The sequence below is a fragment of the Poecile atricapillus genome, chromosome 9, assembly GCF_030490865.1.
Source record: "Poecile atricapillus isolate bPoeAtr1 chromosome 9, bPoeAtr1.hap1, whole genome shotgun sequence".
Lineage (NCBI taxonomy): Eukaryota > Metazoa > Chordata > Aves > Passeriformes > Paridae > Poecile > Poecile atricapillus.
The window spans coordinates 9,801,375-9,909,716 of record NC_081257.1 but is presented as its reverse complement, the minus strand read 5'-3'; the positions used below and the strand labels follow the sequence as shown (position 1 = coordinate 9,909,716).

Here is a 108,342-nt window from a genome sequence, read left to right as displayed (position 1 = left end):
ATAGCCCAGAAAACACATATCACACCAAAACTTGCTTTTACAGAGAACAGCCTTCCCTTAGTTATGGGAGGAAGAATAAAATAGCAAAAATCTCGACTTCTGTGGACCTTGGAGATGATGTGCTGGTTGTTTCGTTCCATCACTTGCACCTACCCCCTACCGTGGGTGGCAGGCCCCATCAGATTTAGCAGTGTTTCCATACCCACCCTACACACATTTTGCTGAAGGTGTAAATGATCCTTAAAGCACAAGGCCACTAGAGAATAAGGCCCTAGATTTCTGTCTCCACACCTACTTGTGTTCCCACACACAAGACACAGCATTAATCTAGAGTAAAACACCACATGTTGACAATGTTAAAGTACATTTGACAGAAAATACTGAGATCAAACCCCAAGACAAACTCCTGAGAAAGTCATAAAGCTGGGAGAGGTCTGGCTTCTTGTTGCCTCAGCGCTTCTCCTGAAGGGGCAGGTTGATTCTGGGGAGGTGATATCAAGCCAGATTCTCTTTATGTTCCTGCTGCTTTCAACAGCTCTCTCAACACAAGGTTGTTACCTTGAATTCAGTCAGGCTGGGACCAGTGAGCAGTTTGTAGCTGAAAGGTCTATACTTTCCAGCTAGTTTTTGCTTCAGAAAGTGAATGAGACTTTGATAGTGGCATTCTTGTTAGTTAACTTTATCCTTCATCTCCACCATTGTGCCACAGTGCATCATCTCCCCAGTGTGTGTTCTCTCACACTGGGGATCACACCATTAACCCAGCCAGAAGCCTTCCCCAGGGAATTTGCAGGCAGAGGTTACTGACTCAAGAAGGACGCACAAAAACTGTCCAGAAGGAGGAAGATGACCGTGAGGATTACCAGGGCCAAGCCTGAGCTGGCAGGGATGAAGAAGATAAAAATATAAAAAGCCTCAGTGATGAGATCTCAGCAGTGGTGGGCAGAGGATTGGCAGTAGCCAATTCCACACAATTGGTTCAGCTGATTTAGCCAGAATTGCCTCAAATGCAATGCTGTTGTTCTCCATGGGGCTGCTGACAGAAGGAGCTTGTCAGCCAGCAAGCTCCCAGTAAGTTGGGAGATTCTTCTGAGAAGAGCCCATATGTACTTTATAGGCACCTTGATTCCAGAGAGAGTTAGTGGCAGAGGTGCTCCCAAGTCCCCTGGAGCTAGACCCTTAAATGCCTCAGAAGTCCCAGGAGAACAATGGCCAGATTTCATGCAGATGACAGGTCATCTGCCAGAACATACACAGGAGGTTTAGAGCTCGATAGCTCCACAGCAAATATGGTGCAGCTACTTCCTCATTACTTGCCTCCTTTTAGAAAGGCTGGAAAAATTCCCTGAAGCTTCCAGAGGTACTTTAAGCTTTTCATGAGAGACAGAGGCATTTTGGCTCCCTACCACAAGAGAACTTGCTGGGGGCTGTAGAGAGTTCTGGTTCAAGTCTGTGGTCTGAACCAGACCCATCAGGCTCAATGTTAACTCTCCTCTCAGCAGGTAAATGTTGAAATGATCTGGCTTTGAGCAAAAATTCCAGCCTTTGCTAACAAACAGCAACAGACTCCTGTGAAAAGCCTTTCTTTCAACCAACTGGCATCTGATCAAGGAATCCCCAACCTGTTCAGATTGTTTCCACTGGAAAGCATGTGCCAAAAGCTGGAACAGATCATCGTGTGAACACCGCTGTTTCACATGCTGTACAGAACAGGGCCTGAGCCAGCAGGCTGAACAGAGCAGAAAAAACAATGCTGGTGTTTGCACCATGAGAGGACAACCCAACATTTTTTGATTTAAAATGGCTTCAAAACAGAGTTTCTTGAACTTGCTCATCAGCTGATTTATTGCACCAGGTGCCAGCCTGACTTCCTGCCATTATTGACACAGTGCTGTCAGTAGTTGGGCATTCATACCATTTGTCTGGCTGGTCCATCTACTCTTGAAGTACCTCTCACTTGGCAGGGAATATTCTCCATAAATAACTCTTTTAAATACAAGAAACTATTTAAAACTCTTGGTGGAAAGTGAACAAAAAAACCAGAAACAAACAAACCCCCCCAAAACCACAACAAAAACCCCAAGAGAGTCTTTTTTCTATTTTCCATCATATTTTTGCATTCAGCTGGTAATTGTAGCAATGTAAATATGAAGATAGATATGAAACCCGGAGGAGAAAGGGAGCAGAGTTTGGGCATGACCTTTTGTTGGCTCTCAGCCTGCCTGCCCCACACCCAGTGTAAATTATTGGTGTGTCCATCCTGCAGAGCAGGTGACATTTCTGGGGATCTCAGTGGGAAGGAGATTCCTGAAGCTAAAGGCTGAGCTTCTTCTGCCCAAAGAAATTGTCACCTGCTTAGTGAGTGCCAATCTTTTGCCTTGGTACAGGGAGCAGAGCTGAGAGAAGGTAAAATCTGAAGAAAGCTGTGGCTGTGGCATTGCTGGGAGGAACTGGGAAATCAAGTGAGAGGAGTTATAGCTTCCAAATGTGTACCGACATCCTGCTAATTCCCAGATCTCCCCCTACTCCCTCCTCTGCTGACGTTCCAGTCCCCACTTCAATACCTGCCAGGTCCTTTTAGAGAGCTGACATTTCCATTCCTGACATTTTCTGCAGCTCCATCTGGGAATTAATGTCCGGATATTAGCAGCGATGGGGCCGTTTATCATAATTAGTCTCATGAAGCTACTAAGCATCCAACTATTTTTCATCAGTGCCGAGGAAATAAACTGCAGAATCCAGTAGACGAGACGGACGATTTATTTATTGATTGATTTATTTTGGTCTGTCAGGATGCAGCTTTAAAGTTTGTCGAGATGAGCAATGCTCCTCAGAGGCAGTGATGACAGTAGGGCTGCCTCACCTTGGGTGTGCAAGTTGCAGAGAATAGGTCCCCAAACCCCCTGAGACAGTGAGGAGGCATTTTTTATCCCATTATTATCCTGTTATCCTAGGCTCTAGCCTCCTGCACTTATAAAATGACAAGTTGTGACAGATTGAACCTTGTCTGGACAAGCTCAGGAAGAGCCAGCTGCTAGCCCCATGATGGCATTATGACCAAAAGCCATCTCCAGGCATGGATTTTCTTCTCTGTCAGGAACAAAGCAAGGGTGCTGTGTACCCTACAGGAGGTGGCACAGGGGCCAGAAGCTCCAGGAATCTCATTTGGCTGTGTGTACATGGTTATGCTTGGACTTTAAGGCTAAGCAGAGGATGCTGCAGGCAGCACGTGTCTGTCACCTTCCAGAGGTGCCTGGGAGCAGATGAAGCCGTTTTCTCACTTGTCGTCCCAATTGGAGCAAGGCGAAGTACAAGCTTGTTGTTTTCCTTCCCCAAAGGACTGGGATTGAAGGGCAGGGAAGCAAAGTGCCACACACAGATCTCACGCTGTGTCCACTACAAGCAGGGGAAGGTTCTTTGGAAGGGTACTACGGGGTGGATCCTACCTCTGCCAGAGAAGGTGGCTAATGCTTGCTGTGCTCTCAATCTTAATTTTGGGGGGCCAGTGCAATAGATTGTCCATGTTTCTGTGAGTTTGGCTCCAGCTCCCTGCTCTCCAGGCATAGCTTGTGCCTGAGCTGTTGAAACCTAACAAGGGTTGTTATCTATCCTGATGGCTACTACTCAGGGCAAGGAGCCTGTATTGATTTCAGGAGCTCTTCTACCATTTTGCAAGCTTCAGTGACCTCCTTACATGTTCTGAGTGGGATGAGATGGGAGATCCCTGGCAGGGTCATCTGCCCTGCACCACACTGCTCCGTGTGGCTCATAGCCCATCTGCCTGAGAGTGAGGATTACAATGCTTTGTGGAGCTTCTGTCCAGAGTGAGGCATGAAGGGCTTCTGAATTCAGTGTTGCTCTTCTTTCTAACCCCATAAAACCCCACAAAGTCTTGCTACATCCCACACACCTCAGTGCTCACCTGCAGCAAGCCCACCTCCTCCCTGCAGGCTGATTATCAAGAGCTTTCCATCCTGAGGTTTGCTATGCAAACATCAAACATTTGTGTTTAAATATTACACTCTTCTGCTGATGTGAAGCTAGTAATTACAGCCAGATGGGACCTGGCTCACAGGCAGACACAGGGCCCACACGCTGCTCAGTGGTGCCTTTTTTTTTGCAAAACCATGTGGCCCACCACCAGCAGATATATCAAAAAAGCTGAATGCAATTAAAAACAATGGGGGAAAAAAAAAAAAAAGGCATTCTAAATATATCGTGCAATGTATTCCAGGTGAGCACTAAATGTTCTGGCTGCAGTGCCTGGCAGCCCTAGTACTATACATGGGACACGATCCAAGCCATCGTGCTCAAGCCATACATCCCTCTGGGCACAGCCTGGCGATGACATGCACTGATTTGGTGTCAGCACCTCCTGCAGCACCAGCAGAATCTGATCCTGCAAAGCCTCCCTCAGCTGAGGAAGAGCTCTTTTTGCACAAGGGCCTGATTCAGCCCACGCTCTAGTCCATCAAAATGGACCACGCTATAAGGGTGTCACAGTCCCAGGGCCACCCTGCTGCTGGCGTGAGCTTAAAGCTGCTGCTGCCTCCTCAGCTGCTTAGTGGAGGGATCACCTTCACTGCACAAGCCTGCACACATTTCTGCCTTGCACAAGCTACCCAGGGTAGGAAACACTTCATTTGCTATCACCTCCAGGATTTCAGATCTGCTTCTATTCAAGGCAAAACAAAAGCATTGCAGTGAGTGGTGGATTTTTTTTCCCCTGGATCATAGCCCACAGTCCATATTCACATTCCACATCTGATTGTGTTTTTAATAGATAATCCTCTCCCCATTGCCTTTCCCCTATACATCAACCAAAAGGTGAGCAGGAACATACCAGTCTAAGCAAAATGGCCCCACTGTTTGTCTTACCCACCACCTGTGTTGTATATACACACCACGAAGTGCCCAGGAAACAATTCCCTCCTTGCCCCTCACACCTGATTGAGTTCCAGCAGTAACAGTGATGCAGGTAACAGCCACCACTGTTGCCTGAAAGAAGGGCTAGAGTTAGCCCATCACACACAGTTTAAGTAGCCCCAGAAACCACTGCAGGTGATGCCATTACAAGCTATAAAGGCTACAGCCCTTCCTCTGCAAATCAATCCAGCTCTGTGGCTCACCCTCTTTTTCACTCTCAGGATGCTTCCAAGCCAAGCAGTGCAAAGCCAGAGCCCAATTTCTGTCCAGACAATCAGGGATGTTTAATTCCTCAGGACAGCTGCTAGGATATATCCTCCATGTTGTAATAGTCAGCATTACACATATAGCCATGGATGCTCACCCATCCATCTGCAAATGGTGTCCCACAGCCAGCCTGCCAGACAGGAGCCAGCAGCTCTGGTTGCAAGGAGAGGAAAGTAAAAGCAGCAAACAGAAAAAAAAAAAAAAAAAAAAAAAATCATTGCTTTGTGAGAAACCATAGAGCCATAGCAAACACGTGCTGTCATTTGAGACAAGGGCCAAGCCCTGATAGGTTTCCCTGTTGGGGAAATCAGGATCAGCCTTGGCGGGAGGCAGAGAGCCTTGATCTCACTTGTCTGCCATCTCTCTGGGGTCTGCTTCTCCCTCCTCTTTGCTCTACAGGTTTCTAAATCCCCAAGTCTTCCTCAAAGGACCATGAGTACAGCTTTTCAAGGAAGCTTGCTTCTGATGTCATATACCCCAGGAGAGTGTTATCTGCTGGGAAAGGAAGGGAAAGAACAGGAAAAGAAGGGAAAAGAAAGTAAAAGGAAGGACTCAATGTCTCTCTGCTTTCTACACCCAAGAAGCAGAGCTCTGGCATACCATTACCAACCCTTGTTTCTGCAGTAACCTTATCCAGCGCTGCATGGGTCTGTGCAAGCTCTGTTGTACTACTGTTGCCTTAATGAATAATGGATCCCCCTCCACCTACCCTCTCCTCTTCCCTGTTGGATCTCATTTCATGTTGTATGAAATGGTATGTTTGCTGCTTCCCTGGGGTTGATCTGAACATTCTGATTCCCAGCTCCTGTTCCCCCTCTTCCCAGGATGTGAGTGTAACCCAAGAGGGCCCTGACTGGTGAGGGCAGAGCCTGTACTGGGGTCACCTTTGGCCCCTGGCTTGCCTTCTGCTAGGAAACAGTTGATCCCTGATATTCCTAGAAACCTGTAAGTTCTCCTTCTCTTCTGGAATTTTCCATTTTAAAGACTAAAGTTCCAGGAAAAAGATTCTGATTCTAAGAAGTCTCTGTGCCTAAAAGAATTATATCTACAATTCTACACGAGCTTGGGCCACAGAACATTGGGGGTCACTTCTACAGTGCAGTCTGAAGAATTTAATTTCCTTTGTTCTTGGAAATACCCAGCTTTATTGAGCTTTATCTGGTAAAGTGCAGATAAATACGTTTTTATTCTCCTTCAGAAGCCACAGGCTCAGCAGTGAGGTAGCCCCAGTTTTGGCATGGAATATGCTGTGGCATTTAGCAGCATCATGGGTGGCTCTTGCCTTACGTCCTGCTGCAGTAGCACCATGATCCAAAGTGAGGATTGGTTAAATTCAGATAAATCTGTTTTGAGTGGTTCGTAGCATTTTTAGGTTTGTAGACATTAAGGTCTGTCAAAGTTGTGTTCTGATCCCAGTTTCCCAGTCTTTGTCCTTTAGTCTTATCACTCCAGATTACAGGAAGCACCAAGTTCACATGTCCTTCTCTGCAGCTGTACCTTACCACTGTGTCTTCTGCCACCCTCACAAGCCCAGTTTTTAATCTCTGCCACACTTACTTGGTGTTTCTGCCCCTGCAGATCCACTGACTTTGGGGGTTTCCATGAGCCTGTGCTTAAAAAAGAACTGTGAGGATCTGAAAATCAAAGGCAAGGATGTCAAAAAACCTGCAACCAAGAGAGTGGAGTGCAATATAGGTGAAAGGGAGGGGAGGGGAGGGGAGGGGAGGGGAGGGGAGGGGAGGGGAGGGGAGGGGAGGGGAGGGGAGGGGAGGGGAGGGGAGGGGAGGGGAGGGGAGGGGAGGGGAGGGGAGGGGAGGGGAGGGGAGGGGAGGGGAGGGGAGGGGAGGGGAGGGGAGGGGAGGGGAGGGGAGGGGAGGGGAGGGGAGGGGAGGGGAGGGGAGGGGAGGGGGTCCTCAGTGAGAAGCCCCACTGCCAGAGGCCTTTGGAAAGACACCAGTTCAGTTGCCTGGGAACTAAAGCTGCCCCTTGTTATTGACAGCAACAGGAAAAACCCACAAGTGTCGTAATTCAAGCCACCACTACTGTCTTTTCCTCTTGGCTGAATGGAAGAATCAAAGAGAAGAGGCTTTTCATGCTCTGTGGGTAGCAGGGTATCTCCTTGCCCTCAGCTCAAGAGGCTGCAGGCTCTGTGCTTTTGCATCTGGATGGTCAGTTCCCATGGCAAGCCTTGTGTCCTGAAATTTAGAAGCTAAATCATCCTTTTACTGCTTTTTAAAAATTAAAGAACAGTTGAAGTTGGCAGGAGCCTCTGGAGACCTCATCCGACCACCTGTCTCAAAGAAGAGCCAGCTCAAGCAGGTTAATTTGTACCACATCTCATCAGGTTTTGAGTATTCTCAAGGATGGAGACCCCCTCAGCCTCCCTGGGCAGACAGTTTCAGTGTTGGATTACCCTTCTGGTGAGGTTTTTTGTTTAAAGTTTAACTCAACAACTCTTTGACAAAAGGGACTGTAATAAGTGACTGTTATAAAACAAAACATGCATATACACATGAATTTGCCCAAAACAATCTGGTTGCAGCAAGTTTATTGTTAATTCCACAGCTGAGCCATTTTCCAGAGGACCCTCGTTCATCCCACGCACAGGACTGACTTTGCACTGTTAGCAAGAAGTCTCACAAGGCTTTTCCACAGTGTTGTTCAGTGCACGAAGCCCGAGGCAGGATTTACTGCACATTATTCAATTTCTGCTAGGGAGGTAGGATTATTAGTCTCCTAAAAAGCTTTTCAATTGAGTTCACTAAAACAGCTGAATGATTCAAAACTGGTAATGATTTTAGCTTTGCAAGTCCCCTGCCAGAGGATGGGTCTATGCTATGGATGTTTTACAGAGGACAAAGCTTGAGCCCAGAAGGGCTAAAGGGATTGGGGGACACATGGACACACCAACAATTAGGACATTACAGAGCACTTAAAGGTGTAGCAACTTCCCTTCAGGTCAAGAAGCTTTAATAAAGCTAGTGTCCCATGGCAGACCAAGCTGCTGCACAAGGAGCAGCTCAGTGCCTGGGTGGCAGTGGCATGGTCTGTGCTTGCCCTGTACCAAACATTGCTCTGCCTTAGTGTGCTCACCACACCAAGTCATTTCCTGCAGCCCATGGCCAAAGAGGAGCTGGGCTGTAGGAAAGAGGGAATCGGCCAATTCAAATTAAAAGAGGCTGAGATTGCCCAAACCTGGGTCTAGGCAAGTCTGGCTCATGCTAGCCTTAGCACTTTGCGTTTGAAGGGGGCAAGCTGAAAATAAAAAAGCACCTTGAGAGTCAAGCTCAGGCAGACAGGTAGCACAAAGCATCTGCCATGGGTCCTACTGGCCCCAGGACTGGAGACCTGTAGCCTTTGTCACACAGGTGGTGGCTAATCCTTCTCCCACAGCTGTTTCTATAATCCACGGTGGCGCTAACCCTCTTGTCTATAGTCCAAGGAACCTTTTGTCTTCAAACCAGAGACCACTGCAGAGACCCCTTTTCCTGATTGCCCCTAGGAGGGAGATTTGGCTTTTGTTTGAGTGAAGGCTTTCCTGGTTCAGCATGGGAGCGGAGAACAGGACACATGTTCCAGGAATTAAATCCACTGCAGGAACTGGAAAGATTCTAGTCCCCTAAAAGCTGATCCACAATGTAAAGCGGGAGGGGAAAAAGGAAGGAAGATGGACAAAAAAGACTTTGCAAGGAGCAGACCAAAGGCAAGTCGGAGTTTCACTGTCTATGGAGGAAAGCAGAGCCACCCCCCTACCTCCCTCCATTTCCCAGCCCTTCCCTCTTACAAGCTGCAAGTCCCTGGGAGGCCCCTAATCTGCTTTGCTGTACAAAAGACCCAGTCTACTGGCTTTCCTTTTCTTTTTGCCTATTTAGAGTTGAAGTGGGGATCAGTTTCCAGGCACGAAGGCGAGGAGGGGGAAGGAGCAGCATGCAAGGGGTCTCTCTGCAAAACAGATCCTGTGGAGGGCAAAAGCTCAGGTGGCTTGAAGTGGGCGGGGCACACAGGGACATGGGGTGTCAGGAGTTGTCAGGATGCTTGCTTTCTAGTTCCTGAGCTTTTCTGGTGTGCTTGGGTATCACAAGCAAACCAATGGAGAAGATAACTCCTGTGTTTTGTTTTACTTGTGAAACAGGATCTCCAGTCTCTTGATCATATTCAGAGAATTTTTCTGCACTGCTTCTGGCAACAATTCAGCCTACCTGTCCAGGACTCCTACCCAATGCTAGATGAGGTCTTGTCAGTACTTCGCAAATGCTATTAATAATTTCCTGCTTCTACTGGCAATATCCCAAACCCCTCGGGTCTCGTTTGCCTTTTTGTGCCTTTAGCTCATTGGTGGTTCATAATCACCCATGACTGCTACAACGAAGTTCACCTCCTCCTCAGTCATGTCCAACTGACACACTCCCTGTCTAGCACAAAAAACCCCAACCCTGTGATTAGTCTTGCATTTCGTGCTCTTGAATTTCAACTCATTCCTGCGTCTCCGTGCTCAAGGTTGTCTGCTGCTTTCTGTTTGATCTCCTGTCTCCTCTGCATTCACAATGCCTCCCCCTTCTGCGTCATCAGCTGGCTTAACCTAAGCGCTTCCACTTCTTATGACAACATCATTCATGGAGAGAATAAACAAGATCAATCCCAGGATCGATTCCAGAGAAACTCCAGTGGTGAACTCTGTCTAGCCTGCTACTGCCTCTGTCCAGAGGTACAGCTTCTGTGCCCGACTTCTATTTCTTCCCACTAATCCCATCATCTTCAGTTTAATTAGTAATTTCCCTGTCACTCCACTGAGCACAGCTTGGTGCATTTGTCTAGAAATTTGTCTAGATGAATTGAGATGAGCAGGCTGTCTCGGCCGAATGCTTTCCATGGCCTGCCGAGCTGGTTCTGCTCCAGCCGTTTAACCGAGCTGGCCTGCAAGTTTTGTTCCAGGTCTTTGCGTGCTACTGACCCATCCTACAAACTCCCCAAGTCCCACAGTAAAAACATCAAACAAACCAGGAATGGGTACTACATTTACAACATTCAGTGTGATTCTTCCTCTTCTGCAAGAGGCTCTGCCTCTGGAAACCTTGCCATCACACCTGCATTTTGGCATTTTGGTTTGTTTGGAAACCAAACAAACACCTGCTTGTCCTGGCTGTAACACATCAATGTGTCTGACTTTTGTATCTTAATTTGTTATATCATTCAGGCTTTGTACTGTCATTCTCCATCTTGCATGTTGACCCTACACCCAGCATCATCATCCTCTTCAGACTGACTGGGAGCCCCATCATGAACATCTTTGCTTCCCAACAGAGCCACTGTGCTGAGTGGATGCCTGACTGATATTTTCCCTAGTGTCATAACAGCCTTTGTTAAGATTTAGGTCAGTCAGTTTGCTATGTTGTCCATACTGCTTCCAGGTTTCTAGAGTATTCTGGATTTGTCACCAAAGCTGGTAGGGGAGGACATGAATCCAGTTGGAACTGAATTTCCCAGAGCTGAACTCATCCTTTTCAGGATGAAAACACATCCCAGATCCAGTTCTCATGGGCTTGGGGAGCTTTAAGGTTTTGCATTAGCTTTGCTAAATGCTGTGCTGGGGGACCTGGCAGTCCCTTCTGACCCTCAGGCACTGGGTTACAGATGTTCCCAGGCAATCCAGGCCTGTCAGAGGCAACTTTGATGCTCTCTGGGGGTGGACCAGATCCTCTCTAGTGCAGACAACACTAGGTCTAGAAATAAGGCATCTTTTCCGTGCCTTCATCTGAAAGGCAAATAACAAAGCCTGTTGAATTAAATTGTAAAAGCCTCTCTGTCAAGCTACTAAAAAACCAGTTTTCCCCAATTTAATCTAGCCTGCCAGAGTACTGGGATCCCCAAGCAGGGAGAAGTCCATCCTCAGTGAAGGGAGATGAATGGACTCTAAACAGAGGGATGAGCAGACTCCTTGTGATGTAGAGGAGGATGGGACAGATCCCACACCCTGTAAGGGGCAGATTGGACAGACCCCCTGGAGGGTCACGGCTCTGTGTTAACCTTTGCAGGAGATTCCCTGGGTGTCGCTTTGCTCCCGGTGCCTCCCGGGATGCTGCCGGCTGTCAGGGTACCCGGATTCCCCGGAGACCGCGCCGGCTGCTCCCGGCTCACCTGCCCTGCTGCGAGCACCAAAAGCGAAGCCAGAGCCTCACCATGCTGCCCTCTAAAGCCTCTGTCTTGCGGTGGAAATAAATTGCCTCAGATTCCCGTAACTCAGGCAGAAAACCCAGGCCCCTTGCTGATAAAACCAGGCAGCCTGGACAGCGTTGCCCTGGCAACCTGCACTTTCTTCCCCATCCTTTTGTTCGGCCTCGGACCCAGACTTTTGTACCCAGCCATAATGGGGCCAGACTCTTGGGATGTTTACGGGGTGAGGTGAGAGGAATTTCATTCAGCCGTGTCTTGCTTGGCCCGTCTCCTTCCGCAGGGTGAGGGAGGAATGTTATTGACCAAGGCCCCATGCAGCGACCGAGGCACTAAAGAAAGGCACTTTAGACTTTCCGACAAAGAAAAGAAATTCCCGCCCTCCCCCATGCAAACATACCCCCCTGCCCCAATTCGCCTTTTGTTTCCTTATTTCTCTTTTGGTAACTTCCCCGCTCACCCGCTCCTGCCCACAGCTGCTCTCACCAGGCACAAACAAAACCCTTCAGCGTGCCCCGTGCCCCGGGTGCCTGCCAGCTCCGAGTTGCAAGGCATTCAGTAATCCTCCTGGATCCCTATCCTCTGAGGCACCTTGACAGTAAAACAAAGCTGGATGTGTACTGAGTTTGCAGTAGCAGGAGTGCTGTGTGGCTGAGGCCAGGGCATGGAGCAGCCAAGCACAGCAGGGAGCTGGAGCAGGACCCCAGCCCACGCTGAGACCCTGCCATGCTCACTCCCTCGGCCTCTGGTTCGGGCTGGAAAGGGTTAAGCACATCAGGTCCAACTGCCTGCTGAGAAGACAAAAGTCTGCCTTGACATCCAATATTGAAGCTCCCAGGGACACCACTGAGGAATTCCCATTAGCTGGTGTTTGTGGAAAGCCTTATATCAAATGCCAAGGACAGCCAGTTTGCTTTCCTCGTGCCAGTGACTGGGAGAGCAGCAACACCTTCCTGGCACTGCATTTCAGGGAAGAAGCAATGCAGACAGAGACCAAGTGGTGCCCTTATGGAGGAAAGGCAAGCAAATCTTTCCCCTTGTCCCCCTGCACAGCTGGCAGCTCCAGCAGTGGCCAAACCACCCTGGAGAAACTCTAGCCTGACTTGACCAGACATGTGCCTGGGTTCAGGTAGCTCATTTCAGAGGAGGACCCAATAGCACCGCTCTCTTCCTGACCTTCAGACTTCACAGTGTCTTGGGAGAAGTCAAATAAATCCACAATTTGGGCAGAAGACTCTGAGGACCCGTTACTGGCAGTGCAGTTGTGTTTCCCACTCACCCTGCCCCACTCTGCTCTGGTTTCAGGGCACCTGTGCAAAGCCAAAGGCATGGGCAGAGATGGGACACTGGGAAGGATGGGCACTGGGTTTTGTCCAGTTCTGCTGGGGGCATAAATAGAAGATAAAACCCAAGTTGGTGTTGTTGGAGTGGATAAGGACCCCTTGAGAAGTGAGTGGCTCCTGCTATGGGAAGTGTTCCAGTGCTTGGCCATCCTGGGGGACTCTGCCCAGCAGAGAAAGAGCCTGAAACTTGTATCAGAGACAATGAGTGTCTTATGGATGGTGAGAGACACTGCCAGAAGCTTTTTTTTAATCCTGAATGGTTTGTTATGGTATTGCTCTCTCCCAGCTGGATTACCTGATTAAAAGTGAGCTCATGCATCATAGCCTTTCACTTCAGCTGGCACTGCAAGAAGATGTAGGAAAAAGCTCCAGACACCAGTTTACCTAACACTTGTCTTTGAGACCCTTACTCTTCCATCATGCCCACTTAAAATTCAAAAAAAATTGACAAATCAGTGAATAGATTTAAAAATTGATTAGTGAGCTGGACAGCAGAGCGGAGAGGCAACACAGACGATGGAGGACCAGAAGACACCTTCTCCTGGGACTGTCGCCAGCAAAAACTAAAGCCCAGGGTATGCCCAGTTGGCTCTTGACAAAGGACTGGCACCATTTCAGTGCTGCTTGCCTCAAAGGCATGAAAACCCAGTGAAAAACTAGGCTGGGAACCAAGAGGAAGCAAAATGCAGACCAGCCATGAATAATGGGGCAAATGTGTCAATGCTAACAGAAATACACAGCAGCCCTTCCTATTGTCCAGACTTGGCATGGTCTTTCCAAAAGCTGCTGCTGAAGTGAGCCTTCCTGGATCAAACAGAGTGTGCCTGCAGGCGTGATCCCCAAGCTGGGTTTGATTTACGTGTTTAGGGTTAGTGATTCAGCCACAATGAGGGATCACACACTGGAGACACTCTCCCGTTGCTCCTCCATCACCTGCACCTCCCCCACACCAGCCTACTGACCCCCTCATTTTTGGGCAGGTTGTCTCAGCATTGATTTTTCTTTTCAAAAGCACTTCAGCTTGAAGTGCTGAAAATGGCTCCTGAGCAACCCCGAGATGTGAAGCCAAACTGAAAAGGTCTCTTTTCTTGCATTTGCAGGAGTGTTAGCATTCATGTTTTTTTATGTTTCCGTGTCGTGGGACAGAGTAGAGGTCAGGGCAGGCAGGGGGAAGCAGGTTTACGTTCACTTACAAACAGATCTCTGTTAGGAGGTGCAGCAGGAGAAAGCTGCTTGTGGACCACAAGAAGGAATGAGGACTGCAGTTCTCACTGCTGAGGATAGAGGAACTTGGGCAACAAGAATATGCCTGAAGCAGCTGAACAGGGAGAAAATCTCTGGTTAGGTGTCTCTGCTCCCCCAGTCCGCCTTCATCACTAGCTGCATCAACACTGAGGATACCAGTTTTGTTCCTACGTAGTTCACAGCAATCTTCAGAGGGTTACAGGGTCCCTTTGGGGTCTCAGTGAGAAGATGTGGTGCAATGTCTTCAAATGGTGCCTTCAAGAGCAGCTAATCAGGGACATCGGAACTGTGGGAGTGGGAATTGTGTCAGGCTGGCACAGGAAAAGTTCTGCCACTAATGTCTCATCAAGCCAACGCGGGCTTAACCTGTCAGGCAAAACAAGAAGTGGTAGAGACAGAGTACCAGTTAATAGGCTTTAGGACATACAAAGCAGCAGGAAACCCATTTTTCTCCAACCACCCACATCCCATACGGATGTAGCTTTGAGAGTTTTTTTCGGCTTTGTGTTGGTGGAAACAAAAGCAAGTCCCTTCTGCAACCCATTTGAGCAAGAAAAATGAGATAGAGGCTCCTGGGGAGGCTTGTTTTATCAGAGATGCTGGTGCTGAGGGGGTAGTATAGAGACCGATGAAGTATGAATGGTGCACTAAATTTGGGGCTCTCAGGGATGTCTCAGACAGGACAGTGACAGCATTGCATTTCCTCCTGCCTTGATCCTGATGGGTTTGTCCTGTCATTGCCACAGACTGTTGACAAAAGGTTAGCTGTAATGCTGCCCCCCTCTTTTTAAAGGGCAAATCACTGCCAGTTTGTCACAGCAGTGAACTTTCTGCATCCAGCCTTGCCCAAAAGTTCCCAGAAGTACGAGACACTTCCTCTCCATGGGGCCTGCAGCAGATGTTCAAAGCAGCCAAAGCTAACTTGTTTGTAAATCTGATGAAGTCAAGTTGGGTTTTTCTCCTGTTTCAAATATTAGGTACTTTGATGTGCATAAAACACCTTGGATGATCTGTAAGTCAGAGACTTTTGCCTGGAAATACTTCCCTGGGATCACTTCTAGAAGAGAGAGAGAGAAGGGGAGGAAGAGAGAGAGATATTTTTTCTTAAGTTCCCTTTTAAAAAGCAATCCATAACTTCAATTTTCAGATCAATGTTAAAAAAAAAACAAACCAAAAAACCAAACAACAAAAAACCCTAACTAAAAAAATCTATCAAATTATTCTCTTCCTACATTCTTCTGACACTGCTTTTCTCAGCCCTCTCCTCCTCCCAGCCTGTTAGCTGTAGGAGCATTACAGGGTGCTCAAGGTGACAGGACATGATTTGATTACAGCAGCTGAGCTCTGAGTGCCATCAGTTCCTGCCTTAACCTGCTGTTTGGGGGGAGCACAGCAGCTGTGTTTGCCCTCCAAAGGTGGGGTTCTGTTGCATTGGTGGGTGATAGGAGATGAAGTTTGCTATGAAAGGCGAACTGTTGGTGTCATTTTTAATGAATTTGAGTTTTGTTAGCGAAGCAACAGAAAAAAAATGGCAACCAAAGAGAGAGCAGCTGAAGAAATTCCTAGATTTGCTTTTTCTGTCTGAAGAGCAGAGACAGAAATGTAAAGGGGATCCAAAAAATGGAAAACACATCAAGATGAAGCAGAAAGGGTGTCAGCTTTCCAGCAAATTACACACTCAGCGTTTAGAGACCACAATTCTGATTTCCAGTCCTCTGGGATATTCCAGCACATTGTCTTCAAGCTGGCTTCCTCATTCAGCTGCAGTTGGGTCTGATGGCTGGTGTGGGCTTCAAAATGGTGAGAGACTAGTATTAATAAAGGCAACAGCCCCCCCACCCCCTTGCTGTATTTTAGGAATGGCCTTTTGCTGGACATGGCACATTGTTTCCCCTCTACAACCATCCATCAAGGACAGTTCATCTCAGACTCTGGTAAATCCTATTATTTCAGCTGCACATTTCCACTGCCTCCAAATCAGCAGCTGATGATATGCAGAGTGTTGCAATAAATGTTTATGGCTCTGCTTCTCCTCAGCCTTTAATTTCAATGGTTTGATGTTGATCAGCCCCTTGAACAGCCGCTCGTTCCCATCATTACTGATGTGTGCAAACAGCCCGCGCCGGGGACCAGCGCCAGCTCCGCTGCCGCGCTGATCTTGGCTTGTTAGAGGTGTTTCCAGATATGATCTTATAACTCATGGAAACTAATGGTTTCCTCCAGCCCTGAGTTAGCATCCTCTGCTATAGCACAAGCATATGCTACAGGAGGTGTTTATGCATGGCTGAATGCCCTGGCTGTACACATGGCTGGGGATTTTATTAAAACCTATACCCACCTCGGTGTTTCTGGGCAAATTCACAGCCGAGGCACACTGTCAGTTTAGGAGCTACACACTGGCTGTGAAAGCTGGTAATGAAACATTCCCCCAAAACAGCGAGCGGCCGTTTCCCTGCCAGCCTCCTGCCTTTGCCCACGGAGCAGACAGATGCAGGGGAGGATGCTGCTGCTCTCCCCTGCCTGAAGCGTTGCAAAGGCCAGAGGATGCTGCCCTGGAGGTGAGGACCTGCTGGTGTGAGCTGCTGTGCAAACATCTAGTTTTTGCCCCATTTTGGGCTCGGCCAGTCCAGCTATGAACTCTTGGTGCAGATTTGGGGCAAACAGCCTGTGCAGTGAGTCCAAGGCAGAGCTGAACCTGCATCCCTCAGGTCCTTACCCAAGGTGAGCATCCTTGTACAGATGCCAGTGTGGACTGGGACCCCAGCACTGACCATGTCTTGTGCCCCACTGTGGACAAGGTCAGGTTTTCTCAGCCACACATCTTACCAAGACACACAAGTCAAAGTTCTAGGCCACCATGGTAGCCAAGTTGACAGCGTTTCATAGCTCCATGGAGACAACAGCTCCGAAGCCCAGAGCAACAGCAAAACCTGTGGGATCTGAATTGGAGGTGCTTCAAGGCTGCTCAGGACCAGGACTGTGCTTATGGGGAGGAGGAGACAAAAGCTACATCACCAAGTTTGCAGGATGTGTTTGGAGCGGGGGATGCTGCAGTTCCTAGCAGGGTGGCCCCTGTGTGACTGGGGGTTAGAGTTTATCGGAAGATGCTCCAATTCTGACACAACCAGGGGTGTCACTGTGCAGGTATCATGACTGAAGGTCTTGCTCAGAGATGGTGCAGGGGATGGACCTGTGCTCTGTAACAGGCTCAAGGCTGTGGCTGATGGACAAGGGACACAAGAAACGGTGGTTTCTCCACACTGTAGCGCTTTGCAGGTGTCCCTCCAGGAGAACACACAAGTCCACGAAGCTCAGTTGTGCTGGGATTTTATGGACATGAACCCACCAGACCTCAGTGCTTGTAGGGACACAGAGGTATCAGGTGACTGCAGCTGGGAACCACATATGTCCCACATCCCCACCAAGGGGGTCTGACTTGCACCTGCAGCTGTGGCGAAGCTGATGCTGGGAGGCTCAGACACGAGGATGCAAGGGAGGACCAGGAGCTGGGGATGGGTGACACCTGCAGATGTGATGGTGACTCCACCATGAGTCAGGAGTGATGCCCTTGAGGAGCAAGAGGAAGGTTCAGGACAGGTATACCTGCTGGCCCAAGCCTGGGGAAGAGGAGCAGGGAAGATGAGCTGGGGCTCTGCTTGCCAGAAAAAAATGAAGTTCACAGCTCACTTGTCAACACGGAGAAGGGAAGGGGGGGGCTTCCTGGGAGCGGGATGGAGCCCGGGAGCATGGGTCGTTAGCCTTCTGCTCACATCGGCAGGGGAAAGCAGTTTCATTTGCTGGCCTGATTGGACTGATGAGATTTCCATATTCTTCATTAAGGGGCTGCCAGCAAGCGCGGCTGGGCTGCCATTTCCCATTACTCACAGCCTATCCATTATGCAAAAGGCGAAAGGGAGAGGGATGAGCCCGTGAGCCCAGATAGCGGCTGTAATGATCCTGTCAGCCTCCCCAGCACCGCGGAGAGGGGAGCCCAGGGTGCTGCAGAGCCGCCTCGGAGCGCTGCCTGCCTGCTTCCCTGCCTCCTTCCCTGCTTCCCTGCCTCCTTCCCTGCCTGGGCCCGTGCTCTCTACGGCAGGTGCCAAGCTGGTGGCATCAGATGGTGGCTCCATGTCTTATCCTGCCCTCTCCATGCCCAACATCAGCTCTCCTGCCCTGCCCCACGCTCAGCATTGCAGCTGGGGACAAGGTGAGGCAAGTCCCACTGCAGCGAGGCCACTGCAGAGGGAAGGGAGGATGAATTACCAGCCCCAGGATGTGCCCATTGGCCTCCCAGCCATCCGAGGGGGCTGCAGGACCCCCTGACCTCCAGCCCCTTTCCCATGGCAGATGAAGTGGGGTTGCCTGGTGTTCCATGCATCCCTGGTGCATCAGGATGGGGTGGCAAGGAGCAGGGAGAGGAAGGTGAAAAAGCCTCCTTTGGTCATGGCAGGATAGAGGGCAAAGGCAGGTCCATCTGCACCCCATTGACCCCCAGGTGGGCACTGCTCCTGCCTGGGGGCTCTCATCACACCCCATGGGAGCTCCAAGCCTTCAGGCTTGGTACCCTCCTACTCCCTATCCCTCCCCAAGGATCACAGGCCACGTGTGGAGCTGTTTAATGGGGCTCTGTGTCCTTTGAAGGCAGGGATGATGGAAGGATCATCACCTGAACCTGGATCCACCCAGAGAGAGCCTGTGCTAGGGGAGATTGGGAAAATTACCCCTCAGCCCCAGTATTGAGCTGGGTTCCTGCAGGGAGGTCTCGGAGCCAGGAGCTCTTCCCAAGGTATCCGTCATGCCTGACCTCAGCTGTCACCAGCAGGCAATTATCTCAGTGCTGAGAGATCACGGTGGGGATGCAAGGACCCAGCTCTCTTCCTGCCTCCCCTTCAGCTCCCTTTTCCCCATCTCGCTTGCCACAGTGGTGCAGGCAGCAGGAACGTTCCATCGGACGGAGGCCGCAGGAAAGGCAGCCCCTCGGAATGCTGGCTCCATCCCGGGTTGTGGATGGAGCTCCCTGCCTTGCTCCTGCCTCCCTGGAGATTGATTCACGGCATGGGGAGAGGGATGGGGTGCCTGCACAGCCTCTCAATGCCTTTCAGCTGTATTTCACAGAATTGTTTACGAGTCTCGCCTCCCTGGAGGGAGTGTGGGTCAGCTCCAAGTGAGGCTGCTACCGGCAAGGCTGTGCTTGGAGGAGGATGCCAAATGCCCAGACGCTGGAAGGAACAGGAACACGTGTCAAGGGAGAGTTTCCATTTATTAGTGACAGTAACCTCAGCAAAAAATAGCCTGGTCTTTGTCACATCTTCATCCCTTCAGTGTCTCTGCGGGGCACAGGCAGAGTAGCTCTAATTGCTCCCAGGTGCGGGAAGCAGAGATCAGAGCCCAACATCTCTCTCCTCACCCTCTCAAGCTTCCTTCTTGCCTTTTTCTCTTCCTCTCCACCCTTTTCTCCACCATCCCTCTTTTATCTTTCAGCACCAATATGACCAGCATACGTGGCTGTCTTTACTGCTCCTTCCCTGCCTATCACCTTCACACACCTTCAGAGGTCTTGGTCTTGGTGCTAGGTCCCTGGGAGGCTGTCCCCTGACTTCCTGGCCACTTTTGGGGAATGACATGGCACAGGCTCTTGTCCATCCCCTGTGTGCAGGCAGGACGAGCACACCATGAGGGACAGGCAGGGGCAGCACCTGCTGCCCCACGGTCAGGCCCTGGCTTTGGGGTGGGAGAGCCACTTGAGGGGCACGGGGACAGAAGGGTTAACTGTCCCTGGTGCGGTGCCATCGCTGGGTGCCCATCAGCTGCCCCGTGTTGCACCAACAGCGGGCACTGAATCCCTTCCTTGTTGGCAGCACTCCAGCCTGGCGGAGGAAGCTGCTGAGAAAATGCAATTACAGCAAACAACAGCCACACGCGCAAGCGCTGCAATCCACACCTGGCACTAATTAACTTAATTAGCCCTTAATGAGCTACACTGGTCGGAAGGCCTATTTTTACTTAATTATCCCCTAATGTGCTTGGCAGAAAGTGGGGGCCCTGATGGATGGAGAGGTTTACCTGGCTTCCTCTACTCCAGCAGGATACTCCATCATCCTGGCATCCCTATCATGAGCTGAGCTGCCCCTGAGTGGAGTGGGGATGAGCCTGGCATGGCTGGCAGCCTGGCACACAGTGGCACCTGCCTGGCTGATGGCAGGGTTTGCCTACACTTAAAGAGGACCTTGTGTGGCTTGTCCCACTGTGTCCCACCTCCCCCAGGTCTGGGTGACATTTAGGAGAGCCTGTGCTGGTGCACTGCTTGAGTGAAGTCATGGTGCTGGTGCAAAAGGCTTTCCTGGGATGTGGTGGCCTGAAGCTGCCAGGCTGTGCCCGGCAGTTCCTGGGGGAATGGCTGGAGGAGAGGAGGTGGGCCAGGCCCAAAGCATGGAGGCTCCCCAGGGAGCATGACACACACACACATGTGAGAGGGGATAAGCCCATTGATCCCTGAGGAAAATGGGGCTGGGAACAGCCCAGTGCCACCAGAACAGCTCTCCTGCATCCTGCACTCTCCAGCTGCAAACTAGGTGAGAGGAGCTGGTCCCAGGTGCAGGGAAAATGCTGCGGTCCCTGGATCCGGCCCTGCTGTTTCCACAGCAACCAGCATCATCCAGCCCAGCCCTGGTAACTGCAGCATCTCTGGGGGCTCCCTAAGAAAGCCTGTCCCGCGCATCTGAGTTAAAGGTGCGGGAGTCAACGCTCCAAACTGTGTCCTGGGGAGGCTGCAAGCAGCGTGCAAGGGCCGGCTGTGGCAAGCCAAGCAGGCAGTGACAGGGTAGGGAGGGGATGGTGCCTGTCACTGGCCCTTACTCATACCATGCCTCAGTGTAAAGAATTTTTAAATTAAGAGAAGAGCAGGAGCCAGGAGGGCAGTGCTGCTCTCCCAGGCTTGTCAAGCCGCTTCCCAGATGGATATCCCTGTAAATTATAGATCGAATCTGCCATGCTTTCCAGCAGCAGTGGAGCACAGAGCTGATGACAGGCTTGAGAAGGAAGTGGCTGTCTCCCACAGCATGGCATGGCCGGGCACTGTGGGGTTGGTGCTCTTCTCTCACCTGCCCTGCAGTGACACCACCAACACCACACAGCCAAGCCTGGCCTTGCCAGCAAGTGGCACCAGGCTGTGCTGAGGCAGGCGGGCAGTCCTTCCTCCTTACCCCCTCCTCATCACCTCAGCACATTCAGTGAATGGTGCCATGTCCTGATACTCCCTTCGCTTGGGTTTGGTCCCTCTGCCTTCCTTTGTTCCCAATCCCTTTGGTGGGATGATTTCCTAAAGCTATTTTAGTGAAGTTTCTCTTTTGAATTCCTTCCTTGTTAAGTTTTGCAGCCCAAACCTCAGCAAAACACCGGCTTTCCCAGGGCAGGCTGTGGTGGAGAGACATGGTGGGTCCCATGGTCACTGTCCTTGCATGTCTCCCTCAAGACTCTCTGGGCTGATGGATCCTTTTGTCTCTGACTCCTTTGTTTAACAGTTTTGCAAACAATGAATTCGTCTTTATTGCCTTTCCTGGGTCTTAAAGACTTTGCTGGGTGCAGGAAAGGTGTGCAGGCTTTTAGGAGATTTCTTCTGTTCTGGAATTTGGTTGATTCACCCCACTTTTCCTGGTGACTCTAATCAGAAGTGTGAGACCCTTTATTCATACACTGAAGTGTGTTGAGTGTTTAAAGGAGGGTTTAGAAGCAGATGTTGGGGGGATCTGAGGGTCCTGACTGCTGCCCTGGCAGCAAAGGGCCTGGCCTCTAAGGGCATGCTGCCTGTCCTTAAGGCGATTTGTGTCCCAAAGGAACATCCTGCCCTGGATGGGACTCTTGTCCCAAAGAGGCATTCTTATCCTGGAACAGGGGATCCTGTTCCCAAGGGATGTCCTGTCATGGACAGGGGTGCTGTTCCCAAAGAACACCCTGTCCTAAATTGAGGTCCTGTGACTAAAGAACATCCTGTCCCCAAGGGTTTTCCTGACCTGGATACGTGTCCTCTCTCTAAAAGGGTTTCTGTTTCCATGGAATATCTCGTCTCCACGGGGTGCTCTTTCTCCAGGAGGTGTCCTGCCTATAGATGTCCTGTTTGAGGTGGAGCTCCTGGCTGCCCAGCCCAGCTCCACAGGATGTTTCCCACCCTGCTCACACCAGGGCACAGCTGGGTATCCATGAACACTCCTGGCAACTCAGCTTTCCATAGGGAACCACTGCTCACCCAGCCTTGCCCTCACTGCACCCCCTCCCCACGGGCAGGGCTCCGGGTGCAGCTCACAGCAGGATCACAGCAGCGCTTCCATGAAGTAAAAAGGGGTCTTGGGTCACTCAGGGGAGCCCTGCTGGGGGGACTGGCAGTCATTCCCAAAACTGGGGCTGTTAATTTGTTGTTGTGCAGAGAAAATAGGACACCGAAATGCGTTTGAAGGTGAGCTGATACAGATTTATTGGTGGCTGGGCCTCTTTGGGAGAGGCGTTTAAGTAGCACTAAGAGGATGCTGGGAGAGGGTTTCCAGCAGTGAGATCTCTCATTTGTCCCTGAAGGAGAGTGGGGGGCTCCAGCCATGCAGCCCACCTGGAAAGCACCTGCCACTGCATCAGCATGGCTGTTTTAACCACAGCCTGAAGCCCCCAGCCACGTCCCCATCCCCTCCCACTCACAGCTGGGTCCAGCATCCCTGCCTTTGCCGCCTGTCTACACCACCAAGCAGCATTTTAGCATCCAAATTCAACAGGAAGAAGCTTTTTTTCCAAAGGCACCTTGCTCCTGGCGACCCAGGGGTGCTCCCTGGGGACAGCATCCACCTCACCTGCCTGCCTCCCTGGAGGGGGAAAACCCCATGGCAGGGCTCAGGCATCGCCCTAGCTCGGGCTTTATGTTTGTCATTATATTAATCTCTCATTTGAAATGGATACAAGGAGGAGGGGGGAGATAAATTAGTCCCATTCTTCTGGGAAGAATGAAGTGACCCTGCGAGGCGAGGGACGACCGTGCCAGCCCCACCGGCCCAGGCAGAAATGCTAATTTCTCCTTTCCTCCACCAAAGCCGGAGTAAAAAATGCTAATGGGGCTGACGGCGGGCTGCAGATAAAAGTCTGTGTCTGCTCGCGCGCACACAGATGGGTTTGAGCGCCGCGATAAGCTGGCAAACAAGGTAATTAAAATAATTAAAATGCTAAACAAAGGGGAGGATGGAGACAAGCGGTACAAAGGGCTGGGAGGGACGAGCAGCTCCTGGGAAATGGTAACTGGGTGCGGGTAAGGAGGAGGGCAGAGGGATGGAGGTGGGTGGGCTGGGAAGGAGAAGGGATGTGGGGTGCACCAGGTAACCATCCCATCGGGGAGCCCCATCCCTGGGTTGCAGCTGGCCCCGGCCACGGGGACATCTGCCTCTTCCATCCCCTGTCTGCCCCAGTGTCCCCTGCACAGGTGACTGGGAGCAACCTAGGAGCCCAGGAAAATTCCCACTGCCTTGGCAAATTTTCAATTTCAAAATTCCAGTTTAGAACAAACTGCCCCCAAAACAGGCATGTTCTGCTCCTGGAAATTGCTATCTCAAAGTCTCCCTTTTATTAACAGCATCCATTAAAACATGAAAAAAAAAAAGCGATCTTGAAATTAAAATTAATTTTTGTTTCAGGCCAAGAGGAAACATTGGATTTGAGCGAAGCAAACTTTTATTTAAAGCAAAGTCCTCAGGTGGCAGACAGCTTTCCTCTGCAAGTAGAGCTGGGGTCTGGAGCCAATCTAGAGACCTCCGTGCCTTGCTGAGGCCAAATCCCAGCATCACCAGCTGCAAATCCACACTGGTGCAGCACTTGGCAGGGATGTCCCTGATGGGCTGCCACCACCTCGCAAGGTGCAGCACAGAACTGGGATGGCCCTGCCAGCCTGTGTTGCCCCATGCCAGGTTCAGAATGCCCCAAAGGAGTGCACTTCTCCCTGCCCGTGGCTGTGCATCCATCCCTGGTGCTTTCCTGGTGGCCGTGGCCCCTGGAGCCAGGAGCCTGCGAGACAGTTTTAGCAGAAGCCACGGAGGGTGGGGAAAAAGCAGATGCCCTGTGAGATGCAATGGGGGGGTCGTGGCTGAGATCCCCCCTCTGAGCTTCCTGCTGTGAAGGAGCTGTAGCCAAAAAGCAGGCTGGGGGCTGGCAGCCTGCCCGCGGTGAGCTGAATCTCCGGCTGCAGTTTGAAGCTCGCAGACAGCTATTTAACACAAACAGCCAAGCTGTTATCTTTTCCCTTAGGGCCACCATCCCTTTCGCTTCTCAAATGCCAAATTACAGCCTACATTTAATTTCAATGCCACGGGGAGATGCATGTCAAGGGAGGGCAGCTTCGTTTAAAATTAGCCACATTAGATTAGTGGTGATACAGCCAGGGAGGAGGGCTCGGAGAGAGGAAAGTGTCCCCATGAACTTTGGGGGAATTCCTCTAGGAATGCCGAGGATTTGGGCTCCAGCAGAACCAAGTCTGCGTCATCTGCTGCATCCCTGGCTCCAAATGGATGCTGGTTCTGGCTGGGGGTATTCCATGTTTCATGGGGTCAGGGAAGGGATCTGTGGTGTGGAAGTCAAAATGTGGAGCTGGCACAGACAGATACAGGGCACCAAGTGTGCTTCCAGCCATCAGCCATTAATTATTTGTCCAAGGGACATTTTGAAGTATCTTCAGTGAAAATAGTATACTTGTTTCTGCACAGCACGCTTATGGGAGCAGGATGTGAGGTGGTGTTGGTTTTCTGACCACAGCATTGGCACTGGTAGGATTCCTGGGAGCTTTTTGCCTGGGTATGGGTTGAACAAGCAAAGGAGTAAAGACCAAAGAGCCTCTGCTGGAGCACAGCTACATTCTGCTCTGGTCTGAACCCCCAAAATGATGTTTTTTGGCGGGGGAATAATCAGAGGAGGTTGAAACCAGCCATGTGCACATGGAAAGTGTCAGCCCAAATCTCAATTTCTTTTTCTTTACATTGAAATGCAGAAATGCTAAAATTGTGGGCAATGCTTTCATGGGGAATAGTGACAGCCAGGAAAAAAAAGAGAGAGCCCGTAATTGCAGGCTTTCACTGACAGCAAAACAACCCTTTAATAATAACTAAATACAAGGAGTGCGCAGAGAGCAATCTTCTCAGAAAGAAACAAACACTGATTTTTCTTTTTTTTTCTCCTCACCAGAAACATGTCTGCTACAAAACGGCTGGCTGGCATCACCCACATCTCCTTCAGCCCAGGGATTCAGTTTGTCCCACCAAGGATTTCCAGGCATTCTGGTGTGTGGCAGGGCAGGATGAGTCCTGGCTATGCCCCCGTTCCCTCCATGCCTGTGCCCAGCGGTGCCGGCACAGCCACTCATGGGGGTGTATGATGGGTTCATGGCAGGATCCAGCATCCCTGCGCTCTGGGAACCAACCTGTTAGTTTTAATAAAGATATTAAAGCCTCAAAATCCCCTGGGGTAGAGCAACAAGGGGTGGATATGGGCAGGGATTGGGAGCAAAGCAGAAGAAACATGGAGAAGGTCCCCAGGAAGGTCCCTGCTGGAGGGGGGGAGCGGTGCCATGGAGCGGTGCCACCCCTGCTGCAGCTCACTGGCAGCCCTATGGCACAGGGGAACTGCTCCCCATTGCACAGGTCCTTCTGTGTGTCCCCATCTCAGGGCTGCTCCTGCGGGGGTGTTCCCACACTGCCTGCGCCCCTCATTCACCTCAGCTCACCCCAGGTGACACAGGGACAGTGACAGGTGACACAGTGTAGCTTCAGCAGGGGCAGAGGAGATGTTGATGGGTCTGTGGCTGGTGCCGTGTGTAATTCAGCATCTGTCTGTCACATCAAGCCAGTCCTGCAGCATTCCCAGCTTCAATAGACCCCTCTGTCCTGCTCTGCTTCACCAGATTCCCTGCCCTGCGCAGCAAATCCAACACCCTTGTTGTGGGCAGCTCCTCCCCACCCAAAGACCACCCAAAATACAATTTGCCTTGCCATGCAGCCAGCCAGTGATTTTTACAGCAGGTGAGGAAGCGGCGGCGGAGGAAGGGGGGGAGCATGGACAGGCAGAGCCGAGCCGCAGGGATGCTCCATCAACATGCAGAGCCACGTGCCACTTCGACAGTGGCCGGACAGCGTCTGGCTCATCCAGACAAACTGCTGTGGGGAAAGGTGGGAATTCAGCCCCAGAAATAACGGTGGAGAAGGAATCCCCTCACCTTGAGCCCAGGACAACAGGCTGAATCCCACCTATAGGACCTGCCATCGGGAGCCCTTTGTGGCCCTTAATTAGGCTGTAATCTAGGTGGTAGCTCCGTTTGGAGGAGTGAGGACAAATCTTCGTCTTGTACAAAGCAGTGGTGCCACCCCCAGCCTGTCCCCTCCTGCTCTCTCACGGGTGGCGTTCGGGCTGGGGAGCTGCTGTGCCAGGTCTGGGCTGGCCAAGCCGCCGGGGCCAGCCCTGGTACTCAGGAATCTGCCGCCTCGTGGGGCTTCAACTAATGTGACTTGCATCTGTAATTTACTTTTAAAAGGGGATTCTTGCTTTCTCTCTCTCCACCCTGCCTGCTGGCTGCTCCTGGATTTTCCAAGCAAAGGGAAGGGGAAGAGGGGTATGAATAAAATATCATCATGACAGCTTTTATATATATATACATGAACCCGCTCTGTCAGGCTGCGAGCTTCATTTTTAAATAAGAAGCTCAGCTCCATTCCCAAGAGGCCGGGAGAACGCAGCGGGCTTTTAAGAGAAGGGACCAAAACAGAAGAGCATTTTCCTCTCCCATCACATCAGACTGGAGCTGGGTTAATTACGCTTCTCTGTCCTGATTTAAGCATGGGAGCTTATTCAGTACAACTGTTCCTTTATTAATGAATTGCAACCCAATTTTAACCAGAGGAAGCTGACGAGGAGGAAAAAAAAAAATTGGAAACCCTTTTGCCAGCATGCTCTGTTTGCCTCTGCCTTTCATTTACATAACTTCAAAGTGATGCATTTTTTAAACCAACCTATTTTCAGGTCTGGCTGGACTGCATGGGTGCATGGACATCCATGCGGATGTGGCATTTCTCCGTGTACGCCCACTGCTGCTGCAGGGTGCAGCAGCTCCTGGGCAGGGCTGGGATGCACCATCCTGCTGGGCTGGGACGTGGCTCTCCATGCTCTGCTGCTGCCCGAGATGCTGCTGGCTCTGGGTGAATGTCACCATGAGCTTATGACCCGGTGCCAGCCAGTCCCTGCAACATATCCCGGGGTTCCAATCCTGCCCTGGCCCGTCCTCCCTAGGATGGACCAAGGGGTTCATGGAGGATGCCCCAGGGAGCAGGGATACATGCTGCTCCAGTCCTGTGCTGGTCCTGCAGGGCATCACTGGCACTTCGGGGTCCCTCTGTGTCTCCCCACAGCATCGGGGGAGTCGCGGGCATCGGCGCCGCCGCCACGCGCCAGGGATCCAGGGACATATGCTGCTTTTTCACACCGCGGAAACACCACCTGCTCGGCTTCCTGCTCAGCCCCAGGCAGGAAGAGAGGGGAGCCCATCACCCCAGTGCCCCCCAGCAAGTCCCCACATCCTCCTGCACCCAGCAGGGCGCGGCCTCTCCCTCCCAGCTGTGGGCAGCCATGAGTGACCTGAGCTCTGGAGTGCCCTGGGATGGCACAGCTGGTCCCCAATGCTCTGCAGGCAGAGAGAGCTGAGAGCGGCTTCCCAGCTCTGTGGTGTGCCAGGAGCCAGCCCGGTGCCAGCACCCACCACTGACACCCTCCATCGGCTTGCTCCACACACGGGAGAGGTGCTGGGGTAGGGGGGAGCCTCATGGATATTCATGAGCAGAGGTTTGCTGATCAAAAGGCGCAATCCTGTTTTCCTTTATAATATATCTGGTTAATACAGACTTAATGAACAAATGAATAATAAATTAGACCAATTTTGTTTTCTTTCTTCTTAGAAAGGCGGGCGTGAAGGGGGACTCTGTGAGGGTTTGATTGATAGCAGGGGCTTGCTGGGAGATCTGCTCCTCAAACCCTTATTAAATATGAAACGAATAATGGTGCAATTGGTTTATTCTTGTTGCGGCGGTGGATGCAGGGAGAAGAGGAGGAGGATGGGGAGGAAGAGGGATTTTCAACTGCCTTCATCCCACACTAAGGCAGGGTTCAGGTCTCTGGGCAGGCTGCTGAGCACCTCGGTGGTGGTGATTGCACCGATAACCGGAGCACAGTGTGGGCACAAGCTACAGGAAGCAGCCGGCACCAGCATGGCACATGGCCCGGGGTGATGCAAAGGCATCGCGAGGGAATGGAGCAACAACACCATTGCACCAGCTGGATCTGCACAGCCCCTTCTGAGCTCAGCAGGGTGATGTCTGAGGAGGTGCCACCAGGAGAAGGATGAAATGACAAGCACCATCAGGGAGATGAGCTGTGGCCACCCCGTCATGCCCGCGAGCCGGGGATGGCAAGGGGCCGTGGGTCCCTGCAGGGCAGCACAGCTCTCTGAGTGCTGCCCCTGCCGGCTTGGCTCACTGCAGCCTCCGGGCTCGTGTCACATCCCACCTGCTGATGTGAAGCACTGGGAGGAGGTGTTGAATCACAGGCCACTGGCTCATCCTCCACCTGGCAGGACTGGTGGGAAGGCAGCTGCCCAGGACAGCCCAGGGTGTTTCCCTAGGGAGCACTGGAGCTGGCATGCAGGTCTCCAGAAACACAAATCCCTTCAGAAACACCCTCCTGGCCTCCAACAGGCTCCAGGGTCTGGGCTTCAGTCTCCACAAGGTCCCACTGAGATGCCTGAACCACCTGGACTCCCTGCAGAGCCAAGGATAGGAGCACCCTCCTGCCCTAGGACCACAGCATGTCCCTCTCCCTACACAGGGGTGCTGGGCTCCTTGCAGGGTGATGGGTGTGGGCTTTCCCATGCCCAGCACCCCTCTGCCCTGCCAGGAAGGCCAGGCAGCGAGTGACTCCAGGTGGGTGCCAGCACCCCAAACCACCGGTGACAACACACACAGCCTCCAGCAGTGAAGCAGGCGCTTGTGGAAGCGGCTCCTCTCCAGGTAGCTTCCCCCTGCCATCATTTCAATCAAAAAGAGACGGAATTCCCAGCTGCTGTGATCTTAGCGTTGCTCTAGCTGCCTTGGCCCAGCCTTGCCACTTTTCTTTGAGGCTCACAGCCCCTCACTGGAGTCCTGGCCGTGGTGGGAAGCTGGGCTGGGGATAAAAGTGCCGCTTACCTGCTTACTTCTGCTCCAGCGCCCAACGAGCAGCAACACATGGATTACCAAAAATAATTCCCCCTAGAAAAGGAGGGGGGAAAGAGAGGGGGGGGGGGAAAAAAGGCAAAAAAGAAAAGAAAGCCTGTGCTGTGAGAACAGCCAGCTAACCTCGAAAGCCTCTTACCTGGCTAGATTTAACTGCCTTTGTTGCTGCATCAGCCTGAAAAATCCCCTCTCGCATCGTGTCAGTGCTGCTGGCAGCTCGGAGCCGCTTCCCGGCCCTTTGTAATGAAAGGCGGCTCTGTGCGGCGCGGCAGCCGCGGCTCCGCTCTCCCCGCTCCGGCTCCTCTCCCGAGAGACCCAGCTCTTCTCTCACACTGCTTTTCTTTGCGGGCCTGTGCACGGGGCTCCAGAAATGGCCTGGGGAGGAATTGCCTGTATTAAACACTGGTCCTGGCATTAACTTATCTTCTGCCTCCTTGAACCTGCTTATCGCTGTGATCCCAATTGCAGCACTTCCAGCTCGCTCCAAGTGGCATTTCTGAGCCATATCTCCAATCTACTAATTAATGGCTTTATTAATGCTAGAGGAATGGCATGGGTTGGGACAGGGAGCATGAAGGGCACGGGAGCTTGGGCGAATCCAGGGTGCTAAGGTGGAGCCCGAAGATGTCCCAGGGAGTTGGTGCTGGTGGGACACAGCTCCCACACCACACTCCCATCCCCTCCTTTTCCAGGGCAACCCCCAAGGCCACCTGTGCCACCACGGTTCAGAGCCTGGCATCTGTGCCACGCTCCAGCCAGCAGCATTGTGGGGCTGGGAGTGAGCAGGGGATGAATGGGACCGAGCCTGGGTGCCCTTTCCCCTTGGATTTTTCTGCCACCTCGGCACAAGCCCTCAGAGATGAAGAGGGAGCCAAATCAGCTGAGAGGTATCAAAGAGGGACGTGTGTATGTGGATGGGGTGCAACACCAATCCCAACGTCCCTTTTGAGTTGGTGTCACCCAGGATGGTGGGTGACAGCCACCTTGCCTGGGAGCATTTGGCAGAGGCGGCAGTACCCAGCTGGAGGACACAAAAGGGCGTTCATATGTGTGTGATTTGCGGGACCTGAGCGCACCTCAGGGCCCGGAGCTGCATCACCAGCGCAGCATGCACATGCAGCACGCCTTGCCATGTGTGTGGGGACAGCCACAGCCCCTTCCCTGGACCTGCCACTGCTCAGTGGGAAAGAGGACGGTGACGATGCTCCATCCTGCCTGAGATGTTTTGGTCTGTCTCCCAGGGTGGGCATCCCTGTCCCGGGCTCCCTGTGCCTCTCCCTCCCAGGCCCACATCTGGGCTGTGACCTCCATCGCGGGCTGTGTCCCCATCCCGGGCTGGGCTCCTCCTGCGCTCAGAGCGGCCCCGGGAGCGGGGGGGTCCCGAGGGGATGCCGGGCGGTGGGTGGGGGAGGCGGGGGTAAGGCAGGGGAGGCAGCGGCGGGGGCGGGGAGCCCCGGCCGGACTCCCATCCCCGGGGCCGGTGCCGGGCAGGGCCGGGGGCGGGGAGGGGGCGCTCGCCCCCCCTTCCCGCTGCCCGCCCCCGCGGCAGCGCGAGTCGGCGGCGGCTGCAGACGGGGACGGCGGCGCCGCGCAGGTAGGACCGGCACCGGCAGCGGCACCGGCAGCGCGGCCGGCCCAGGGGGAGCTCGGTGCGGGGCAGGAGCGGGCGGCGGGGCAGGTGCGCCAGCCTCCGTTCGGCTGGAGCGGCGGGGAGCGGAGCCGGGTCCTGCCCGGCCGGCACCGGCCCCGGGGATGGGAGCGGCGGAGCCCCGAGCGGGGGTGTCCCCGCTGCTGCCGGAGCCGGGGCTGGATCCTGCCGGGAGAGGGGCGGCCGCCTGGCCGGCCGCGGCGGAAAGGCTCCGGGATGGAGGATCGGCGGTCCTGGGGACCGCTCGGGGCGATGGGGCGCCTCGGGTGCCCACGGAGAGCGAGGCCGGGGGATGCCAGGGGCCGGCGTGGGCGTGGGTCGGGCGCCGGCTGCCTGGCGGCAGGTGGATCCGGGGGAGGGACACCTCGGGGGGAGCCCTCGGCCGCTCGCTGCGGCCCCCCATTTCCCCAGGGGTCGCTGGTCTGGCCACCTTGGTGGGGCCGGGGGAGCCTGGGGGGAGAGCCCGGTCGAGCGGGGAGCACCCTGGCAGGCAGGAGTCATGTCCTGAGGGGCCGAGCCCTTGTCTCCTCTCCCCGCAGAGCCCCGGCCCGCGAGAGACCGACTCCCCGTAGGCTCACTGCATCGTCCCGGGTGGCCTCGGTGGGCTACCGGGGTGGCCGGTAGCTCTCCGGGGATGTGATACATGTGACACGGCTGAGCTCCCTGCTCCGTTCCCGGCTGCCGCCTCTTCCCTCTGCAATTTTTCATCCTCCCATCTCCACGTCTACCTCTGCAGCCTCTGGTTTCTTTTTTATCCTTCCCTCTTGTTTCAAGATCCGTGGGTTTGTGTGGACTTTTTTTTTCCCAGCCCACTCTCCCCCCCCCCGCTCCTGTTTTCTCATCCGTGCTCTCGCTCGCTCGAGCCCTCGTCTTTGTTTCAGCTGGGGAAAAAAAAAAAAAAAAAAAAAATTGCTTCCCTTGTAAAGTTGGCCCTGGCAGAGCGAGCCCCTGGAGAGCGATGCTGCCCGGGTGGTGCGGGAGCCAATGGCAGCCCCCGCCGCCCTCCAGCAGCGGTCCCCAGCGCGGGGGGACACCGCTCGCCCCAATAAATACCTGTCACCTCCCAGGCAGGGCAGTGTTGGGGTGGCCCGCGGTTGGGGGGCACTGGCGGTCTGACACAGGTACCTCCGCGGAGCTGCTTTTCCCAGGGTGGGTTTTTCTCCCAGCATGATTTTGATCAGGGGCCCCGTGTCTCGGTTTGGGCACCTCTGTCACTCGAGTCTGTGTGTAGTTCTGGTCCCCGGCGGTCCCGTGGGGCTGGGGGGGGCCCTCGGCCGGCCTGGGGTCTCAAGGGGCTTGGGGTCTCAGGGGCTTGTGTTTCAGGTGTGTGCTGCTATGCCCAGGTTTGCCTTTGTTTGGAACAGGGACGGGAATGAGGGACGGGGAGGGGGGGAAGGAGGGGGGGGGTTGGTCTTTTATTTTCCCTTTTGCATGTGTCTTTGATACCGTCCCTAGGCGGGGATCCCATTTCCCCGAGCCGCCTTTGCTCTGCGTGGCTCCTCCTGCGCTGCTGGGATTCACACCAGCCCCAGGTAAACGGAGAAGCCAGGACTGCTCTGTGCTTCCCTCTCCCCGTACCGCGGGCAGGCAGCCGGATCCCGGCTGCGATCCCTGCTCGGAGCCGCTTTGTGCCTGGCTTTGGCCTCTCTGGCTCGGGTATCGCCTGCCGGATGCTGGCGGCAGAATCTGGCCCCTTGTTTATAAGCGAGGGAGTAGTTTTGTCCTTATCTCCATCTGCTACGGAGGCTGGAGCTAAAATTTCAGTGGGATGCTGTGGATCACCCCGGGCGGCAGCCGGCGTGGGTGCTACGCCCAGGGGAGGAGTGCCCAGGGGAAGGTGTGGGCACCCCGAGGGGCAGAGCAGCGATGGGGTCTGTTCAACCCAGAGCTGGGCTCTTGAGGACCACTGGTTTTAGCCATGGATTTATTGTCTGGTGTCTCTGTCTCCCCTTTGCTCTGCTTCCTTCTTCATCTCTAGGCTGGCTCTAAAAGGCAGTGAAGAGGTGATGCTCGGGGTGGGCAGTGCACAGAAGGCATGCGGGGTGTTTCGGGGGGTACGCACACACGAGGGTCTACAAAACGCCCACTTCCTTGTCCCCAGGAAGTTGTTTTTACAGGATGCCGTTGTGGCTTGGGGCACCCGATGATTCTGATGAACTAAATAAAGGCGGGTGGAGCGGGAGGTGAAGGCACCGAGCCCCGTGGGGAGCGCCGGCCGGGCCCCTCCGGCTCAGCGGGGTCGGTACGGCCGCGGCGGCTCCAAGGGCCGCGTTTGGAGCAATGACGTGTGCGGTGACGGGAAGGAGGGAGGGTGAGCAGGGCACCAGCAGGAGCCGGAGCCCGGCCGCATCCCGGGGCTGCCGTGGACATCCACAGCGGGAACAGAGTCGGGGAGGGCGATGAACGAGGGATGGCGTCTCCCCCTGCTCTGCCCTCCGCCTGCCTCTGCGCTGCTGAGCCCCAGCACAACTGCTGCGAGCCCCTGCTTGCCCCTGCTTGCCCTCTCGAAGCCGCTTGAACTCGGCCACGGGGAAAGAAGGCCGGGCCTAGGGTTTCCTCCCACCTCCCCCCTTTTTTTATGTGCTTTTAGACATGAGACATTCCTGAGCGGATATTCGTTGCCGGGGCTGGGACGCCTCCTGCCAGACAAAACTCATGAGAAATAGGGGAACTAGTTTGGGATTTTTTTTCTCCAGTGTCTTGACCCTTTGAGTTATTGAAAAGCCAGCTGCAGCTCAGCCCTGTACAGCGATTCCCATGTCTCCAGCCAGTCATTTTGGGTCTGAAGGTGGCTTGTAGAGAAGTCATTGTGACTATGGGAGCAGCAGCTCACACTGTTGTGTTTTTTGTGGCAGGTTACATGGTTTTGTCTCTATTTCCTCCCCTCCCCAGTTCAGATGTGTAATTATCAGAATCGTCAAAGTGTAAGTTATAAAACAAAAATCTGCTGTGACATAGTGGTAACTGCCCTCCGTGAGGTCAGCCTTTGGAGCTGGGACACCCAGAGGAGCACTCTGCCCTGACCCATCTCCTGGCCACCATCCCATCACCCACCTGGCCAGTGCCAGGGGAAGGAGGGGAGATGCAGTTAGGCAGGCAGGGAGTGGGTGACCTTGTGAGGTCCCCTTCGTCCTGCTCCGCTCCACCACCTCTCGTTTTTGTCCAGGCACTCACTGTAGACATCTCTGAAAGCTCTAATCTGCAAAGCCCTGGGGGGCTCCACACTGCACTGGCTGCTATTATCCCCGAGACAAAGAGGGACAGGCAGGCAGATTACCTTGGCCTTTAGTTTTTCAGCTGGGAGCAAAGAAAAGCTTTAAATGAGCTTGCTGCCAGAGAGGGATTGACGAGGCAGAGCCCCAAATGCAATGCCCCGCACTCCTTCCTCTCCTCAGATGCTGCGGGACCCCATTTCTCATCCCTCGGGCTGTCCTGTCACTCCCTGCTCTACTGCAAAGCCCCAAGGGGAAGCAAGGTTTTGTCTCAGGTCTGGGCTCCTCTGGGGCTCCCCTGCAGCACCCTCAGTGTCTCAGGCCCTGGAGCACCTGGGCCCGGCCTGGAACAAAGTGACGCTTACACCCACCTTGTATCCACCATCTCTGCACCTGGTGGTCACATTTCCAGGCTGGAGCGGTGCTGGGCTCCCGTGGTCTCGTCCCGCCCGGCTCAGGGGCTCCTCTCCATGCCAGGGGCTGCATCCCATCCAGACTGGCCCCGTGCCGAGACCACAGCGAGGGGCAGGTCCCCTCCATATGGTGCCCCTGGCCGGCTCCCAGCGCCGGGGCAGGTGCTCTTGTCGGGACTACACAAAACCCCATTGTCGGGGCCCGGAGGGCTTCCCTCCCCGCGCAGGGGCCCGTGCCAGCCCCCGGGCTGATGGCTCAGCCTGGCCGGACACGGCCGCATCCTCCTCTGGGTGCTCTGCAGAGGATGCTCCCCGTACAGCCGCTGTCCCCCTGCTGTCCCCTCCCGAGCGGCCCGGCTACCGACAGCGCTGCTGGGTGGGTTTTGTCACCCGGCCGCTGAAGTGCTGATGGTTTTATGCCCAGCACTTAATTATTTCCCCGATTGCCAGCGCCATGTGCTGGCGAGCGGCGCTGGCTGTAACCCCGCCGAGCCTGACGCCGCCGCTGCAGCCCGGGGAGCTAATGGCAGAAGCACACCACACGTGGAGTTTAATTATTGGCTTTCTTCCTTAACAGAGTACATTGGCTGACCTTAATGCAATTAATTAGGGCTTAATCAACTTCTGGTGGCTCTGCACAGCACACAGTGATTCCTGCCTTTCCAGGAGGGTTTATAAGAGGTTAAAGCGGTAGAGGGGAGGGTGTGGTGTTGTTTGTGGGTTTTGTGGGGCTGTGCTGATAAGTTAGTCAGGAATTGGGATAGAATTTGTGTCTTCCCGGGCTGGGCACGTTGCTTGCCATGCTAGTAAAGGCAGGGGAGAGGTGAGCTGGACTCAAAAGCTGTGCCTGAAGTGATGCTTCTGCACAGAAGTGCTTGTGTTGCTTGTTTTTGGCATCACACTGAGCTCAGTGGTGGCTTGCAGTGGGAATGTGGCCGGGTTGTGCATTCAGCTGCTGCTGGTGGGTGGCACTCAGGTTTGCACCCAGAGTGCCGGAGGTGATGTGTGGGGGGCCCCTTTGCCTCCCTGAGCAGCTGCCAGCCTTGGAGACAAGAAGTTGTTGGTCACTGGCTGTTCCTGAGCAAGAGTGAGGCTCCTTCCCCTCCCTGCCCAGCAGCATTTAATAATTAATAGTTCTCATTAATATTACAGAATGCCTCCAGCACCCCTGGCATGGGCTCTTGGCTCTACACCCCATGGCTCCTCTTGGCTTGCCTGCTGCGTGCCCCAAAAGCTTTTGCAGCCCCTAAAAAGGGGCTTAGACACAGATGTCCAGCATAAAGATTTATTTGCAAACCTTGTGTCTCCAAACCAGCAGGCACCTGTTGGCATTTCTGGTGATGGGATGCCTTGTCCTTGGGCTCTTGGCTTCACCTGGGGATGAAGTGACAGCCTTGGCCTTGCAGAAAGCCCCTGGCAGGGGAGGTGGCCCTGTGCAAGTGGTGTCCTGGTGTCAGCTGTGGTGGTGGTGGCTGAAACCATGGCATGTCCTGCTGCCTACCCTCACATCGTGCATGCTTTGCATCCTCTCTGTGCCACCATCCCATAGCAGTTCCTGTCACACAGTGGCATGTCCCCCTCTCTGCTGCTGTTTCCTTGGGTCCCCATGTCCCTGACTGTGCCACCAAGCCCCCTCATGCAGGCTGCCCAGTGCTGGGACTGGGATGTGGCAGCAGGAGCTGTGCCAGGCACTGTTGCTGCCTTGTTTGCTTCAGTGCCAATTCATTAATATCAAAAAGCTAATTAGGATTCCACAGCCCTTCCCACCCGGCCCTCTCCTTTGGAGGCTGGAGGATACTTGTCTGCAGGATTTTGCTGCAGCCCTGTGTTCAAAGGACTCAGTTCTGGTGTGTCCCATGCCGGCGGTTTCTGTCCCTCTCTCTGTTCCTGGCTAATCCATGTGGCTAAAGCCCCTCGAAGCCTGGCAAATGGGAAGTGATATTTGCCAATAATCCCTCTGCTCTCCTGGGCAGGCTTCTCATATTACAGGTTTATTAAAAAAAACAAAACCCAGGCAGCAATAACGGTGGCCCCAGGGAGAGCCCAAGCACAGATTGTTCCCGGTCAAACCCCACCTAACAGGAGAGCCCAGGCAGAGGCAGTGCAGGCCCAGCCCCATCTCATGGAGCATCTCCAGACAGAGCCCAGCCCCTCTTGCAAGCAGAGGAGTGAGCCACAATCCTCTTTCTCCCTAGGGAACAAGCAGGATTCCCATGAGTCACAGACTAAATCCAATTTCTCCCCTCAAAAGCTGTGGGATAAACCCTGTTATAGCTCACCAGGGCTCCCCATTCCGGTGCCAGCACCCCCTGGCCTTGGCATCGTCCCCACTGCTGGGCTGGGCAGGAGCAGCTCCTGCACTGGAATCTTGCAGGGACAGGACAGAGCCAGCACCACCTGCCTGGCACCTGCTAGGACAAACACAGACTCTGTTGCTGATTTGTTGCTTTGCTTTGCAAAGCTTTTGAGGAAACTTGCCCAGAATTAGGGATGCTGTTTGCTGTTTCTTCCAGGACAGGGTAGTGCTGTTGCTTCATCCTTTTCCAAAGTCTTGCCTCCTTGAGAATGGGTTTGTCTTGTGGGAAGTTCAAACCACTAAATATGTGTGGCTGAGGGTGTGTTTTTTTTGTTTTTTCCTGCAAAAAATACCAATTTCCCTGTAAGAAGTATCACTGCAGCTCGAAACATCTCATTGCATGGACTGGGGGTTTCCTTCTGGTTTTAAATCAACATTTCCCCTCAAAATGTCACTCAGGGAAAGCTGCTTTTTTTTACAGCGAAAGTCTGTGATGACATTTTAAGTGGAGAAGAAAATTGCTGCTTCGTTTCAAAATGTCAACTTTGAGTGGGGTGGGCTTAGAGTTTTTTGTTGTGTGCTTTTTTTTTTTTTTTTTAATTCCAGTGTTTCCCAGGGGAAAAGCAAAATGGTTTCATTAGACTCAAGTAACTGTTGCCCCCCCTGCCATCATCTCCAAAATAAATGTTTAGGGATTTTTTTTTTGTTGTTTTTATTTTAACCTGTTTGCCTTTTTGTAGCAGGGAAACTTTTGCCGAGAGAAGTTGTACTCCGGTGGGATGCTGCCTTGGGAAGGGACAACCCTGCTGCATCCAAACCTGAGCCCTCTATGGCAAATTCTCTGCCACCAAACTCCAGTGAGGACCTGTGGGAGACACTCCACTGCTGCCAGCTGGCCTTGGTTGCTGTGGGAAGGATTAATGGCACACCCAGGTTTTGAAGCTCTCTTCCTACTTTCCCTCTGTCTTGTACTCCTGGTTTTATTTCATACATCTCTCCTTGAAAATCGCTTGTTCTAGATTAGGTTAGAGACTGGAGTTATCTTCCTTTTATTTATTAGGGTAATTATACCTAATGATTCACATTCTCGGGGAGAGTAATTGCTCCCAAATACAGCGCTGGCAGTGTTCTTACCCAGCCAGGGTGCAGTGATTCACAAACACATCTTTTCCTACAATTCATCAGCTGATGATCCCACAATTGCTGACTTGGTTTGGAGGCAGTTAAGGAGCGATGGCAGACCCGGCGCTGCCCTCACGGTGCTGGCTTCCCTCCGGTGGTGCGGTCACTTGTGAGTGTCTCCTCCCTGCCACCCTAATGCCCGACACCATTCCCTTCCTGTGTGGCTTTTGCTGGGGATTTTGGGTGCCTCAAGCCCCTTAAACTGTGGGATTTGTGCTTTTTATTTAGAGTCACAGTGCCTGATCTGGCAAATGCCATGGCACAGCCTGGCCTAGGGAAAGCCAAGGCTGTCCCACTCTACAGTGGGAATGACCCCTCCAGCCTCCCAAAACGTGGCAGAGATGTGGTTTGACAGCTCTTGGGGAAGATGGGTGAGAGCCTTGGAAATACTGATGTGGAAAGCCAACCCCCCCCCAGATTTTGCATTGAAGAAAGCTTCTGTGTGGATGGATTCCCCCTTCCCTGGGGCTCTGGCAGCCCCCTGCCTACACTGCCCCAGGGAGGGGACATGTGGAGACCCTTTCCTCAGGACTCCTGCCATCCACCACTCAGCGTGGGCAGGGACATCCCACAAGGGATATGTGGAGAGTCCACCCTGCTGCACAGCTCCAGTCCCTAGAGAAACCCAGGCACTGGGGATGGAGGAAGGCTTCTGGGAGTGTTTGGAAGAGTGTTGATGTTCCCAGTGCTACCCTGTGGCACGGAAAGGCAGCCTGAGGCTTGAAATTCCTCCTGCTGGCTTAAGGGGAGCCCAGGTTGATGGCTCTGGGGTGGCACAGCCCCTCTGGAGTTGCTTAAGACAACACTATGGTGCTGGTTGGCTGCGTTCTCCTGGGCAAAAAGAGTTTTTTGGTGCTGTGTGGCAACCAGAGAGTGTATTGTTACTTTGCTGGGGGGAGGGGGGGTTGTTGGATTTCGGGTTTTTTTTTTGTGGTGGGTGGTGGTGTGGGTTTTTTGTTTGTTTTGGTTTGTTTGTTTGTTTTTTCTTTTAGCTAGAAGAGCCATCCCTTCTCGGTCTGGGCTGCATTGCATGAGCCTGCACCCACCACCCGTTCTCTCCTGCCCCAGGCACTGCTCCAGCTCTCCCATCCCGCGGATGCCAGAATTGCTGCCGGGGTGTGAGCAGAAAGGCAGGAGGAGAGGAGGTGGCACAAACAGCCCTTTCTGCTGGCCACCACTTGGCTTCATCCCCAGCACTGCTTGGGTGGGCTCCCAGGGGAGCCTGCCCTGGTTGCCACCCCCGAACATGGGGTTGTGCCAGTGCTGCTCTGTGAGCACTCACTGGAGGAACAGCTCCCTGGTTGCCTTCCACCCACGTCCACCTCCTTAGAGGAGGATCCACACTCGTTCATGCTAGTGCCTGGCCCCCTGTCAAGAGCTCCTGCAGGCAGCCAGGAGCTGCTCCTAATGGGCTGCCAGGGGATTTGGGATCTGACAGCTGGGTGCTGACAGCTCCGTGCAACTGCTCGCTCCAGCTGCTGGGCCCTCCTCTCCCTGCTCAGATGGAGAAGGATCCCTGACCTCCACAGAGAGGAGGCTGGCTCATTTTTCTCCCTTTACCAGTTGTTTGTGATGGTGTTTGAGGGTTGTGGTACCCACTGCCTTGGTGGGGCTGCTAAAGCCTTGGGGGACAATGGTGGTACAAGCAGAGGGTTCCCAGGCTGGAGGAGCTCCTGCAGGATGATGCTCCCACATGGGCACTGTGAGAGGGGAGCAGGTCTGGGTGTAGCACAGAGCAAGTCTTGTCACAGCTCCTAGCAGGGAGTTGGGGTGGGAGGCCCTTGGTAGCTGGGAGAGCTGGGAGCAAGTGCTGACACCTCCTGGGGCTCCCTCTGCAGCGGCTCTGGACCTCCCAAGCTTTCTCCTGGCTGACACATCGCCTCTCTTCTCTGTTTGATGCAGGGCTCCTGTGTCTCCCCACAGACCCCATACAGGGGCTGGGGGGAATCCTGGGGGCTCCCTGGGGTCCGGCTCTGTGCCAGTGGGGGCCGTGGCAGCCACTGCAGAGGGACTGTCCCGTCGTCCTCCAGCATGGAGCATCTCACAGCCTGCCGTCTTGTATGGCTTTTTATTCCTATGTGATTATACATCCCACTTCATATAGGGATTGAAGCCGTGCAATACGCCGGGGTCCTACGGCGGAGAGCAGCCCCTGTGCCACGGGAGCCGGCCTCGGAGGAGCCACCAGAGCTGTCCCCTGGGGTGCTGGAGGAGGATTGCTGGCCTCAGCCTGGACTCCATCCTGTATCCCAGGCTCCCCAGCCCTCTTGGGATGCAGGTGAGGGGTGCCGAGCTGCTTTGGGGTGAGGCCAGCACAAGGCCACTCCTTGCATTGCACCCCCTTGCAAGGATGAGCCTGGTTCTGCACCACATCTGCTGTGGAGAGCCCCAGTGACTGCACTGGTGGGCTCATCCCTGGGGAATCTGCTGTTTTGGTTTTGTCCCCGACTATCCTGAGAGATAGTGACAGCCTCTGGCAGCAGCTGGGTGCAGGCACTGCCAGCAGCACAGGGGAGGAGGAAGAGGAAGAAGAGGAAAAAGATGCTGAGGAATGCCCACGACAGCAAGGGCTGCCCCAGGCACGATGCTCTTCAAGGTTTCTCAAGAGGCCTCAGCCACTCTTTCAAGGTTTGTGTTATATCTGTCACATTAGTGAAAACAGTGAAATCGTGGCTTGTGGAGGAGATGAAAGGCAGCCCCTTCCAATGCCTCCATAAAGGAAGGGCCCCATTAACACCTAGTGAATTATTGGCCATTAATCAGGCTCCGTGCAAAATAAAACCATCCACATTTATCATTATTGGATCCTTAATGAAGTGATAATGGGAATGCTGGGGAGCTGTGATATTAATGTCTTCTAAGAGGCAAGAGCAGAGCCAAGGGCGGCAGCCAAGATTTTTAATTTACTGCCAAAAGCTCGTGCTGTTAATAACGCTGTTACTTCTCCCGGCCGTTAGCACTGTTTGGCTACAAGCTGCCGACTTAGGAGAGCAAATCAACCCTCAACATACTCAGACTTTGTTGACCTGCTCCCCACCCAGCATCTGAGCACTTTTTCCTACCCACTGTCCCAGTGTCCCCTGCCCATGTGTCCAGGGAGTTGCTGGCCATCTTCACCCAGCTGACTCCGTCCTGAAGGCTGGCTGGTATGGACAGTTTTCTTTTCTAATAAAAAGGGAAGGGACTGTGAGCGTCAAGCCCCAGTAGCTCTTACTGTCCTCACTCTTTCTGTGGCTTTTCTCCTTAGGCACAAGCACCACAGAGCCAGGGTGGCACAGAGCTGGTCTCATCACAGCCCACACACTGGAGTGCTCGGTGTGACCGCAGCCACGCTCTGGTTTCTTCACCTGTGCAGCTTTACTCCCATGAGGCCAATATCCCATCCAGGACAGCATGGACAAGCTGCAAAGCCCTGCTCAGCTGTGGTGACTCACTTGAGTTCCCACTGGGAAAGTCATTCCTCCTGCCAGGCCCTGCCAGCCCAGAGGCAAATCATTACCAGGCAAGTGATGCTCTCGTGTCTTAACATTTGTCTTATCTCACAAATCCTACTAAACCTGACCAATGTGGCCCAAATGTGTGGTGGCTCATGCATGGGGCCTTTTGCCCTTCTGTGAAGGGACTGCAGGTCAGAAGGAGCTGGCTTTGGGCTGGAGCAATGGCAGACAATTCCCTGCTGAGCACTGTCCAGAGGAATAAGATGATGCTTTGTCTGTGAGGGCTGTGCACACTCCAGTGCTCCTTTTTTCCCTAGGCAGAGGTTGCACAAGGTCCACCAAAGCAACCCCTTGGAAATGGAGCTTTGACTTATCCAGGTAGAAGCATCAGAGAAGTATTTCTGTAGCCTGAGTGTTCTTACTGAATCTCCCCCTGGCCTGTTATCTCTTCATTAGGAAAGAAGGGACAAGAACAAAATCCATATATGGACATATATATGTGGCAGCCAAGCAAAGATAGATGGGAAATGCGCTTCAAACAGCTCCATCCATTCAACAAACCTTTTATGAGACTTCTCTCCTCCCAACACACACTCTTTAATTGTTATGAAAAGCCACCATCAGGAAACAAGGACTCTGCTCGGGCTACCTGGGGTGGGCATTTCCCAGGAGAAGCCAGCCAGCACTAGCCCAAGGTCCACTGAAATTGACTGTGAGGCAGCACAGGCAGCAGCTCCAAGTCCAGGGTGGCGCTCAGCGATGTGGCAGAGCTCTGGGCAGGGGGTTCTGGTGGTCCTGTGGCAGTGTGCCCAGGCTGGCACACCGGACTGCTGCTGAAGTGACCCTTCTGCCAGGCAGCCCAGCCCGAAACCGGAGTCACTCTGCATTGTGCCGGAGCAGAATGGTGCAGGGAGCGTTCCCCACGCTGTGGAGCCAGCTTTACCCAGTTCTCCTGGCTGCAGCCCGTACGTTTGGCTGTATCGCTGCCCGTGCGAGTGCCCCCGTGGAGCTGCCCTGCTGGGCTTGGAGCAGGCGACCTGCCAGCGACCTCCGGAGAAAAACACACGGCACAAAGCAGCTTCTCCTGCACAACCACCCCCTGACATTACGGGGGCACAGCGAGCTCTGTAACGCTTGGCAGATTTTCCCCAGCAGATCTCGGAGCTGTTTGCCAGTGTGAGCAAGTTCAGGCATGTTACAGAAGACCTTCAGACTCCGAGGACAAATGAGATGCGTGGATGAGTTTAAACCACCGGGCAAGACTGGGGTTTTGAAATTCCCAGGGTTGTGCCTTATTCTGAGCTTGGGCTGTAGCCCAGGCAGTCCAGCTGCCAGCCTGGCGTCGACACCAGGCCCCGTGATAGTCCTGCTGATATCCCTACTTGTTAGATACTGGCTTCAAAACCAAAATAGGAGGTTTTGCATCCTCCTCAAAACCCCACCCTCTGATCCACCTTGAAGTGGGGTGCAGAACGACTGACTGTTCAGTGAGACACCACAGGGTGTTGGCACAACGGTGTATTTATGTCACGAGATGAGATCAGCCACTCGGAGTAGGTCGGTCTGTCTGGAAAGAGTCTGAGTCAAGCGTGTCCTATTACATTAGAGCTGGATTTTCAAAGGAGCTCAGCTCCCACTTAGGCTCTGTAACAAACAGACAGATATTCAAAAGGAGTTGGACGTGCTGGGTCATACTGGCTGCTGAGCTGAAGTCCTTTGAATATCCAGCCAAACCGTCAGCGTGCCTGTTGCTGCAGGCAAAGCCCTCCTGAAATCCAGCCCCACTGTGAGCTCCATGTCCTGGGAAACCAAGCTCATCTCTGCGCTCCCACATATCACACTGCAGTAGGTGACAAAAACGTGATAACCACCATGTCCTTGTGCATGTGGGGGGAGCAGCTCCCTGTCAGAGCACAGATCTGGCAGATTTGCCCTTTGATCAGCTCAGCAGCATGGGTCAGGAGAGCTGATCATGAAGGTTTCCTTGCCTTTTGTTCTGTGGAATTAGCGGAGTTAATCAGAATGACAGCGACTTCTGCCTCAGTGCAGAGGAAAGGTCAGTGGCTCAGGCTGGATGCACGACAGTTTTCTAGACAGTTGGAAAACAACACCATGAAAGCTCATAGCATACATGCTGCTGGCACAGAGGCTCTCCCAGCAGGGACCAGCAGGAAAGATGTTACTGTGGAGGGAAGGAGGCTGGAGGAAGACTCTACACAGCCGGCTTGTCACTGCACTTCATTCATCCCCATCCTTACACTGCACACTGAAGGTATGTCATCCTCTTTGTCACTGTGCACTGCTTGTGTCACCCAGCCAGTATCAAGAACTCTCTGCCAGTGTGCTTCTTAGCCACACTCCTGGGTGTGCCTCCTGCTGGGTTTGGAGTCTCTGTCATCTCAGTACCCTGGTGTGGGAAGAGCTGTAGGGCACTGTGTTGGCATGTGGAGTGGGTGCTGGGTGTCCCCTTCCCACCACATCCCCCCAACACCTCCATGCTTCAGGTGAGCAGGCCTTACTGTTACTACTTGTACATCCTTCAGTCACCGTAATTTGCTTCAGTGAAGCCCTAAAACCCCATTGCTGAGCTGCTCTTTAGCTGGGGGCACTGGAAGTGCAGCAAGGGCTCTCCATGGTCGCCCTGCCATGGCCTCAACTTCCCCACATCTCTTAAATTAACTATAGTTGAAGCAGTCACAGGTCTTAAATCCAGTTTCCTTGTCTCTAATGTGACCTCTTACCTTCCTCTGATGGCCCCAATTACAAGTGCTTGTTTTTGCTGTGGACATCCACTCATGTGTCTAATTAGTGGATTCTTTCTGTCAAAGACACTAGCAGCCTCGACAGTGAGCCCTAATTTAAGTAGTTTGCATTTGTCCACAGCATTGGTGCTTTCATTTACTCCTGCTCCTAATTAAGTGCATCTGGATATCTGCAGAGGGTGCTCTCATGATCTCTCCATGGCTCTAATTAAAATGGCCTGGATGTCCATGACATTGGTGCCTGTCAAGCCTGTCACCAGGAGGTGATGCCCACCTTGGAACTGGCTGAAGAACGTGTAGGAGTCATTGTTCCTGAGAAAGGCCTCCACATCCAGGCCCTCCTGCAGTGCCTCAGCCACCAGCCCTGGGCTGCAGAAGGCTCCTGCTGCCTCCGTTGGCCCATCCTGCCCATCTGTTCCCCCACTGAGGAAGAGGATCTCACACCTCCCTTGGGGGCTGCTGGCTCCTGTGGCCTTGTGCAGCCCCAGCCCCACACGCAGGGCCAGCTCCTGGTTTCTCCCTCCCTTGCCAGTTCCCTGGAGCTGGACTGTGGTTTCTCCACCGGCCAGGATGCAGACTGGTCTGTTGGGCCCTAATCCTCGCAGCGCCTCTAGAAACTTGTCCAGGTCCAAACCTGGGATCTGTAGCTCTGCTGCCAGCTGCAGGAGATTCCTGCTCAGCTCGTCACTCAGGGGCCCTTCTCTGAGGCTGGCAAAGCCCAGGCAGACCAGCTGGATCAGCTGGCAGTACAGTGTGGCAACATGACCCACTTCCCCCTGGACTGCTGCGCTCAGGACCAGAGCTGCATAGCCCAGGCCCTCAGCCTGGCGCCTGGCCTCTTCCAAAGCCAGGGTGTTGGAGCCAAGGATGATGTTGGAAACATGGGAGTAGCTTTGCGGAGCAGCGGGCTTGGTGGGAGAGCTGGAGAGGACCATTTCCACTGACTTGGGCAGGTTGTGCAGCAGGTTGTATTTGGTGAGTATCTGAAGGCAGTCTTGGACGCTGTGGGAGCTGGCAGCTGTGGGCCCACTCGCTATGATGTCCAGGGGGTCACCTATCACGTCAGACAGGATGAGACTCACCACCTGTGGAAAGAAATGCCCACAAATTACTGCAGGAGACAAAGACAGGTGACCACAAAAGAGTCCTGGCATAAGCACTGCTCTGAGTGCCATCCCCACATCAAAGCAGATGGAAACAGGGTAGGTCTTCACCTATTTTTTTATTTTTTTTTAATGGACCTGTGAGTGTTACCTTGCCGTTCTCAAACCCACAGATTTACAGTCCCCTTTGAAGCTGGACTGTCATGTTGGAAGATGTAACTTGTGACACTGCACTTGGCAGGCCCAACCTAGTGTGGGTTGAGCAATGGCACATGCTGAGAACAGCCCCCAGGGGAGCCAAGGGTCTGAGCCAGCCTTGAAAGCATGGTGCTGAAGCAGCGGTACGTGGAAGTGCCTGCTGGGTGTCTGCAGTGGCATGATGGGATGGCTGATGTTTCCCAAGTCTGAATTCCCACTCTTCCATGTTCCTGAGATTTTCAGTCCTCAGTGAAATCTCAGCAAGAGAGCCCCAAAACAGTGTGCAAACTTGTTCACTGAGTATGGAAAAAACCCTTGCAAGTCGATTAAAGCTCTATTTTGAGGGTAGATGGGTGATCTCTGGGCAAACAGGGCCTTTCCCTTGGTTACCTGTGCAGGATGTGCCAGCTGGGCCAGCCCTCCACCTTTCAGCACAGACAGAGTCTTCCGGACGATGTTCAGCTCCTGTATGGCAGCTCCTCGGGAAGCCAACATCTTTGTGAGTTTCTCCTTCTCCTCAAGGAGGATGGGAGGGATGGGAGCAGGCAGTAGGGCTGATCCACCCCCTAGGATGCAGAAGAGATGGCAAGGACATCAGAATAGCAGGAAAAGGAGGACAAAGGAGAGCAAGGCTTTAGTCTTTTCCCTCACCAGTGTCTGGAAGGAAGGCAGAGGTGACTGGGGACATAAGCTAACATCTCTGGAGAATTTAGTCATCTGCAACAATGGGTTTTAATCACTGCTGTCCTGCACTCTGTGCAGTCAGATACACTTCACCCAGGCAGTGTGAGCCTGGCTGGATGGGGGCCCCACAAGCCTGCAGTGTGGTGGGGATGACAAAAAAGGGACAGCAACTACCCTCACTTCTGCACTGGGCCACAAGTGGGTCCTCACACTGATGTTCAAGGGTTACCTGGATGGGTGATCAGGGAGCATGGCCTCCACGGCTCACACAGCAGTCAGTGCTGTGCACATGGGGACACTGCCTGCTTTGGTGGCCCAATTTATTCAGGATAGTGTGTAGAAACACTGTCTGGGGATGCAGCAAGATTGGAAACTGCTGAACCTGCACTCATCTAGGCCTGGGAGGAAAGAAAAGGGGCTCAGTAATGCAAAGGACAAAGCACACCCCGAGTCCAAGGTGATAGCTTCACTGATGGGAATTCTGTCTGATACAAGGAGGCACTGGAAATGTGGAAAAGAAGGCAAGGTTCTAATGGAAAAGTGGAATGGATGGAAAATAGAGGAGAAAAGAGCAAGGTCTGTGCAGAGAGTGAACATGCACAGAAGTACAGCCAAATGCTACTGTCAAAATGCAAAGCTTGCTCTGAGGTTTGAGACAAATCACCATCAATAAAACATGATGAGCAAGAAAAACAAATGCAAATGCCTGTGTTTCAGTCAATAGCCAGGGATCTAGCTGAGAGGCAGGAGCAGTTGGGGACCGGCTGCTGTGTGGGAGTGCACATGCATAAGGAGTCACAGCCACGGGGAGATCCTGCACGGGCTCCCTGAAGGGCTGAGGAGTCTCTTGGAGATCCCTGTAGCCAAAAGACAGGAGGAAGCCCAGGGGAATCCCCAGAAAGAACAGCTAGCTTCCAATCACTTGGGTGTTTGCCTAATGGCACTGCTCTCTCCGTACTGGATCAGGCTTCAGCATCCACAGAGGAATAAACACTGAGCAGAGGAGACCAAGGCCTTTCTGCAGAGCTGCTCCCTGCATGCTTTTGCCATAACACCTACTGAGCTCAGGATGAGGTGATGTCATTGCATCCCTCTGATGCATCTTCTTACACAGCCCTGGAGCTGGGGATAGCCTGGGAGTCACCAGCCAGGCCTGGGGGTGTGCAGAGCTGCCCCTGCAAGGCCTGCAGTTTACTCTATGGGACCTGGAGGCCTCATTTCCACTGTCTGGGAAGGAGCCAAGCCCTGAGAAAGGTCAGTCCCAAATCTCAGCTTTCAGACTCACACGCCTGCACAAATGCAGAGTATGCAAGTCTACCAAGTGCTTGCTTCTCCATGGCTGCATCCCCAAATGCAAGGAGGGGGCAGGAAAAGTGTCTCCTTGCCAAGAGGTGAGAACAGCCAGGCTGTGCCCAGAGGTGCCACTGCACTGTGGTGGCACAACTGCAGGACCCTGCCTGTGCATCTCAGCCTCCTTCCAGTGCTGGGAGGCAGTGTGTCTGCTGCAGCAGCAGGAAGCCCTGTGCTCTCCCTTGCCACAACCCTGGAGAAAGGATGGGAGAAAGGAGAGAAAAATCAAGAGATGCAAGTGTCCGTGCTGAAGAGGCTGGCACAGCACAGCACTGCCTTGCTGCATAGCCAGGGGTGGGCAGGCAGCTGGGGACACCTCAGCAGATCCCATTCCCTGGGATTCCCACATTACCTGAGATGAGCACAAGGAGCAGGTCATCTGCAGTCAGACCCTGAGCCAGCTCCTGGATGGCAACTGCTCCCTTCAGAGCCTCTGCATCTGGGAGGTTGTTCTTGGCACCTTCAATGACCTGGATTTTGCTGTGTGGCTTCAGCAGCATCTCCCTGGTGAGGTAAGAGAGGTAATTACACCACGGATCTGTGCACCCACACAGGCAGCCAGGCTGTCACCTGCAGGTGCCTGGTGTATCAGTGCCATACAGTGAGTGCCCAGGACAGGCAGATGGCCTGTGCTGAGTGTCTCTTCCCCCATATCCAGCACAAGAGGTGGGCTGTGTCACTGGTGTCACTGGGATGTGATGGTGGTTGAAGATGAGAGCGGTGGGGTGGATGGGGTGGGCAACAGAGCAAGGGCAGCTCAAAAGGACTTAAGGTGTTCACAACAACATCCCACAGAGGACAAATCTGGCAGCCTACACCCCTTCTTCCTGCTCCCCAAAATTGTCCATAAACAATCCTTACTGCATTCCTGCTCGCTGCAGGCTCTCCTGGATCCCTAGTGGCACATTGATAATCCCCCGAGTGAGGTGCTCTCCCAGGATCTCTTCTGCTGCTGCGGCCATCCCCAGCACAGCTTTTCCGAAACCCACCAGGTACAGGTTCCTCTTCACTGGAAAGGCCTGGCCCTTCACCAGCAGCTGAGGACACCCATCTCCCTGGAGCTTCAGAGCCCTCTTCAGCATGGGAGCCGGGCGGACGGTGCCCACAGCGCCACGGAACAGGGACAGTGCGTGCTCGCGGAGAGACATTGTGCACGGGCTGGCAGGGCTGAGCCACTCTGCGTTGTGGGTGGGCTTGTGCACTCTGTCAGCGCTGGCAAGGCCTCAAGGGCTGATGAGACAGCCAGCAGCCTCCAACCTGCAAGGGAAAGCGAACATTTTTGTTAGTAGAAGAGACAGGGTTGTCACAGAAAGAACAGAGAGGTCAAAACATGAACCGTGGAACTCTAGCTCCTGTTTCCCCTAGATTAAGGTGCCATACAAGCAGGATTTTCTAACTTTTCCCCAGGCAGGAAGAAGGGAAGGACAGTGTCACATTCAAACTATCTGTCAGCTTGTGATTCCCCTGCAATCTCATCACCTCCTGCAGGGAAGGTGAGCTCTGCCAGCCAGCTTCTCCATCACTGTAGATTTGCCACTGGCAAGCCATCATTTCTATTTGCTTAGCGTTTGACACCTTTCCAAACTATGGAAGCTGCTCTCTGTCCTGGAGAGAGCAGGGCATCTGTGTGGAACAGCTTTTCACTACATTAACTCCCTTCCTCATGCTAGCCAAATGCTGATCTCATCCTCTGGCTGTGCATTGCCCCATGTGTCCCTGCAGCATCAGACACAGACTGAGGAGAAACAACAGCCTTGCTGGTTGCCCCATCCCTTGCTGCTGGTGGCCACAGAGAGACCAGTAGTGAGAATTCCTCGCCTAACAGCAAATTAACACAAGGCTTCTTTTACCTTTCTCTTTTAGTCCTCATTATCCATTAAAATCACATTTAGAGCCCAAATAAGACTTCATATCCAGGCAAAGTTGCCAGCCGTGTCTGTGAAAGCCTTTTTGAGCTGTTCTCCACTGAGCATTAGCATTATATGCAACAGATCTGTGCATGGACAGAAAGATCTCAGCTGCTCAAGGGCAGATACTTGTCTTGACAGAAGAAAGGTGGCCCCTGCCAGCATACACACATCTATTCCCTCACAGCATTTCTCCTTCCTTCTGTTAACCGGCAGCAAGTTCACTGCTGGTTTCTGAGGATCAAAGATCCTTGTGATCTGCATCTCTCCTGCTCATGGCATTTAAGGCAGGGTGCCAGGAGGCTGAAGCAGCCAGGCCAACACACTTGATCACAGACCCATTGAAATTACCTGAGAGAGTTAATCCTCTCTCTAGTAAGTGGATGTGTTTTGTGCAAGGGATTCTTTTAGGAGAACTCAGGAGTCCAGAGGTCTCTTTGTCCTGACACTCCCACAGCATTGCACGGTGTTAATCATTAAGCTGGACAAGCTTTTCAACAGCTCCTCTGGGTCTAAATCTGCCTTCTTTTGCTGCAGGGACCCAAAGGATCTACACAAAAATCCTCTACACAGCTTCTCAGGCACTGAAACTTGGGCACACTCTGAAATCTTGGTACAAGGGACTTGTAGGTAAGGCTTTACAGAGAATCAAAAGTTTGTGAGAAAGAACCCCAAGAATCACTGAAGTGGGAAAATGCCCTTAAGAACAATGCTAACAGTAAATGATTCATTGTTTAGGAGAACAGATTTTAAAGCCAAAAGCCAAGGCAGGTTATCTACCTATGTGTACTCCCTTTAGGTGTCAGAAGGACTGGCTTTTCAACCACGAGGAGATAGGAGAAAAAAAGACAGGGTGCCCTGACCACTTTGTTACCAGACTCTTAAACTTCATGGCAGCTGATGCTGCTGGCAGTTTAAACCACTGACCCCACTTCAATGAGGGCCAGAGTAACTGTGCTGACCGAAGTGAAGTCAGCTGTGCACCTCTCAGGAACTGAGATAAGCATCTCTGCTCCCAGCAGCTCTCTGATTCACCTGGTGGCACAGAGCAATTCAGAAGAAGGTGCTACAAAGCAGAGGTGCAGCACACCCGGGTCACCTCGTCTGAGCTGCAATACAGGATTTGCAGGAATGGCTGGAGAAGAAAAGCTTAAAAGGAGACAGGGGAGTTTAAGAAAATAAAGCCCCAAGGTTTTTAACAGGCTTTGTCTCTGCCTTGATGTTTCTGTGCATGGCTGACCCTGAAGCCCGGGGAAATTGAGCACAACCAGACCTGCAACCGTGGCTCCTTTCACACGTGCCCTCCTGGCAGCCCCGTTCAGCTCCAACTCCAGACACGACACAGCAGGCGTGAGTTCTTTAAAAGCAATCCTCTCCTACTGGAGGTGGAAAAACTAAATGCCAGCTTAATTCATCTGGCACTTGTGTACATATTGCTAATGCTTACTCTGGAAGGCATTTCAGTACAATAGCAGGCATGTAATCTGTTTTCTGCACTCTGAACTCAGATTATATTTTAACCATCGAGGCCTGATCCAGAGTCTGTGGAAGTCAGCAAGCGCCTTCCTATTGTGTCCCAGGATTTTGGGGTCCACTGCCTGACACTGATCTCAGAGCACAGGTGTAAAGGCAGAGTAAATGCAGTGTAAAACCCCCTTGCAGTCAGAGGTTATCCAACTTGATACCAGTGCAAGAGAGCTGAATTTGGCACAGATCCATTTGCTTTGGATGTCTCAGTGTGTGACTCTGCTCCTTGTCAGCTCCGATTAGACACACAGGCTCACTGGAGGCTCCCCTTGGAATGGGGGTGCTGCTAATGATACCACAAATCTGTTTTTATGTAATTTATTTATACAGTCTTAGGCACTGGGTACTAAATGTCATCAGGGAACAGCTATAAATCAGTGCTATGAAATCCACTGTAGATATTAACAAAAAATAAAACTCCTACTCATTTTACTGAGGCTTTAAAAACAAGATCAAGAGAACTGAATATCACCCCAAAACACAGGCAGTTGTGGAATGAAAAATAACCCAAATGCCAGCTCTCAGGCTCCCTCCCCAGATGGTGGGTTTAGAAGTGGTGTAATTGCCTGTTAACCACTACATATTGCACGAGGGGAAATTACACCCTCACATCCCTGCGTTTTCCTCTTCCCACTGCTGGCTGTGAGGAATCTGGGCTGGGAGAAGGGGCTGATGATGTGACTCATATTACTTCATGCACTAATCTTAGTCTCCCAGTTTCTCAGGAAAATCATTTAGGGATGAATGAACCCTCTTCTGTATGGATATAAGGTGACAAGCTACAGGCAGGAGTGAGGTTCAGGTGTCACCTTCCCTTTGTCCCTGGTTGGGATAATTTGTAGTTGTGATATAGACAGTCTTTTGAAAAGTTTCCAGTAAATTCACACTAAGTTTAGGATGAAAATGATGCTAAGAATTGCCTGTTCCAAAGAGAGCTGGAGGATTGTAAAGGGTTTAGATTAATCCCCTTTAAATGAAAACTTCCTCAGCTTTCATTCATGAATAATCTACGCACTTATAATAATCTACACACACCATTATAAGCCCTTTCTTCAGAGGGCTCCTCCTAAGCCTGTAGAAATTTCCACTGTTAGCTCTCACACCAAAAAGCAGCAAAACCCCAGCTTCTAATTTTCACCTTCTCTGGGAAAGAGGGAGGGGAAGGAGCTGGACTGTGATAAAATACAGGCAAAATGCTCGTTTGCATTACCTTTCATTAACTTTTTAATTAAAGCAATTCTGCAGGCAAGGAGCCAAAGTCAGAAGGAGACAGAAACAATCCAGCAGTAGGGGCAGAAATGGTAAAGCTGCCAAGTAAATTGGATGGTGGCAAGAGACCAAAAGTATGGACATAGCAGGACAGAGTCTGAGCCATAAACTTGGAGGCACACTGGGGAAGAAAACAGTGAACAAATGAGCTGGCCATGCCCATGCAGTGAGAAAAATGAGCCAGCACCTCACTCCATGGGAGGTACTTGAAAGCTAGAAAAATACTTCTTTCTAGGCCCAGTCTGCCATCACTGGGCAGAGCTGAGCTGTTCCAGGTGCTGTGGTTGGAGGTTTGTTACGGGATTTGCATCTTGGCCTCGTGGTTTTTTTGAAGTCGGGGCAATTGAGCTTGTTGCAGGCCAAGCCAACCACACACACATCCTGAGTGTTTCAGGTGCTGGGAGATCAGAAGATGCTGTGCCAGAATGTCTGATTTAACTGAGAACTTCAGGGACCTAAGTTATTTTAGCTTCAATGCCATCAAGATGCCTCTGAATTTCCTCCAGGATTGGTGGCTGGCCCACCTTGCACAGGGTCAACTTCAAAATCCCTGAGGGGCTAAGAAAATATTTGACTAGCACTGGATCAAACCCCAGTTGTTCGAGGATAATTTTGAGCTCAAGCTCTAAGAGATTACAGGAGTAAACTTCCAGACACAGCAAGTTTTAGCAGTGTCTCTTGCTCCTCGTTTTTCTTGCTGCACGACTTTTTTCTGGCCTCTCAGCATGTAAATTACTGACAGACTCACCAAGGCTCCCCGCTTCCATTTCTCCTGCATCACCAGGGGAATTTACCTATGAAGTACAAGAGTGGAGATTTTACTGCCTTAAACTCCCCCGTTCCCACTTACTGACACATCTCCTCTATCATTTGATATATCAACTTTAATTTGCCTGGCGAGCCCTGCTCAAACCCAAGCTTGCTGCTCCACATGGTCCCAAAAGCATTACAAGAAAATTTTCCAGGAGATGCACTGAACCCAGGAGGGAAACAACACAGTGAAGGCTTGTTCCAAGTGACTATTCTGGGAGGATTAGATGGGGGATTTTTCAAGACTAATCTCTTTAAATGAAAATTTCAGAATTTGATTAATTTTTTAATCTGCACATGGATTTGCATAAAATTACTGCACTGCCTCATTCATATTTGGCAAAAGAGAAAATGTCTGCAGCAAGGATGGGCAGCTATGAAGGGTCCGGTGCACGAGTGGGTGTGCAGGGACAGGGTGAGGGGTCCTTTGCCCCCTCTTACTGCAGTGCTCCTGCATCCAGAAGTGGGAAAAAGGATGAGAGTGGTCAGCACCAGTATGATGAGACCAGAGGGTCTGCCAGACAGGCAAGGGAGAAAATAGGATGGAGCCTGGATACCTTTGTTTTAAGAATATGCTGAGCTCTGAGAAACCCAGGAGCCCTAGCTTCCACTACATGGCTTTCTATATGTTGCTTGGAATATAAATATGTTGCTCTCATGACTGATTTGCTCACCAGGAAAGTGTCAACAGGGTCTCTTTGCCTTTGATGGGGAATGTGGCTTAAGGCCAAACACAGGGAAGATAAGTGTTCTATTCAGCATTTTATATATATAGATCAGTATCATTAGCAAAAAAAAAATTAACTGGATTTGACATATGCATCTTACTAGTTTTTCTAGGTCACACTCCCATCACTCCCTATATACCTTTTGGAAATGATTTTCCCATGCTCTGGGGATTGCAAGGAAGAAAAACTTTTCACTAAAAATTCTTCTGTAGCTCAACACAGAGCACTACTACCCTGAAGCCAAGCCCATGCCAAGTCTACTTCCTTTCATGCTGTAATTTCTCAAACTCCCTATTCTGAGTCAACTTGCCATCAAAGATGAGAGTCATTTAAAATACAGAGAAGGATCACAGTATTCTAGAGAAGATGAAAAGCTGCGAGCCTTGAGGACTGGAATAGTAGAAAGGGGTTGAAATTCAGTGCTGCGAAATACAAGGTCATGGTCTTTGGGATTAATAGCAGAAAATTATGAGCTCCTCAGCTGGAAATAACATAAGAGGAGAAAGAGCCAGGAATCTTAATCAGTCACAGGATGACAATTACAGCTGCCCTCTGGGCTGAGACAAGAGGCTGTGGGGAACGTGGAAAGCAGCAGATGTGAACTGCCTGGACTCTGCTGATGTTTTTGACATCATTTCTGTGAGCATGCTGGAGGGTGGGCTGGGCAATCACAGCCAGCCCCGCTGGAAACCAGCCTGACCACTGGGCTCAGAGGGCAGAAAGCAGTGGCTCGGGGTCCAGCTGACACCTGGTAATCAACAGGGACTCTGCTGGGGTTTGAGTCACCCCATGGCTTCATTAGTGACCCGGAGAGTAGCACAGAGCACTTAATAGGGGGGAACTGCTGATGGAGGCACCTTCCAGAGGAACCGCGATAAACTCAAGGTTAGAGCCCACAGAAACCTCAGGGCACACAGCAGGGAGAAGTGTGAATTTTTGCTGCTGAGCAAGCACAAGTCCCTGTGTTGTGCAGGTTCCAGTGGTATCTAATACAGAAATGCATAGGTAGAATAACTGCATTTGATCGATATTACTCAAGCAGCAATTAAACATTTTTTCCATTAACTAATTTTGCAGGGGCATTATCCATAATTCCTACTTAATATGACATTTCTCTAGGAGATCCAATTATCCTGCCAGCTAAATTCCAGCTTGGTATAAACTGACAAACTAAGTTCCAACGATTAGGAAGAAAGGCAGAAGAATAAAAAGGAAGTGACAAAATATCAAATCAACAACCCACGGTGTTATACAACTCTAAAACTTAGCTAAGTATTGTAGGTGTTTTGAAGTAAATTGTCTTATGATGTTATTGGTGAGTCACCTCCAGGGCCCACAGGAGATAATCCAGGCTTTGATCCTGCAATTTAGAGTGTGCAGGAGGCACGACATTCCAAGCTTTTCTAAAACCTCTCATCACAAAAAAATCACTTGTGGGTTTTGAACTGGCCTAACAAAGGGGCAGCTGACCCCAAGACCCTCAGGAGAAATGAGGGTGTGTTTTGGTATCCCTGGACTCCAGTGTGAAACTCTTGATTTTGTGTAAAAGTAAAACAAGGTAAAGCATTCTGAGGAGCCAATCCCACTGCAGCGTGAAAGGATGAGCCGGGTGAGATCTCTAAACATGTAACAGGGAGCTCCAGCAAGCAAACAGCAAGGGCACTGAGACAGGAAATACTTAACTAAATCAGACATGCACACAAAATAATGCAGCCTGTTCGAAGGACGTGCAGAGCCTTAACAGCCCCTGGACTTGCTGAGGTTTGACCACAGGAGGGCAACAGGATCCAAAAGCAAAATCGAACTATTCTGGACAGTTTGAAAGGAAATGCAATTAACATTCAGGAAGGAATCTATGGCTTTTTTTTTTTTTTTTTTCTTTTGATTGTGAGTTTCTGGGGGACTGAAGTGACAAGACCTACTGGTTTCTAAATTTAAAATAGCATAAAACTTTGTGTGGTGAGATTCTCACAGCTACTCTTATATTCCAAGAACAGCTTTTTAAGGTAAGAAATACACAGAAACATGCACACTGAGCCTGTCATCAGGATTCACGATAGAAAAAAGCAGTTCCAAGGTGTACTGGAGCAGCATCCTCAAAAGCCATGGTGTGTTTCTCAAAGGCTTAAGTGTGTGCTGCCCACCTTTACCTGAGAGCTTATGTGGTGTAGGATGCTACAGCTGTGGTGTTGCTGTTGTTGCCAACAAGTTCTTAGAGGAATAAAAACGACTGGGAAATAAAGATGTGCAATAGCTGGACTGAAAGTAGGAGGGGAAGGATGAGAAAGTGATCACAGTGTATTTCAAAGGAGGGGGAGCTGACTGATGCTCCCTGGTCACGCTGGGCTGCACAGAGGCTGTTCCTGCTGGGCTCTGCCAAGATGCTGGCACAGCACGTGCCCCAATAAGCGATTTCACAGAAGCACAGAATCAACTATGTTGGAAAAGATCCCTGAGACTGAGTCCTAGCTATGACCCAATGCCACTGTGTGACCCAGATCAGGGCACTGAGTGCCACATCCAGCCTTTCCCTGAACACCTCCAGGGACAGTGACTCCCCATCTCCCTGAGCAGCCCATTCCAATGTCTGATCACCCCTGCTGTGAAGAAATTCTTCCTGATATCCAATCTAAACCTCCTCTCCCATAGCTTGAAGCTGCGTCCTCTCGTCCTGTCAGTGGTTAGCTGGGCAAGTCCCATCTGGCTACAACCTCCTTTCGGGGAGTCGTGGAGAGCATTAAGGTCACCCCTGAGCCTCCTTTTCTCCAGGGTGAACAGCCGCAGCTCTCTCAGCCCCTCCTCTCACGGCTTGTTCTCCAGACCCTTCCCCAGCTCTGCTGCCCTTCTTTGGACCTGCCCCAATGCTTCAATACCCTTCCTGAACGGAGGGGCCCAGAACAGGCCACAGCACTCAAAGTGTGGCCTCACCAGTGCCCAGCACAGGGAGACAATCAGTGCCCTGGTCCTGCTGGCCACACTACTGCTGACAGAGGCCAGGTGCCACCGGCCCTCCGGACCACCCGCTTCACCCATGAACTCATGTTCAGCCGGCCACCGACCAGCGCATTTCTCTCTAGTTTCCACTAGAATTTCCAAAAAACGCTTTAAATCGACATAATATGGGGAATACCCAGCGCGGGCTGAGGCTGTCCGGGGCGCCCGCGGCCCCTCCCCAGGGCACCGCCCCGCCCGGCCCCGGAAGTGACGCGTCCCCCCCGGCGCGAGACCATTGCCCGCTCTACGGGATGACATCATGCCCTCAACCCGGCCCCCGCTCCTCCATAGGCACGGACGGGCCGGTGAGTGGCTATTGAACTGCTAATGAGCCCCGGCCCCGCCGCAGCCGTCCGGCCCTACCCTGCGCCGCCCCTTCCCACCTCGGGCCCCGGGAGCGGCGGGGACGGTGACAGACGCTGACAGTCACGGCGGGCCGGGAGCGCGCGGGCGTTTCTTCCATTCCTGCCACACTCAATATGGCCGCCGGATACCCCCGCACTCCCCCGTCCCAGCAGCCCGTGCGCACGCCCCCCCTTCACCACCCCCCCGTTCCCAGGGCGCCCCGCGCGGCCCCGCCGGAGCCGCAAGATGGCGGACACAATGAGGGGGAGCCGCCTCTCCGCGGCCTGACCGCGCCGAGTCGCCGAGCCCACCGTCCTCCGCTGCCCCGCGCGGCCCCTCACCGCCCCGCTCCGGCCGGCCCGCCCGTTCCCGCCACCGCCCGGAGCCCCGCCCGGCTGCTCTCAGCGCCGCCGCCCTCGCTCGGCGCGGCCCGGCGGGCGGGATGAAGCTGACGGACAACGTGCTGCGGAGCTTCCGCGTGGCTAAGGTCTTCCGCGAGAACTCGGACAAGATCAACTGCTTTGACTTCAGCCCCAACGGCGAGACCGTCATTTCCAGCAGCGACGATGACTCCATCGTTCTCTATGACTGCCAGGAGGGCAAGTGAGTGGCGGGGCTGGGAGCTGCGGCCTTCGGGGTCTGGGGCACGGCGCTGTGAGGGGCCGTGGGGACAGCCCACGGTGGCCTTTGCCGACAAGCTTTGCCCGCAGATCCGGCCGGTGAGCTTCAGCTTGAGCTTCTCTCCTGTTTTTTTTTAACGTAGGCTTGTGAGTAGAAGCCCAGCAGCAGAGATGGCAGCAGCGTGGGTTTGCCTGCTCTCCGGGTGTGCTTGTTATCTTTCTTATAGATGAAAATGCTGGACTTGCCAATATGTCAAGCAATATAGCAAATTTATTAATTTGTTCGATAAAAGGTGAGCAAGTTTTACAGCGCGCTGGGTGCCTCAGGGGTCTCTACCCTAAGCTGCGCACAAATTCAGGTCTCGGAGGTTAGTCTCTTATACCATTCTTGTCACGGCACTTCTTCAAGTCTTCAGTTATCTTCTACTTGCTTTTTCTTCATAATAAGCAGTTGTGGTTTTTGGACATCTGTTGGGGAGGTGGTCTGAGATGGTCTTCTGATGTCTCTCTAGTCTCCCACCTTTCTTTTAAAATATCTTTTTTCATTAGCAGTTTGTTTAAGCAAGCATATATTTTGTTAGCCAGCATATATTTTGCCAGCTTTCTTTCAGTCATTCACAACCTAAAGCTAACCTGTCTAAAAATACCTTCATAGGCTCTTTCCTCAGTTACTACAAAACTCAAAGTTAGCATGTTTCAAAATGCTTTTGTAGAGCTTTTTAGCTCATGTTGGTCCTACTTCCCTTTTTTCAGTGATTACAAATTTTTCTTAAAACTGATTTATAGTTTATACAAATGATAGTTTAAACTACAGGGTAGTTTAAAAGCTTAAAATTTTGCTGTTAGAACAAGCTGCTAGCTAAAAGCTTATTGCTATATAATTACTTTGTTAAACTTTACTTCCATGATTTATTTTAGCTGATTTTCAAAACGTTTCTTTGTAATAATCCCATGGTCTCTGTCTGCATTGCTCGCAGACACACGTACATAGGTGAGTGCTATTTGATTGACACGAATCACCACTTAATTTTGCACATCTTGGTAGGCTGGAGAAAGTGGTGATAATTTCCTTAGTGAAAGCGAAGGTTCAGTTCTGTGAGAGCTAAACAGTTGCTAAGCCTAAAGGGTTCAGTCTGGTCACATTTCCAGGTCTTAGGATTGCTGCAGGTATGGAACTGACTTCTTTGGCTTCTTTGGGCTCAAGTCTCACTAATTAATAGAGAAGTGGTTGTTGTGAGCAATGTGCAGATGTGCCTCATTTGAGTGTAACTTCTTGGCTAAATGCTTTAAGCTGGAAGGTGCAGATGATGTGGTGTGTATCACTATAACTTCTAAAAACCTGATGGTGTTTCCCATAAAGCCCAGTTCCTAAATGTGTCTTGGATCGCCGCAGGCAAACGTGGTCCTCTGTGTTTTAAATAATTTTCTCAAGTTGCGTCCTTATCTGCAAAGCACAGTTAAAATACATGTGATTTGCTTGTGTCTTCAAATATTGGCTTCATTCAGACGTAATCAATCAAGGTGTTGATTGATTTCTGTTACCTAAGGATAAGGAATTGAGAGTGTGTTTCTGTTTCTCATTTAACTGTCCGGTTTTATCTTTCTTCTACCATTGATCACGCGGTGCTTATCTTGTTTTTTGGATAAACTCTCAGAAATTTGCAGGGCACTTCAGATCTGGTGCTCCTGTTCAGAAGATGGAAACCTACACCAAGAGTGTTTGTGAGAGCTGGAACAATTTGAGCCAAATTGTGTCGTTACGCCATTAAAATCTTTCTCCATACAAGCGTGTGTTTGCTTTAAATTCCTCCAGGTTTTAAGTTTTATATGTGCTTATTGGTGTAGAGATGTAGTTTTGAGGTTGTTGGTTGTTTTTGGTTTTTTTGTAAGGCAGGACTGGGAAGCATCACATCTACCCAGAAAGTGAAAGGAAAACAAGTGTGTGTATTATAGGACAGGGAATAGAAAGGACAGGATAATGCGGGAATGAAAAAGAAATGGCTTGGGAGTGTCAAGACAGAGATATCTCAGTGTTGTAAATATTTTCTAGTAAACCGGGTGGTCCTAACCCTTTTGCTTTTTCAAGCAGGCCAAGGCATCATACTTGCTGGGAGAAAAGACTGCTTCCTGCATGTCCTCTTAATTTTGTGGCACACCTATTACATATTATTTTAGACTTCTGCATAGTTTGATTGCTTTACACCTTAAAGTTGTTGGTGTTCCCCATCTGCTAGAATGAACTCTGATGTGAAAATATTGAATTTTTATTTATGTAAGAACAGGTAACTCTATACATATGGATTGTGCCATGGATCATATCCCAGGTCTTAATTATATACGGTAGTAGCAGGGCTGAGTGATGTTAATGCAGATTGTATTGATTGCTCTTCTCCTTTCAAATTTGTAAAGAATAGTTTGATGGGTTGGGAGACATTTGGCCCTTTCATTCCAATCTCCATCTAATCGTGATGTGCTTTATAGTCAGAGGGTTTGCTTTAATTAAGTTAAATGTACATCAGTAGTCCTCTACTGCAGTGCTGCAGGGCAATGAGAGTAGTTTCAAGGTAACTTCTGTGTCAGGATCCAGTTCTCTAGTGGTTATAAAATTTTAAAATTGTATGAAAGCTTCTCATGCACTATCAACTAGCTTAAAAATGTAGCTGTGATTTTTAGGGGTAGCTAGGGATGCAGAACATACTTGTTCTCTAACCTGGAAAGTTTTGCTTTGGATTGTCACTGGAAATTCATGTGAAGATGATATTTCAGGTTTCTGAGTGATCATTGTTGCAGCATTTTCAGGCTTATATAGTTGGTTTATTTTTCCTTATAAATGACAATTTCAGGAGCCTGGAACTCTCACCTGCTTGGATATAATAGCCAGGAGGAAATTAAAGGTCCTGCTTACTGGGGTTCAGTGTAGGATACTCTACTTCATCAAATGGCTTGAAAATGAATGCCTTTCCCTGTGTAAAAGTGGGAAAATTTGGCGTGTATCCTCTGTTAATGCGCAGTTCTGCTGGTAGAATTAAAATGCAGCTGTTTGGTTGTACTTTAGGAGTATCCTCACCTAGTTTGCTTTGTTTTGCCACACCAAAATGAGTTGTACAGCTCCGTGAGAGTGTGGTTAACTCCATGTTGGTGAACAACAGCTTCTGACAGTGTCAGGACAGTTGAAACAGTGCTGTGTAGCCAAGGGCTGACAGGACAAGATTATCTCCTTATCATGTATTGTTCTGGGCTTAGGCAACTGACATGACCATCCAATAATTTTGGTCCCGAGATTCCACTTCTGTTTCAAAGTGTGCAAACAACTAAATTGTTATTAAATTTTTAAGCCATCCTGCATCACCAAATCCCTCCACAGTAGACTGGCTCAGAAGCATAACTAAGAGGCTCACTGGAGTCTGTTTGGACTTAAGGAAGGATTGTGAAAACTTGTAGGACAGTTGTGTGTTGGGATGTACAGCAATCCCTGAGGCTGGGAACAGCTTGGCTGCACATTGGTGGCCCTGCTATGACAGAATGGTGCTTTAGTAAAGGTTTAGTTTGTATTTTAGTGTATATCAGTTGTGTATTATTGATACAAATAAATTGATGGATCTGGACTCCTGCTTAGCTGTGGTGTTTGCTGGGCACATCCACGTTCCTGGTTGTGGGTGATGTTTTACCCAGAGCAGCAGTGATTCAAACCAAGGCATGGATGATAGTATAAACCTTGACTGTGTTCTTTTTCATCTTTCTAGCAGATTTGACTGAGATCTTGTGTTTTTCTTTGTCAATATTGCTTTGTTTGTAGATGGGCTGGATAGACTGACCTTGACCTTGGAATTGTTTAGTGATTGTGATTTGTTGTTAAAAAGTACTTAGTTTTCTTGTTGGTGTTTAAAATAGTTGATTGGCAACAGGTCTTATGTGCAGTGACACACTTCTCTTTGTATCAGTTTACATGAAAATTTCACCTTTCCTAGAACACAGAAGTCTTTTTCCTTCTTCTTGGTAAATGATCTGTCTGTTGATTTTTATTGTCTCTGTCTATATTAATTTATTCTAAATAGATCTTCTAAGGTTTAAGCTTGTAATATAAAAGCAAAAGCCAAACTAGGCATGGGAGAATCTAATATATATAATATATTTTGATGTTGGGGCTTTTTTTCTTGGTTTGTTGTTGGGTTTTATTCCCACCAGATTGGTCAACAGCATAGCTGAGGTAACTTCAGAAAGCAGTGTGGGGAAGTATATCAAGCATAATGTTTAAGTGTGTCAAACTTTAAATTAGGTGTGTTTTTTTTCAGTGTGTAGCATGTTTGGATCTGAAGAATGATTTTAAAAACTGCTGGAGGAACTGGGGAAGAAGCAATTGAGATTTGGTCTGTTGTACAGATGGTGTGTGGCTTTTCGCTGCACTTGCTGTATTGGCTTTCGCTTCATGGGAACTTATCCCCAGCAGGTTCTTTTGAGGTCAAAGTCCTATGGCTTCTGCTGTTTGAGAATTGATATTTAAGAAGTGAATGTCTGTTTTCATTCTGATATGAAAAGTCTCTGACTTGTGCTCTTGTTTGGGTGTGTCAGCTTGAGGCTAATGAGGAAAGAAAAAGTCCAGTGTAATAGGAATACCTTGTCTGAGGGTGTAGTCTGGCAAACTTTTCTCTTGGCAACAGTATTGGTTTCGACTGCTCCTGCTGTTTGTTTCCGTTCCCATGCTGTCTTCTTTGGTTCTGTGGGTAAAATATTTTGTGGGCCTGTGTAATAACCAGAGCTATGAATTTCTGGATTAAAAATAACTCCTGGAAGAGATGGTATTTCTGGTGTTGATCAGTACCCTCACTGGTCCACTGTCCAGCTCTGAAACCTTCGTGCTCCCTCAGCTGAGGATGAAAGGGGAAGGGGGGTGGTGGAGATCTTGCACTGCTCAATCAGGCACCACTGCTGTGAGATACCCTTATTAGCCAGCTGCTTCTAAGCTTGCACTGCAGTTTAAATTTCTAGACTGCAGCGCATTACTTGCTTACCAGACCCCCCAAAACCCAGTTCTATAGGCTGTGTTTGCTCTCACTAGAGGGTTTTTCATTCTGTTGCAAAATGTTGAATTTGTGTTTCTTGCCCTAAGATTGGTTACAAGTATAATTCTGCAGTAGTTTGGAAAAGTCCCTATGTTACTATATCTGTTATAGATGACTGGTATATAAATGTGTTTGGGTTAATACCCTGTGAATAAGACAGCCTGTTCTAGGTTTTGAAGTAACAGAGAACAAAGACAAATTATACTCAACCTAAAATAAGCAGCAGATGAATGGGAGATTTGAATGGATAAGGGCACAGTAAGGCAGTGCTGCTTGCTGTGCACATTGTTAACTCCTCCTTTTCTTTTTGTGGTAGACGTCATAGGAAAAGGAATTTTTGGAGGACACGCGTGCATTTTGCAGGTGTTACAGAGAACTCCTCAAGCCTAGGGATAGTCTTGGAGAAACAACAAGATCCTTGTTTGAAAATCAAATGCAAAAGCTTTTTTTTTTTTTGTATAAAAAACATCTGACGTCTTGAAACAATCACATAATGCCTCAGTGGGAACAGGCCTTGTTGATGTGTGTTTTGTTTTAAGATTTTTGTTGCAGAGAGTGCAATTATTTCTGCTTCCTCCTGACAGACCAAAGAGGACCCTGTACAGTAAGAAGTATGGAGTGGACCTCATCAGATATACACATGCTGCCAACACTGTCGTGTACAGCTCCAACAAAATAGATGGTAAGTGATCCACTCAAGTGGAGCATATTAATCTCCTTGCACTACATGTCTGCATAATTAGTGCTAGAGATTTGGGGAAAGGTTATAACAGCTCTTCAGTGATGAGAGTTCTGTCAGAGGCAGAGGAGGGAATTAATGCCCAACACTAATGCACAGCTTGGTGCTAGTCCCTTGAGTTTCCTTACATGTTTTGTTTGCTGCTGCACTAACTGAGGGGTTAAACACTGTTAGGGAGATAAAACTTGGGTTCTTCACTGCACTGCTCAGCTCGTGTTGGTATCAGTGCTGTCATGGGCCTCTGCACATTCATCTCTTACGTGTGAGTGAGGTGCAAGGAGCAGCTGGGCCGAATGCCATAGCTCTGTCTGGTACACACAGCTCAGCTGCAGAGGAAGGGAGGGCAGGAACTTTACCTGCCAAGGCTGCAGGAGGTCACAGAGCTCAGTCTTAGTTTTGTTTGTTTTTGTCGTCAATGTCTGAGAATTTTGCAATGAGCAAGTCTTGTAGCACAGCACTTCACAAATGGATTTTAACATTGTACTTACAGACTCATAAACCTCATAGTGGAGGTTCTGGTTTGATTTTTCCTTTGCAGATATGAAACTTGACAGTAGAGATGGTGGTGCCTTGTAATGTGTGCTGAGCTACTAAAGGAATTGCAATGGCTGTAAATTTAGAGGAGATGGAAGTTAAGAGTTGGGAAGTCAGGTTAAACTAGAACAAGCTGGGCCTGAAACTAGAGGAACAAGGAAGTTTCCACCAGAATTTGATTTAATGATATAAAAGGCTTAAAAGTGTCACAGGAGGCATTTGCATTTTCAGTCTGTTTCAGAACCTACTTATTTTTTTAATTATGTCACTACTATATGTCACTTATTTAATTTGGCTGTTATTTAATTTATAATAACTAATAATTAACAATCTAATGAAGCATTTTAATGCCATTTTGAGTACTGAGTTTTTGTTTATAAGCACTGGTAAGCCTTAAGTCTTCCTGCCACAGGGTAGCATTATGGTGAACAGTTAATTAGAAGACAAGAAGAAGAGACAATGTGAGAATGTTTGTTGCTGTTACAAATTGTAACCTTAATAAAACCAACAGTGCATACTGTAGGAGTCCAGGTACTCTGTAGTCCCTAATGTGTGTGGTCATGAGCAAGGGGCTTTGCATTAACCTGTTTTGCAGGTATTGGGAGGGGAAATTACCTCAGGAACACACTATAGAAATGCTGCTGCTTGTTTCCAAGCATTTTTTTTTTCTGTTGAATTGCTACCAATCTACTTGTGAAGATTTCCTCAAGACCTCTGGACTTATTTTCTGTTGCCTGATTCCAGGCTGAGGTAGTAGTTTGTACAGTTTGAGGGTCTATGATACCACCCGGTACAGGAGATAACTGTACAGGCCACTGCCTTGCCTGGGACAGAGCACTGCCAGCAGTGAGGATCACAAAGGAGCACAATGCCCCAGTTCTTTCTCTTTAGCAAAGAAGGATGGAATTCTGCATGGATACTTCGGAGATCAGGTAATGACAGTTCTTGCAGGAAAAACTAGAGATGGGTCTTAACAGCAAGTTTGAAGCACATTCATTCTATCCAATGTGGGACATGACACTGATGGTAAGGATTTATATTTTGGATAATCACCTCAGGTCACTTAGAGCCTTTCAGAACTCTGTCACCAGTACCACATACACAGCTTATTCAGTCAGCTTCAGTTTGCTTGTCAAATACTAGAGGGTGGCTTAGACCTCTGATCTTAGCTTGATGAGCGACCTCAGGCAAAAATGAGAACTTGATAATTTTTTCACAGATAGAAACTTTTGCTGAATGAGCCTTTCCAAACGTTCTTAGCACAGTAGTCCCTCCAACTGTCAAAGTGCCCAGTACATGTTGCATTCTCTAGGCACGTGTTCTTCTGAGTCAAAAGTAAAAATGTCCTTGACCCTCAGCATGACTTGTTGTTCCAGCAGTACAGAGTCTGCACATAAAGGTTAAAAAGTTGCTTCTGTCTTTAATTATTGTTTCCTCTTAGAAGGATTTCTTTTAATGTTGGGAGGAAGTCTCAATATAATCTTCCAGAATTGTGGGCTGTTCTTGGTATGTTCACCTATACTCAAGATAAAATTGGCTCTTGAGAAATGTTGTGCTGCTGCTCTCATCTATTCAATTTATTTTTAAGGTTGCTTGAAGTGCACTAAGCTTTAGATTACTCTGTCCTCTTCTTAGAGCTTAGCTGCTGTAAGTGCAGAGAAAGTGTGAAGCTGTCGATTGTCAGATTAAACAAAAAGAAAAGAGATTTGCTAGTTTTTAATGGTCTTGTCCTGGCTTTGAAGTTACTGGTTTTATCTTTAGCTGAGTGCCAGAATCTGTACATTTCCTGTGTTTTCTGCTTAGTTGGAGATTTGTTTACTGAATGTGTATGTAGGAATAGAGCAGATTGATGCTGTAGAGCAATACAAGCTGGAAGCACCAACTCTGTAAATTTGTTACTCTCCACTTTTGAGAGCGATGGAATAAAAACCTGCTGCTACTTAAATTTGAAATTACTTTGCATAAATCACATGACAGTTGTTTTTAAAACGCAATATGGCTTCAGACTGTGGGAAGTATCTTTTCCTGATGCCTAATTTTCAGTTCTGCTTAGGAACTGAGCTGGTTTTATGTCTGTTTCTAACTTGATTCTCTTTTGAAGTCTTACTTGAAATTAAATGACCAGACTTAAGCACGGTGGTGAGATTACTATTGCTCTGGGGAGCAAGTTACTATGTGATCACTGTCAGATAACCTTGGGCTGGTGGTATAATAAAGCTTATGGTTTGTTTATGTTTCAGACACAATCCGATACCTCTCCCTGCATGATAACAAATACATTCGGTATTTCCCGGGGCACACAAAAAGGTGAGATGTGGCTTGGGGACAGGAAAGAAGAAATTGAAATAAGAATGGTAATGAGCTTGAATTCCATTACACTTAGTTCATGCTGCTTTTTGCTTTGTTCAGTTACTGGTTTGTACACAACTGTTGGGGTGGGTGTTGCTCCATTCACTTCTTTGGTTTGTTTCTTATGCATGTGGGTTTCTGTATTGCAGAGTGGTTGCTCTTTCAATGTCTCCAGTGGATGATACTTTTATTTCTGGATCTCTGGATAAAACTATTCGACTTTGGGATCTCCGCTCTCCAAATTGCCAGGTAGGTTATAAAATTAATGTGCACAATATGTTGGATTTTCAGTTGGAAGGATAAAAAATGGATGTGTATTTGTGAGAAGCTAAAAATACTGCCAGAAGTGTGTGCTGCTGATTTAGTGTTGGCACCTCCCTGAAGGAGCCTGGATCAGGAATCTCTGTGCTCTGTGTGTGTCACATCGTGTAACACCACTTGCTCTCACCTGTATCTATGCTGGAGAGGCACTGGGGAGGGCAAGAAATAACACCCACAGCTGATGAAACAAGAGAAGGGCTGGGTGTCATCAGCTTGTTCATCAGGCTGCTACCTTATGCAAAGGGTGTTCTCTCGGAGCTGGCATCCCTCCTGTGTTGAGAATTCATCTTATCTGAGTGTTTGTAGTGTCTAAAATTGGTGCCTTGATGCAATTAAATTTGATGAAGAAACTGGTGATCTAAAGCAAAACACTAGCCATATGGTCTGCCACCTCCTTGCATCACCTCTGTTGTTTGTCAGAACTGTTTGTGAGCAGATTTGACTTGATAGCAAGACAGAACCCTATTTGTTTTTGTTTACTTATTTTGCTGGAATACTGTCTTGGTTAGAAAAGACAGGTGTCTGCTAAGGAAGGCAGGAACTTCTCTTGAAATGGGAAAATGTAAACACCTCCCCCACGCCCCTTGAAATCAAGGGGTCTCAGGTAAAGATATGGGAATAGGAATAACAGTTCTTTACTAGGAAAATTCAAATAAAAATGCAGTAGTACAAAAAAACCACTGACAGAGTCAGAATACCACCTGACACCGTGTTGGTCAGGGTGTTGGTAGCAGTCCCATTAAATGGTGGCTGCAGTCCTCCTGGAGTGACAGACATGGTTCTGTTTAAGAAATGATCCTGTAGAAGGGTGTAGGTTTCCTCTGAATGTGCAGTGGTGGTGTAGGTGGGTCTGGTCTTCCTCTGGGAATCCAGTGGAGAAAGGCTGCCTGTGGTGTTCTGAGTCTGAGATTATATCCAGGTAGGGATGCTTGGCTCCTCCCCCTGGGTGGAGCATCTCACAATGGGCTGATGTAATTTTATCAGTCCTGCAGTGAGACTCAATGGCCCATTAACAGAAAGTATTCCCCTGGAGGGAGGATGGGTTGTGGAAGAGACACTGCCACACCTGGTTTTAACAGGTGTCCCATTATATGAAAATGAAGGTATGAAGATATTCCCCTGGAGTTATGAGGGACAGGTCATGGAACAGATAAAGAACTCTGCCCCACCTGGTTTTAACAGATGGTAATAGAATAGATACTTCTGGTTGCATCTTGTGTTGCAACCCAAGACAAATACTTTACCTTTTTTTAGTGGAGGTAGGCTTGTAAGGACTGAGAAAAATACAAGAACTGGCAGCAGTAGCAGAAATGAAAGATTGGAAGAAGAATCTCTACTTTTAGTGGTACTGAGTTGTTTTGTCCTGGTATCTGGGTACATAGTGTTGTGCTGTCATATTTCCCCATCTCCCCAGGACCATTTTGCTAATGAGAGAGGGCTCTTTGCTTATTCCAGATGATGTAACTGTAAATGAAAGAGAAGAAAAAATTTACATTTCTTATAAAATGTTTTTATCGTTCTTCAAACAAAGCCTTTTCTGGCAGATCTTAATTCTGCTTTTTTTTTTTTTTTGGTTTTTTTTTTTTTTTTGGTTTTTTTTTTTTTTTGGAGTACGCCTTTAACTCTGATGTACAGGTTTCCCTTGGGATGAATCTCCATCTCCAAGCTGCTGCTGATGAGATAGGGTTGTAAGTGCAGTAGCAATTGTGTGATTTATGCTAATGCCTGAATTTGTAAGAATGGTAAAACTAGGACTTGTAACTGGAAGCTACATCCAGCCAAGTTTGGGAAACAGGTTGAGGACGTCTTACTTGTAGTTTTCAGTTGGTCCATGAGATGGCAGCCATACTGCCTGGAAATATTCCCGGGAAACCAGAGCTGGCCTACTCACCAGGGCCCTGAGCATTGGCTGAGCTCACTGCCTCACTTTCAGAGACCACAGGGAAAACTGACCTACAAGGGAAAGAAGTAGTAAAATCTCTAGATTTTATTTAGAGAAGAATGAAGGAAGAATGAAAAATGCAGAAACTTGTTAAATGTGTTATGGATTTAATCAAAGATGTGTTCTCGTTTATGTGCATACAGTACATAAAAATGTTTGACAAACATGCACAGACTGCTAGTCAGGATACAGAAAATGACATATTTGGTTGGCATGTACTAAATTTTCTCAAGCGTTTTCTATGTGACTTAAGGAAAAGGTAACATTAAAAATGAGCTCTGGTAGTAACCTATTGCTTTTAATATGTAAGGTCTGTTTGCTTCCAGCAGGTATGAGGTTTCATTTAACAGGCATGTAAAGCTCAGCAGTGATATTCCCTTGCTTTCAAAGTACTTATTTTTCCCCTCTTAGCAGCCATAAGTGGTAGAGCATTGCTGTTGATCCCAGCAGCAGTATTTTGTGGTGCTGCCTGGTCTGGTTATTAACACAGCCATATGAGCTTCCCTTGTCTGGGGACTTTTGGAGTGCATGACACCTTGAATGAGGTTTTGATTTGTTTTGGTGTAAACTTTGTCTCTGAAGCAAATTGGAAGCTCTGTATGATGACTTGAAGTTGAGAAAGCTGAGTTCTGCTCCTTTGTAAAACCTCAGTATTTACAACTGGAATTAATTTGTTCCACGCCTAGTGTTCTGTCCTGCTCACAGTGGACTCGAAGGATGGTGGTAGAAATGTGAGCATCAGTCTTGCCAAATAATTCTGGCTATTTCTGTTTCTAGGGTTTAATGCATCTCCAAGGAAAGCCAGTGTGTTCTTTTGACCCAGAAGGGTTGATTTTTGCTGCTGGAGTCAATTCTGAAATGGTGAAGCTTTATGATCTCCGTTCTTTTGACAAGGTGAGGTACCCTAACTTCCCTTCTTACAGCTTTTTTCTTGCAAGAAGTTATCTAAACTCAGTGCTCAGAGGCTGGATTTGTGTACTTGAGCTTACTGTCTGGGGTGCCTTTTTGACATCCAGAGAGTTCTCAGTAGGCACACACCTCGTGGACAGAAGGAGATACAAATCCTGAGGTACACTCTTAACCAGTGTTAGAGAGCTAACTCTTGAAACTGCTCCAAACTCCAGTTTAGGCTCTTTGATGTGTGGTTTTGGCCTTTCTCTCCCTGCTGCTTATTCTGGAAGAACACAGGCAAAGATTGAGCCAGGACTGTCAGAAAGGATGGAAATTTCAGAGGAAACTGTACTGGTGTGGGCAGCTGAACTGAATAAGGACTGAGCATAGTTAGGTCCGTGGTTTTCAAAACTCGGATGATGATTACACTGGCTCAAACTTTCTCTACCTTCATTAGGCAGCCTTGTTTGAAAACTTATTCCTACCTTAATTTAATTTGTGCTGTTGATTGTGGTAGAGTATGAAACTGTTGGATTGAAACAGCATATTGCACTCTCTTTTTTTATTTGGAAACTGGATTCATATGTTGAAACTTACACATGCAGTGACACGTTTGTCTTGACACTGTCTTTTGATATCTTAGGGCTAAGGATTTTATTTTAAAAACTCTGAAATGTTTTCCTGCGCTAAGGTTAGAAGCAGATTCTTGTTAACAGCAATGCATAATCTTCCTCATAATTCCCATTTTCTGTCTTCAGGGGCCATTTGCTACGTTTAAGATGCAATATGATCGAACGTGTGAGTGGACAGGCCTGAAGTTCAGCAACGATGGGAAACTCATCCTCATCTCAACGAATGGCGGCTTCATTCGGCTGATTGATGCCTTCAAAGGAGCTGTCCTGCACACATTTGGGGTGAGCCTGCTGCCTGTGGTACTTGCTGGAAAACTTGGTGTCAGTTTGGGGAGCAGGTGCCCTTTGGTTGTGAGATTGCTGTGGACACAGTCTCTACTACATATTCTCCTGTTTTGTGCCATAGGGTTATAACAATAGTAAGGCTGTCACGCTGGAGGCATCATTCACACCAGACTCTCAGTTCATCATGATAGGTAAGATAATTCTTGGCAAGAATTTCAGTGCTCTGAAATTAGGCGTGTTATGCAGGGCTAAAGCTGTGTCTGTTGGGAAACAGAATGTATTTAAATAATACAATGCAGCTGTAAGCTTTCTTTGTACTGACAGTGTTCTGTTTTGTTAGAATGCTCAGTGTTCTCTAGACTGAAATGTAAAAAAGCTTGCAAGAAGTCTTTTCTTATTTTCATATGTATCAATGCTGTTTCAAATAAGAGGCCAGGAAACTGTTGTAGTGTGAGAAGACTGGTCACACAGTTTGTTAGTGTCCTCTCCCTGTGGCTAGGATGCCCTCATGTGCTGCCTCACAGCATTTTGTGGCTGTGTTGTGGCCATCCCCTGTTTCTGATGACCAAAGCACATGTTTGTGCTTGGGTGACTGGTCTTATAGCTTGGTGAGTTTGTACACCCCAGGGGTGTTCTGTACTGGTGATGTTCTGGGGCAGCTGCAGTTTGTTCATGTGGCTCTTGTAAATCCCCATGTCTGTGGAACAAGCTCTTAATCCTTGACAGAAACTATAGGCATCCCAGTGGCTCCCAGTGTATGATTCCCCTGGCCCTCTGCAAGATGGACCCCTGAGGGGTACAGCTGTACAGCTTGAAACTCCTGCACAGCCTGGTGCTGCACCTTGGGCACCCCAAAATGAGCACTTCGGTCACCTGCTGCCCAGCAGGACCTGTGGACACAAGTCAGATGAGTCTGTGTGGTGCTGCCCTTCCTAGAACTTTATTATTTGTTCTTATTTCTGTGGCCGCTGTATCAAACATGTTTAACTTTGTGGTAATTTGGTATCCAGATCCTCATTTTTCCCGTATGAGTGATGGTCTTGGCAAAACTTCTTTTCTTTTGTTCTGGCTGAGAACTTCCTGATTGCAGAGAAGAGGGGTGGGGTTTTTGTTTAGTTTGTCTCTGGAGAGCACTTCATTGCACATATTTGCCTTCCTGTTGTGCTCTTCCAAATTTAAACAGTAGTAGAAGTTCCAAACCACTTATTCCTGTTCAGTTTTCACATATGATTAAGTTGCAGCTTGTGCTGCTTGATTTTTTTTTTCCTGAAAGGCTGCAGGCACAAATACAGAAGCAGAAGAAAATGCTTTGCATTTTTATTAGGAATCCTATTTAAAATGAGTCTAAAGGAGAACTGAGTTATAAAAACATAAAGTTCTCAGCCTCAGAGTTTGAAAAATGTCATTTAAAGTGAAAAACCTGTCCCATTATAGTAATGTGGGGAGTTGATATCTCCAGGGGAGGTTCTGGTATTTGGCTTAGTGCATTGAAATCTGGTTTCCTTCCATGGTAAAGGCTTTGGTTTGATTCTGTGCCCACTGAGTGAGGCATTTACCTATGTCTGAACTGAGAACTTGTGTGAACAATGACTCTTTCCCCAGCACTTGGCCTCTGCACATTGGTGCAGGTTGGCCAGGGTCTCCTCCAGCTGGAGATGTCAGCTTTCCTTTCCTACTGGGTGACAGTAGCTAACATCTTTGCCTGAATAGTGTTGCTCTGTTGTGCAGTTGAGTCTCTGCAGTACAAAGATACAAACCTGCTGTTTGGATACAGGTGTTTTAACTCTATGATGTTTTGAACATGCCCTTGTGACACTTGAAGAACTCTAAAGGTTGTGTTACAAAGTTGAGACCTGCCTGGTCCTAAAGTTCTGACAGAAGAAAATGTTCTTCCTTTCCTCTGCTGACCTCTGCAGTGCATCTTGCATATCTTGTTTTCCACTCCTGCCTTCAGGTTCGGAGGATGGGAAGATCCATGTTTGGAATGGGGAAAGTGGGATGAAGGTGGCTGTCCTAGATGGAAAACACACAGGCCCTATAACCTGTCTGCAGTTCAATCCAAAATTTATGACTTTCGCTAGTGCTTGTTCCAATATGGTAAGGAAATGGGCTTTAAGTTCCTCTGAGCTCCATGAGGTGCAGACCCTTCCAGAATTGAATCTGAGAAGGCTCAGTGCTTCTGATGTGTGCTTGCAGAAGGTGGCAGCTCCTACAGGGTGCTGTAGGAGAGGTTTGTGTTCTGCTATGAAAAGTTGTTTTCTTTCCTCCTCTGTAGGCCTTCTGGTTACCAACTATCGATGACTAATTCCTGCGCTGTGGCTGCTGTCGATTGGCTCCCATACTGCTAACAGCAGCACGTCATTGCAAGCATAGTTTTGGAATTGCCTACATCTCCTAGACTGTGTTCCTGTTCCTGCGTATTTTCCATGTCTTACCTTTATCTACAGCATTCCGTTGTGAGGACTGCTCCTCTTGGCCTCCTGGCACGCTCAAGAAGCAGCATGCTACAAGTTCTTACCTTCCAGTCCATGCCCGGCAGGCTTTAGCCCAAGATGGAACTGACACAGTGTTATTTCTTAGAGCTGTGAAGTCTGTTTTATCTACAAAATGTTTGTGGCATTTTTTAAAGCTGTAATTACGTGTTTTCCTGCTGTAAGTGCACAAGGCTATTGATGTTCCAACGTGGAACGTGCAGTTCCTTTCCGTAAGTGCATGTTTTTAACGTCTGGGATCTCTGGTTTCACTGCAGTCCACAGATGCAAATACTTCTGTGCCAAATGTGAACACTGACACTTTTCAACGGCAGATGCTGGATTCTCTTGCAGTGGAACATGCACCGGAAGTGTGGGTAGCTGTGAATGTACCTCATGCATCTTGTCATCCTTTTTTTTTGGCAATTTAGTGTGCAGCTGCACAGGTATCATCCAATCTCAGAGGTTGCCAAAGCCTCCCTGCTGTTTGCTGTATCAACATCCTGGAGGCGCAGACAGCACTGCTGAGGTCCAGCCAGTGTCCTGAGCAATAAACAAGTCTGTCAGCAGGAAGACGGAGAAACCACACTGAGACTGAAAGCACAGTCTGCCTGTATATCTTCCTTATGTACCCATCTTGGCTGATCTTACTTGTAAATATCATGGGGTGGGTGGGCAGTGGGAATGGGCCATATTTTTTTACTTTTAGGTATAAAAGAATATGATGTGGGCCAGTAATGTGAGGTGTCTAGGCTGTTTACTTTCACTGATGCAGTTTTCCACCCCCTGGTCTGTAAATAAGCTCCATGAAATTCATCCCACACCAGGCTGAGACCGGTATCTCTTTGTTGGTAAAACTGACATGTGGGTAGTCCATCACACAGTTTGGTACCTGTCTGCAGGTTTCCAGTGATAGCTCCAAAAGAGCAATGCATCCTTTGTCAGATGGTGTATTCAGAAATGACTTTTAAAAATCTTAGGCATGACTGTGCTGACTCTGCTTCGCTGTGGCCCTGCTCCAAGGAATGCCTCTGCAAAGAGATGGGGAGGGACATGCTCTCCTGCCTCAGGGGCTTGTAGCACAGAAAAGCTGGCAGGCTGGTCTTCAAGCCCAATGCCAGTTTCTTTTTCCTGAAATGCTGCTTTAATGGAACGCATCCACCAGCAAGCTGGGACAGGCCTGGCGAAAATGTAGTGTTCACTGTATTCTTGCCTTTCCAAACACACTTGGGTTTGTGCTGGGTCAGAGCTTGGGAAGTCTGTTCTTTCCCTTGCCCAGTCACATGTGCTTCCCTGCTCATAAATATGAAAAGCTGGCAAGGTGACAAGACAGTAAAGGGCATGTTGTCTCTGCTCTCCAGTGCTACTCCATACTGGCAAACAATGCTGGAGCATTTTCCTTAGGTCGGTTGTCCTGATGTTCCCCTGTTACAGCAGAGTTAATCTCAGCTGTATACAGTTTGCATTATGACTCCCTGGAAAAGTAAATGCCTTGTAGAACAGCTGTTTCTGTTCTGCTTTTTCTTGCCCGTTTTTTTCCCCCTCCCAGTCCTTGCCTGTGGAAAGGTGCTATGCTGAGAGCTGGGGATGGGCACTGAGCACTGCTGCACTGCTGGTTCAGTTCAGGTCACAGCGCTTGCCTGTGGCAGTGCAGGAGCCCACACGGGGCAGGCTCACACCGTGGAGCTTTATCTGTGCTGTGGCTGTGGCTCTGCTGCTGCTGCTGCCACACGGGGCATTTCTAACCACAGGTCTGCCATGTGAGTTTGCCATCCTCCAGCAGGGTGATAGATGCTTTCCCTCTTCCACACAGGCCTGCTGCTGGAGATGCAGATGAGAGGTTCATGCCACCCCTCTTCCTGTGCTGTCCCACCGTTGCCTATAAATAAAACTGCCCCGTGCAAAGGGAGGTGGTTTTCTCTGGCTTCAGCCACTTTATCTCAGCAGTGTTGCATTTCAGGCTGCTTGGTGCTATTTTACCTTGGTTGGTATTTGCAGTGCTTTGTAAAATACAGGTATTTGGGGTTTGTAGTGTGTTTTAACAGTCAAACTTCAGCGTCCAGTAGTAAATTATCTTTGAGGTTTTTCAAGTCTTTTGCCTGAGGAAGTGAACAGAGCCTCTGGCCATATTCCGTGTTACTTTTCACAGGAAAGCATTTGGAAGTCTTTTATTCTATAAAAGCTCTTTGTTAATGTGGTTTTGAGACTTGTCTAGAGGTCGTTGTTCAGCTCTCTTCTGCTTGCAATGTTGTAAAACATGGTATGTTGTGGCATGGAATGTTGAGGAAAAAGGGAACCAGAGTAGTGGTTTAGGAGGATACACACAAGCACATCAGTTGCTTTTTGGAGTGAAGAGGGATGTTCAGGCTCATGCACAACAGCAGTAGTTCTCTGTTCGGGGTGGCAGCTGAGTGCCTTCCCAGGGCCCACTGCCACCCACACAGGCAGAGACATCTCTGTTGATGTAGCATGGAGTGCTTTCCATCTGACTTTAAAAGAGGGGAATGTGCCAAGCGTTGTCAGGGAACTTGAGAATGGCGTGTTTCAGCCAGTTGAACAGGAAAGGTGAATACAGCTTTTAGCTTTCAGCTTCTATGTGCTTCTCTAGGAGTCTCAGGGCTGCAATTCCTGTATTCTTTAGGGCCACCAGCTAATGAGAAACAGATCTGATGAAAAACAGCCTTCCCAGGTCTCACAGAGTGGCCAAGCAGTAAACAGCATTCCCCCTCCAAATCTGACATGTAAATCTCCCCATGTTCTTTGGGATGAAGCAAAGACCTTTTTTCAAAACAAGGGGGAAATGAGACTCAAGAACCCACCTCTAAGTAAGCAGTGTGGTGGCTGAGCCCATCTGCCTGCGCTGTAGATTTCAGGTGTAATTCTCCCCAGTCAGTCTTGAAAGAGTGTTATTACTTTATTGAAGCTCCCAGGTCCTGGATTCATGCCCCAATCCCTGCTTTAGAGGGTGCAGGAGCAATTGACAAATTTGGAAGCAGCAGGGTATCTTTTTCAATGCCTCTTGGCTGTATTAGCACTTTAAGAGACTTCACCTTGATTTTGGGTCAGGGGCAGGAACCTGGTGAGCCTTTCAGAAACTGGTCTCTGTGGTCGTGAGCTGCTATAGGGAGTTGGACTCTTCGGTGGTATCTGCCAGTGAGTGTAAATACATAAAGTCAAATTATGCTTTGTCGCAAAATACTACATATGTGGAGAATTCAATGTTGTGGCTGTGACCAATAAATATTTTGTAGAGAGACCACTTGAGTGCTGTAAATTCTCCGTTTGTCCAGTGTGATACAACTTGCTGGTTTCTTAGAGGGGGAATGTTGAACTCATCCATTTTTTAGAATCTCCCTTTATTTTGGAGAGCCAGAAATTCTGTAGTGGAAATGGTGATTCTTTGCAGTTACCCCTCCATAAATTGCCCATTTTAAGAGGGTGATTTTTGCCTCTGATAGTATCACGATAGAGAAGCCTTGTGACAGCTACTTTATGGAGCTATGGTACCCTAGGTGAAGTGTTCACAGCACCCTGTGGTCTGGATGGAGGAGCTGAGCTCTTTCTCAGCAAGAAGGTGAGAAAATAACTTACTGCATTTGGGTAACAGGAATCTTGGATCATTACAGTTAATGCATATAAATGTGTTACAGCTACTGAAGGGTCACTAGCAATATCACCATGGGTGAATCCTCATGTGCATTGTTTTCAGGTCAAACTCAAGAGGATGGGAGGGAAAGTGAAGCTGGAGAGAAATGTTTTTTATTCTGATGACAAGCAAAGATGCATTAAAAGCAAAAACTCCCCAGTGATTTTCAGAGGCTGGTTTCCTCCAGCCCAGGTCTGTGTAAAATCCCCAGTTATTCCCTCACGAATAACACCACAGTAAGATGCATGGGAAAAAAATAAAAGTACTTTTATTTGGACTTCCATCCTTGCGGAACTTAAACACACACTGGGGTTTGGCTGCTTCTCTGGAATCCTGGAATCTCTGTAATGAATAATGAAAACTGAAGTGGGGACTTGGGGAGATGGGAAGCTTGTCCAGACCTGAATTTGCTTGACTAATAAACAGGTTGGGAAGCAGATCCTCAGAGTTTAAGACAACTCTGGCATGTCTTCTGCACCGTGTTTCTGCTGGAGTAAGTGCTTGAGATTCTGCAGTGCAGACGAATTGCAACAAACCGGTTTTATTTTACTTGGAGCTCTTCTACTGAATCAGCTGATGCACTGAAACACCTTGTTTCTCATCAGTGCTGCTGCTACAAAACCTCCTTTGCTGTCAGAAATGAATAGAGAAAGCATCAGCAAGTGTGGATTAAGATTTGTTAGAAATCTGTACACTGTGTTATTAATACACTTCAGTGTTCTTAAATAAGAGTAAGGCACGTATCGTTGCACAGGAGGCTTCTGTACACCAGGGTGAAGCTTCACCTGGCTACATTTTCTGGGTTTGAGGTGGTGCTGCCTACAAATGGCAAATGTCTTAAGAGGTCTGGGCTACTGCTCCAGCATTCCAATGCCACAGCCACAGCTGTGTTTGGCAGCAGCTCCCAGGTTTTCAGCACATCTCACGTTACAGCAAACGGATACGAGAGATGCTTTAGCTTATGCATCCAGTTCAGCTTAGTTCAAGTCTGATTAAAAGCCAGCTCTTCAGACTGGCTGGGTCTCAATTGATCCTTATTGTTCAATATTTAAAAGGGAGAGGGATCAGTAGAAATATGGATTTGAGTGTCACTGTACCGCAAAGATCTTAGAAAAAGTGCCATTTGGCTGGCATGGCCCCTTTTGCAGGTTCTCCTTGGTCCAACAATGAGAAAGGGGAGTGATTTGTTGCCCACTGTGCTTCTCCTGCATGTTGTTAAGGAACTAATCTCGTTCATCCTGTGCCAAGTGCTGGCTGTGCATTTCAGGTTCCACTGCAAATGGTTTTGCTGGAAGAGAGCAAACTGTGTGCAGCAGAAATCCTCAGTCTGAGGCTGATGCTGAATGGCACCTCAGTAAGGGAACACAGGGATGCTGTGTGTCATCCTGACAGTCAGTCCTCTTCCCTGTTGTGCAGAGGGATGACAAATACAGAGATGTCATCGTAGGATGCCTCGTGGCTGTCATCCAGCATCCACTGGTGGCCTCTCTTCTTTCCCCTTGCTCTGCATACCAAGCACTTGGCCAGTTCTGAAAACCTGTGGGTAAAAAAATGCAAGGTTGGGCTAATACAGCAACTATTCCCCTTAAGAACGATGTTGAGATGTGGCTTTATGTTGTCAAAATAACAAGGTTGTTTAAGACATCAGGTTTATAATTGTTACTTTAGGATGAGGACAGATCAGCAGGCTGTTTTCAAAATCACAGAAAAGAGTGGTCATGCCAGAGCTGACCTGGAAGCAGGGGGATCTCAGCCTGCTTTAGGTCTGACCACGTTCTTTGGAAGGGAAAACAAAGGTAAAGCTGGTATTACCTTTGAGGATCTGTCCTGTTTTCTGCAAGGAAGCTCCTGACCACATGGGCAACCTCGTCGTTGCACAGGACATCCCAAAGGCCATCAGTTGCCATGACGAGGACATCATCTTCCTTAATGTTGTGCAGAGCAAAGTCAAATACACTCACCTGAAAAGCAGAGGAGTTAATCTGACAATTCCTGCAATGTAACAGAGGGCTCAGGAAGATGAGACTTCCCTTGAGAGATGACACACTGGGACTAGGGTGCTTGGAGAAATGCTAAGACCTGCCAAGTCTCTCCTCTGCTACAGAGGAGCTGCTTGTTTAATTCCCACCTGCTGTGACTGACCTTAGGAATGCAGGAGAGGAAGGGTTTGACTTCAATGTTGGTGTCGATGACCTTGAGTTGATGATCCCCCAGGCCTCGAGAGACAGCCAGAGTCCCCAGCAAGCGAGCCTGGCCCCAGATAAAGCAAAACAGGATTGAAACATTGGGGTGTGGTGCCTTTAAAGGCTGATGTGTGGCTTGTCCTGACTGACTTGTTGCTTTAGGACCTTTCTCCAAGCATCACCCAGAGCAGCCTCTGGAGACTTTGGAGGTGGAGGAATGATCAGGAGCAATGGCCTGATGTGAGTGTGGAAACAGCCTGACTGTGAACGGCTCTGGAGTTAGTACATGCGCTCTGGGTAATTCTGCAGACCTCAGGAAGCCTGTGGTGGCATCTGCTCTTGGCTTGAGGTGGCAAGAAAGACATTTGGGTTGGTTTGGGCGTGTCCATTTGTCCTGGCAAAGGAGGTTCTGCACTGACTCGGTAAACGGGGTGGCATGTGGGTTGTAGTGCTGGGGGAGGTGAGGGGACTTTCTGCTCAACCCCAGCAGGCTGATGCTGGATGGCTGCAATCACTGCTTCTCCCGACCTCCTCCTTCCCTCTCCAGGCTCGTCAGCCTTTCCTCGGGGACAGCTTGTGGGAAAGGCACTAGAGCTAAAGGAGACAGTCCCAAGTGGGAGCTGATGAAATTCTCATCTGAATCAAGTTCTTGTGTGCAAGGGGAGATGAGAAAAGGGCAGGTTCCCTCAGGGCTGCTGTCTGCTCTGCTGTACTCTGGAGGAAGGTGCTCTGGGTTACACCAGCCAGGCAGCAAAGGAAGCTGCTGTATCTGGGCTGTGGGACTGTGCTGTGCTGGAGAACACCAGAGCTCCTGGTGTGCTGTAGTGCCCTGGAGTGTGACATGAGTGACAGGGACACTGAGGACCCCCAGAAGACTTGCCTGTGCTTTCCTAGTGTGTAAAGCATTAAGCTACCTGTTTCCCGTGACCATGGACAAGAGGATACTTGAGATCAGCTTTCTCCACCGTCTTGTACCCCCTGGAACAGAGAATTCACTGTTGGTTTGGGATTTGTCTGACTTGATAGTACAACCCAGCCAGAGCATTCTGACTGACTGAACCCTTGTGGTGTCTCCACGCAAAGGCAGCTCACTGAGGATGGGGCAAGGTGATCCTCACTCTCCCCTTCCTCCCCAGCTTGTACCTGCACCAGCCCCACTGCAGTGGATGCCAGAAGGACCATCCTGACCATTTTCTAACCACCCTGCCAGGGCCCTGGTCCTTTGGACAGTGCTGCTCACAGCATCCTTCCCTACCGCTGTGCTGCTGCTCTCACTAGCAGGATGTGCCCCTTCTCCTTTCATTTCCTGTTGGTGTGAGCAGGTAAAGCTGTCCTGTGTTGCAGCCTTGCCGTCAGGCAGAAGAGACTCACCAGCCCTCCATGAAGTAATCCCGGTACAGGACTTTCTGGCCCACATCATCTCCCTTCAACCTTCGTGGAAACTCAAAGCGGGTGAATTCACCATCCAGAAGCTTGGGGAAAAGGAAAGCCTGTAGGAGGGAACAGAGGGATGAACATGGACAGGTTCTGCTCCAGTGGAGTAGGGCACCAGACTTGCTTCTGCCTCAGGACTGGTACTCCCAGCAGCAGAATGGAGAATTGGGAAAGCATGTTCCAATAAGGACATGAACATCTCTCATACTACTGGCTACTGCCAGCTGACATGACCACACAGTGGTCTTCAAGGAAAGCTGGGGGTCCTCTTGCCACAAGCCCTCTCTGGCCCAGTGGGAAGCTTGCAGCTGGATTGTCTGATGTGTGGAAGGAGTCACTCACCAAGTGCTGGATTCGCTGCCGCTCTGACTCAGGGGTGAACTCGCTGCTCATGGGCACAATGTTGTCCTTCAGGACAAGAATTGCCCTACAAGGGGGAAGAGGCAAAGCTCAGCCAGGCCAGAGAATAGCTGTGCACCCAAAACTGTTAAAAAATGGCACTGCATGTCAGATAACTCGATTGCAATTGCAGTCTTGCAGCAGAGAACTGTGCTTGCCTGTTTGACTTTGACAGTGGTCAAGTTCACTGTTAGAGGAATGGGGGGCCACACCCAAGTGAGGGAAATCACCCTTCACTTTTAAACACCTGCCAGGCTGAGTGTACTGCTGCATTACCACCCCAATGCTGTGTCTGGGCAGCTTTAGTCCCTTGAAATCCCAAAACTGTTCCAGAAGGCATGAGAACACCTTTCTTCCAACAGGTCCCATGCCAGGCAGGAGCGGGGATGGCTGGGCTGCACATTTACTGTCTGTAGGATTAAATCAGAGTAGTGGTTTAACCTGGCAGCTAAATACCACACAGCCACCCACTCACTCCCCCCCACCCAGTGAGATAATTGGGATAAAGGAAAGTAAAATCTGTGGGTTGAAAGAAAGTTTATTACAACAGGAATGGAGGGAAAATCACAATGAGAAAATAATTAGAATATAGAAAACAACTGATGCACAGTGCAGTTCTCACCACCTGCTGACTGATGCCCAACCACTTCCCCAGCAGTGGCCCCAGGCCACCTTTCCCCTCAGTTCACACACTCGGCATGGTGCCATGTGGTCTGCAACATCCCTTGGGTCATCTGGGGTCAGCTGTCCTAGCTGTGTCCCCTCCCAGCTTCTTGTGCCCCCAAACCTCCTTGCTGGTGGGGTGAGAAGTTGAAAAGTCCCTGACTGTTGCTGAGCAGTGCTCACTCAACTTAAAAATCAGTGGGTTTTCAACAGTGTTCTCTAGAACTCTGTCCCAGCTGAAACCAGGACAGTAAGATGCTGGAAAACTTGCTCAACTCTCAGCTCTCATCCCCAGCAACTTCTCCCTTTTATTATGACTCACCTGCTGTCCCCAGCATTGGCCACATACAGCTTTCCCTGGAAATAAAGGGCAGCCAGAGCAGTGCAACCTCCTGTCTGCTTCGTAGCTTCCATCTCCTGGCCAATGACTTCATCCTGTTGGTTTCAACAATTTCGGAGACTGGTGTGATCTGGGCTGCTGCTTCTACACACTGTCTCATCCCTCCCAGCAGCAATCCAGAACCAAAACTGACTGTGGGTGGGCCAAAGGAAACCAGCAAACACACAATGTTGCTTCTGTACAGCCTACAAAGCTGCTGCTCCTGGAGTATGGATGCTTTAGGAGGATGATGGGGGGAGCTCAGACCTGTAGGTGCTGTATGAGTGTGTTAACAATCACCCTCCTGCCCTACTGAAGTGTACAGGCTACTGTAGCTGTGCTCTGGCTCAGCACTGCCAACATACAACTCTGAGGCAGGCCTTGGGGTCTGACCCAGCCTGATCTCAGCACACTGAAAGGTTTGGCCCAATGCTTCAGCCTACTCAGTGAGCAGCAGGACTGCAGACCCTGAGCTCAGGGAAGGACAGACTGTGGCTGCCTGGGCCAGCAGGACTGGTGCCCTGCATGGGGTACTCACACATTCCTGGAAGGCATTCTCCAGGGCTCCCACCACCAAGTCTGCTGCGTGGATGTGCTTCTCCTCCACAAACTGGGGGTCACTGTCACAAACACAGCGTCCGCTGAGGTGCATGGGGGGCTGGGCCTCGGTGATGCCTCCCACAATCTCCTCCAGCTTCTGCTTGATGCAGTAGTGCAAATAGTTGGAGGCGATGATGGCAGCATCTGGGCCACCATGGCCATCAAACAGCGCCCAGTAGTGACCAGTCAGAAACTGCAGTAAGGAAGTGGGACAAGACAGGGGCTGAAGAGGTTGTACAGATGGCAGGCTCATAGCCAGGATGTCTCTGTATGTGTTTTGCCTGACTTTTCCACCCCAGCTACCCTTCCCTGCCACTGGCAAATCTCATGTGCAGCTCAAACTTAAGCAATGCCCACGTGCTGCTCTGCCAGACCCATCATCTGAGCTCTGGGCACCTGGATTTGCATCACACACAGTCGTGTGCTGTATTAGGGGAGATGGGGCCATTTCACAAGAAGTGAGGCAGAGCCTGGTGAGAGCATCCTGTGTGCCCAGCTCATGCTGCTGCCCAAGTGATGGCAAGACACACTGGTCCTTGAAAGCACAGGGAAGACAGGAAAACTGAGGGCACCAAGGCCTTGGATCACCTCAAATGCTGCAAGTCATGGGCCATGGAAGCAGAAATTTACAAGCAGAGCTACATATTTGCCTGCCACAGAGTACACTGGTCACCTGAACACATCTAAGGAAGGGTTTCAGCACGTGGGCACATAGGACTGATGGAGTAATCCTGTTTCCTGAACCTGCGCCCTTGGGTGGCAGCAAAAGGCTGGCAGCAGGGTGAGCACAGCCTGCCTGGGGGCAATACCTGTGTGGAGCACAGGATCAGCCATTCCTCATCCTCCTCCAGGCCTGGCTCTCTCCTCCGAACAGAGATCTGACAGCAGGCTGCCTGGTCCTCATTGAACTCTGACTTCTCAGCATTGATAACCCTGCAAACACTCCAGGTTAGGTGTGGAGACACACTGCACCTCTGCTCTGCAGCCCCTGCAAACAGCTGCACCTTGCCCATTCTTTCCAGCCCCATCCTCCCTGCTCCCTTTTCAAACTCAAGGATCTCTTTGCTGATGACTGAAATAGTAAATCAGGGTGTGCAGCAGGGAAAAGCCCAGCTGGGGACACAGAGACCTGTACCCTGGCCTCAGGCAGCCCTCGTCAGCAGCCCACACCGTGCCATTTCCTTGTTGACACAGTGCATTGCAGAAGCACCACCCTTGCTTTTCCTTCCAGCCTTGGTAATGTTTGTCCCTGGATGGGAGCGAGCTTTCCTCGCATTTCAGGCTGTGCCATCCCAGCACCGTGGAGTCGTGATTTGGTTCTGGCCAGGACGTGGGGACAGCTCCTGGCTGGAGTTCTGCCTGATCCATCCCCTCTGCCATTTAAAACAGCAAACCAAGAAAAATGTGGTCTTCCCCTTCCTTTTCAAAGGCACTGTTAAGAGCGGTGCTGCTCTCGGGGCTGTCCCGGCCACTTGTTCCAGCCCTGGTGCGGGCCCTGCAGCTGGCAGGGGTGGCCAGGGGTGTCCCCGCCGCCCCCGGCAGGAACCGAGAGGGGCTGGAGGATTCACCGCCACTCAAACCTCCTGAGGAGCAGGAACCCGCTCTCTCCTCGCCCGCAGAAGGTTCAGGAGGGCGAGCTGTGCCTGCGGGCGGCCACTCCGGGCAGGGGCGGCTGCAGCCGAGGGGCGCAGCAAGGGCAGGCGGGGTGCGACCGCCCCGGTTCCCTGCCAGGAGTCCCCTAAGCCCGCCCCGCACCCTGCACACCCCCTAAACCAGCCCTATTCCCCGGTATCAGCACCCCGGGAGCGCCCCTAACCCCGCCCGGAGCCCCTCCCGGAGCGGCCCCGCTGCTGGCCCCACTCACTCGGCGTATCCCGCGCCCCAGGGCAGCGGCCGCTCGGGCCCGGCTCCCCTCACGGCCCGCCCGCCCCGCGGGGCCTCCTCGCCGCCGCCGGGCAGGAACTTGGGCCGGCGGTAGCGCAGGGCGGGGGGCGGCGGGCCCGGCCCCGGTGCCGGGGCTCCGCCGGGACGCTCCGCGGGGCTGCCCCTCCGCCAGCGCCGCAGCCACTCGCCCGACATGGCGGGGCAGGTGCGGCTCCTCCCGGCCCCGGCCGCGGTCCCGCCCCGGGGCGGTGCGGAGCGGAGCGGCCCCGCGCTCCGGAACGGGCGGTGCTGCCTGCCCAGCCGTTTCCTGCCCGGGACGCGGCGGAGCGGAGCCGAGCGGAGCGGAGCCGAGCGGAGCCATGACTCACCAGACCGGCATCCACGGTGAGCGGCGCCCGCCGAGCGCTCGTGTCCCCCCGGCCCATGGCGGGGGCTGCCCCGCTGCTCGGCCCCCGCCCCGGGCCGGGCTGCCCCGCTGCGCCCCCCGCCATCGGCACCCCCGGGGCCGCGCCCCGCGCATCCCCGGCCCCGCCGCGGCGGGCTCCGGGCGGTGTCGCGACAGCGGCGGCGATGGGGGCGATAAGATGAAGCTTCCCGAAGGAGCCGGCGGGTTTCCTGCGGTTTGCGGGGGAGGGGGAGACTGAGTCAGGCTCGGAGCGTTTGGGTGCCGGGAGGAGGTGCGGGAGGAGGGTCTGGCCCCGGGGTGCGGCGGGTGCGGGGCTCTCCCGCATCCTTTGTCTGGGCTGATGCTCAGCACCCGCCGCGACGTGCTCGGACAGATGTGTCAGGCACATCTGCCTGGCCACAGCCCCGGCCACCGCTCCCTTGCCTACGGGGATGCTCGGCCCCGGCTGCTCCCCAGCCCAGAGGAGCTGCGGAGAGCCCGAGTGAATTCCTGCTTCCCGATTTCTCCGCCCGCTCCCCACAGGACCCAGCCAGCACCCCGACACGACGGCTTCTGCATTTCTGAGTGTGCTTGGTGCATGACTGACTGTGTGTCCTCACGGTATTTCCCTCCTGCCCCCCGCCTTGCCAGCTCAATTAGCAGTATTAATCAGGAGTAGAGGTGCTGCATAATTTATGTAACCGAATCAATATGCGAGCAGGGATGTGAGAGCAGCTGCCCCTGGAGCCCTGCTCTGTGCGGTCGGGTGTGAATCCATCCCGCAGCGTGTCCCGGGAGGGAGCTGGGACATTGGCCTCACAGCTCTCTCTGGTTAGCACCTTTGTGCCGGGCTGGGAATTTGTGCCTGCTGGTCCTTCATGGCATGAGCATCCTTGTTCCTTCAGCATGGTCGAGAACATCCTCCCCCTCCAGTTTCTTCTGGAGAGTCGCCAGCAATGATGCTTAGATGTTTCTCCTGCTTCTTGCTCAGGAGAGCTGGTGGTTGTTGATGGTGTTTGCGTTCAGGTTCATTGCTTCTGGCTTAAGCTGAGATCCTGAAGTTCAGGCTCTAATTAAGTCTTCCTTGTTTTGTAAAACTAGAACAATAATTTAAAAAATTAAAAATCAGCAGGATGGACCCTGCACCCACCTGAGCTCTGGGTGTGCTGGCCCCTCTCTGCAGAGCTGTCTGTGGGGTTTGGGCAGGCAGGGCCTGTTGCACTGTGTGCCCCCGGAGGCTGCTGCCTGTTGCTCACTGGCCATGCCCGGCTGCTCCTGTGCTGCCGGTGCTGTCCTTCCTGGCACCCTGCAGCTGCCAGGGAGGGAGATGTGCCAGCTTGGGTTTCTCTAGGAGCACTGACCTTCGCTGACCTTGGTTGCCCACTGCTTGGCAAACTGTGCCCGGTGCTGGGAGTCACCGTGGGGCGTGACGTGAGGTGCCCTGTCAGCAGGAAAGGGGAAGGGACTCGACTTCCCCCAAGGAGCTGCAGCGTGCAGGGTGGGCAGGGACCTGATGATTCTGGCAGCAGATTCCTGCACTGGGGGTGGTGTAAAAAACTCCTGTGGTTATGGAAAATAGCTTGTATTGGGTGGTCTTGCTGTTGCAGCATCTTGGACATCTCTCCATGCCCTGTTGCGCCGTCTCTCTTCCGGGAAGCTGCTGTTTCCTCTCTGAATTCAAATCTGTCTCTCCAACACCTGTGATGCACAACTGGGGTGCTCCAGGCTTTAAGCAAACCCCCTCCTGAGGTGGGTTTGGGATATTTCAGTCTGCCCCACCCCATCACAGTGGTTGAATTTTTCTGTTTGCTCAGCAAAGAGCAGATTCCATATCAAATGAGGAACAGGAATCCCAGTGCTACTTTCATCCCCTCTGCTGAGGCACTGAGGTCTGTTGTTTGCTGAGGATGAGGGATTATGCACATCTTCCTGGTTTCTGGAGCCTTGTTATCTTTGTGTGCACCCAGCGTGTTCTGTTTTTTCATTCCAATTTCTCCCATATTTTCAGGAAGACATCTGCTCCCAGGGGAATTATGATCAGATTCCGTGGCTGGCTTAGAGGAGGTTGCAGACAAGCTGGTGAAGGATTTTGCTTGACACTGTGCTAGATCTGTGTGAGGCAGGGTGAGGTGGCGGTGGGGAACCCCCGGAGCAGCCTCCTGCTGCGATACTCCCACGTCATCCCAGCTTTTGGGGAGAAACAGATGGAGGGGAAGCAATGGCAGTGAGAGCTGGGGGGTCAGGGACTGCAGTCAGGCCTGAGCCTTTCCTGCAGGGACAAGGGGCTAATTATTATTTTTTTTAGGTATCCCAGGCAGCTCTCTTGAAGGTGCTGGCAAGAAAACCAGGCTGCCATGGAGACTGCCAGGCTGGGGAGGCGGTTGGAAGCTATCAAAGGTTGCTGTGGGCTTCCTGGGGCTGGAAACCTGCTTTTTAGCTACAGCTGGGAGGGTTCATTGAGTGTTTTTGCAGTCTCTGTTTTGCTCGGAGTAGCATTAGATTGGAGCAGCATTTGCTGCCTGAGCTTAGAACCTTGGGAAGGCAATGCTGAACCAGGGCTTTGATGCTGGTGGGAGGTCATCTGCTTTCAGTTGCTTCTGGGATCTCTTTCAAGACCACTGGGTAGAGGGAAAAAGTCTTTTAGAGGGTATTTTTTTTCATCTAGAAAGTAGAGAAATCAAATACATTTTGTTTCTTCAACCCAAAAATAGAGTTTGGTACCTGCTCTTTCTGGGGGAGGTGGCAAGATCTGGGGATAGGTGAGGACCTTTGCTCCCATCCACAGCTGAGCTGCCACTTTATCCCAAGACTGGATCTTGCTTTGGGAACACATCTGGTAGGAATGGATGTTTGGTTTGGGAGAAGCATAACCATGGTGCACATGGGCAGGAATGCTGTCAGGTGGTAAAAAAAGGGCAGTGAGCTGGAACCCAGGAGCTGCTGGGTCTGCAAAAGTCTTTGTGGAAAGCAGGCAGCTTCCTGGCTCTCCAGAGAGAAGAAGGAAGGACCTTCTCTGCCCATCCACCACATCCTTTGCCCCTCTCCTCTGGCTGTGCTGGGAGGCAGCATTGGCTCCTGAGGCACCTGGATGCACAAATTTGGGGGGCAGCTTTGGCATGAGGAGGGCACCCCCTAACCAGAGACATGTCACGAGGTGCCATCAGCCAAAGAGAAGGAGAAGGGCTGGCTGGTTCCTGGCCCTTTTTACTCATGGGGAACAGAGGGCACTGGGCTGCTGCAGGGATATTTTTGAGGAGCCAGACCCAGTCTCTCTTCTGGGGCCACCTTGGAGGTTGATGCCTGCTGGGGGTATGGCTCATATCCAAGTGGAGGGCACACCAGGATGGCCAGAAGGGCAGCACCAGTGGGAGAGCAGATAAATGCCCTTCAAACCCCTTGAAGTCAAGCACCTAAAGTGGTGGGATAGAGGAAATCCTTTGGAAAATGTCTCACTGAGAGACTAAATGCGGTGAAATTGTGGCCAGGGTCTGTCCCTGGGTGCCTGCCCCCTCCAATGCACAGACCAATGCTCTGCTGGTGGCTTTACTGGGCAGAGAGAAGGAACAGCAACCAGCAGCTTCTGCAGGCGAGGATGGACCATGTGTGCTGCACCACTCTGCCCGAGGATCCAGCTGATGCTGCCTGCAGGGCAAGTGCTGCCTACCCTGGAGCAAGGGAAGGGACAAATAACTCCAGTCCAAGGTGGCAAAGTGCAGACAAGACAGGTCCTGGGCACACGTGGAAAATCAGGTGTTGAGAAGCAAATGTCTAGTGTCAGACAGGTGGCTGAAAGTCTCTGGGCAGGATTTGCACTGAGAACCTGGAGCTGTCCGTGTGAAATCCTGCAGGAATACAGTCTAACCCCACAGAAAATTGGGAGAAAAGCTTTGCTTGTATCTCCTCTTACTCCCTTTTCCCCTCCACCCCACTCCCTTCTTTCTATTTTCTTCTGACATCTGTAGCTTTTTTCCTCAGACAAGATTCCCTGCAAGGACATATTTATTTTTTCCACGGTGAGAAACAAAATCCTCTTACTGCTTAAACTGACCAACTGTGTCCATTGGTAGAAAAGCTCTGCAGCAAGCAAGTTGAGCAGGCACTGTGTAAAGGAGTTACACTGGGATAGACTGAAGGGAAGGAATTTTAGCAGCAGCAAAGGCTGTTTTGTGCCTGTTGCAGTTGTATCCTTTCCTGCATGTCCAGACCAGGAGCTGGGCAGAGCTGCCTGGGCAGGGGAAGCGTGGGTAATGCAGATATAACCATGTTTTATTCATCACCATCTTGACTTCCGTCTGGCCAAGCATCCCTGGAACTTGGACAAGTTTTGCCTGGGTTTGTGGCTGGATTTTTGGCTGAGTTTCCCTGTTGCATCCCAGGCACGCTGTGCCCTGGACAGTGAAAGGGAAGCAGCCGCTTGCAGTCGCATCGAGTTGAAGATTATGTCCAGGGAATGAAAGATTGATGGCCGGAGGCTCGGGTTTCCTGTCGGGAGGGCAAGGTGACTTGATGTATTGAGAGAGGCATCTGTTTCAGGGGGCATGCATTATTGATCTGGGAGCTGGGCACTGCGTGGGGGCGATGGGGAAGGGTCAAACAAGCAAAAACCTGTTGCTGTCCCAACAAGTGGGCGAGAGGCTGGAGGAGGGGACGTGCAGGGACGGCGCTGTGGCTGTCGCCTCCATCCCCGTCCCACGGTGCATCCCCGGGGACAGAGTGGCTGTTTGGCTGTTGCTGTGGCTACGGCTGTCATCGCTGCCTCTCTCCCCCCTGGGCTCCTTGCAGCCCAGCTCTGCTCAGAGAAGCTAGCTGGGGCTGTACACAGCAGAAAAAGGCTCCGTTTGGGAGCAGTGTTTGGCAGGGTGGTACCCGCAAGCACCATCATTCAGCAGTTTGAACAAGAGCGATGCTTCAAGCCCGGCACTGAAATCTCCTGAGGACTCATCCAAAGGGGCACATCCCAGCACAGGGCAGTCAAGACAGACAGCAGGCAGTGTCTGTCAGTAGGTGCAAGGATCTGACTACCCTGCTGTTCCCTAAACTGGGAGAATTCAGACTTTGGTCTGCACCTTTTGGTCGGTGCTGCCAGAGAGGTGGCACTGTCCTGCCCTCCCCCCAGCAGCTCCAGTTCTCCTCTGGCTGTTTGCCTGTGGGGTCAGGGCCACCTGATGGCCACTGCTGGCCACCCATCACCTCCCTGCCACACTGTGAGCTGCCCCGCCTGGGTGCTCCAGAGTCATCAGCTGGCTCTGCTCAGCCCTCCGTCCCAAATGGGTGGCAGGTGCCACTGGGCTGGGAGCCTGTGTGGGACAAGGGGACCTGCTGTTATCAGGCTTCTAAATGCAGATTGCTCGTGAACAGGGGACAACTCATCTGAAGCCTACAAACAAGTGGGAGAGGGAGGTGCTGCAGGACTCAGTGGCTGAAGGTGATTTTGGGCTGTGTGGGTGGCTGAGGAGGCACAAGGTGCGTGTGCCCACCGGGTCTGCCGGGAGGATCAACAGCAGGGCTGCCTTGTGGAAAGGTCAGAAGGTTCCTCAGATGCTACTGAGCTCACACTGCCTCAAAGCAGCAACATCCCAAGCAACATCCATTTCTCAGGGCAGGGATGTCCTGGTGTCCTTCCCAGGGTTTGGTTACCTCAACATGAGATTTCCCAAGTGCCAAGGTGGGTTTTGATGTTTCTGCCTGGAAAACCAGTACAAGCTGTTCCTGATTTTCCTTCTCTTCCCTGGGCTGACCAGCTGCAGTTCCTTTGGTGGCTCCTGCACGCTGTGCCCTCTGGCACAGGTGCTGTCTGTGCTCTGCCTTGCTCCTTGCACGATGCTGAGCCTGGGCGTGCTGTTCGTGCTGTGCCTGCAGCCTTGTCAGCACCAGATAACACGGTCATGCTCTTGTTTGTGCCTTCACAAACGACTTTGCCTGCAGCAGCGTGAAGTGACTAACCTGGAATTGGCTCCTCTCTTCTCTGGAGCTGCTGGACCCTGCCCTGTCTGGTCCTTTCCCTGGTTATGGTACTTTGCTTCTTATTGAGTTTCATCCTATTTCTTTTTTTCCCAGCCCATTTGTCCAGTCTTCTGAGAGAACAGTGAATTTTTCTCCAGTGCACATTTGCATCTCCTCTAGCTTCCCACCTTACAGCTGCAGGAAGCACTATTGCAGCTGCCAGAAGTGTTCATGGAAATGTGGATAAACCTGGACCCACCACAGGTGCCCAGGACACCTTGCTTGATCCCACCTCTGATACCTCCCTGAGTGAGTTATCCATGTGGTTTTGTGTCCGTGCTATGGAGGTTCACCACCACCATGCTCCCAAGCTGGCATCTGACACTTGGAGACACTTAGAAGCTGAGCTGAGACCCCTGAAGCCCACAGGTCTCTGACCCTGCTGGAGGAAGTGTGAGGGATCTCATGCATCTTGGCCTTAATAGATCCACACTGGTTGTAGCCCAGCTTGGATTTGTTTCTGGATTATTTGTTCCAGGATTTCCCAGCAAGCCATATACAGAGGGTGAGTTGGATATGTGGGTCCCTTTCAGTCCCCTGCCCTGTTGCTCGTCTCTCCCTTGGTTTTTGTGGTTTCCTCACACATGGGTTTTTCAGCTCTTGAGTTGTATCCTGGAGATTCCCTGGCAGGGGATGCTATGAGGGACCATCTCCAGTGTGAGGTCTCCTCTAGCTCTTCCTCCAGATCCAACTTCTCTATTAATATTTCAGGCACGCAAGCTATCACGTCAAGTCTGCTGTGCCAATTAAGTTGTAATCATGCCGTAATGAAACAGTTGCTGAGTTCGTGCTCAAATCTTCGCTGGTTTATTCCTCTTCCTCTTCACATGCTCTTGCCTCTGCATTGTGAGAGGGAGAAGGGGACATTGGAGACACTCTGGTGTTTTTATTTCAATGAAAATTGCTTAAAAAAAAAAATAATCAGAATTAAATCTTGCAAGCCCCCTCTAAAGTTTTTTTGAAGGCTTTGCTGCTGTCTCCTCTGGAAACAGTCTCCCTTCTTGGAAGACCTTGTGGTATTTCCTGTGGTGTGCTAGGCTTCTCTGGTGGCATCCAGGCTCTTCCTCATCCCCTTCAACCCCTCGGTATTACAAGACCCCAGTGCTTGGCTGTCCCTTGTCAACCAACTCAACTTCCAATCATCCTGTCTATTGATCTTCAGGGCACTCCTAGCATTTCCAAGTGGGCTGCAGAGTTGCATTTTCCCAGATTCCTGATTTTCTAGACCCCCCGCCACCTGCTTTTGGGTCCTGGGAAGGATGGGGTCAGACTGGAGGGATTTGCAAGCTGGTTAGTGCTGCAGAGATTTCCTATTTCTTCCCTCAAGTTGATGCTATGGAAACATCCAAGAGCGATGTGGATGAGACTATTCTCTCATAGTTTTGCAGTGTAATAGGAATTGGTGAAACTTAATGCTTATTAAGAGCTTTTGTCTCCTGCACAAGGTTTCCTGGGTGTATAAATGTCTTTTTCTCTTCCTCTTCCGCCTTGTGTGTGTGCAATAACCACAGATGCTGCCAGAAGGAAACAGCCGCTCTCAACAGGGAAAGGGGCTAAAAATACCGGAGTATCCTTGGTTGGGCACAGCAGGAGCAGGCTGAGCTCCCGGCTGGCACTGGGACAGGGTGAATGTCTGCTTTGGGAACTGGGAGAGCTACATGCCTTGATGCTGTTGGAGGGAGCATGCTTGTGGTGGGATTACAGCACAAGTCTTCTGTGTGTCCCCTAAAATGCCATTTAAGGAGTGATGTGTCTTTGCCGGGGTGTCTGTGTGCCCATTCCTGCAGGGCCTGTCAGGATGGCATCTCCAGGTTTGTATGGGAGCTGCTGCCTGCAGGGAGCCAGACTGGGAGCTCTTCCTCACATGTGCCTCTTCTCTCTGTGGGAGGAGAAGCCACCCAGACCTGTGATCAGGGCAGGCTTTGAGCTGGTGGAGCAGATGCATCGCAGAGGCGTCACCTGTGGGGGACAGGCAGGAGTTTCCTGGGAGCTCCCCAGGGATTCCTCCTCCCTCGGAGCTGGGGGAGCTGCAGGCAGTGCCCCAGCCCAGGGTCTGCCTCCAGGGGACTGAGGGCACCACTGAGTGACAGTCAGTGGCCACCCATGTCCCTTGTGCAGTGCTGGGTAACATCGAGGCTCCTCCTGGGACTGTGCCGAGGGTGGTACCCGGTGCTGGAGGGACTGCAGGGAATGGATATGGCCCTTGTAGGGATGGCTGCCTTTGCCAAGTGCCTTAGCTGGGGATGCTCTTGGGCTCCAGGTTCCTTCCTGCTGCTGGCTCTTTTGGCACAGCAAAGCACTGGGAATGGAGGGGCTGCTGAAGGAGGTTCTGGGCACGGATCCTGGTGTGGGCTAAGGGGCTTCTGCTCAGGTCTCTAATCTTTGCAACACCAGTTTCTTGAGTATTTCTAACAAGCACAGCAGCCGTGAACCCACAGGGGCCCCTTTGCTGCACAGCTGAATCCAGGAAAGGGCTTGGGAGCCAGTCCAGGAGATGATCCTTGTCAGGGGGTTGGCACCTCAGAGCCACATCTGCTAGGCTTTGCCTTCACACGGAGTGTGTCCTGGCTGGCACAGGGAGCTCTGTGCCAGTGATGCCTCTGGGGTGGGCAGATGAAGCCTCCAGTGCTGGCTATGGGCTGCTCCTTCAGTATCCAGCTGCCTCCTGGTAGGATGCTGAAGACTGGCTGCCGTTGTCTGGTGTTCAGGGAGCGGGGTGAGGAGGAATGCTCCCCAAAATGTTTCCCAAAAGCAATCCAAGCCCTACCAGCTCCAGAACAAAACCCTGGGGCTATTGCCTTTCCCTTCCCCACGGGCTCAGCTCCAAACCAGCATCTCCAGTTTGGAGTTGTGCTGGTTCCCAGCCACTCGGGAGCAGCATCCTGCCGTGTGTCACAAGCCCAGGACATCACAGCCTGTCAGGACATCCTCCAGGCACCCCGACTATGCCAACCCTGCTGCTCTGTAAAGCGAATCAACTTGTCACTTGAGCTCTCCCTGCCTGCACTGGCCAAGCCATCGTCTAAATTTGGGTGATTATGTTCACCCAGGCCAAGTATCAGGTTCTCTGGATCACATGTGCCCCCAGCTGCTATTTAACTCTGACGCCTCAAGGAGATGCAGCACTTCTCTCCCAGCTTTTTGAGTTTTGTATTACTGTTGTTTTTTATTACAACTTTTTTGGCACCAGAGATTTAATTATTTTTGGGGGGTTTTTTTTTGAGTTTTAAATTTTTGTCCTGCCAAGTTGGTCCCCTTTCTGGTCAGTCACTGAGCAACCCAGCACCTGCTTTGATTGCTAGATCTGATCACAATGTTTTTGGTTCTTTCAGCCACCACAGAATTAAGGGACTTTTTTGCCAAAGCCCGAAATGGTTCAGTTCGGCTCATCAAGGTCATCATTGAGGACGGTAAGTCCCATTTTTAAGTGCTTTGATTTACAGTCTGCCTATTCTCTGTTTCCTCTCCTCCTTTCTTCTTCACCACTGCGGTGCCAGCTTGTGTTTTTGGAAACCTCAGCAAAAATGCTGCTGGGGCTTTGGGGCATGTGGCAACCCAGACCTGAAATACAAGCCCAAACTTTGGGTGTGCTGGTGAGCAGCTCTTGGCGCCCCAGGGCAGCTCCAGTGGGGAGCAGTGACTTTGCCAGCAGAGCAATACCAGCCTGGGATCGGTGCTCTGTGGGGGCCTTTGCTGCTGCTGTGTCAGATTTTATTGTGGGATCCCTGTGACAGGCTGCTGCAGGGACCCTGGGACCTTTGTTGGGGGTGATGCACAGGCATCTTCTTCCTCAGATGTGTCATCCCACACCTGGCAAAGAGATTCTGGGGGCAGGGGGGTGCTCTGTGGCTCAAGGACCAGCACAGGCCCACAGTGGCATCCCTTGAGGAATGCCACACTGTGAGACCCATCCTATCCCATGGGGCTGCCCAGGGTATCCTGCAGCCCAGGATACAGGCTGGCACCAGCCTTGCCCGTGTTTGTTCCATGGAAGGGGTCCTTCGGGTGGCCTCTGCATCTGTCAGGCAAGTGAGCAGAGCTCAGCACTGATTGAATGTCCCAGCAGGCGGGGAGCTGCCCTGGTGTAGGTTTTCCATCACCTTGGCCTCATACAATTGCATATGAATGACTTGTTTCTCACGGGGACATTACTGCCCTGCCAAGCTGCTGTCACCACCTCCCCTGGGTGGACCACCAGTGCACACACCGAGGTGGATGTAGTTGTAACGAGCCTGCGGTCATAAGGAGCCCACCTGACCTTTGGAGAGGCCACAACGTCCTGTTCAGAAGAGCAGCGTGACTGGAAATGCACGGGACACATCAGTGGAGCTGCAGCAAGGCTCAGCAGTGTTGGCTTTGTCCTTGGCAAGGTCTCCATTGTTGGGGGATGAACCATCCACGTTGTTTCTTTGGAGTGCCTTTGACAACAATTTTATGCTCTCAGCTCCTTTTCCTTTTAAAAAGTGGGAATCAGGTTTGTGTTAGGATAAGTCATGCCTGTCCCTAAGCCTGGATTTGCGGTGCTTAGGGCTTGTGCCACTGGTTTGGGGTTGTGGCTGCTGATGCCAGCGAGGGAGACTTTTTATCACCAATGGAAAACATTTCCCACTATCTCTGCTCTGGCTGAATGGGATTTATTTATCTGTCCATTGTCAGCAGCAGGGCCACCGCTCTTCTGTCACACAGGAGACATCAGCCTGCTGGTACCCAGCAGAGAAGGACCTGTGGGCACTAATGAGTGGCCAGGCAGATGGCACAGCTAGCCAGATGGATGCTCACCCTGGAAGGGAGGTGTCCAGAACTGCCTGGGGGAGGACATGCCAGCTGCCCTGCCTGAACAGGAGATGTGCAAGAGGAGCCTCCCTCTCTGCTTGATGGCTTGAAGCACCTTTTGTCCTCTGGAGAATTTGTCTTGGGGCATTTTGGAGCAGGCAACAGTGAGTAGAAGGAGAGGAAGGTGGTGCAAGGAGCCTTATGGCAGATGCTCTGTGTCCAGACATCTCCAAGACCACTTTTGTGGCTGAGTCACCCTTTGGGAGCAATTTGAGAAGTCATTTTTCCTTTGGAGAACTACTGGGAAGAGCTGAGATTGGATGGAGGAGGGAGTAGGGCAGCAGGATGTGCACCAGGACTCAGCAGCAGTTTCCTGGCATGAGAGCAGCCTATGCTCTAGTGTGTTTATAGATGATGCCGCTCCTCACTGTCAGCAGGATTTGGGACAAGATTTGCTTTGTGGACTTCCCTGTTGGATGCATTTCTTTACTGATAGGTGATGGTGTGCACTGAGTTTTGCAGATTGGCACCCACCAGAGCTGCGGGCAGGGCTGCCTTGTAGAGGCATTCCAGAGCAATGCAGGGAGTGCAGGGGGCACCTCCAGGGCCAGAAACACTCCCAGCTCTGCTTTTCCCACAGCAGCTCCTGGTGCAAACAGCCTGATACAGCCAGTAACTTTGCTGAAGAGTGTCTGAAGAGTTTCCACTTTCTGACACTTCCCAAGGAAGAAAATTTGTCCCTGAATGGGTTGAGCAGAGCTGCAAAGAGCTCAGGGGAAAGTTGAAGGCTGCCAGCTCACAGCAGCTCGGCTGGGGTCTGGCTGAGTCACAGCCCGGGAATAGCCTGGGGTGACTCAGCACTGATTGCTTTGTGAGTGAGGTGTTGGTTTGTTTTGCAGACAGAGATACCCTCGAACTGCCAGTGGGTTTGGCCCTTCGAAATTCCTGCAGTTTCTTCCGGGTCTCAGACCTTTGTGATGCACAAATCCATTTACTGAGCTTTGTGTTTATTTTAGGAGTACACTGAGGTTTTTATGCTTTCCTTTCTTAAAACAGGTAGTTTTGCCAAAGGTCAAACACTTTGTTCTCTGCTGTCCTTGTTACTGAACCAGCAACTTGTGGTTGCACAGATAACTGGATTCAGTAGTGGTGGCAGATGCTGGGGCAGTGCTGGACAGGGGAGGGCTACACTGCTGTCATAGGGGATGTCCTGCCTGGGTGGGAAGAAGGGTTGAGTAATTCCTCCCAAACCCTTCATTCCTCAACTATTTTCCATAAAAGCTTTCCTGCCATGAGATTTGAAGGTGCTGAGCTGAATTGGTTGGGAGGGACAGGACTGTGCCCCAGCCAAGGGGCTCCCTGGCTCCCAGTGGGCAGAGGTCCTAGCAGGGCATGTGCCCAGCCAAGCATGCCCTCAAGTGCTAATTGTCCAAGACACCAAAACATTTTGCTTTGGCACCTCCAGAATTTCCTACATCTTGTTCTGAGTCCCATAATCTCCCAGGTCTTTCTGCATCTACAAATGGAGTAAAAATACAGGCTGTTTTCCAGCAACCTACGCTGGTATCCTCAGCACCACCACTCTTCCACCACCCAGCCACTACAAACCTTGATGTGACCCTTGCCATGGTGCAGTCCACTGGTGTGGATTCATGTCTGTAGGATGCCTTCACCAGTGTTTAAATCCCAGCTGAGCATTGCCCAGCTCACAGGGCTCACAGTGCCACTGCCACCTGTGTAGCAGCTGAAAACAATAGCTCGGGGTGTGTGTGAAATACACAGATTGCTTCCAGAGGCTGGGGCTCTCCTGGCAGCATGGTCCCCTTCCAGGCTGGGGACTGTGGGACATCCCTGCTGCCCCCACACATGGGCTTTGGGTATCAGCTCTGATTTTGACCCCTGACATGTTACAGGGAATCCAGTGAGAGTAGCTTCGGCTCATCATCCTGGATTTTGCTGAGACCATTACTCTTCTCAGCACCCAAACTGTTGGTGGTTCTCCGTGTCCCTGGTGAGGTGTTCTAGTGACCCTAGGGCCTGTCCAGGTGGGATGGGGGAGGTCTTGTGTTCCTCTGTGAGCAAGGAGGGATGGCTGGGGACTGCAGAGCTGGAGGGAGCAGAATGGGAGGAAGCCACAGGTGGTCACCAGAGAGGAGACTGTGCGGGTGAGGAACACAGGAGGGGAAGAGATGATTGACAGGAGGCTGGCAGAAAACCAGCCCTCCACAGCAGCCACAGCCCCATGGTCATCCCTGGGAAGGTACACTCCTGCATGTGACTCGAGGTCATAATTTCTTCTTCTGCAGTACAGTATCATTGGTGGTGGTGGAGCAGCAGTGAGCCCTTAGTGAGCCGCCACCTGGTTCTGCAAGATGAACTTTGCTTTCTTTTGTCTAATACCACCTTTCCTGTCTTCTCCTTCCAGAGCAGCTCGTGCTGGGAGCCCACAAGGAGCTGTCCCGGCGCTGGGACGCTGACTATGACACCTTTGTGCTGCCCTTGCTGGACGAGCAGCAGCCGTGCTACGTCCTGTACCGCCTGGACAGCCAGAACGCCCAGGGCTACGAGTGGCTCTTCATCTCCTGGTCCCCCGACAGCTCCCCGGTGAGCTGCAGGCCCTGGCACCCAGCCCAGGGACAGGGATGGGCTGGGGGAGCTGCAGGGGGGAGGAGGTGCTGGCCAGAGGACTTTGTCCTGGGGCTGTGGTGGAGTGTTCACACCCTAGGTCATTTCACAGCCTGGGCTGAGAAATGGAGACTGCTGTGGGGATGGGAAATTTCTTAAGACACAAAGAGATGCACTGGGACTATGTCTCTGTCCTATTTCAGTGCTAGGTGAGGAGATGAAGGGGCTGGGATGTAGAGGGGGGAGTGGTGTGGACCATGAGGCCAGGATGGAGACACCCCACCATGGCTCTGGCTGTTGCTGGGAAGAGCTGGCACTGACACTGGTTTTTCTCCAGCCTGGCCCTGCTCTGCTTGAGGCTGATGCAGAGTGGCTGCCAGCCCTTCTCTAGGCCTTGCTCCAGGTCACTTTTAAGTGGCTCTGTGGTATTTGTGCCTCCTCTAACCCAGGTGCTGGTGGGAAATGGTGCTCTGGAGCTCAGGGACTAGAAAGCAAAGCATGGAATAAACTGATGGATTGTGGGCAGCGCTTGGCAAGGCTGCAGCCACAGAAATAGCCCTGGTGGGTTTTCCCAGCTGATCCCTGCTAGGGATGCTGCCATTATAAATCAGACTGAGCTAGAAACTCGTTGGGTCCTCCCCAGAGAGACTGAGGTGTGTGCAGCCTGTGGTGGGATGGTGGCTGTGAGCACTGGGCACTTCTCTGGTGCCCGTGTGACAGCACTGCCACCCCTGTCCTGCAGGTCCGGCTGAAGATGCTCTACGCTGCCACCAGAGCCACCGTGAAGAAGGAGTTTGGTGGGGGGCACATAAAGGACGAGATGTTTGGCACAGTGAAGGTACAGTGGTGGGTCCTGGGCAACCTTTTGGGTCTGACCCTGAGCTTCAGCAGCCTGCCCAGGGCTCAGTTTGTGGGTGGTGGGATGTGGGATGCTGGTGTTTGGTGAAGGGAGCAGCAGGGTCTCGGTCCCCCGTGCTGCTCCCTGAGTGACCAGTGCTGCTTTCTCCTGCCTGCATGGCTGTGGTCTGTGATAGAGAGCGTGGAGGAGGTGGGAGGAAGGCTGCAAGATGTGGAGCTTTATGCTGAGTGGGAGAAGAAGTGCCAGGTGGTGGCACTGTCACTCCAGCAGTGGGAGCTACCTCCATGCCAGGGTGATCCGCTGCCTTGTGTGGAGGTTTCTCCTTCTCTTCCGTGGGCAGAGGGAGCTGCACAGCCAGAGACTCCTGGACATGAGGTCTGCTGGGGCCTCTGGTACTGGTGGAAGCAAGGGAGCATTCCTGCTCTTCTCCAAGGTCCCTCTGCTGCTCCTGGGCTATGGGCTCTGCCTTTCCCTCTCACTTCCATGCTCATGAGCTTCATGAAACAGCCAGAGGAGCCCACTGGCACAGCCATGGGAGGCTGGGGAGGGGCAGGGTGGTCAGAACACACAAATCGAGTGTGGCATTTGCATGGATGAACCCAAAAGCCTCAAGGCTGATCCTCCTGGTCAGGAGGCAGCCCGAGACTCACTGTGTTGCTCAAGGCTGGGGGTACATCCAGCCCTGCAGCGATGACCACCCGTGACACTTGCCCTGTGCCTGTGTCTGCAGGAGGACGTGTCCCTGAGCGGTTACCAGAAGCACGTGTCCTCCTGCTCTGCCCCAGCCCCGCTGACCGCGGCCGAGCAGGAGCTCCAGCAGATCCGCATCAACGAGGTGGGTGTGCAGCTGAGCTGGGGGTGTCCAGCTGAGCTGGGGATGTCCAGCAGAGCTGGGGATGTCCAGCAGAGCTGGGGGTGTCCAGCAGAGCTGGGTGCCCAACAGAGGAGCCTGAGGCCCTCTGGGCACAAAGGGATGAAGGATGCAGGGAGTGAGTGTTCAGTTGAAAGGGATGGCTCATTTTTACTTCGCTCTCTGCTGTTTAAACCATTCCTGCTCTTCTCAAGGTGGATGAGCACCCTCACAGTCAAATTGGTAGCATAAAGAGGAATTTGCACTGCTCTTTTTTTTCCCCCTTGCTTGGGCATGAGCTCAGGACTGTGTTTTGCTGACAGTCAGAAGATGGTTTGGGGCTGAATGCAGGTCTCTAACCTGTGGGTATTGGACCAAAGGCCAGAGCTGAGTTTGAAGATAGGGAAGGCAGGAAGAATTCAGGCTTATCTTTGGACTGCAGCAGCATCCTCTCCCATACACTTCCTTTATGTCTATAAATATGAGAGATGCTGTCCCAAGAAATACAGATCTTAGCCTGTATTTGGGGGTTTATATGCTGGAAAGGATGTGGAAGTGGCACGGGGTAGGGCTGGGGACACACAAGGCTGTGTCACCTTTGCTCCCTGCTGGCCTTTCACAGCCTCTGTGGTGCTGTGACATGCTGAGGCAGAAAAGGGGGTGTGCTCACTGTGTGGGAAGACCACTTGGAAGCAGTATTTTTTGTGGGGAGACGGGGGAATTTCCTTTAGATGCATGGGAAGCTTTCCTCACTAGAGGAGCATCCTTCTCTTCTGCCTGTGCTGAGGCTGTGGCACTCATGGATGGATCAGGACATGTGTGGGAGATGTGAAGCCAATCAGCCTCATGGCATTAATTAATAGCACAGACGAGGCAGGAAGTTTCTACCTGTTGAAGCAGGTCTGGGGGTGGTTTCCACCTGCCAAAGCAAGTCTGCAGGTGGCAAAGTTGAGGGGCATTTGGGAGATGCCACCAAGGGGTGGTCTTCACTAGGTGGGTCTTAGGGGAGTTATCCCAGCTCCCAGCCTGGAGAGCCTGGGCAGAATTTGTTTTGGGAGCTCCGAGGGGATTCCCATGTTTGGAGAAGAAACAGATGCTGATGGTAACTGTGTGGCTTGTTTTGCACCTTGGGACATCTGGACTTGATGATCCTTGAGGGTCACTTTTGACTCACCTGAATCTGTGATCTGCCATCACCTTGTCTGGCCTGTGCTGCAGGATTAAGTAGTTTTGGGTGGCTGTTGGGGTGTGTTTTACAGGGTTGTATGGCCCAGGTAAGTGGTGCTAGTGATGCTCGTTTATCTGCCTCATTCTCCTTCCCTCCCACCCTTGCCTTTGTGAGATGCAGCTCCTGGATGGAAGTGCTGCTGCTGTGTGGTTTGTTGAGGGTTATTTTAAGGGTGCATGTCCCCTGTGTCAGCTTGGGCCACAGGGAGGAGTCACTGACATTAAGAATGAGATGAAGATGAATATGTTTTTGCCCGTGGATTTAAAGGTGGGAAGCAGCCAAGTGCTGAGTGTGCTAAGGGGTCTCTGTGTTGCTGTTGCAGCTGCTCAGCCTTGGTTGGACATGGAGCAGGAGGCAGTGGGAGCTATTATTTTGATGCTTGGTGCTGTTCTGGCCTCCCAGAGGTAGGAAATCTCAGGACTGCCAGTAAATGCAGGTTTGAGGCAGTTTCTGGAGCCCCACAAATCAGATGGCTGAGATCGAGGGGGAGCGCATGGGAGCAGCTCACAACCTGCTTGGTACAGAGATGCCTCCAGCCTTGTTCCTCGCCTGCAGCTTGCAGGGTCCCTTGTGCACAGACTGTGGGGGCTGGAGTGTGCCTGCACATGACAGCTGAGTTTGGAGGAGCAGATCCAGTGTGTGGGAATGGGTGCTGAGGGTCAGCACTGACCTGGGAATCGGCCCTGGGGCAAGCCCTGACCTCAGCACTTCTGCGTGTCTGCCCAGGCCCCTGCAAGGTCCAGGACCTTGTGCAGCCCCTTGTGTTCAGCCAATCCAGTAGGATTTCAGAAGTGACACAAGGGTCATGGTTTCTTTAAAAACCACAGGTGCTTTGCTGTGCCCCTCGCCTGGAGCTGCTGCTGACTCCCAACCTTCCAAGACACCAGCCAGACTTGCAGCCTTCACCCTGCACATGCCTCTGTTTCTGGTCAGGCAGAAGCTGCCTGGGATCCTCCCCAGCCACCAGATGAATGCAGAGAGGGGATGGGAAGAGAAGGGCAGGATAGCCTGAAGGGACAGGTGAGGGCTGCAGAGCCAGCACAGTGGCCTCGACACTGAGCAAGGAAGGACTCAGGTTTGCACATCCCCCACGGAGCTGTCCAGCCTTTGGGAAAGCAGGATTTAGGCTGTGGTTTAAGGATGTGATGGACGGAGGTGATGTCATGAATTAACTCCACTTTTTGGTATCTGGGTGAGAGCTTGTGGAAATTTGCCACCTGATTTATAAATATATTTTTAATAGCTGGAAAATGCCAGCTTTACTGAGCTGATAGTTGTCAGCAGACCGTGGGCTAAGAAACAGCTTTGGATTTGGCATTGAGCTCAACACCCACGACTGGGGAGTCTTTGTAGAAGTGTTGCAGGTTCAGAAACAGAGGTGGAGGGGGAGCTGGGCATATCCCATTGGTGGGCCCATGGGACAGGGGAAGGCAGCCTGGGAGCTGGGAGAGGAGGTGGGAGAATTGAGGAGAAACACGGGTTTGTTGGGTTTGTTGTTGCTATCGCAGTAAGGGCGTGTCCTTCACAGCTGCCCCGCAGTGTTGGTGCTGCTTTGCCAGAACCTTCCCATGAGGACTTTGCCATAAGACAGAAAAATGCTTCTTAGGCAGGGTCAGCACCACGCCAGGAGGGACAAAAGAGGAGGAGAGAGTCTAACCTGAAGGAAAGGAGATAAAATAACCTCCTAGGCAAGCCTGCTGCTGGCAAGGTTGGGAGGCTGGGTTGCAACACATGCTCAGCTGTCCCGTGCACTGCTCCTAGACTGTGCCCTGGGGAGTGTTTCAGGCAGACAGTTTTTAATGCTTTTGAAAAGGGAAGGAGTAGAAAATACAGAGGTATATGGGGGAGTTGATATTGCTGGGACAAATTTCCATCTCTTGGTGGTTTTGGGCTTCAGTGTGCTTTGTGTCAGAGCTAAGGTCTCTACGGTCCCATTGTAACTCTCCTGGTCTTCTTGCATTTATGACAGAGAAAGCTGGGGTTCTGGAGGTGTTGGCAGTGGTAATGTCCTTGTGCTGCACCTCTCCACAGGATGGGATGGTAGGACAGCTGAGCTGGAGGTCAGCTGGACTTTGTGCCCACCTGAGCATTCCCGAGGGACACCCTGCTCATCCTCCAGGATGCTTGGCATGGAGAGAGGCTTGGGCATTTTTTTCTTCACAAACCTTCCATATGTGCTCCTTGGTGGAAGATATTCCAAAAGCTATTGCTGCAAGTGCTGGAACTCCTCCAGACACTGGGCTGGGGCCATCCTGACTGGGGAGCCAGGAGGAGATGGGGCAGGGATGGGCTCTGCACAGGGATGTTGATGGAGACCCTGCATGCCCAGGCTCTGGGCTGGCCAGGCTCTCCCTCCTGCTCCTCCCCAGCACTGGCATCTCCTGCGTGGCTTTTTGCTGCTCTCCCTGCCCTCATTTCCAGGATCAGTGTTCCCTGCCCTCCAGCAGAGAGGTGGTGCAGCTCCCTCCTCCTGGCACATCCGTGTGTCCCCCAGCCCTTCCCCTCCCACACGAGACCGCCCTCCCTGCGCCGGGTGCCATTGACAGTGTGTCTCCTCTCCCCACGCTCGCAGGACTCCTGTTCCCAAGACTCGAGCACTGAGATGGTAGGCTGCTCTGCCCGCTTGATGCCCGGTTTCTCCTTCTCCTGGCAGTGTTTTCCTGCATGCTCTGCTCCGGGCATCTGGCTCCATCATCTCCCCCGGGGTGTGGGCACCGCGTGGGGCTGCTGTAACAAAGGGCAGCCTGTAACGAGACCCACTTTGGTGTTGCCGAGTGGTTTTGAGATGTCAGCACAAACTCTTGTGTTTCTCTTGGCATGCCTTGACTTTTCTTCCTTTTCTCTATCAGGGGGAGGGAAATGAAGAAAGAGAAAAAAACCCCATAAAGGTTGGACTCTATCCAAAATCCCCAAAACCGATCCCAGAAGAAAGGGACCCATGCTCACTGCAGAGCACCTGGGATAGTGTTGCTGGAGTGTTTCCCTGGGAGGGGGTCTTGAGGTGGGAGGGGCTCCTCTGCCATGGGGTGACGCCATCTCCCTGTATTCTGTGGCAGATGGTGGGGGGCTGTTGCTGCTGCCCATCGCTGGTAGAGTACCCCGACCCCGAGGAGGTATGGTGTGCCCGCCGCGTCCTGCCCTTCTCCCCTGGTCCCCAGCAGGGACCCTGCTGTGGCTGGATGGAGGCACCTGGAGCGATTTGATGTCTTTGAAATCTCCTTCTCTCCCCTCTTTGAAGTGGGGTTTGCTCTCCTGGTCCAGGGGGTTTGCTCGGGAGATGACTGGCAGCTTCTGCCTTGTAAGGGTTGTGGGGGAAACAGTGTCTGGGATCTTTCTGAGCTGTGGATCTCCAATCCCCAGCTCCGGTGCTGGAGGGAATGTCTGTGTGCTGCAGTTAAACCCACTGAGGAGGGTGGGGTGCCCAGCTGAGTGCTGTGATTTCAGGGTTTCCCTGTCACCCGCAGGTTGCAGTCGGAGATGATAAGAGAGGACACGTGCCAGTGCTGGTCACAGCATCCGTGCCAGGGATTCACTGGGAAACGTTGGTTTTGAGCTGGGCTTTGCTGAGAGTGAAGCAGGAGGTGTGGGGATGCATGGCTGGGGCCGGGTGATGTCCTGGAGAGCTGGGATGGTGACAAGCACCACCATCCCGAGCCTGGCTGACTCTTGGTGGTCTAATGCCATGATCCCTGTGGGGCAGGTGTCAGACAGCTCCTTGGATGAGAAGCCTTTAGCTGCAGAACCAGCTGGTTTTCCTATTTCTCCTTTCCTCACCCTTTGCCACTGTGCCCTGACACGCGAGGTGGTCTCCATCCCCAGGTGAAGACGGAGATCAGCGTGGAGAGCAAGCACCAGACGCTGCAGGGCCTGGCCTTCCCCCTGCAGCTGGATGCCCAGCAAGCCATCCAGGCTCTCAAGCAGAAGAAAATCAACTACATCCAGCTGGTAGGTCCCTCACACGGCTTCTCTGTGTCCCACTCCCCACATCCTGCTACTGTCTCTCACTCCCATCTGCTCCCTGTCCCCTCTGTCCATCAGAAGCTGGATTTGGAGCGGGAGACCATCGACCTGGTGCACACGAGCCCCACAGAGATCACTGACCTGCCCAAGAGGATCCCCCAGGACTCTGCTCGCTACCATTTCTTCCTGTACAAGCACTCACACGAGGGAGATTACCTGGAGTCTGTTGGTGAGAGCCTCAGCACTGGGAAATGCCAGTTTGAGCCTGTGCCAGTCCCTGTTTTCCCTGGACCAGTGGTTGCATGGGAAGCAGGCAGGGATAGGGATGGGGATGGTGCATCAGGAACCCTTTAGTGCCAGGTGCAGTGCAGGTCTCTGGGTGCTCCCACAGAGGATTTGGTGGTGACTGGTTTGGTTTCCTCCAGTGTTGCAGGATACCAGGGGAGATTTGGGAGGGGTGGTGGATGGGATGCTCACCCTCTGTTGCTGGATGTTACCTGGGACTCTGGGCTGGAAAAGCCGTGAGCAGGGTGGGATGCAGCCGGTGCTCTGTGGCCATGGGCCCGGGCAGTGCCACAAGCCCTGCCCTCTTTTTGCAGTCTTTATCTACTCCATGCCCGGGTACAAGTGCAGCATCAAGGAGCGCATGCTCTACTCCAGCTGCAAGAGCCGGTTGCTGGACACTGTGGAGCAGGAGTTTTGCCTGGAGATAGCCAAGAAGGTGAGTGTGAGCCTCCCCAGAGGTGACAGAGCCGGACACAGCCGAGGGACTGTGCTGCAGCCTTGGTCCAGCCCCTCTGATGGGCTTGGGGGGCAGTTGGGTGCCCCAAAGGTGGGTGGCAAATCCCAAGGGAGCTGCTGAGCCCCCATTTCCCGTTGCTGGGCGCAGATTGAGATCGACGACGGAGCGGAGCTGACGGCAGAGTTCCTGTATGAGGAGGTGCACCCCAAGCAGCACGCCTTCAAGCAGGCCTTCGCCAAGCCCAAGGGGCCCGTGGGCAAGCGGGGACAGAAGCGGCTGATCAAGGGCCCGGGCGAGAACGGCGAGGACAGTTAGATCCCGCAGGGCCGGCGGTGAAAGGACACCATCCCTGCGGCGCTTCCCGCCTTCCTCTCCGCTGACCTGGGGATCTTTCCCTCCATCTCAGCCTTTTTTTGGGTTTTTTTTACCTTTTTTTTTCCTGTTTCATTCCTTTTTTAAACATCTGGATGGCTTGTTGCACCTGGGGGCAGAGCGATGGGGAGGGTTCAGGGTTGTCGCTGTTTCTTTTCCTGGTGTCCTTGTGCGAGCCCCGGGGCTGCAGGGGGAGGACGGGAGCAGCAGAGCCATGTCCCCAGCCTTGCTCCTGTCCCCCTCAGGGTCACAGCTCTCGGTGTCCCCTGGGTGACTGAAGGACACACTCACCTGAAAGCTGCTCTATGCAAAGGGAAGGGGGTAGAGTTGGGGATTCCTGTTTGAAAAGAGAAAATGCTTCTTTCCCTGCCCCCCTAGCCTCCAGACTTTGTTCCCCTGTCCCACTCTTGGTGTGCACGGCCCCTCTGCCCCAGGCCTGGAGCGATCCTGCACCCCCTCAGGGTGTGGGCAGGACCCCCTGTGGGGTGGGCTTTGCTTCCTGTGGGATGGGAGTTTCTCCCAGCAGAGAGCCAGGCAGCGGGAGGTGGAAGTTCCCCACTGAGTCCTGACCTCAGCCTGGACCTGGAGAAAGGTCACTCTGCCTTTGGGTGATGTTTGCATCCCCTTTTTGAACTGCCCCAGTAAGGTTTTCCACCTCAGAAGGAGCTGTTACAGCCCTGACTCGGCCCTGTCCCTGTTTAGGATGGGAGCTGAGGGGTTCCTGAGCCCTGCTCCCCCACTCTCCCTTCCCCAGCCCCCACCATTACCTTACCCCCCAGGTTCTCAGCTGGGTCTCTGGGCTGGGGCAGCCCTGTGTCTCAATAATCACATGGGCTACCCCAAATCCTTGTGTGGGGGAGCATGACAGCCCCTGTGTGCCCCCGGGGATGTCCCCAGCCACCAAGGGCCATCATTGGCTCCACGGTCCGAGCTTGGCACTGTGATTTGGGCTGCACTGGGGGCCTGGGGGGAGAGCACCTTGCTGCTGGGTACCAGCGAGGGCTCGAGAGCCATGTGCCTCCCTGAGAGGATGGAAAATGGGTCAGTGAAACCTGCCCTCTGCTTTCCAGCTGTGGCAGTGAGCGTCCCGATGTTGCCTCGGCCTCGGCGGAGTCAGGGGGTTGAAGCTGGGGGGAGCAGAGCACACTGTACTGAACGCTGTATTTTCTAAAGAATAAAGTATTTTTAAAACAGTCTGATGCTCTTTGGAGATCCCTGGGTTCCCCATGTTTGGGCATTTAGCAGCTGTGGGCTCTGGAGCTGCAAAGCAAATTGCTTGGACATCACAAGCCAGGAGCCAGCAACTCTCCCAACCTGCCTGCCCTGGCTGAGCCCAGCCCTCACCACCTTGAAGGACATCCACGCTTCAGTCCAGGGGTCTGGCACAAGCACAATGCCTGACAGAGATTTTTACACTGAGCCACTCCAGCAATGCCCAGAGCTTGAGCTGGCTGCAGGAGGCAGCATCCGTGCTCAGCCCAGCTTTCCTTGTTTTAATGGCTGGTGATTTTGCAAGGTTGTGAAGGTGCTCCTGGGGCTGTTCTATTGCCTGAAGTGAATTCCTGCCTGGCCATGGGGAGGGAAAGCAGGACGATGCAGAGCCAACAGAAGAATTCAGAATGCAGTGGGGTCTGCCAGCATCCTAGGCTCCAAATTCTCCAGGTCAGGGCATTGCCATGTCTCAGCTTTACCCTCCATGCCCAGGATGAGATGGAAGATTTGCAAAGCCAGCTGTAAAATGTTAAAAAAAAAAAATTTAATAATAATAAAAAAAAATCCAACCCTGCATCAGTTTCCCTTTGACATGGAGGAGGAGGGAAGATGCTGCTATGCAGGAAGCAGCCTCAGTGCAGGAAAGTTCCCTGTATATAAATGCTAATAAGCCTGGCTGACGCCACCAGAGTCATTTGACAAGCTGAGTCACCCTTCTCCTTCGGATCTTACTCCCCTTCTGTGCTTGGTAATTTTTAACTTGCCCAAATATTGAGGGGGAGTAAGGGCTGTTCCTCTTTTCCCACCTGTCCCACTCACTGTCCCCACCCCCTGCCAGTGCAGCCGTCCCAGGTGACACCCCCCTGTGCCAAAGGCCCATGGTCATGGGAGAGATGGCCAGGAGCAGCCCAAAGGCTGGGCACCCTCCCCATCCTATCTCATCCTGTCTCCTGTCCCACCCCATCCTATTCTGTGTGCTATCCTATCCTCCAGCCCATTCTCCATCTTTCATCCCTTCCTATTATCACCTCTCCCCTCACATCCTATCTCATGTCCCCCATCTCTTTCCACCTCATGCCTTCCTTTCCTGTCCCAGCTTCTCTTTAGTTTGATTTAAAAGTCTCTGCTGCTGCCTTGCAAAAGACCTGGGGTTTGAGGCAATGCTTGTGAAAGCCACATTTGGTCAGCAGTGACTTGTGCCACCTCAGGGCACATGGCATT

The 108,342-nt window shown here is 51.4% G+C and overlaps 4 protein-coding genes across 7 annotated transcripts; 2 read left to right on the top strand and 2 right to left on the bottom strand.

Annotated features, from left to right (window-relative positions):
- Nucleotides 1–40,811: 40,811 nt before the first annotated feature.
- On the bottom strand, nucleotides 40,812–57,243 carry GLYCTK (glycerate kinase). Of its 3 annotated transcripts, XM_058845089.1 has the most exons (6): nucleotides 57,119–57,219; nucleotides 52,952–52,997; nucleotides 48,362–48,757; nucleotides 47,853–48,004; nucleotides 45,857–46,032; nucleotides 40,812–45,250 (listed from the first exon to the last, which is right to left on the bottom strand). In XM_058845089.1, the coding sequence occupies exons 3-6, from the start codon at nucleotides 48,646–48,648 to the stop codon at nucleotides 44,351–44,353; spliced, it is 1,515 nt and encodes a 504-aa protein (XP_058701072.1). In that variant the 5' UTR covers nucleotides 48,649–48,757; nucleotides 52,952–52,997; nucleotides 57,119–57,219; the 3' UTR covers nucleotides 40,812–44,350. The 3 variants fall into 3 exon arrangements, with proteins under 3 accessions (XP_058701072.1, XP_058701070.1, XP_058701071.1); XM_058845087.1 differs by lacking the exon at nucleotides 52,952–52,997 and having other exon boundaries at nucleotides 57,119–57,243; XM_058845088.1 differs by lacking the exons at nucleotides 52,952–52,997; nucleotides 57,119–57,219 and adding an exon at nucleotides 50,681–50,816.
- A 77-nt stretch (nucleotides 57,244–57,320) lies between these two features.
- WDR82 (WD repeat domain 82) lies at nucleotides 57,321–76,183 on the top strand. Its single transcript, XM_058845093.1, has 9 exons — nucleotides 57,321–57,683; nucleotides 63,345–63,442; nucleotides 66,274–66,340; nucleotides 66,532–66,631; nucleotides 69,423–69,539; nucleotides 70,295–70,450; nucleotides 70,575–70,644; nucleotides 72,408–72,550; nucleotides 72,729–76,183. The coding sequence occupies exons 1-9, from the start codon at nucleotides 57,523–57,525 to the stop codon at nucleotides 72,756–72,758; spliced, it is 942 nt and encodes a 313-aa protein (XP_058701076.1). The 5' UTR covers nucleotides 57,321–57,522; the 3' UTR covers nucleotides 72,759–76,183.
- Nucleotides 76,184–76,814: 631 nt separating this feature from the next.
- PPM1M (protein phosphatase, Mg2+/Mn2+ dependent 1M) lies at nucleotides 76,815–84,356 on the bottom strand. Its single transcript, XM_058845090.1, has 10 exons — nucleotides 84,093–84,356; nucleotides 83,038–83,161; nucleotides 82,167–82,421; nucleotides 81,572–81,684; nucleotides 80,530–80,614; nucleotides 80,125–80,243; nucleotides 79,668–79,731; nucleotides 78,713–78,820; nucleotides 78,383–78,531; nucleotides 76,815–78,107 (listed from the first exon to the last, which is right to left on the bottom strand). The coding sequence occupies exons 1-10, from the start codon at nucleotides 84,305–84,307 to the stop codon at nucleotides 77,963–77,965; spliced, it is 1,377 nt and encodes a 458-aa protein (XP_058701073.1). The 5' UTR covers nucleotides 84,308–84,356; the 3' UTR covers nucleotides 76,815–77,962.
- A 28-nt stretch (nucleotides 84,357–84,384) lies between these two features.
- TWF2 (twinfilin actin binding protein 2) lies at nucleotides 84,385–107,103 on the top strand. 2 transcript variants are annotated; one of them, XM_058845091.1, is made up of 10 exons: nucleotides 84,424–84,496; nucleotides 90,555–91,005; nucleotides 93,833–93,910; nucleotides 97,699–97,877; nucleotides 98,641–98,736; nucleotides 99,488–99,592; nucleotides 104,655–104,780; nucleotides 104,874–105,024; nucleotides 105,395–105,516; nucleotides 105,685–107,103. In XM_058845091.1, exons 2-10 carry the CDS (start codon nucleotides 90,906–90,908, stop codon nucleotides 105,850–105,852), a joined length of 1,125 nt encoding a protein of 374 aa, XP_058701074.1. In that variant the 5' UTR covers nucleotides 84,424–84,496; nucleotides 90,555–90,905; the 3' UTR covers nucleotides 105,853–107,103. The 2 variants fall into 2 exon arrangements, with proteins under 2 accessions (XP_058701075.1, XP_058701074.1); XM_058845092.1 differs by lacking the exon at nucleotides 90,555–91,005 and having other exon boundaries at nucleotides 84,385–84,496.
- Nucleotides 107,104–108,342: the final 1,239 nt, after the last annotated feature.

What these genes read in the sequence shown, in the direction of transcription:
- TWF2 (XM_058845091.1), top strand. Translation starts at nt 90,906, where the DNA reads ATGCATCTTGGCCTTAATAGATCCACACTGGTTGTAGCCCAGCTTGGA. An exon ending in AGCAGATCCGCATCAACGAG is followed by an intron (nt 99,593 to 104,654) that starts GTGGGTGTGCAG and finishes CTCCATCCCCAG; the next exon opens with GTGAAGACGGAGATCAGCGT. An exon ending in AGATTACCTGGAGTCTGTTG is followed by an intron (nt 105,025 to 105,394) that starts GTGAGAGCCTCA and finishes CTCTTTTTGCAG; the next exon opens with TCTTTATCTACTCCATGCCC.
- PPM1M (XM_058845090.1), bottom strand. Translation starts at nt 84,307, where the DNA reads ATGTCGGGCGAGTGGCTGCGGCGCTGGCGGAGGGGCAGCCCCGCGGAG. An exon ending in TGGGGCGCGGGATACGCCGA is followed by an intron (nt 83,162 to 84,092) that starts GTGAGTGGGGCC and finishes GAGTGTTTGCAG; the next exon opens with GGTTATCAATGCTGAGAAGT. An exon ending in GGCAGCGAATCCAGCACTTG is followed by an intron (nt 80,244 to 80,529) that starts GTGAGTGACTCC and finishes TCCCTCCTACAG; the next exon opens with GCTTTCCTTTTCCCCAAGCT.
- WDR82 (XM_058845093.1), top strand. Translation starts at nt 57,523, where the DNA reads ATGAAGCTGACGGACAACGTGCTGCGGAGCTTCCGCGTGGCTAAGGTC. An exon ending in TATGACTGCCAGGAGGGCAA is followed by an intron (nt 57,684 to 63,344) that starts GTGAGTGGCGGG and finishes TCCTCCTGACAG; the next exon opens with ACCAAAGAGGACCCTGTACA. An exon ending in ATCTCCGTTCTTTTGACAAG is followed by an intron (nt 69,540 to 70,294) that starts GTGAGGTACCCT and finishes TTCTGTCTTCAG; the next exon opens with GGGCCATTTGCTACGTTTAA.
- GLYCTK (XM_058845087.1), bottom strand. Translation starts at nt 48,648, where the DNA reads ATGTCTCTCCGCGAGCACGCACTGTCCCTGTTCCGTGGCGCTGTGGGC. An exon ending in GCTCCTTGTGCTCATCTCAG is followed by an intron (nt 46,033 to 47,852) that starts GTAATGTGGGAA and finishes TCTGCATCCTAG; the next exon opens with GGGGTGGATCAGCCCTACTG. An exon ending in AGCTGGCACATCCTGCACAG is followed by an intron (nt 45,251 to 45,856) that starts GTAACCAAGGGA and finishes TTCTTTCCACAG; the next exon opens with GTGGTGAGTCTCATCCTGTC.